Source organism: Dendrobates tinctorius, unplaced genomic scaffold (genome assembly GCF_039654945.1).
Source record: "Dendrobates tinctorius isolate UK_male_01 unplaced genomic scaffold, ASM3965494v1 ptg000011l, whole genome shotgun sequence".
Lineage (NCBI taxonomy): Eukaryota > Metazoa > Chordata > Amphibia > Anura > Dendrobatidae > Dendrobates > Dendrobates tinctorius.
The window spans coordinates 84,632,478-84,772,500 of record NW_027361679.1 but is presented as its reverse complement, the minus strand read 5'-3'; the positions used below and the strand labels follow the sequence as shown (position 1 = coordinate 84,772,500).

The 140,023-nt window shown below is 49.1% G+C and overlaps 1 protein-coding gene and 4 long non-coding RNA genes across 5 annotated transcripts in view; all 5 read right to left on the bottom strand.

Moving 5' to 3' along the window:
• Positions 1–1,548, bottom strand: part of LOC141100417 (uncharacterized) — a 13,155-nt gene extending 11,607 nt beyond the window's left edge. Inside the window, exons 1-4 of the mRNA XM_073588909.1 lie at positions 1,371–1,548; positions 998–1,126; positions 565–711; positions 274–354 (exon numbers count right to left, since the gene is read on the bottom strand). Of these exons, the coding sequence (XP_073445010.1) occupies positions 274–354; positions 565–711; positions 998–1,126; positions 1,371–1,548 (535 nt within the window). The remainder of the gene's footprint in view (positions 1–273; positions 355–564; positions 712–997; positions 1,127–1,370) is intronic.
• A 51-nt stretch (positions 1,549–1,599) lies between these two features.
• LOC141100140 (uncharacterized) lies at positions 1,600–8,460 on the bottom strand. The gene is made up of 5 exons (XR_012234609.1): positions 8,390–8,460; positions 8,170–8,292; positions 7,807–7,935; positions 4,003–4,149; positions 1,600–1,671 (listed from the first exon to the last, which is right to left on the bottom strand). It is a non-coding gene; the product is annotated as an uncharacterized lncRNA (long non-coding RNA).
• Positions 8,461–9,651: 1,191 nt separating this feature from the next.
• On the bottom strand, positions 9,652–10,304 carry LOC141100136 (uncharacterized). Its single transcript, XR_012234608.1, has 3 exons — positions 10,239–10,304; positions 10,019–10,141; positions 9,652–9,786 (listed from the first exon to the last, which is right to left on the bottom strand). It is a non-coding gene; the product is annotated as an uncharacterized lncRNA (long non-coding RNA).
• Positions 10,305–11,127: 823 nt separating this feature from the next.
• Positions 11,128–15,851, bottom strand: LOC141100130 (uncharacterized). The gene is made up of 5 exons (XR_012234607.1): positions 15,765–15,851; positions 14,894–15,016; positions 11,943–12,077; positions 11,572–11,712; positions 11,128–11,268 (listed from the first exon to the last, which is right to left on the bottom strand). It is a non-coding gene; the product is annotated as an uncharacterized lncRNA (long non-coding RNA).
• A 15,956-nt stretch (positions 15,852–31,807) lies between these two features.
• On the bottom strand, positions 31,808–132,767 carry LOC141048487 (uncharacterized). Its single transcript, XR_012220071.1, has 4 exons — positions 132,690–132,767; positions 123,165–123,257; positions 32,946–33,092; positions 31,808–31,888 (listed from the first exon to the last, which is right to left on the bottom strand). It is a non-coding gene; the product is annotated as an uncharacterized lncRNA (long non-coding RNA).
• Positions 132,768–140,023: the final 7,256 nt, after the last annotated feature.

Below are 140,023 nucleotides of genomic sequence, written 5' to 3'. Positions count from 1 at the left end.
GTGAGGGGCCAACTAATGTTGGAAAAAAACGCAAACGCGGTAAAAACGCACTAAAAACGCATACAAACGCATAAAAACGCTGCGTTTTTTTCATGCATGCTCATAAAAATGCTTGAAAAAAACGCAGCAGTTGTATGCTTTTGTATGCGTTTTTTCAATGCGTTTTTTTGCGGGGAAAACGCGCTGCAAAAAAAAGCAAGTGTGAAACTAGCCTCACCAAGGTCCGATCACAGTTACAGATGAGGGAATATATTAGAGAATTTGGTAGCTCACCTATAGTTGATACCACTGTTGTGTTGGGTCCGTTGGGTTGCTGCACAGGCGCATTAGTTACCGGAACAATAGGAGCCTCAGCTGAGGAAAGAACATAGGAGTTAAACAATAGGATCATGGCAATAGAGAAAATACACTGCCGCAGTATAATGCCATAGAAGTTATGACATTAGGAAAGAAGCCAAGTAAAAATATTAGATCTGTCAACATCTAATCCCTGATTAGATAACAGATGTTTTGCAAAAAAAAATAATCAAAAGCAAATGTGAATTGCTTGTAAAGGTAGAATACCTGTGGTAGATGGTTTTGAAGTGGCATGTGTAGGAGATACTGTAGAGGTGGGCACATTGGTAGTAGTTGGAGACTGGCTCAATGTCTGGACTGGTCCAGTACTACTGACTGATGAACTCAATGTGGATCCTGTGGTTGGAGCTGCAGCTAAGATAAGAGATTTGTAATGAGTATATTAACAGGACCTATGTAGGAAAATGTGTATTCTAGCTTATTAGTAATAATTATTATGTCAGCAGTAGTAAGGTGTTAATGAAGAAGTCTGAGCCATATTGTATTAACATCACAGAAATGTTCCATTACCATGGCAAAGGAAACCTCGTGTAAATAACACATCTGTGAACATCTCCTCCCTGAAACTTTTCAGATATATGGTAATTAAAAAAAAAAGATAATGATGTGATAAGGTGAGTTATTCACAAAGGTAGCATACCTGTGGTAGATAGTTTAGAAGTGGCATCTGTAGCAGATACTGTAGAGGCGGGCATATTGGTAGTGGTAGAAGACTGGCTCACTGTCTGGAGTCGTCCTGTACTACTGACTGATGGGCTCACCACGGCTCCTGTTGTTGGAGGTGTAGATAATATAAATGGAATGTTAGAAATAGTAGTAAGGTGGTAATGAACAAATCGAAGCCATATTCTTTACACAGCAGAGTCAATTTTCAACTACAATGACTAATTAAGAAAGTTAAACGGAAATATATCAGATCTATCAGCATGTATTCCTTAATGGTTTCAAAATAGATGTTTTACAAAAAAATCTAAAGGTACTGATAAATCTGAGTTGCATGAAAGGTGGCATACCTGTGGTAGATGGTTTTGAAGTGGCATTTGTAGGAGAAACGGTAGAGGCGGGCACATTGATAGTGGTAGAAGACTGGCTCACTGTCTGGACTGGTCCTGTACTACTCACTGATGGACTCACTTCTGGTGAGAACATAAAACATGAAATGATGTTACTCACCAAATTGCCAATCAACATAGTTACAGATGAGGGAGTACATGTGAGAATTTGGTAGCCCACCTGTAGTTGATGCTGCTGTTGTGTTGGGTCCATTGGGCTGCTGCACAGGCGCATTAGTTACTGGAACAATAGGAGCCTCAGCTGAGGAAAGAACATAGGAATTAAACAATGGGATCTTGGCAACAGAGGTGTCATGGTTTGAACAAGGTTCTTGCCCTGCACTCACAGGGTTATGTGTTCATGGCCTCTTTCTGGATCTGGGAGGGGTATTTATACTCACTCTTTACCAGGGTTCTCTGTCAGCTATACTGTTGTTCTGGTGTGTCTGACCCCTGGTGTGCGTGTATTCTGCGTTGCTTGTTTGCTTCCCATGTATGACCCGGTCCGTTCCCTCACTCTGTACTCCGTTTCTCGTTTCGGCACTATTGTCTTTTCCGGTTCTGACCTCCTGGCTTGGCTATCGTTACTCCGTTACAATTTGTCCCTATTGTACCGTCTATTGCCCGTTCTGGTTTTCTGATCTCTTGCTACATCCTGACTATCCATTCTGTCTAACCCTTTGGTACTGTATTGCTATCTCATTCTTTGACCCGGCTTGATCTAGTTTCTGTCTCTGTCTATGCCCCTTGGTTACACTGTCCAGTAGTTACCTTTCTAGGAGTTTCCCTGCAGCTCCTGGCTCTGTGGCGCTGAGGCCACGCCCCCCAGCAGTCACATGCTTCAGGTCCTGTGAGCTTGGAGCATGCATTGTCACCACTGAAACCCCACTCTGTAGGTATCTTTGTGCACAGTCTTTGTACTCAGGACACGCGCACTGGCTCAGTGAGCAAGTGCAGTGCGGTGTTCCTGACAAGAGGAAATACACTCACTGTATAATGTCACAGGGGTTATGACTAGGGATGAGCTTTCCGATATTGAAATATCGGAAATCGGCCCGATATTTGCGATATCGGAATTCCGATTTCTGATTCCGATAATTTTTTCACATCGGAAATCGGCAAGCAGAAGAAGACTTAGCATGGTTTAAAGGGAGTGTATCCATTCATCCACGTGGTGCTCCTGGAAACTCCCTGCAAAGCAAGGTGAGCTGAACGTGGACACATGTCAGTCAAAGGGCATATTGACACCACCACCGGCTGTTTTAATTTTATAATGTAAAATCACTAACCCTAACCCTAACTATCCCTAACCCCTAACCCTTAACCCTTACCACTAACCCCAACCCTAACTAACCCTAACCACTAACCCTAACCCTTACCCTAACACTACTAACCCTAACCCTAACCCCTAACCCTGCTAACCATAAGCATAACTGTAACACCAACCCTACTAACCCTAACCCCTAACCCTAACCCTACCAACCATAAGCATAACCCTAAACCCTAACCCTACTAACCCTAACTCCTAACCCTAACCCTACTATCTGTAAGCATAACCCTAACCATAAATCCTGACTCTACTAACCCTTAACCTATACCTACTAACCCTAACCCTAAACCCTAACCCCTAACCATAACCCTACTAATCCTAACCCCTAACTCTAACCCTACTAACCCTAACCCCTAACCCTACTAACCATAACCCCTAACCCTAACCCTACTAACTATAAGCATAACCCTAACCGTAAACCCTGACTCTACTAACCCTAACTAACCCTAACCCCTAACCCTTACCCTAACCCTACTAACCCTAACCCCTAACACTACTAACCCTAACTCCTAACCATAACCATAAACCCTAACCCAAACTAACCCTAACCGTTACCCTAACCCTACTAACCCTAACCATAACCCTAACTAACTCTAACCCCAAACCCTAACCCTACTAACCCTAACCCCTAACCCCTAACCCTTACCCTACTAACCATAAACCCTAACCCTACCCCAACTAATCCTAACCCAAAGAAAAAACACAGCTGTTAAGAAGATGGCGAACAGTTTTCCTGCTACATCTTTCGCTCTGTGCATTTTTCTAGCGATTTTTTTTTGCTCCTCTACCTCTGCAAACTCCTACCCCATTATCCTGAGGTGTTTCACCTCCATTTTATTCATTATATAGCACTGTAGTGGTCATTTTGTAATTCCAATTTTTTTCTCCCATTGACTTGCATTGATATCGGAAATTGGAAATTCCGATATCCGATATTTTCCAATATCAGAAATCAGAATTCCGATACGATATTGGGCAATATCGCTCATCCCTAGTTATGAGTTTAGGAAAGTCTTGGGCAATATTATAAAATAAGATCTGATGTGTATTCTAGCTTAGTAGTAATGATCATCACGTAGCATCAGTAAGGTGGTAATGAGGAAAACTGAGAAAGGGGGAATTTTCTACTATAATGATTATTTAGGGAAGCCTAGTAACAATATGAGAACTGTCAACATCTCCTCCCTGATTAGATAACAGATACAGGTGGTTTGCAAATAAAAAAACAAAAGCAAATGTGAATTGCTTGCAAAGGTGTCATACCTGTGGTAGACAGTTGTGAAGTGGCATCTGTAGGAGATACAGTAGAGGTGGGCACATTGGTAGTGGTTGAAGACTGGCTCGCTGTCTGGACTGGTCCTGTGCTACTGAGTATTGGACTCACTGTGGATCCGGTTGACGGAGCTGCAGCTAAGAGAAGAGATACAAGTATATTAATGGTACTTATGCAGGCAAATGTGTATTCTAGGTTATAAGTAATGATTATTAGGTCACCAGTAGTGTGAGCTTTCCGATACCGCAAGTATCAGGTATCGGCCGATATTTGCCGTATCGGAATTCCGATACCGAGTACAGATACTTTTTTCGTATCGGATACCGGAATCGGAAGTCCAAAATGCAATGAGCCACTTTTGTGGCTCTGATTGGCTGCCGAAATGACGTCATCATGATGCGCTGTCTGTGCGCATCATGATGCGCCATCAGTTCGGGCCTTCGGGGGGGCTGTGCCGACTGTCCGGGGGTCTGTACCGGCCTGCCGGTGGTCTGTGCAGGCTCCGGGGGTCTGTGCCGGCCTGCCGGGGGGCTGTGCCGGCCTGCCGGGGGGTCTGTGCAGGCTCCGGTGGTCTGTGCCGCCCTGCCGGGGGGCTGTGCCGGCCTGCCGGTGGTCTGTGCAGGCTCCGGTTGTCTGTGCCGGCCTGCCGGGGGGCTGTGCCGGCCTGCCGGTGGTCTATGCAGGCTCCGGTGGTCTGTGCCGGCCTGCCGGGGGGCTGTGCTGGCCTGCCGGTGGTCTGTGCAGGCTCCGGGGGTCTGTGCAGGCATCGTCCGATGGGACTACAAGTCCCATCGGGCGATGCCTGCTACCATGACAGTGATTGACACATTAGCCAATGACGGGACAGTAGTAGTCCCATCATCCAGCTAATGTGTTGAATGTAAAAAAAAAAAAAAATAAAAAAAATTTACATGCTACATACATACAACATGCATACTACATATATACTACATGCAACATGCATACTACATACATGCTACATACTACATGCATGCTACATACATGCTACATACTACATGCATGCAACATACATACTACATATATACTACATGTAACATACATACTACATATATACTACATGTAACATACATACTACATACATGCTACATACTACATGCATGCTACATACTACATACATGCTACATACATACTACATACATAATACATATATACTACATGCATGCAACATACATACAACATATATACTACATGCATGCAACATGCATACTACATATATACTATATATACTACATGTAACATACATACTACATATATACTACATGCTACATACATGCAACATACACACTACATGCTACATACATGCAACATACATACTACATACATGCTACATACATACACACTACATGCTACATACATGCAACATACATACTACATACATGCTACATACATGCAACATACATACTACATACATACTACATACATGCTACATACATGCTACATACATGCAACATACATACTACATACATACTACATACATGCTACATACATACCACATGCATGCAACATGCATACTACATATATACTGCATATATACTACATACATACTACATATATACCACATGCATGCAACATGCATACTACATATATACTGCATATATACTACATGCATGCAACATACATATATACTACATACAATACATACATATAGACATACAGTACATATAACATAGAGTACATACTTACCGTCACTTGTCACTTTGATCCCCGAAGCCATTGTCACCTGAGGGATAAATATCAAAATAAAAAAACACCAATATACTTACCCCGATCCGCAGAAGTCCACGAGGGTCCCACGTCCATCTTGCGTGGAGAACAGCAGCATCAGCTGATGCTACCGTTCTCTACCAGCTCCAGGAATACAATGACGGAAGGTAGGTATCCTTCCGCACTGTATTCCTCCACCACTGTAAAAAAAAAGTCCCTAGTCTCACTTTATGCCATTGCTGCGTGGGAATTTCCCATGCAGCAATGGCATAAAGTGAGACTAGGGACTTTTTTTTTTTTTTTAAAGTGGTGGAGGAATACAGTGCGGAAGGATACCTACCCTCCATCATTGTATTCCTGGAGCTGGTAGAGAACGGTAGCATCAGCTGATGCTGCTGTTCTCCACGCAAGATGGACGTGGGACCCTCGTGGACTTCTGCGGATCGGGGTAAGTATATTGGTGTTTTTTTATTTTGATATTTATCCCTCAGGTGACAATGGCTTCAGGGATCAAAGTGACAAGTGACGGTAAGTATGTACTCTATGTTATATGTACTGTATGTCTATATGTATGTATTGTATGTAGTATATACAGTATGTATGTTGCATGCATGTAGTATATATGCAGTATATATGTAGTATGCATGTTGCATGCATGTGGTATGTATGTAGCATGTATGTAGTATGTATGTAGTATGTATGTTGCATGTATGTAGCATGTATGTAGTATGTATGTTGCATGTATGTAGCATGTAGTGTTTATGTATGTAGCATGTATGTAGTATGTATGTTGCATGTATGTAGCATGTAGTGTGTATGTTGCATGTATGTAGCATGTAGTATATATGTAGTATGTATGTTACATGTAGTATATATAGTATATATGTAGTATGCATGTTGCATGCATGTAGTATATATGTTGTATGTATGTTGCATGCATGTAGTATATATGTATTATGTATGTAGTATGTATGTAGCATGTATGTAGTATGTAGCATGCATGTAGTATGTAGCATGTATGTAGTATGTATGTTACATGTAGTATATATGTAGTATGTATGTTACATGTAGTATATATGTAGTATGTATGTTGCATGCATGTAGTATATATGTAGTATGTATGTAGTATGTAGCATGTATGTAGCATGCATGTAGTATGTAGCATGTATGTAGTATGCATGTTGCATGTAGTATATATGTAGTATGTATGTTACATGTAGTATATATGTAGTATGCATGTTGTATGTATGTAGCATGTATGTAGCAAGTAATTTTTTTTTTTTTTTTTACATTCAACACATTAGCCGGATGATGGGACTACTACTGTCCCATCATTGGCTAATGTGTCAATCACTGTCATGGTAGCAGGCATCGCCCGATGGGACTTGTAGTCCCATCGGACGATGCCTGCACAGACCCCCGGAGCCTGCACAGACCACCGGCAGGCCGGCACAGACCACCGGAGCCTGCACAGACCACCGGCAGGCCGGCACAGCCCCCCGGCAGGCCGGCACAGACCACCGGAGCCTGCACAGACCACCGGCAGGCCGGCACAGCCCCCCGGCAGCCCGGAACAGACCACCGGAGCCTGCACAGACCACTGGCAGGCCGGCACAGACCACCGGAGCCTGCACAGACCCCCCCGGCAGGCCGGCACAGCCCCCCGAAAGGCCCGTACAGACCCCAGAGAGGCTGTACAAGGCAAAAATAGGGTTTTTCTTATTCCGATACCGGAAGTCCCATAGACTTGAATGGGACTTCTGGTATCGGAATCGGCGATACCCGATATTTTTTTTAGATCGGCCGATACCATCCGATACGATACTTTTAAGTATCGGACGGTATCGCTCAACACTAGTCACCAGTAGTAAGGTAGTAATGAAGAAATCTGAGCCATATTCGATTAACATCAGGGACAAATTTAAATTACAAAATCTAAATAGAGAAGCTTATTAAAAATAACAAATTAGTCAACATCTCCACGCTGATGGTTTCCAGATATGTGTTTATTCAGAAAAAATAAATATAACATTAATATGAAAATTTGAGTTGCTCAAAAAGTAACATACCTGTTGTAGATAGTTTTGAAGTGGTTTCTGTAGGATAAACTGTAGAGGTGGGCACATTGGTAGTGGTAGACGACTGGCTCACTGTCTGGACTGGTCCTGTGCTACTGACCGATGGACTCACCACGGCTTCTGTTGTTGGAGCCGCAGATAAAATAAATGGAATGTTATAAATAATAGTAAGGTGGTAATGAACAAATCTGAGCCATATTCTTTAAACAGCATTTTTCAAATACAATGGGTAATTAAGGATGTATAGCGGAAAAAGATATCCGTCAGCATCTCTTCTTTAATGGTTTTAAGACAGGTGTTTTACACAAAATCTAAATGTTATGAAAAATCTGAGTTGGTTGAGAGGTAGCATACCTGTGGTAGATGGTTTTGAAATGACATCTGTAGCAGATACTGTAGAGCTGGGGACATTGGTAGCAGTAGAAGACTGGCTCACTGTCTGGACTGGTCCTGTACTACTGACTGTTGGCCTCACTACTGTTGAGAACATAAAACATGAAATGATGTTACTCACCAAAGTGTCGATCATCATAGTTACAGATGAGGGAATATATGTGAGAATTTGGTAGCCCACCTGTAGTTGATGCTGCTGTTGTGTTGGGTCCATTGGGCTGTTGCACAGGCACATTAGTTACCGGAACAATAGGAGCCTCAGCTGAGGAAAGAACATAGAAATTAAACAATGGGATCTTGGCAACAGAGGAAATACACTCACTGTATAAAGGGCCTGTCACACTAAGCGATATCTCTAGCAATATCACTATAACTTGTGACGTTATAGCGATATTGCTAGCGATATCGCTATGTCTGATACTTACCTACGACCCGCTCCCCCGCTGGTTATCGCTGATCGCGCGAGAACGTCCAGGACCGTTTCTCGTCGTCAGCTTCCTGCGGTGCTTCCTGTCGAGAGACGAGCGACGCGTGGACGGGGGCGGGAGGACGTCCGGATCGCCTCGTCTGACAGGTAAGTAGCGACCCCCGACCCCTGCGATGTCGCTGGTGAGATCTGCCTGTGTGGCAGCTCACTAGCGACGTACCAGCGATCCTGACCGCGTCATATCGCTGGTCGGGATCGCTGGTGCATCGCTAAATGTGACAGTACCTTAATGTCACAGGGGTTTGACTTTAAGAAAGTCTTTGGCAATGTTATAAAATAGGATCTAATGTGTATTCTAGCTTAGTTATTAATGATTATTATGTGGCAGCAGTAAGGTGGTAATGAGGAAATCTGAGAAAGGGGAAATTTTCTACTATAATGATTAATTAGGGAAGCCTAGTAACAATATGTGAATTGTTAACAACTCCTCCCTGATTAGATAACAGATACAGGTGGTTTACAAATAAAAATACAAAAGCAAATATGAATTTCTTGTAAAGGTGGCAAACCTGTGGTAGACGGTTGTAAAGTGGCACTGGTAGGAGATACTGTAGAGGCGGGCACATTGGTAGTGGTAGAAGACTGGCTCACTGTCTGGACTGGTCCTGTACTACTGAGTGCTGGACTCACTGTGGATCCTGTTGACGGAGCTGCCGCTAAGAGAAGAGATATAAGTATATGAATGGTACTTATACATGTAGTGAATTCTACAGTAGGTTATAAGTAATGATTTTTATGTCAGCAGTAGTTAGGTAGTAATGAAGAAATCTGAGTCATATTCGATTAACATCAGGGACAAATTTAAATTACAAAAACTAAACAGAGAAGCTTATTAAAAATAACAAAGCAGTCAACATCTCCACACTGATGGCTTTCAGATATGTGTTAACTCAGAAAAAATAAATATAACATTAATATGAAAATTTGAGTTTTTCAAAAAGATAGAATACCTGTGGTAGATGGTTTTGAAGTGGCATCTGTAGGAGATACTGTAGAGGCGGGCACATTGGTAGTGGTAGAAGACTGGCTCACTGTCTGGACTGGTCCTGTACTACTGATTGATGGGCTCACTATATCTTCTGTTGTTGGAGCTGCAGATAATATAAATGGAATTTTGGAAATAGTAGTAAGGTGGTAATGAACAAATCAGAGCCATATTCTTTACACAGCAGAGTCAATTTTCAACTACAATAACTAAATAAGAAATTTGATCGGAAATATTTTAGATCTATCAGAATGTTCTCCTTAATGGTTACAAAATAGATATTTCACAAAAAAATCTAAAGTTACTGAAAAATCTGAGTTACATGAAAGGTGCCATACCTGTGGTAGATGGTATGGAAGTGGCATCTGTAGGAGATATGGGAGAGGCTGGCATGTTGGTAGTGGTAGAAGACTGGTTCACTGTCTGGACTGGTCCTGTACTACTGACTGTTGACTTTACTTCTGTTGATAACATAAAACATGAAATGATGTTACTCACCAAAGTGCCGATCATCATAGTTATAGATGAAGGAGTACATGTGAGAATTTGGTAGCCCACCTGTAGTTGATGCTGCTGTTGTGCTGGGTCCATTGGGCTGCTGCACAGGCGAATTAGTTACCGGAACAATAGGAGCCTCAGCTGAGGAAAGAACATAGGAATTAAACAATGGGATCTTGGCAACAGAGGAAATACACTGTCACTGTATAATATCACAGGGGTTGTGAGTGACATTAGGAAAGTGTTTGAAATAGTCAGAGTGAGTGTGTTTGGCTTTGCTATAAAATAGGATCTGAGGTGTATTCTAGCTTAGCAGTAATGATTATTATGATCCCAGCAAAGAGCAAACAGATGAACGGCATACTAGGGCACACAAATCACCACATTACCAGACGGAGCTATTTATCTGAAGTATTGCGGCATATAATTCAGTCAAAAAATGGAGGTGCTTGCATGAAAAAACATGAATATTTCAATGTGAAGCAAAAAAAGAAGAAATATGCAGCACTCACCGATGTAGCTGAAAAACTGTGAATCTTTATTTCACATAATTTCCATCAAATGTGCGGACATGCAGGATGTAGAGGAATGCTAGGGGAGGGAGGTGCCGGCACCTCCCTCCCCTAGCATTCCTCTACATCCTGCATGTCCACACATTTGATGGAAATTATGTGAAATAAAGATTCACAGTTTTTCAGCTACATCGGTGAGTGCTGCATATTTCTTCTTTTTTTGCTTTGTAATGATTATTATGTAGCAGCAGCAGTAAGGTGGTAATGAGGAAATCTGAGAATGGGGGAATTTTCTACTATAATGATTAATTAGGGAAGCCTAGTAACAATATGAGAACTGTCAACATCTCCTCCATGATTAGATAACAGATACAGGTGGTTTGGAAATAATAAAACAAAAGTAATTTGAATTGCTTGTAAAGGTGGCATACCTGTGGTAGACGGTTGTGAAGTGGCATCTGTAGGAGATACAGTAGAGGCGGGCACATTGGTAGTGGTTGAAGACTGGCTCGCAGTCTGGACTGGTCCTGTACTACTGAGTATTGGACTCACTGTGGATCCGGTTGTCGGAGCTGCAGCTAAGATAAATGTTACAAGTATATTAATGGCACTTATGCAGGCAAATGTGTATTCTAGGTTATAAGTAATGATTATTAGGTCACCAGTAGTAAGGTAGTAATGAAGAAATCTGAGCCATATTTGATTAACATCACGGACAAATTTAAATTACGAAAACTAAACAGAGAAACTTATTAAAAATAACAAATCAGTCACAAATCAGTCAACATGTCCACGTTGATGTTTTCCAGATATGTGTTTATTCTGAAAAAATAGATATAACAATAATATGAAAATTTGAGTTGCTCAAAAAGGTGGCATACCTGTGGTAGATGATTTTGAAGTGGCATCTGTAGGAGATACTGTAGAGGTGGGCACATTGGTAGTGGTAGAAGACTGATGCACTGTTTGGACTGGTCCTGTGCTACTGACTGATGGACTCACCACGGATCCTGTTGTTGGAGCTGCAGATAAAATAAACATAATGTGTTATAAATAATAGTAAGGTGGTAATGATCAAATCATAGACATATTCTTTAAACAGCAGGGTTATTTTTCAATTACAATGGCTAATTAGGAATGTATAGAAAAATATCAGATCCCTCAGCATCTCTGCTTTAATGGTTTTAAGATAGGTGTTTTACACAAAATCTAAAGGTTATGAAAAATCTGAAATGTTTGAGAGGTGGCATACCTTTGGTAGACGGTTGTGAAGTGGCACTAGTAGGAGTTATTGTAGAGGCGGGCACATTGGTAGTAGTAGAAGACTGGCTCACTGTCTGGACTGGTCCTGTGCTACCGACTGTGGATTCTGTTGATGGAGCTGTAGCTAAGAGAAGAGATATGTTATAAGTACTCTCCTCCACTCTCCTCCTCCACTCTCCCAATCCTGGACCCCCACAGCTCACACCTCCCATTATTACCCCCTTCTATCACTCCCAATCCAAAATAACACCCGAAATTTTTCCAATCTTAAATCCATGTCTTTGACGCCCACCACCCTGCTCTCTCTCTCTGTATCACTTTGGAATGCCCGCTCCATCTGCAATAAACTCCATGTGATTCACGACCTCTTTACCTCTCGCAATCTTTCCTTCCTTGGCCTCACTGAAACATGGCTGACACCATCCGACACCGCCTCCCCTGCTGCGCTATGCTATGGCGGCCTGCACTTCACCCACACTCCTCGCCCTGGCAACAGACATGGTGGAGGAGTGGGCCTTCTCCTTTCTTCCATCTGCACCTTCAACCCAATCCCTCCTCTACCCTCCCTTATCCTCCCCTCTTTTGAAGTCCACTCTGTCTGCATCTACTTTCCCTCCAACCTACAAGTGGCTGTCATATACCAACCTCCAGGCCCCACCACTGCCTTTATTGACCAATTCTCCACCTGGCTCCTCCACTTTCTCTCTGCTGACATTCCCACCATTATCATGGGTGACTTCAACATCCCCATTGACACCCACCAGTCAGCAGCCGCAAAACTTCTGTCGCTCACTTCTTCCTTTGGACTTACTCAGTGGTCCTCCTCAGCCACCCACACAGACGGACACGCATTAGACCTGGTCTTCACCCGCCTCTGCTCTATTTCTAACTTCACAACCTCCCCTCTTCCTCTATCTGACCACCATCTACTCACTTTCTCATCCCTGTCCTCCTCGCCTGTCATCCATGTCCAGCAACACACGCACCTCCGCAGAAACCTTGCACATCTAGACACTCGCATGCTCTCTGACCCTATCCTACCACTGTCCTCCATATCTTCACTCCACGACACAGACACTGCCACTAGTTTCTACAATGCCACTCTTGCATCAGCCATCGACTCGGTCACCCCTGTTATGCATAACAGAGTGCGACGAATCAATAGACAACCCTGGCACAATAACACCACTAAAAAGCTTCGGCAAGCATCCAGAATTGCTGAATGGTGCTGGAAGAGAACGCATTCCCAAGACGACTTCACTGCACTCAAACAATGACCAAAATTATTAACGACCTACTTACAGCCAAAGCAAACGGACAATACTCTATACTCCTCCTTTTAGACCTGTCCTCTGCTTTCGACACAGTTGACCACTGCCTCCAAATACAGATCCTCTCTTCCTTTGGCATCAAAGACCTTGCCCTATCCTGGATCAACTCATACCTCTCCAACTACACATTCAGCGTCTCCCACTCCCACACTACCTCCTCATCCCACCATCTCTCTGTTGGAGTCCCCAAGGCTCTGTTCTAGGACCCCTACTCTTCTCAATCTATACACTTGGCCAGGGGCAACTCATAAAGTCCCATGGATTCCAGTACCACCTTTATGCCGATGACATTCAGATCTACCTCTCTGGCCCAGACATCACCTCTCTGCTGTCCAGAATCCCGGAGTGTCTATCAGCCATATCCTCCTTCTTTTCCTCCCGCTTCCTCAAACTGAATGTGGACAAATCTGAACTGATCATCTTTCCCCCATTTCACAGATCCTCCCTACCTGACCTATCTATAACAATTGACGACATCACGCTTTCCCCCGTACCAGAGGTCCGCTGCCTCGGAGTAACGCTTGACTCTGCCCTGTCCTTCAAACCGCACATCCAAGCTCTCTCCACCTCTTGCTCAAAAATATTTCCAGAATCCGTCCCTTCCTCAACCCTCAATCTACTAAAATGCTTGTGCATGCCCTCATCATCTCCTGTCTCGACTACTGTAACATCCTTTTCTGTGGCCTCCCTGCTAACACCCTCGCACCTCTCCAGTCCATCCTAAACTCTGCTGCCCGACTAATTCATCTCTCTCCTCGCTACTCCTCCGCTTCTCCCCTCTGCAAATCTCTTCACTGGCTTCCATTCCCTCAGTGTATCCAATTCAAATTACTAATACTGACCTACAAGGCCATCTATAACTTGTCTCCTCCATATATCTCTGAATTAATCTCCCGATATCTTCCCTCACGTAATCTCTGATCCTCCCAAGACCTCCTTCTCTCCTCCTCACTTATTTGCTCCTCACCCAACCTCCTCCAAGACTTCTCCCGAATAGCCCCCATCCTCTGGAATTCTTTGCCCCAACACGTCCGGCTATCACCCACACTCGGATCCTTCAGATGGAACCTGAAAACCCATCTCTTCAGGAAAGCCTACAGCCTGCAATGATCCCCGCTGCCCCCTCACCACTACTGGAGCTACCGCCTCACCATCACTGGAGCTGCTGCAACCCCCCAACCTACTGTCTCCTTCCCCACCATCCTGTAGAATATAAGCCCGAAAGGGCAGGGTCCTCTCTCCCCTCTATATCAGTCTGATTGTTAGTTTGTTTACTGTAAGTGATATCTGTAATTTGTATGTAACAACCTTCTCATGTACAGCACCATGGAATCAATGGCGCTATATAAATAAATATTAATAATAATAAGTATATTAATAGTACCTATATAGGAAAATGTGTATTTTAGATTAATTGTAAGGATTATTATGTCAGCAGCAATAAGCTGGTAATGAAGAAATCTGAGCCATAATATATAAATAAGGAAACCTAGCAAAACAACAGATCTGTCACAGACTCCTGCCTGATGGTTTCCAAAGGTATATTTAATTTAGGGGGAAAAAAAAGAAATTCATGTGAAAATGTGAATTACTCATAAAGGTAGCATACCTCTGGTAGATGGTTTTGAAGTGCCATCTGTAGCAGATACTGTAGAGGTGGGGACATTGGTAGTGGTAGAAGACTGACTCACTGTCTGGACTGGTCCTGTGCTACTGACTGATGGACTCACTTCTGTTGAGAACATAAAACATGAAATGATGTTACTCACCATGGTCCGATCATGGGTCATGGATCATGGGGTGCATTAAAAGAGGTCTGGATACACATGATTAGAGCATTATACTGCCTCTGTACAAATCTCTGGTTAGACCACACATGGAGTACTGTGTACAGTTTTGGGCACCGGTGCGCAGGAAGGATATAATGGAACTAGAGCGGGTACAAAGGAGGGCAACAAAATTAATAAAGGGATGGGGGAACTACAATACCCAGAGAGATTAGCAAAATTAGGATTATTTAGTCTAGAAAAAAGACGACTGAGGGGTGATCTAATAACCATGTATAAGTATATAAGGGGACAATACAAATATCTCTCCGAGGATCTGTTTATACCAAGGAAGGTGACGGTCACAAGGGGGCATTCTCTGCGTCTGGAGGAGAAAAGGTTTTTCCACCAACATAGAAGAGGATTCTTTACTGTTAGGGCAGTGAGAATCTGGAATTCCCTGCTAGAGGAGGTGGTGATGGCGAACTCAGTCGAAGGGTTCAAGAGAGGCCTGGATGTCTTCCTGGAGCGTAGCAATATTGTATCTTACAGATATTGTTAGGTTCTTTAGAAGGACGTAGATCTGGGGATTTACTCTGACAGAATTTTATAGGCTTAACTGGATGGACTAATGTCTTTTTGCGGCCTTACTAACTATGTTACTATGATCACAGTTAAAGATGAGAGAATATATGAGAGAGTTTGGTAACCCACCTGTAGTTGATGCTTCTGTTGTGTTGGGTCCATTGGGCTGCTGCACAGGCTCATTAGTTACTGCAACAATAGGAGCCTCAGCTGAGGAGAGAACATAGGAGTTAAACAATAGGCTCTTGGCAACAAAGAAAATACACTGCCACTGTAAAATGTCATAGAAGTTATGACATTAGGAAAGAAGCCAAGTAAAAATATATGATCTGTCAACATCTAAACCCTGATAAGATAACATAGTTGTTTTGCAAAAAAATAATCAAACGCAATTGTGAATTGCTTGTAAAGGAGGCATACCTGTGGTAGATGGTTTAGAAGTGGCATCTGTAGGAGATACTGTAGAGGCAGGTACATTGGTAGTGGTAGAAGACTGACTCACTGTCTGGACTGGTCCTGTACTACTGACTGATGGACTCACTGTGGCTCCCGTTGTTGGAGCTGCAGCTAAGAGATTTGTTATATATTAACAGGGCCTATATAGGAAAATGTGTATTCTAGCTTATTAGTAATAATTATTATGTCAGCAGTAGTAAGGTCGTAATGAAGAAATCTGAGCTATATTCTATTAACATCACAGAAATGTTACATTACAATGGCTAGGGAAACCTTGTATAAATAACACATCTGTGAACATCTCCTCCCTGAAGCTTTTCAGATATATGGTAATTAAAAAAAACCTGATAATGATGTGATAATGTGAGCTATTCATAAAGGTAGCATACCTGTGGTAGATAGTTTAGAAGTGGCAGCTGTAGGAGATACTGCAGAGGCGGGCACATTGGTAGTGGTTGAAGACTGGCTCACTGTCTGGACTGGTCCTGTACTACTTACTGATGGGCTCACTATGTCTTCTGTTGTTGGAGCTGTAGATAATGTTAATGGAATGTTAGAAATAGTAGTAAGGTGGTAATGAACAAATCGAAGCCATATTCTTTACACAGCAGAGTCAATTTTGAACTACAATGACTAATTAAGAAAGTAGATCGCAAACATATCAGATCTATCAGCATGTACTCCTTAATGGTTTCAAAATAGATATTTTGCAAAAAAAATCTAAAGGTACTGAAAAATCTGAGTTGCATGAAAGGTGGCATACCTGTGGTAGATGGTTTTGAAGTGGCATCTGTAGGAGATACAGTAGAGGCTGGCACATTGGTAGTGGTAGAAGACTGGCTCACTGTCTGGACTGGTCCTGTACTACTTACTGTTGGCCTCACTTCTGTTGATAACATAAAACATGACATGATGTTACTCACCAAAGTGTTGATCATCATAATTACAGAAGAGGGAATCTAAGAGAGAATTTGGTAGCCTACCTGTAGTTGATGCTGCTGTTGTGTTGGGTCCATTGGGCTGCTGCACAGGCGCATTAGTTACCGGAACAATAGGAGCCTCAGCTGAGGAAAGAACATAGAATTTAAACAATGGGATCTTGGCAACAGAGAAAATACGCTCACTGTATAATGTCACAGGAGTTATGACTTTAGGAAAGTCTTGGACAATGTTATAAAATAGGATCTGAAGTGTATTCTAGCTTAGTAGTAATGATTATTATGTAGCAGCAGTAAGGTGGTAATGAGGAGATCTGAGAAAGGAGGAATTTTCTACTATAATGATTATTTAGGGAAGCCTAGCAACAATATTAGATCAATCAACATCTCCATGATTAGATAACAGATAAGTGTTTTGCAAAAAAATAAACAAAAGCAAATGTGAATTGCTTGGAAAGATGACATACCTGTGGTAGATGGTCTTGAAGTGGCACCGGTAGGAGATACTGTAGAAGTGGGCACACTGGTAGTGGTAGAAGATTGGCTCACTGTCTGGACTGGTCCTGTACTACTGACTGTTGGACTCACTATGGCTCCTGTTGTTCGAGCTGCAGCTAAGAGAAAAGATTTGTTAAAAGTAAATTAACAGGGCCTATATAGGAAAATATGTACTCTAAATTCATAATAGTAATAATTATTATTATGTCAGCAGTAGTAAGGTGGTAATTAAGAAATCTGAGCTATATTTTATTAACATAAGGGAAATGTTCCATTACAATGACTAGGGAAAACTTGTATAAATAACACATTTGTGAACATCTCCTCCCTGAAGATTTTCAGATATATGTTAACCCCTTAACCCTCCGAGTGTGGTATGCATGTTAATGACCAGGCCAATTTTTACAATTCTAACCACTATCCTTTTATGAGGCAATAACTCTGGAACACTTCCATAGATCCCGGTGATTCTGACAAAGTATTCTCAGACATATTGTGCTTCATAATAGTGGTAAAATTTATTCAATATGATTTGCGCTTATTCATGAAAAAAAAACGAAAATTTGATGAAAATTTTGAAAATTTTGCAATTTTCCAACTTTGAATTTTCATGTCCTTAGATCACAGAGATATGTCACATAAAATACTTAAATATTGACATTTCCCACATGTTTAATTTACATCAGCACAATTTTGGAACCAAATTTATTTTTCTTAGGAAGTTATAAGGATTAAAAGTTAAACAGCGATTTCTCATTTTAACAACACAATTTTTTTGAGGGCGGATCACATCACATTTGAAGTCACTTTGAGGGGTCTATATGATAGAAAATACCCAAAAGTGACACCATTCTAAAAACTGCACCCCTGGAGGTGCTCAAAACCACATACAAGAAGTTTATTAATCCTTCAGGTGCTTCACAGGAATTTTTGGAATGTTAAAAAAATGAACATTTAACTTTTTTCGCAAAAAATTTACTTCCGACCCAATTTTTTTTATTTTACCAGGGTTTAAATGAGAAATTGGACCTCAAAAGTTGTTGGGCAGTTTCACCTGAGTACGCTGATACCCGATATGTGTAGGTAAACCACTGTTTGGGCGCATGGCAGAGCTTGGAAGGGAAGAAGCGCCGTTTGACTTTTCAATGCAAAATTTGCTGTAATTGAGATCGGATGCCATGTCAAATTTGGAGAGCCCCGATGTGCCTAAACAGTGGAAGCCCCCACAAGTGACACAATTTTGGAAACTATGCCCCCTTTAGAACTCTAGATGTGTGGTGAGTACTTTGAATCCCCATGTGCTTAACAGAAGTTTATAACAAAGAGCCGTAAAAATAAAAAAATCATATTTTTTTCACAAAAATGATCTTTTCACCCCTAATTTTTTATTTTACCAAGGGTAATAGGAGAAATTGGACCCCTGGAGTTGTTGTGCTATTTGTCCTGAATACGCTGATACCCCATATGTGGGGGTAAACCACTGTTTGAACGCATGGCAGAGCTTGGAAGGGAAGGAGTGCCATTTTACTTTTTCAATGCATAATTGGCTGGAATTAAGATCCAACGCCGTCACACTGGGAGTGCCCCTGATGTGCCTAAACCGTGGAAACCCCCCACATGTGACACCATTTTGGAAACTAGACCCTCTAAGGAACTTATCTAGATGTGTGGTGAGCACGTTGAACCCTCAAGTGCTTCATAGAAGTTTATAACGTAGAGCCGTAAAAATAGAAAATCATATTTTTTCCACAAAAATGATATTTTCGCTCCCAATTTTTTATGTTCCCAAGGGTAACAGAAGAAATTGGACCTCAAAAGTTATTGTGCAAATTGTCCTGAGTACGCTGATACCCCATATGTAGGGGTAAACCACTGTTTGATAGCAAAGCAGACCTCAGAAGGGAAGGAGCGCCATATTTTACTGTTATGGTTTGCAGGTGCCATGACCCACTGGGAGAGCCCATGAGGTGCCAAAACAGCAGAATCCCCCATAAGTGACCCCATTTTACGAACTACACCTCTCAATGAATTGATCTAGGCCTGCAGTGATCATATTGACACCATGGATGTGTCACAAAAATTTATACCATTGTGCAGTGAGGACAAAATAGCTTTTACCACCAAAATTTAGTTTTAGCCAAAGATTTTACATTTTCACACAAGAAGTGGGTAAAAATGGCAACAAAATTTGTCTCACAATTTCTACTGAACATGGAAATACCCCATATGTGGCTATACAGTACTACTTAGCTATGTGGAGAGACTCTGGAGGAATGGAGCGCTATTTGCCAATTCAAATGAATGGTGCTGTGCACATGTCAGTATGTTTCCACGGACCGTGTGTCCGTGGGCAAAACATGCTGACATGTCCATCTTTTAAGGTCAGCACAGGCCATAAAACATCCCGCACATGTGCATACACATAACACACATTGATGTCATCCATGTAACATGCATTGGTGGCCGGGAAGAAGAGTTACAGCAAGAAACGACCTGGAAACCATCTGCAGTGACTTTGAAAACTTAGGTAAGAAAGTGAAAGAACTGGGAGTGCAGGTGGTCTTCTCTTCCATCCTCCCAGTGGATGGCCATGGAACAAGGAGTTGGAATAAGATTCTGCAGGTGAACAACTGGCTACGTCGATGGTGCCGTCAGCAAGGATATGGATTTCTGGATCACGGAGTGAATTACCTATACGATGGACTACTTGCTAGAGATGAGTTGCACCTTACGAAGACTGGAAAACATGTATTTGGAAGTCGCCTTGCTACACTCATCAGGAGAGCTTTAAACTAGAAAAACGTGAGAAGGGAAGCAAAAGGCTAGAAAAAGCCATACACCTGACAAATGCTATTGAGAACTCTGCTATTAGAAGTGGAAAGGAAGAGCAAAGACAAAAGAATCTAAATAATAAAAATATTGGAGAAAGAGAAACCAATCACAAACTAAAATGTTTCTATACTAATGCACAAAGCATGGGCAACAAACAAGGAGAATTGGAACTACTAACGCAGGAAAAGAAATATGATGTCATTGGAATCACTGAAACTTGGTGGGACAATACAAGGCTAGAAGGATACAAGTTATTTGCAAGAAACAGACTTGATAAACGAGGAGGCGGTGTTGCATTCTATGTTAGAAACGAGTATATCTGCACAGAGATTGAAGCTTCAGAGACTGGGATTTCTGTGGAAACTGTTTGGGTAAGAATGCAAGGACAGAACAGTGGAAAGGACACCATTGTAGACATTTACTACAGACTGCCTGTGCAAGCTGAAGATATGGATGAACTCTTTATGCATCAAATGGCCAAGTTCTCCAAAAAATATGACATAGTTGTCATGGGAGATTTCAGCTATCTAGACATTTGTTGGGAATCTCTCTCAGGCAAAACTATCAGGTCAAGAAAATTCGTATCCTCTCTTGCTGACAACTTTATCTTCCAAAAGGTAGGGGAGAAAACAAGGGGATCTGCTACCTTGGATCTAATCCTCATAAACAGGGAGGAAATGGTTGAGGAGATAAAAGTGGCTGGGACCCTAGGAGGTAGCGACCATGCTGATTTAGAATTTTGGATAACTAGAGGAGGAAGACCTGTGAAGACTCAGACGTCAGGGTTAGATTTCAGAAAGGCAGATTTTAAGGGACTCAGAAAGAGAATTGGAGGGATCCAATGGCTGGAAATCCTTAAAGTCCAAAAAGTCCAGGAAGGAAGGGAAATCTTGAAAAATTAAATTCTCAAAGCACAATTGTTAACAATTCTGAAAAGAGCGAAGAATAGGAAGCATTTAAGGAAACCAGGATGGATGAACACAGAACTTAAGCACAAGCTAAAAAGGAAGAAAGAAATGTTTATAAAATGGAAAGAGAGAGGCATATCTAAAGAAGAATATAATGCTGTCTGCAGAACCTGCAGGGCACAAATCAGATTACTAAAGCTGATAATGAATTGAGGCTTGCAAGAGACGTCAAAAGAAATAAGAAAGGATTTTAGGGATATGTCAAAAGTAAAAGAAAAGTCAAAGATGCCATAGGATTTTTACAGGATGAAAATGATGAAATGGTAACACAGGATGTTGAGAAGGCCGAACTTTTAAATTCCTATTTTGCATCTGTTTTCTCTCAGAAAGGAAATGTAACCTCAACTGTTCTTCACTGTCCTATAAAGGGAATAGAAGATTCCAGGATATCTATAGACAGAAAGATAGTGAGGAAACACTTAGCTAAACTAAATGAATTCAAGTCTCCAGGTCCAGATGAATTACACCCCAGAGTACGGAAGGGGATAGCAGAAGAAATTTTTGAACCCCTCTCCATAATCTTTGAAAATTCTTGGAGAACAGGAGAAGTCCCAGAAGACTGGAGAAGAGCAAATGTTGTTCCTATCTTCAAAAAGGGGAAGAAGGTGGACCCAGGGAACTATAGGTCAGTGAGTCTGACTTCTATACCAGGAAAGATCTTTGAACAAATTATTAAACAACATGTATGTAAGTACCTGGATAAGAATGAAGTGATTAAACAGAGTCAGCATGGGTTTGTAACTAATAAGTCATGTCAGACTAACTTAATTTCCTTCTATGATAGAATCACTGATTGGGTGGAACAGGGAAATGCTGTAGATATAGTATATCTTGACTTCAGCAAAGCATTTGACAAAGTATCTCACACCATCCTTATTGAAAAAATGACTAAGTATGGAATGGACAAGGCAACTGTTAGGTGGATTCATAACTGGCTTAGGATCAGACCCAAAGAGTGGTCATAAATGGCTGTGCATCCTGTTGGAAGAATGTCTCAAGTGGGGTACCACAGGGCTCTGTCCTGGGCCCTGTATTGTTCAACATCTTTATCAACGATTTAGATTAAGGAATTCAGGGTAAACTGATTACATTTTCTGATGACACAAAGCTAGGAGGGATAGCTAATACTAGAGAAGAGAGAGAGAGGATTCAAAAAGATATAAATAAATTGGAGCAGTAGGCAGCAACTAACAGAATGGTTTTTAACAGGGAAAAATGCAAAGTACTACATCTGGGCAATCAAAATGAAAAAAGCATGTACAGAATGGGAGAAATAGGGCTAAGCAACAGCTCATGTGAAAAAGACTTGGGTAAACTAATAGATCACAGACTGAATATGAGTCAACAGTGTGATACAGCAGCAAAAAAGGCAAATGCAATTCTAGGATGTATTAACAGAAGCATACAGTCTAGATCACGTGAAGTCATTATTGCCCTCTACTCCTCTTTGGTCAGACCTCATCTGGAATACTGTGTCCAGTTTTGGGAGCCACATTTTAAAAAAGACATCAACAAGCTGGAGCAAGTTCAGAAAAGAGCGACCAGAATGGTGACCGGTCTGCAAAACCTGTCTTTTGAGGAAAGGTTGCAGGATTTGGGAATGTTTAGCTTGCAAAAGAGAAGACTGAGAGGAGGCTTAGTAGCTGTCTACAAATATCTCAAGGGCTGTCACATTGTAGAAGGATCATCTTTATTTTCATTTGCACAAGGAAAGACTAGAAGCAATAGGATGAAACTGATTGGGAGGAGACACAGATTAGATATTAGAAAAAACTTTTTGACAGTTAAAGTGATCAATGAGTGGAACAGGCTGCCAAGAGAGGTGGTGAGTTCTCCTTCAATAGAAGTCTTCAAACAGAGGCTGGACAGACATCTGTCTAGGATGATTTATCGAATCCTGCTTTGAACAGGGGGTTGGACTAGATGGCCCAGGAGGTCCCTTCCAACTGTACGATTCTATGATTCTATGATTCTATGAAGTGCTGTTCTGCAGAGCCGGGTGCTGAACACGGCTCTCATCATTCTTCTTTGCTCTGCCAGTGATCGGCGCGAGAAGGGGAGAATGATGAGAGTTACATTTAAGTAACAAAAGAGACAGCAGGTGGCAGCTGATGGGACTATTACTCCCATCAGCCTACCCCTGCTACTGCTAATAACAGTGACAGCAGGAGGGGCGGATGGGAGTATTCATCTGCCGCTCCTGCACTGTAAATAAATTCGGTAATAAAAAAAAGCATGGGTTCCCCCCTATTTTTTTGATAACCAGGCAGACAAAACTCACAGTTGGGGGCTGCAACCCTCAGCTGTCAGCTTCAGCAAGGCTGGTTATCAAGAATAGAGGGGTCCCCACGCAATTTTTTTAATTATTTAAATAAATAATTAAAAAAAAACAGTGTGGGGTCCCCCCATTTTTGACAACCAGCCTTGATAAAACTCACAGCTGGGGGCTGGTATTCTCAGGCTGGTAAGGGGCCATGGATATCGAATCCCCAGCCTAAAAATAGCAGCCCACAGCTGCCCAGAAAAGGAACATCTATTAGATGCACCAATTCTGGCACTTTGCCCGACTCTTTCCATTTGCCCTGTATCGGTGGCAAGTGGGGTCATATTTGTGGGATTGATGTCACCTTTCAGGTGACATCAAACCCACAGCTTAGTAATGGAGAGGCGTCTATAAGACACTCCCATTACTAATGTTATAGTTGTATTATAAATAAAAACAGACACCCAGGATAAAGTCCTTTATTTGAAAAAAATGACAGACTCCTTTATTAATCTCAATTAAACCAGACTTACAACCACGCCTGATCCAAGCGAAGCCCTCGATCTCCTGTAATAAAAATAAACTGAAAAGCAACAATATACCATACCTGTCCGTCATTGTGTCCCACACCGTAATCCATGTCTGGGGGATATACAGTTTTCAACTTGGATGGTGCCAAGATGCGACAGTCCCGACTGAAAAACACTGGTGAATGAGCTGCTGGGAATGCAGCATCCTTGCCCGGGGTGACGTCATAGAGATTACCTTCAGTCACTGAGCTCTGTTCCCAGCTGGGCTGAGCTGCGGTGACTTTGATGAGATCCACGCTAGCACCGTGAGCCGTGAGCGCTCACTATGCTAGCGGGGATCTGTTCGCAGCTCAGCCTGGCTGGGAACGGTCTTCCCTGGCACCCGTCCTTGTTGTACTGATGCGGCACATGCATGCCACATGTGTGCTGCAAGTATTACACATGTTTTTATTGGTACCATTTTTGGGCACATGACATTTTTTGACTGCTTTCTATTCCAATTTTGGGAGACAGAATGAGCAAAAACTAACAATTCATGAATTTATTTTTGGGGCGAGTATACCGTTGATAAGGAAGTTTTATTCTTTGGGTCAGTACGATTACAGAGATTCCTCATTTATTTTTTTTTATGTTTTGGCGCTTTTATATAATAAAAACTATTTTATAGAAAAATAGTTATTTTTGCATTGCTTTATTCTGAGAGCTATAACTTTTTTATTTTTCCGCTGATGGAACTGTATGGCAGCTTGTTTTTTGTGGCACAAAGTGACGTTTTCAGCGGTACTATGGTTATATATATCAATCTTTTTGATCGTGTGTTATTCCACTTTTTGTTCGGCAGTATGATGATAAAGCATTGTTTTTTGCTTTTAATTTAATGGTCTTCACTAAAGGGGTTAACTAGTGGGACAGTTTTATAGGTCAAGTTGTTGCAGACGCGGTGATACCAAATATGGGTTCTTTTATTGTTTACATTTTTTTCATTCAAATAATTATTTATTATTTTTGATTTTTTAAAATATTTTTCCATTTATTTAAAACTTTTTTTTTACTTTTTCCTAACTTTTACACTTTGTCCCACTATGGGACAATAATTCTTTTGCAGGCTGATCGCTTCTATAGCATGCAGATGAACCAGCATCTGCATGCCATAGAAGCTGTCAGTGCTACACTGACAGGGAGACTTGCTGATCATGCACTGTGCATTATCAACAAGTTTTCTAACTCTGGTGACCCAGATCAGGACCCCCGTATCATGCCGTGGGGTCTCTGATCCAAAGGCAGAGGGGCTGTCAACCCTGAGCCGGCTCCCGGAATGCTGCAATCTAGTTTGATTGCAGTATCTGAGAAATCTGAGCCATAGTCTAATCATAGCAGGGGCAATTTTTCATTGCAACAAATATATAAATAAACCAAGTAGAAATAACATTCAAAACTGCCCACTACCTGATAGATTCAGATATATATCTAATACAACAAAAAAATAGAAAAAACAAAAGTCATGCGAAAATGTGAATTGCTCAGAAAGGTAGCATACCTGTAGTAGATGATTTTGAAGTGACATCTGTAGAAGATAGTGTAGAGGCAGGCACATTGGTAGTGGTAGAAGACTGGCTCACTGTCTGAACAGGTCCTGTACTACTTACTGTTGGACTCACTTCTGTTGAGAACATAAAACATGAAATGATGTTACTCACCAAAGTGCCGATCATCATAGTTACAGATGAGGGAATCTAAGAGAGAATTTGGTAGCCCACCTGTAGTTGATGCTGCTGTTGTGTTGGGTCCATTGGGCTGCTGCACAGGCACATTAGTTACCGGAACAATAGGAGCCTCAGCTGAGGAAAGAACATAGCAATTAAATAATGGGATCTTGGCAACAGAGGAAATACACTGTCACTGTATAATGTCACAAGGGTTATTGGAGCGCCTATCAGGGCCATGGGGTACTCTGTACCAGGCCACTTCTTAAAGGGGCAGTGTCACAGCAGCGGTAACTCGGCCCGTGGCCCTGGGCATCCAATAAAAGGGGTGTATTTACAAGGGATGAAAAATAAAGAGTTTTTGTAATGAATGTTCGTGATGCCATCTATGGTATCTGATCAGAAGTGACCAACGCTGCAATGCAGATCCTCTGGGACTGATGGTGGGATTCAGCAGAGTAGGTATGGCTCTCCACAGGCAGAGCCTAGGCCCAGGGCAGAGGAATGATGTTGAGGGAGATGGTGGTGTAGTGTGAAGCAAGGAATGTAGAAGTGCTGATTAGGTGGCGCAGGAAGAATGCAGAAGACACAACTGAATGCAGTTCCAAGGCTTTACTCACAATTCTGGTGTACACAGATTCCCGCTTGGTGCTATGTCCTCCAGGTGAGGGATCCAGCCAACTTCCAGGCAGATAGAAAACACCTTTCCAGAACTCCCTGTCAGTAGATGCCTTCCCTGGCTGTTTCACTGTGCTGATTTCCACTCCTCTTCCTTCCCAGCACCTCACAGTCAGTGTCCCAGGCCAGCAGCCGTGGACGTTGTCGTACAACACGCCCAATGTGTTTTCTTGCTCCTTTCTGGCTGCCTTTCCAGAGAAGAGAACTGTGGTTGTTGGCTGTGGCCCCTAAAGTTGCCACAGCTATCGGCTTGCTAGCTGAGTCCTGTTGTCCACTTCACTAGGTTAGGGGCTGAAACCCTTCTGCAACCTTGATTTCCCCCCACCTGACATCCATCAGCGTGGAACGAGCCCCGCAGGTAGCACTTGCTAAGCCTGTGCCCCCTGGGAATCCCTTCCCTCTTCAGGGAGCTTCTTCAGTCCTCCAGTCCGTACCAGCAGCCCCCTCAGACCAGGAGTCTGCCGTACAATTCTATCTCTTCCCTCCTTCCCCTATGAAAAGGCTGCCTATGCACGTCTTTCCCCTTCTTCCCCTACGGGAAGACTGTCCTAACTTCCCTTCTATTCTCCTGCTCCAACCCTCAAACTCCACCCACCTTCTAACACCTTTTCCTAGCCAGCAGGGATAGTGGAGCACCTACTGCTATGGTGTGCGGTGGATGCAGGTGTTGTGTCAGAGCCAGGTCAGGTGTCTCCTTCTTACCTGCAAGGTGGGATACCACACCTCTGGTTGAGGTGCAGTACCTCTGTGGCGACTGGACCCTCAGGGGCGCCACATTATGACATTTAGAAAGTCTTTGCCAATGTTACAAAATAGGATCTGAACCTGTCATTAGCAATAATTAAGATAATGCCCAGGATTGTGATATACTCATGTGTATGAGAACAAAAGCTACATATAGTACAGTTACTGTACATTGTCATTTTCTTTTATGTAAAAGCAAAAAAATTTGGTAACTTTCCTGGAGCTATTTTCTATTCCACCTCTGTGACATATGCATAGTTACTGTATATATAGAAGGTTAGACAAGACCAAAGCTCATCCAGTTCAACCTCTAATTCTTACATAATACATTTAGTCCAAATGGAACAGAACAGCCATTCAAATGCAATTGTCATTTATAGACCCTAGAACATAAAGAAAACCTGTATAGTTGATTAGACATTAGGGTTGGGAGATGCAAAGGATAAAAGTACAGCTAATGGTGAACTATATGAAAGTAGTGTAAGGGGGTGGCAGGTCCCCTCAGTTGCGCCCTGTTCTCCTTTCATGTGACCCCCTGTGCACTTTATGTACCGTGATGTAATATATATGTTTTGGTATTAACTGTAGTATGAGCAATACAATGTATTGTGATGTTCCCCTTTAATGCCTGTATATAGTTAGGGACAGCATTAGTTCATTAAGGGGCTGGACTTGCAGCCTCGAGGGAGAGAAAGCTGGTGCTTCCCAGTCAGAAAGCTCAGCTACTTTGACCAGGGCAGATGTGTGCTACAGAAGGGGCATTGCCTGACTCCGGGATGGGAGAGATTTGCTGCCCTTGATCAAGGATCTATACTGACTGATGGCTTACATCACAGGCCCCCAGGACTTGGGAAGGGCCTTCGCTGAAGGGATCTTCGTCACCCAGATGCCAGTGATTGGACTACTGTGAATCTCGGCCACTGCGTAGGTTGTGGGTACGACCGCAGCAAGTGTCAGGGAGAGAGCAGGAAGCCAGAGTTGAAATTGTCTTTTTGTCCATCCTTCGTCATTGTTCAAATAAATTTATTTTCCCTGTTGGAGTACAGCTGCCTTGCGGACCCTTATTTGCCTGGACTGCTGTGACCAGAGTAAGAGAAGGTAACCTATGGGGAAAAGCTGTGTTGTTCCCATCTCTCTATATACAAGGGCCCGGGAGTGATCACCAGTGGCCCTTGTTACAGTAGCCTGCACCAACCCAGGAGGATGAGCGGAAGGTGCAGAGACGATATTGGGGAAATCATTAGTCAGCTTTAGAAAGAATCACAGATTTCCCATGAGAAAATGTTTGAAACTTGTTAAACATCCCAAAGAATAAGTTTTTAATTAGCAATTTAAGAAATGTTCTCCTGCAAGGGTACATTTTTCATCTTGTTAATCCCAGTCTGCAGTTACTAAGCGGCTACTGTTAATGGAGCTGGAGCTTAGAGGAGAGGTATATTATGCCCATAATAACAGCATCTATATAGGCCAATGTGTATTCTAGCTTAGTAGTAATGATTATTATGTAGCAGCAGTAAGGTGGAAATGAGGAAATTTGAGCCAGGGACAATTTTCAACTATAATGATTATTTAGGGAAGCCTAGTAAAAATATGAGATCTGTCAACATCTCCTCAATGATTAGATAACAGATATGTGTTTTGCAAAAAAAAAAAGCAAATATGAGTTGCTAGTAAAGGTGGCATACCTGTGGTAGACAGTTTTGAAGTGGAATCTGTAGGAGATACTGTAGAGGCGGGCACATTGGTAGTGGGAGAAGACTGGCTCACTGTCTGGACTGGTCCTGTACTACTGACTGTTGGACTCACTATGGCTCCTGTTGTTGGAGCTGCAGCTAAGAGAAGAGATGTGTTATAAGTATATTAACAGTACCTATATAGGAAAATATGTATTCTAGCTTATTAGTAATAATAATATGTCAGCAGTATTAAGGTGGCAATGAAGAAATCTGAGCCACATTTTATTAACATTAGGGAAATGTTCCTTTACAATGACTAGGAAAACCTCATATAAAGAACAGATCTGTGAACATCTCCTCCCTGAAGGTTTTCACATATACAGTATGTTAGTTAAAAAAATGAAAGTGATGTGATAATATGAGATACTCAAAAAGGAGGCATACCTGTGGTAGATGGTTGTGAAGTGATGTCTGTCGGAGATACTGTAGAGGCGGGCACATTGGTAGTGATAGAAGACTGGCTCACTGTCTGGACTGGTCCTGTTCTACTGACTGTTGGACTCACTATGGCTTCAGTTGATGAAACTGCAGCTAAGAAAAGAGATATGATACAAGTATATCAACAGTGCCTGTATTGACATATGTGTATTCTAGACTTCAAGCAATGATTATTTTGTCAGCAGTAGTAAGGTGGTAGTGGAGAAATCTGGGACACATTCTGTTACCACGGCTGGTCAGGTGAGGAAAATCTGGACCGTGGCACAGAGGGACCCCGGGCGAGCTGCCAGGTGGAGCCGACCCCTATACAGGGATCGTTAGGAGCAGGCCCAGGGGTTCAGGTACCACGATAGCCGGTACCGAGAGGGGCGGCTCAGAACGGACTGGAGTAGGAGCACGAGACTGTAGGAGGTAGGACCAGAGTAGGATTGCAGGGCCGGACCAGGGATAGCAGGACGAAGCGGGATCACTGGAGACAGGACCGGAGTTGGACTGCGGGACAGGAGCATAGACAGCAGGACAGAGCAGGATCACTGGAGACAGGACCAGAGTAGGACTGCAGGACTGGAGCATAGACAGCAGGACAGAGCAGGATCACTGAAGACAGGACCGGAGTAGGATTGCGGGACTGGAGCATAGACAGCAGGACGGAGCAGGAACACGGGAGGCAGGACTGGAGTAGGACTGGAGCATAGATAGCAGGACGGAGCAGGAACATGGGAGGCAGGACTGGAGTAGGACTGTAGAACTGGAGCATAGATAGCAGGACGGAGCAGGAACACGGGAGGCAGAACTGGAGTAGGACTGTAGGACTGGAGCATAGATAGCAGGCCCCGCAGAATACAGGACTCCGAGACTGCTGCAGGAATCACAGATGACAGGACTGCGAGGCTTTAGAGAGTACACGAGGAAGCATGGCCTAGTGTGCTAGCAAACCCAACGATCAGGCGCCTCCCATAAAGGGGAATGGCCTGATATGCCCCTGTCAGGTCTGCCATTGGTTCGTCAGTGCTTCCGGGACAGGGCATTGCCGGAGCACAAGTGACAGGAGGGAGGCGCGGCCGCGGCCTACTGCGCATGCGCATTGCATGCAGAGACACCGTCGGCCGCGGACTTGTCAGAAGGGACGGACGTGGCTGTCGGACGGCAGGGGGCTGCGGCGCGGGAGCGGAGGCCAGGTGAGTATGCAGTGGCGGCGTGACACATTCCTTTTGCATCATGTACAAATTTACCTTAAAAAAACTAAACAGATAAGCATATCAAAAAAGAACAGATCAGTCAACATCTCCTCACTGATGGTTTTCAGATATGTGTTTATTCGGAAAAAAAAAATGTAACATTAATATGAAAGTTTAAGTTGCTCATAAAAGTAGCATACCTGTGGTAGATGGTTTTGAAGAAGCATCTGTAGCAGATACTGTAGAGGTGGGCACATTGATAGTGGTAGAAGACTGGCTCACTGTCTGGACTGGTCCTGTGCTACTGACCGATGGACTCACCACGGCTTCTGTTGTTGGAGCCGCAGATAAAATAAATGGAATGTTATAAATAATAGTAAGGTGGTAATGAACAAATCTGAGCCATATTCTTTAAACAGCAGGGGTATTTTTCAATTACAATGGCTAATTAGGGATGTATAGCGGAAAAATATCAGATCCGTCAGCATCTACAACTTAATGGTTTTAAGTGCTTTACACAAAATCTAAAGGTTATGATTTGGTTGAGAGGTAGCATACCTGTGGTAGATGGTTGTGAAGTGGCATCTGTAGGAGATACTGTAGAGGTGGGCACATTGGTAGTGGTAGAAGACTGGCTCACTGTCTGGACTGGTCCTGTACTACTGACTGTTGGGCTCACTGTGGATTCAGTTGTTGGAGCTGCAGCTAAGAGAAGAGATATGTTATAAGTATATTAATAGTACCTATATAGGAAAATGTGAATTTTAGATTAATTGTAATGTTTATTATGTCAGCAATAATAATCTGGTAATGAAGAAATCTGAGCCATAATATATTAACAGCAAGGGACAATATTCATTGCAACAACTAAATAAGGAAACCTCGCAAAAACAACAGATCCGTCACTGACTCCTGCCTGATGGTTTCCAGAGGTATATTTAATTTAGAAAAAAAAAATCCTTAATGTGAGTTACTCATAAAGGTGGCATACCTGTGGTAGATGGTTTTGAAGTGACATCTGTAGGAGATACTGTAGAGGTGGGGACATTGGTAGTGGTAGAAGACTGGCTCACTGTCTGGACTGGTCCTGTACTACTGAGTGTTGGCCTCACTTCTGTTGATAACATAAAACATGAAATGATGTTACTCACCAAGTGCCGATCATCATAGTTACAGATGATGGAGTACATGTGAGATTTTGGTAGCCCACCTGTAGTTGATGCTGCTGTTGTGTTGGGTCCATTGGGTTGCTGCACAGGCGCATTAGTTACCGGAACAGTAGGAGCCTCAGCTGAGGAAAGAAGATAGGAATTATACAATGGGATCTTGGCAACAGAGGAAATAAACTATTGCTGTATAATGTCACAGGAGTTATGACAATAGGAAAGTGTTTTGCAATGCTAGAAAATAGGATCTGATCCTGTCATTGTCAGTAATTATAGTAACGCCCAGGACTGCGATATACTCATGTGTATGAGACCTAAAGCTACAGACAGTACAGTTACTGTTCGTTGCCATTTTCTTTTATGTAAAAACAAAAAAATGTGGTAACTTTACTGGAGCTATATTTTATTCCACCTCGGTGATAGGTGCATAGTTACTGTATATATAAAAGGTTAGACAAGACCTAAACCCATTCAGTTCAACCTCCAATTCTTAGATATGAGATTTAATCCAAAGTGAACAGAACAGCCGTTCAAATGCGATTTTCATATTATAGACCCTAGAACATAAAGAAACCTGTATAATGGATTAGACAGGGTTGGGAGATGCAAAGGATAAAAGTACAGCTAATGGTGAACTATATGCCTCACATAGTCATGAAAATAGCCTGCACCAAACCAGGAGGACATGCGGGAGGTGCCAAGTCCATATTGCGGAAATCATCAGACAGCTTTGGAAAGACTCACTGATTTCTTACCTTCCTTAGTTACTATGAGAAAGTGTTTGAAACTTGTCAAACCTCCCTAAGAAAAAGTTTTTATTTAATAATTTAAGAAATGTTCTCCTGCAAAGGAACATTTTTCAACTTGCCAAACCCAGTCTGCAGTAGCTAAGCGGCTCCTGTCATTGGAGCTGTAGCTTAGGGGAGAGGTATATTATACCCATAATAACAGCATCTATATAGGCCAATGTGTATTCTAGCTTAGTAGTAGTGATTATTACATAGCAGCAGTAAGGTGGTAATGAGGAAATCTGAGCCAGGGGCAATTTTCTACTATAATGATTAGGAAGCCTACTTAAAAATATGAGATACGTCAACATCTCCTCAATTATATATTCCAGATAGTTGTTTTGCAGCAAAAAAAAACAAAAGCAAATGCGAATTTCAAGTAAAGGTGGCATACCTGTGGTAGATGATTGTGAAGTGATATTTGTAGCAGATACTGTAGAGGCGGGTTCATTGGTAGTGATAGAAGACTGGCTCACTGTCTGGACTGCTCCTGTGCTACTGACTGATGGACTCACCACGGATCCTGTTGTTGAAGCTGCAGCTAAGAGAAGATATCTATATGTATAAAACTGAAAGTATGTATGTGTATATCACCAACCAATCATGAAGCATCTTTCATTTCACCAGAGCTGTTCAAAAGAAGTTAAGCTGTGATTGGTTGCTATGAGCAACAGTTTTCCTTGCAACCAATCACTAAGCATCTCTCATTTCACCAGAGCTGGTTAAAAGAAGCTGAGCTGTGATTGGTTGCTATGAGCAAATTTTCCCACTTGACAATACCTCAGCAGACACTGACATGGTGGGAGAAATCTAGCATCCCTGGGAACATAAGCCCCAGCCATTGTCTGCCCCCCAGATAGGAGCAGTGAGCACATGACTGAAATGAATCCCCCCTCCCGTGCCTATATACCCATCACACATCCTCCATACCAAACCGTCAAAGTGTGAAAAAACGGATCCGTTGCAGCAGCCAGTGTATGAAATTTAAAGGAACAGAATTCTGGAAAAGGGGAGAAAGACAGACACCAGGGCCTCTTAAAGGGATCATTGGTATGGAAGTTAGGGCAAATCCACTCTGCGCTTTGGTACTGACCCCAGGCCATTCTTAAAGGGCTCTCTGGTATGGATGTCAGGGTAAATCCATCCAGCTCTTTGGTTCTGACCCCAGGCCTCTCTTAAAGGGATCCCCGGTATGGAAGTCAGGGCAATTGCCTTCAAATGCTCTGGTACTGACCCCAGGCTCTCTTAAAGGGATCTCCTGTAAAGAAGATAGGGCAAATCCCTCAGCGCTCTGATTCTGACCCCAGAGTTCTATTAAAGGGATCATTGGTATGCAAGTAAGGGCAAATCCACTCAGCGCTCTTGTTCTGACCCAAGGTCCTTCTTAAAGGGATCCCCGGTATGGAAGTGAGGGCAAATCCACTCTGCGCTTTGGTACTGACCCCAGGCCTCTTTTAAAGGGATCCCCAGTATGAAAGTGAGGGCAAATCCACTCAGCGCTTTGGTACTGACCCCAGGCCTCTCTTAAAGGGATCCCCGGTATGGAAGTTAGGACCGTTCCACTCAGCACTCTGGTTCTGACTCCAGACTGACGGGATGATGTGGTATATTAGGGGGAGTAGTCCAGTGGCTCTGACTGACGGGATGATGTGGGATATTAGGGGTAGTAGTCCGGTAGCTCTGGCTGACGAGATGATGTGGGATATTATAGTGAATGTGGCTATGCGGAGTGGGCGGGGCTCTAAACTCAGCTTTATATATATGGATATAATCATTATAATTTGTAATAACTAACCGCAGTTAGTTACTATGCCCAGACAGCGCCGGGCTCGTCAGCTAGTATGTTATAATTATAATAACATTGTCTATATAGGTGTCATGGTCATGGTTTGTGGAACCACTGAGCCACGGACCGCGGAGAGCCTGGAGGGGCGTGATTAAGCGATCACATGACTTTTCACTACAGCCTCTGATGAGATTAAACTTGGCTCCCGATGAACGCCAGGTACTACTCCAGGGCAGACCAATGGTCGCGCAGCAGCTGGACCCAAAGGACAGACTGGATGGAGCAACAGGCAGAGCTTATATCAGATTGTAGCTGGACAAGTTGGTTTCAGAGTGCAGCAGACAGAGTTTATGTCAGAGACAGAGTTTGTCAGAGTGCAGGAAGCAGGATGTGCTTCAGAGTGCACCAAGCAGGATTTGCTTCAGAGTGCAGCAAGCGGGATTCACTTCAGAGTGCAGCAAGCGGGATTTGTTTCAGAATGCAGCAGGCAGGATTTGCTTCAGAGTGCAGCAGGTAGGATTTGTTTCAGAGTGCAACAGGCAGTGTTTGCTTCTGAGTGCAGCAGGCAGGATTTGTACTTAGAATACAGCAATCAGGATTTATACTTGGAGTACAACAGGCAGGATTTGTACTTGGAGTACAACAGGCAGGATTTTTACTTGGAGTACAACAGGCAGGACTTGTACTGGTATGCGACCTTACACAACATAGAATGAAACAGGAAGGTTGCTCAGGCATCTCCCCAGTGGAGAGGAAGCAATATGTACATAATGCCTCAAAACCATTGGCTGGGAATAAAATAGCAAGTGTACGCACTGGCCCTTTAGTGGGCGGGAGCACGCACATGCGTGCCCTTAGAACATGGCCAGAGACTTGTCTGGAAGTGCTGCTGGGAGCATGCGGAGCATGAGGAAGAGAGGAACCAACATCTGCGGGGGTGAGTGAACTGACACACCAGGAACCCGGTGTGGTGCTAACAATGGTAAAATGTGTATTCTAGCTTATTAGCAAAAATCAATGCATAGCAGTAGTAAGGTGGTAATGAAAAAATGTGAGTCATATTCTATTAACGTAAAGGGCAGTTTGCAATGCAATGTCTAAATAGAAACCCTAGTAAAATAACAGATCCGTGAACATCTCTTCACTGGTGTTTTTATAGATATATGCTTATTTAAAAAAAGTAACATGAAGTATTTCCCTTTAACAGTGCCTAAATATGTAAATTTGAATAATAACTTATCAGTAAATAGATGGAGGCCCGATGCTATCGCATCGGGAGGGCACAGTGCTCTGCACGCTGGATTTCTGTTACAAACAGAAAGATATACTCACCTTCCGATGGCCCCCGATCTCCTCTCCATGCTCCCGGCATCTTCCGGTCTCAGTAATGCTTAGCGCGAAGGACCGGAGATGACATCACTCTCGCGACAGCACGACGTCATCAGCGGTCTTTCGCGCAAAGCATTACTGGGACCAGAAAATGCCGAGCACGTGGTGAGAAGAGGGAAAGAGTCCGGGGGCCGTCGGAAGGTGAGTATATCACTATTTTTTATTTTAATTTTATTTTTTACAGGTTTATGGTACCCAGGGCCTGGAGGATAGTCTCCTCTCTTCTGGACCCTGGGTACCATCTGCACATTGAGCGCTGCATCGGTCATCTCCCGGCAGCATCGCCGCTGACCTCCGTGAGGCAGGAGATGACCCGCGGCAACCGTCGGGAGATCAGCGGCTAGCGCCGCAAATCTCCCGGCGGTAGGAGTGGCGTGCGACGTTCGAATTCCGCGTCAATTCACGGCCGGACTGCTCCTGTCGCTGATTGGTCGCGGCTGGCCGGGCGCGACCAATCAGTGATGCGGGATTTCCGTTACAAACAGACAGACAGACAAAAAGAAGATTATATAGTAGATGTGTATTGCGTCAGCAGTAGTAAGGTGGTAAGGAATAAATGGGCCCTGAGCTCACATCCCCTTGAGAAAGCAGCGTTGTGCCAGGGAAACGCGCATCGGGGTGGACATCTGGCTCCAGGATCACCTCTCTGAAGCCCCCACCAGTCTGGTAAACCCTCAGCTACTTAGTTTAAATGACCTTTTTATCCTAAAAGAGCGCTTGCCATGCCCCCTGGTCACTTGACTATGAGTTTTCTAACATATACTATGGTGGTGTTTTTGTAGGGGTGTTTTCCCATCCTATTGGCATGTATCTTGGTGCACTTTTCTTGTTACCTTCTGTATGTAATAGTTTTTAGCGGATTTGTTGAATAAAGAAATTCATACTACTTTTACAATCTTTTGTCACCTCTCGTTCCTTTTTCTCTGGTTCCTAATGAAAAAGGGTGACCAAAGTCAGCTAATGGAGATCCCTGGAAATCCCTCTGCCCCGACGCGCATTTCGCACTGCTTCTTCCGGAGGCGTGGAGCATGTGGATCTCCATTAGCTGACTTTGGTATGTACCAGAGAATAATTTACTACTCCCTTTTTTCATTGTATTAGGCTAGCGCCATCAGGAGGATTATTTAGGGAGGGAGCTATATACCTAGTGATCACTGGCTGCATATGCCTAGAATAGGCAATAGCAACACTATATTCTTAAAAGGTTCTTTTTCCTCTCTAAATTATACTATTGTGTGCAGTGATATTATAAGGGTTTTTTTTGTCTCCAAGATTTATAGCTAATATGGAATTTCCTATGGACTTTGTGATCCCTCTTTTATCTGATTGATACCTTTCTTTTGTATGTGGTTGTATTGTCAATAAAAGATACATTTTTTAATTTTTCTCACTATTCGGTTACCATTAAGGTGATGATATTTCAATTAATCCAAAGGAAGGTAAGAAAACTCCATTGTAAATGCGATGGTCATTTTTTAGCCCATAGAACATAAATAAAACCGTTATAATAGATTAAATATTGGGTTTGGGAGATACAAAGAAAAAAGTACAGTTGATGGTGAACTATATTCCTCCACTTAGTTATGAAAGTAGCCTACACAATCCAGGAGGATGTGCGGGAGATGCATATTGCTGAAATCATCAATCAGCTTTGGAAAGATTGCTTAACTTGCTTAGTTACTATGAAAAAATATTTAAAACTTGTCGACTCATCTGAGAAACCATCCCTAAGAATAAGTAATGAAAAAGTAATGTAAGAAATGTTGTCCTGCAAGGGTTCACATTTCAACTTGCCAAACCCTGTCTGCAGTCACTAGGTAAAATAATTACAAGTGCTTCGGGTGTGGGTGGTATCTGTATCTCTTTTCCTCTTTTAGTAAAACTTTCATTGTTTACTCATGATGAAGATCTGTGTGTTACATGCTTTCCTTCTACTTGTGCTTGGTGTCGCTTCTTGGTAAGCGCTATTATTGTACTATCCTGTCCAAGTGGTCAGGTTGCCAGCCACCTCTCTGTCCTTCTGGTTCCTTACCTCTTGTGGGCTACAACCATGTGTTGTTCTTTTACTAATTGTTTAATAAAGATTATAATTTTTAGCCATGTTTCCTTGCATTTATCCTCTTTGGTGTCTTAAAGTGGTCCTGTCACTAAGTCAAACGTAGCCAGTTTTTACTTACGCCGCACCTCTGATTATTCTGCTTTTTGTTTTTTATTTTCACCATATGTATCCAGAGACATGAGCGTTTTTATTTAGCGCTCATTTTTAATTTTCTTTACAAAGGGGCATCGCTCACAAAATAGTTATGCAGAGCAGGGTAAAGACATCCCCATAAGGATCCTGTTACCAACGCCCCTTGGGTAGAGACTATAAAAATTAGCACCAAATAAAAAGTCCCATATCTCTGGAACCGTACGGCAGATTTACAAAAAAACGAAATAGGGGAGTAAAATACGAGCAAGACTTGGCCTCCTCTTCCCTAATCCTTCCCTCTCTACATAGAATCTGATCAGTAGCAACTGCCATCTCTTATCTCAGTAATGGGAAAATCTGTCTTCACGGAACACAGATTTTACCTCCACATTGAGAATTTTGAAAAACAATGATCAGTCCTGGCGGAGAAAGACGCAGATTTCTCTGATAACATATATTACAAAGTTGCTTACTGTTATGTGCATTATTGATTTGTGAGATAAAAATTAAAACAATGGTTATGCTTTAAATGAAATTTCACCAATAAACACAATAGAACCAGAAATCAGCTAAACACGCCAAACCAGAAAACACTGTGACTAGTTCCTCTATTCAACAGTATAATGCAATGTAACATAGTCTGGACGTTTCTTCCCATTTCTGTATTATATTAGGCAAAATGGTATCTGATACTGATGACACTTGACAGGCGCTATCTCCCAGACTATTTATGGATCATTCATCCACTAAAATGTTGCAATATCATGTATGTTTCTACATATTCTCATAACTGGTGGACGTTATAAAATCAGACATGACAAAAATTGGAACACCAGTTTTGTTAAAGGGAATCTGTCACCCCTTTTTTGAGATATCATATAATGATATCATTCAATTGTGTGTCACAGAAGGATTCTCTTAGTACTTTTGCTTCCCCCTGACCCCGCACCTTTCACGTATAAATACCTTTTTTATATCGGTTCAGATGTATGTAAACTGCCACGGTCCGGTCTGATGGGCGGGGCTTATTCAACTGCTCCCCCCTCCCTGTCTTGCTCTGCACAAGAAGAAATGCATAGAGCAAGACAGGGAGGGGGGAGCAGGTGAATAAGCCCCGCCCATCGGACCGGACAGCGGCAGTTTACATACATCTGAACCGATATAAAAAAGGTATTTATGCATGAAAGGTGCGGGGTCAGGGGGAAGCAAAAATACTAAGGCTACTTTCACACATCAGTTTTTTGCCGTCAGGCAGGATCCGGCTATTTTTAGAAAAAACGGATCCGGCATAAATTTTGGAGAACTGTAGAAACGGATCCGTTTTTCTGCTGGATCCGTCTAGCAGGTTATATCTGTTTCCTGGGGGCTGGCCAAATGGATCTGAGCATGCGCAGACTTAAAAAAACGGATCCGGTGGCTGGATCCGTCTTTTTCTGGATCCGGCGCATTCCGGCGCCCATAGACTTTCATTGTGGCAAAAAGCCGGAAGCGTCGGATCCGGCGCTTCCGGCTTTTTCGCCGGATACAAAAAACGTTACAGTAGCCGTTTTTTCCAGAAGCCGGAATGAGACAAGTAGCCGGATCCGGCAAAAAACGGATGAAACGCAATGCCATCCGGCGCGATCCGGCGCTAATGCAAGTCAATGGGGAAAAACTGGATCCGGCATTGCATTTTGCCGGATCCGGTTTTACAAAAAAAAAGCCGGATCGCGCCTGACGGTGAAAAACTGATGTGTGAAAAAGGCCTAAGAGAATCCTTATGTGACACATAATTGAATGATATCATTATATGATATCTCAAAAAAGGGGTGACAGATTCCCTTTAAACACTATCTGGTTACTTGTACAGCATGTAACAACTGGTATATTAATTTCACAACATCCAAAAACTTCAATACCAGGACAACTGTGAGATGTTAACAAACAAAAAATACAAATATTTCAACTGTCTCATTCTACTTTTCAGATGTCCATGATAATGATACCTCAATATTCGGAGTTTAGTGGAACTAACGTATAACCAAACCTAGGCAGGAATTTCCGTAAGTAATAACTCACTAGGGACCCAAAATCGAACCCTGAGAGGCCCCGCCCACCAAATCGGACCCTGAGGGGCCCCGCCAACCAAATCGGACTCTGAGGGGCCCCACCCACAAAATCGGACCCTGAGGGCCCCCAACCACAAAATAGGACCCTAAGGGGCCCCGCCCTCAAAATCGGACCCTGAGTAGACCCGGCCACAAAATCAGAACCTGAGGGGCCCCAACCACAAAATCGGACCCTGAGGGGCCCCGGCCACAAAATCGGACCCTGAGGGGCCCCACCCTCAAAATCGGATCCCGAGGGGCCCAACCAACAAAATCGGACCCTGAGGGGCCCCCAGCCACAAAATCGGACCCTGAGAGGCCCCACCCACAAAATCGGACCCTGAGGGGCCCCGGCCACAAAATCGGACCCTGAGGGGCCCCGGCCACAAAATCGGACCCTGAGCGGCCCAACCACAAAATCGGACCCTGAGGGGCCCCGGCCACAAAATCGGACCCTGAGGGGCCCCAGCCACAAAATCGAACCCTGAGGGGCCCGGGCCACAAAATCGGACCCTGAGAGGCACCGGCCACAAAATCGGACCCTGAAGGGCCCCAACCACAAAATCAGACCCTGAGGGGCCCCGGCCACAAAATCGGACCCTGAGGGCCCCCAACCACAAAACCGGACCCTGAGGGGCCCCAACCACAAAATTAGACCCTGAGGGGCCCCGGCCACAAAATTGGACCCTGAGAGACCCCGGCCACAAAATCGAACCCAGAGGGGCCCCACCCACAAAATCGGACCCTGAGAGGCCCCGCCCACCAAATCGCACCCTGAGGGGCCCCGCCCACCAAATCAGACCCTGAGGGGCCCCGCCAACCAAATCGGACTCTGAGGGGCCCCAACCACAAAATCGGACCCTGAGGGCCCCCAACCACAAAATCGGACCCTAAGGGGCCCCAACCACAAAATCGGACCCTGAGGAGCCCCGGCCACAAAATCGGACCCTGAGAGACCCCGGCCACAAAATCGAACACAGAGGGGCCCCACCCACAAAATTGGACCCTGGGGGCCCCGCCCACCAAATCGGACCCTGAGGGTCTCCGCCCACAAAATTGGACCCTGAGGGGCCCCGCCCTCAAAATCGGACCCTGAAGGGCCCCGCCCACCAAATCGTACCCTGAGCGGCCCTGCCAACCAAATCGGACTCTGAGGGGCCCCACCCACAAAATCAGACCCTGAGGGGCCCCACCCTCAAAATCGGACCCTGAGGGGCCCAACCAACAAAATCGGACCCTGAGGGGCCCCAGCCACAAAATCGGGCCCTGAGTGGCCCTGGCCACAAAATCGGACCCTGAGGGGCCCCGGCCACAAAATCGGACCCTGAGGGGCCCTGGCCACAAAATTGGACCCTAAGGGGTCCCGGCCACAAAATCGGACCCTGAGGGGCTCCACCCACAAAATTAGACCCTGAGGGGCCCCGGCCATAAAATCAGACCCTGAGGGGCCCTGGCCACAAAATCGTACCCTGAGGGGCCCCACCCACAAAATCAGACCATGAGGGGCCCCACCCACAAAATCGGACCCTGAGGGGCCCCACCCATAAAATCGGACCCTGAGGGGACCCACCCACAAAATCGGACCCTGAGGGGCCCAACCAACAAAATCGGACCCTGAGGGGCCCCAGCCACAAAATCGGGCCCTGAGGGGCCCTGGCCACAAAATCGGACCCTGAGGGGCCCCGGCCACAAAATCGGACCCTGAGGGGCCCTGGCCACAAAATCGGACCCTAAGGGGTCCCGGCCACAAAATCGGACCCTGAGGGGCTCCACCCACAAAATTAGACCCTGAGGGGCCCTGGCCATAAAATCAGACCCTGAGGGGCCCTGGCCACAAAATCGTACCCTGAGGGGCCCCACCCACAAAATCAGACCATGAGGGGCCCCACCCACAAAATCGGACCCTGAGGGGCCCCACCCATAAAATCGGACCCTGAGGGGACCCACCCACAAAATCGGACCCTGAGGGGCCACACCCACAAAATCAGACCCTGAGAGGCCACACCCACAAAATTGGACCCTGAGGAATTCCGGCCACTAATTCAAATCCTGAGGAGCCCAGGCCACCGAATCGGATCCTGAGGGGCCCCACCCACCAAATCAGACCCTGAGGCCAAAGTGGCCCCTGAGAGGCACCCACATTTAAAACGGATCCTGAGTTGAAAGTCTTGCAGGGGCAGCAGACAAGTCTCTCTTAAAGGGGCAGCCCAGGCACCATTTCAAACCACTATCTGTACTTCCTTCAGGAAATACACATCTAGTTATAGTGGTTTGAAAAAACCACTATATTGTAATCCGAACGCTGCTAACTTCTTCTTATTATTATTTTCCAGTTGATTTCCGCAATTAATGCGGCCCGAACCGCTACACGCACAGACTCCGTTGAGGTGTCATTTCGAAGCCAGCGTCCATGAGAGGTGTGCTAAGTATTTTTCGTGTCGATCGGATTTGTAGTTTTTGCGCAATTTGCGTTTGAAAATTTTTTTTACCATCATTGGAATGCACTGTCTCAATGCTTTTCAATGGGAAGCTTAAAACATGCCCTGAGGCGATTGAAATGGCAGTTGAGCTCATTGATATGCGCAGGCACACCCAGTTACTATGCCAACGCCTACGAACGTCACACGACGCCCCGAGGACAGAGCTTCTGCCACATAATATCAGCTCTTAAAGCGAAACCCACAGCACAAATGCAAATCTAGCTTCATCACATGACGCATGCCCCTGAGAGAGAATGTGCGCCAAAGTGGATTTAGAAGCCCAGTGAGCCACCCTGGCTCTTATAGGGCCGACGTGCCAAAGTGATTCTTAAAGGGCCGGCGCACCGAAATGAGTCTTAAAGGGCCGGCGCGCCAAATCGAAAGCTGAGTGACCCCAGGCTCCAAATCGGAGGCTGAGCCACCCCGGCCTCCAAATCGGAGGCTGAGCCACCCTGGCCTCCAAATCGGACCCAGTGTGGCCCCGCTAAAAAAATCAGACCCAGAGTGGCACAGCCCACCAAATCGGATCATGAGGGGCCCCGCCCACCAAATCAGACTCCGAGTGGCCCCGCCCACCAAATCGGACCCTGAAGGGCCCCGTCCACCAAATCGGACTCTGAGGAGCCCCGCCCACCAAATCGGACCCTGAGGAGCCCCGCCCACCAAATTGGACCCAGAGTGACCCCGCCCACCAAATCGGACCCAGAGTGACCCCGCCCACCAAATCGGACCCAGAGTGGCCCCGCCCACCAAATCGGACCCAGAGGGGCCCCGCCCACCAAATCGGACCCAGAGTGACCCCGCCCACCAAATCGGACCCTGAAGGGCCCCGCCCACCAAATCAGACCCTGAAGGGCCCCGCCCACCAAATCAGACCCAGAGGGACCCCGCCCACCAAATCGGACCCAGAGGGGCCCCACCCATCAAATCGGACCATGAGGGGCACCGCCCACTAAATCAGATCCAGAGTGGCCCCACCCACCAAAATGGACCCAGGGGGCTCCACCAACAAAATCAGACCCTAAGGGGCCCCACCCACAAAATCGGACCCTGAGTGGGCCCAGCCACAAAATCAGACCCTGAGGGGCCCCAACCACAAAATCGGACCCTGAGAGACCCCGGCCACAAAATCGGACCCTGAGGGGCCCCGGCCACAAAATCGGACCCTGAGGGGCCCCGGCCACAAAATCGGACCCTGAGGGGCCCCACCCGCAAAATCGGACCCTGAGGGGCCCCACCAGCAAATTGGACCCTGAGGGGCCCCACCCGCAAAATCGGACCCTGAGGGGCCCCACCCGCAAAATTGGACCCTGAGGGGCCCCAGCCACAAAATCAGACCCTGAGGGGCCCCGGCCACAAAATCGGACCCTGAGGGTCCCCACCCACAAAATAGGACCATAAGGGGCCCCACCCACAAAATTGGATCCTGAGGGGCCCCACCCACCAAATCAGACCCTGAGGCCAAAGTGGCCCCTGAGAGGCACCCACACTTAAAACGGATCCTGAGTTGAAAGTCTTGCAGGGGCAGCAGGCAAGTCTCTCTTAAAGGGGCAGCCCGGGTTCCATTTCAAACCACTATCTGTACTTCCTTCAGGAAATACACATCTAGTTATAGTGGTTTGAAAAAACCACTATATTGTAATCCGAATGCTGCTAACTTATTATAGTGGTTTGAAAAAACCACTATATTGTAATCCGAACGCTGCTAACTTATTCTTCTTATTATTATTATTAAGTTGATTTCTGCAATTAATGCGGCCCGAACCGCTACACGCACAGACTCCGTTGAGGTGTCGTTTCGAAGCCAGCATCCATGAGAGGTGTGCTAAGTATTTTTCATGTCGATCGGATTTGTAGTTTTTGCGCAATTTGCGTTTGAAAATTTTTTTTCCCGTCATTGGAATGCACTGTCTCCAATGCTTTTCAATAGGAAATGGCAAAACGTGCCCTGAGGCGATTGAAATGACAGTTGAGCTCATTGATATGCGCAGGCAGACCCAGTTACTATGCCAACACCTACGAACTTCACTTGAACCCCAGCACAGAGCCTCTGCCACATAATATCAGCTCTTAAAGCGAAACCCACAGCACAAATGCAAATCTAGCTTCATCACATGACACATGCCCCTGAGAGAGAATGTGTGCGCCAAAGTGGATTTAAAAGAAGCCCAGTCAGCCAAACTAGCTCTTAAAGGGCCAACGCGCCAAAGTGATTGTTAAAGGGCCAGCGCACCAAAATGAGTCTTAAAGGGCCGACACACCAAATCGGAGACTGAGCCACCCCGGCCTCCAAATCGGAGGCTGAGCCACCCCGGCCTCCAAATCGGACAATGAGCCACCACGGCCTCCAAATCGGAGGCTGATCCACCCCGGCCTCCAAATCGGAGCCTGATCCACCCCGGCCTCCAAATCGGAGCCTGATCCACCCCGGCCTCCAAATCGGAGGCTGATCGACCCAGGCCTCCAAATCGGAGGCTGAGCCACCCCAGCCTCCAAATAGAAGGCTGAGCCACCCCGGCCTCCAAATCGGAGGCTGATCGACCCCGGCCTCCAAATCGGAGGCTGAGCCACCCCGGCCTCCAAATCGGACGCTGAGCCACCCCGGCCTCCAAATCGGAGGCTGAGCCACCCCGGCCTCCAAATCGGAGGCTGAGCCACCCCGGCCTCCAAATCGGAGGCTGAGCCACCCCGGCCTCCAAATCGGAGGCTGAGCCACACCGGCCTCCAAATCGGAGGCTGAGCCACACCGGCCTCCAAATCGGAGGCTGAGCCACCCCGGCCTCCAAATCGGAGGCTCATCGACCCCGGCCTCCAAATCGGAGGCTCATCGACCCCGGCCTCCAAATCGGAAGCTCATCGACCCCGGCCTCCAAATCAGAGGCTTTTTGACCTCGGCCTCCAAATCGGAAGCTCAACGACCCCGGCCTCCAAATTGGAGACTGAGCGACCCCAGCCTCCAAATCTTACCCAGAGTGGCCCCACCCACCAAATCGGACCCTGTGGGGCCCCGCCCACCAAATCGGACCCTGAGAGGCCCCACCCACCAAATCGGACCCAGAGTGGTCCTGCCCACCAAATTGGACCCAGAGGGGCTCCGCCCACAAAATCAGACCCAGAGGGGCCCCTGCCACAAAATCAGACCCTGAGGGGCCGCGGCCACGAAATCGGACCCTGATGGGCCCCAGTCACAAAATTGGACCCTGAGGGGATCCAACCACAAAATCGGACCCTGAGAGGCCCCGCCCACACAATTGGACCCAGAGTGGTCCCGCCCACCAAATTGGACCCAGAGGGGCCGCACCCACAAAATCGGACCCAGAAGGGCCCCTGCCACAAAATCGGACCCTGAGGGGCCGCGGCCACAAAATCAGACCCTGAGGGGCCGCGGCCACAAAATCAGACCCTGAGGGGCCGCGGCCACAAAATCGGACCCTGAGGGGCCCCAACCACAAAATCGGACCCTGAGGGGACCCAACCACAATATCGGACCCTGAGGGGCCCCTGACACAAAATCGGACCCTGAGGGGCCCCGGCCACAAAATCGGACCCTGAGGGGCCCAACCCACAAAATCGGACCCTGAGGGGCCCTGCCCACCAAATTGGACCCTGAGGGGCCCCGCCCACCAAATCGGACCCTGAGAGGTCCCACCCACAAAATCGGACCCTGACGGGCCCCGGCCACAAAATCGGACCCTGAGGGGCACCACCTGCAAAATTGGACCCTGAGGGGTTCCGGCCACAAAAATCGAATCCTGATTGGCCCCGGCCACAAAATCGGACCCTGAGGGGCCCCAGCCACAAAATCGGACCTTGAGGGGCCCCACCCACCAAATCGGACCCTGAGGGGCCCCGGCCACCAAATCGGACCCTGAGGGGCCCCGGCCACCAAATCGGACCCTGAGAGACCCCGGCCACAAAATCGGACCCTGAGGGGCCCCGGCCACAAAATCGGACCCTGAGGGGCCCCGGCCACAAAATCGGACCCTGAGGGGCCCCACCCGCAAAATCGGACCCTGAGGGGCCCCACCAGCAAATTGGACCCTGAGGGGCCCCACCCGCAAAATCGGACCCTGAGGGGCCCCACCCACAAAATTGGACCCTGAGGGGCCCCAGCCACAAAATCAGACCCTGAGGGGCCCCAGCCACAAAATCAGACCCTGAGGGGCCCCGGCCACAAAATTGGATCCTGAGGGGCCCCATCCACCAAATCAGACCCTGAGGCCAAAGTGGCCCCTGAGAGGCACCCACACTTAAAACGGATCCTGAGTTGAAAGTCTTGCAGGGGCAGCAGGCAAGTCTCTCTTAAAGGGGCAGCCCGGGTTCCATTTCAAACCACTATCTGTACTTCCTTCAGGAAATACACATCTAGTTATAGTGGTTTGATTTCTGCAATTAATGCGGCCCGAACCGCTACACGCACAGACTCCGTTAAGGTGTCGTTTCGAAGCCAGCATCCATGAGAGGTGTGCTAAGTATTTTTCATGTCGATCGGATTTGTAGTTTTTGCGCAATTTGCGTTTGAAAATTTTTTTTCCCGTCATTGGAATGCACTGTCTCCAATGCTTTTCAATAGGAAGTGGCAAAACGTGCCCTGAGGCGATTGAAATGACAGTTGAGCTCATTGATATGCGCAGGCAGACCCAGTTACTATGCCAACGCCTACGAACTTCACTTGAACCCCAGCACAGAGCCTCTGCCACATAATATCAGCTCTTAAAGCGAAACCCACAGCACAAATGCAAATCTAGCTTCATCACATGACACATGCCCCTGAGAGAGAATGTGTGCGCCAATGTGGATTTAAAAGAAGCCCAGTGAGCCAAACTAGCTCTTGAAGGGCCAAAGCGCCAAAGTGATTGTTAAAGGGCCAGCGCACCCAAATGAGTCTTAAAGGGCCGACACACCAAATCGGAGACTGAGCCACCCCGGCCTCCAAATCGGAGGCTGAGCCACCCCGGCCTCCAAATCGGAGGCTGAGCCACCCCGGCCTCCAAATCGGAGGTTGATCCACCCCGGCCTCCAAATCGGAGGCTGATCCACCCCGGCCTCCAAATCAGAGGCTGATCCACCCCGGCCTCCAAATCGGAGCCTGATCCACCCCGGCCTCCAAATCGGAGCCTGATCCACCCCGGCCTCCAAATCGGAGCCTGATCCACCCCGGCCTCCAAATCGGAGGCTGATCGACCCAGACCTCCAAATCAGAGGCTGATCCACCCCGGCCTCCAAATCGGAGGCTGATCGACCCCGGCCTCCAAATCGGAGGCTGAGCCACCCCGGCCTCCAAATCGGAGGCTGAGCCACCCCGGCCTCCAAATCGGAGGCTGAGCCACCCCGGCCTCCAAATCGGAGGCTGAGCCACCACGGCCTCCAAATCGGAGGCTGAGCCACCCCGGCCTCCAAATCGGAGGCTGAGCCACCCCGGCCACCAAATCGGAGGCTGAGCCACCCCGGCCTCCAAATCGGAGGCTGAGCCACCCCGGCCTCCAAATCGGAGGCTGATCCACCCCGGCCTCCAAATCGGAGGCTGAGCCACCCCGGCCTCCAAATCGGAGGCTGATCCACCCCAGCCTCCAAATCGGAGGCTCATCGACCCCGGCCTCCAAATCGGAAGCTCATCGACCCCGGCCTCCAAATCGGAGGCTCTTTGACCTCGGCCTCCAAAAAGGAAGCTCAACGACCCCGGCCTCCAAATTGCAGGCTGAGCAACCCCAGCCTCCAAATCTTACCCAGAGTGGCCCCACCCACCAAATAAGACCCAGAGAGGCCCTGCCCACCAAATCGGACCCTGAGGGGCCCCGCCCACCAAATCGGACCCTGAGGGGCCCCGCCCACCAAATCGGACCCTGAGGGGCCCCGCCCACCAAATCGGACCCTGAGAGGCCCCGCCCACGAATTGGACCCAGAGTGGTCCCGTCCACCAAATTGGACCCAGAGGGGCTCCGCCCACAAAATCAGACCCAGAGGGGCCCCTGCCACAAAATCAGACCCTGAGGGGCCGCGGCCACAAAATCGGATGATGGGCCCCAGTCACAAAATTGGACCCTGATGGGCCCCGGCCACAAAATCGGACTCTGAGGGGCCCCAACCACAAAATCGGACCCTGTGGGGACCCAACCACAAAATTGGACCCTGAGAGGCCCCGCCCACCAAATTGGACCCAGAGTGGTCCCGCCCACCAAATTGGACCCAGAGGGGCCCCACCCACAAAATCGGACCCAGAGGGGCCCCTGCCACAAAATCAGACCCTGAGGGGCCGCGGCCACAAAATCAGACCCTGAGGGGCCGCGGCCACAAAATCGGACCCTGAGGGGCCCCAACCACAAAATCGGACCCTGAGGGGACCCAACCACAAAATCGGACCCTGAGGGGACCCAACCACAAAATCGGACCCTGAGGGGCCCCGGCCACAAAATCGGGCCCTGAGGGGCCCAGCCCACAAAATCGGACCCTGAGGGGCCCTGCCCACCAAATTGGACCCTGAGGGGCCCCGCCCACCAAATTGGACCCTGAGGGGCCCCGGCCACAAAATCGGACCCTGAGGGGCCCCACCCACAAAATTGGACCCTGAGGGGTTCCGGCCACAAAATCAGACCCTGAAGGGCCCCAGCCACAAAATCGGACCTTGAGGGGCCCCACCCACCAAATCAGACCCTGAGGGGCCCCGGCCACCAAATCGGACCCTGAGGGGCCCCGGCCACCAAATCGGACCCTGAGTGGCCCCGGCCACAAAATCGGACCCTGAGGGGCCCCACCCACAAATTCGGACCCTGAGGGGCCCCACCCACAAAGTCAGGCCCTGAGGGGCCCCACCCACAAAATCAGACCCTGAGGGCCAAAGTGGCCCCTGAGAGGCACCCACAGTTAAATCGTATCCTGAGTTGAAAGTCTTGCAGGGGCAGCAGGCAAGTCTCTCTTAAAGGGGCAGCCCGGGCACCATTTCAAACCACTATCTGTACTTCCTTCAGGAAATACACATCTAGTTATTATTATTAAGTTGATTTCCGCAATTAATACAGCCCGAACCGCTACACGCACAGACGCCGTTGAGGTGTTGTTTCGAAGCCAGCGTCCACGAGAGGTGTGCTAAGTATTTTTCGTGTCGATCGGATTTGTAGTTTTTGCGCAATTTGCGTTTGAAATTTTTTTTTCCCGTCATTGGAATGCACTGTCTCCAATGCTTTTCAATGGGTAATGGCAAAACGTGCCCTGAGGCGATTGAAATGGCAGTTGAGCTCATTGATATGCGCAGGCAGACCCAGTTACTATGCCAACGCCTACGAACGTCACATGACCTCTCCAAGACAGAGTTTCTGCCACATAATATCAGCTCTTAAAGCAAAACCCACAGCACAAATGCAAATCTAGCTTCATCACATGACACATGCCCCTGAGATAGAATGTGCGACAAAGTGGATTTAGAAGCCCAGTGAGCCACCCTGGCTCTTAAAGGGCCGACGTGCCACAGTGATTCTTAAAGGGCCTGCGCACCGAAATGAGTCTTAAAGGGCCGGCGCGCCAAATTGAAAGCTGAGCGACCCCGTCCTCCAAATCGGAGGTTGAGCCACCCCGGCCTCCAAATCGGAGGCTGAACCACCCCGGCCTCCAAATCGGAGGCTGAGACACCCTGGCCTCCAAATCGGACCCAGTGTGGCCCCGCTCAAAAAATCAGACCCAGAGTAGCACAGCCCACCAAATCGGATCCTGAGGGGCCCCGCCCACCAAATCGGATCCTGAGGGGCCCCGCCCACCAAATCGGACCCTGAAGGGCCCCGCCCACCAAATCAGACCCTGAGAAGCCCCACCCACCAAATCGGACCCAGAGTGACCCCGCCCACCAAATCGGACCCTAAAGGGCCCCGCCCATCAAATCGGACCCAGAGTGGCCCCGCCCACCAAATTGGACCCAGAGGGGCCCCGCCCATCAAATCGGACCCTGTGGGGCCCCGCCCACCAAATCGGACCCTGAGAGGCCCCACCCACCAAATCGGACTCAGAGTGGTCCCGCCCACCAAATTGGACCCAGAGGGGCTCCGCCCACAAAATCAGACCCAGAGGGGCCCCTGCCACAAAATCAGACCCTGAGGGGCCGCGGCCACGAAATCGGACCCTGATGGGCCCCAGTCACAAAATTGGACCCTGAGGGGATCCAACCACAAAATCGGACCCTGAGAGGCCCCGCCCACAAAATTGGACCCAGAGTGGTCCCGCCCACCAAATTGGACCCAGAGGGGCCGCACCCACAAAATCGGACCCAGAGGGGCCCCTGCCACAAAATCGGACCCTGAGGGGCCGCAGCCACAAAATCAGACCCTGAGGGGCCGCGGCCACAAAATCGGACCCTGAGGGGCCCCAACCACAAAATCGGACCCTGAGGGGACCCAACCACAAAATCGGACCCTGAGGGGCCCCTGACACAAAATCGGACCCTGAGGGGCCCCGGCCACAAAATCGGACCCTGAGGGGCCCAACCCACAAAATCGGACCCTGAGGGGCCCTGCCCACCAAATTGGACCCTGAGGGGCCCCGCCCACCAAATCGGACCCTGAGAGGTCCCACCCACAAAATCGGACCCTGACGGGCCCCGGCCACAAAATCGGACCCTGAGGGGCACCACCTGCAAAATTGGACCCTGAGGGGTTCCGGCCACAAAAATCGAATCCTGATTGGCCCCGGCCACAAAATCGGACCCTGAGGGGCCCCAGCCACAAAATCGGACCTTGAGGGGCCCCACCCACAAAATCGGACCTTGAGGGGCCCCACCCACCAAATCAGACCCTGAGGGGCCCCGGCCACCAAATCGGACCCTGAGGGGCCCCGGCCACCAAATCGGACCCTGAGTGGCCCCGGCCACAAAATCGGACCCTGAGGGGCCCCACCCACAAAATCGGACCCTGAGAGACCCCGGCCACAAAATTGGACCCTGAGGGGCCCCGGCCACAAAATCGGACCCTGAGGGGCCCCGGCCACAAAATCGGACCCTGAGGGGCCCCACCCGCAAAATCGGACCCTGAGGGGCCCCACCAGCAAATTGGACCCTGAGGGGCCCCACCCGCAAAATCGGACCCTGAGGGGCCCCACCCGCAAAATTGGACCCTGAGGGGCCCCAGCCACAAAATCAGACCCTGAGGGGCCCCAGCCACAAAATCAGACCCTGAGGGGCCCCGGCCACAAAATTGGATCCTGAGGGGCCCCATCCACCAAATCAGACCCTGAGGCCAAAATGGCCCCTGAGAGGCACCCACACTTAAAACGGATCCTGAGTTGAAAGTCTTGCAGGGGCAGCAGGCAAGTCTCTCTTAAAGGGGCAGCCCGGGTTCCATTTCAAACCACTATCTGTACTTCCTTCAGGAAATACACATCTAGTTATAGTGGTTTGAAAAAACCACTATATTGTAATCCGAACGCTGCTAACTTATTATAGTGGTTTGAAAAAACCACTATATTGTAATCCGAACGCTGCTAACTTATTCTTCTTCTTATTATTATTAAGTTGATTTCTGCAATTAATGCGGCCCGAACCGCTACACGCACAGACTCCGTTAAGGTGTCGTTTCGAAGCCAGCATCCATGAGAGGTGTGCTAAGTATTTTTCATGTCGATCGGATTTGTAGTTTTTGCGCAATTTGCGTTTGAAAATTTTTTTTCCCGTCATTGGAATGCACTGTCTCCAATGCTTTTCAATAGGAAGTGGCAAAACGTGCCCTGAGGCGATTGAAATGACAGTTGAGCTCATTGATATGCGCAGGCAGACCCAGTTACTATGCCAACGCCTACGAACTTCACTTGAACCCCAGCACAGAGCCTCTGCCACATAATATCAGCTCTTAAAGCGAAACCCACAGCACAAATGCAAATCTAGCTTCATCACATGACACATGCGCCTGAGAGAGAATGTGTGCGCCAATGTGGATTTAAAAGAAGCCCAGTGAGCCAAACTAGCTCTTGAAGGGCCAAAGCGCCAAAGTGATTGTTAAAGGGCCAGCGCACCCAAATGAGTCTTAAAGGGCCGACACACCAAATCGGAGACTGAGCCACCCCGGCCTCCAAATCGGAGGCTGAGCCACCCCGGCCTCCAAATCGGAGGCTGAGCCACCCCGGCCTCCAAATCGGAGACTGATCCACCCCGGCCTCCAAATCGGAGGCTGATCCACCCCGGCCTCCAAATCGGAGGCTGATCCACCCCGGCCTCCAAATCGGAGCCTGATCCACCCCGGCCTCCAAATCGGAGCCTGATCCACCCCGGCCTCCAAATCGGAGCCTGATCCACCCCGGCCTCCAAATCGGAGGCTGATCGACCCAGACCTCCAAATCAGAGGCTGATCCACCCCGGCCTCCAAATCGGAGGCTGATCGACCCCGGCCTCCAAATCGGAGGCTGAGCCACCCCGGCCTCCAAATCGGAGGCTGAGCCACCCCGGCCTCCAAATCGGAGGCTGAGCCACCCCGGCCTCCAAATCGGAGGCTGAGCCACCCCGGCCTCCAAATCGGAGGCTGAGCCACCACGGCCTCCAAATCGGAGGCTGAGCCACCCCAGCCTCCAAATCGGAGGCTGAGCCACCCCGGCCTCCAAATCGGAGGCTGAGCCACCCTGGCCACCAAATCGGAGGCTGAGCCACCCCGGCCTCCAAATCGGAGGCTGAGCCACCCCGGCCTCCAAATCGGAGGCTGATCCACCCCGGCCTCCAAATCGGAGGCTGAGCCACCCCAGCCTCCAAATCGGAGGCTCATCGACCCCGGCCTCCAAATCGGAAGCTCATCGACCCCGGCCTCCAAAAAGGAAGCTCAACGATCCCGGCCTCCAAATTGCAGGCTGAGCAACCCCAGCCTCCAAATCTTACCCAGAGTGGCCCCACCCACCAAATAAGACCCAGAGAGGCCCTGCCCACCAAATCGGACCCTGAGGGGCCCCGCCCACCAAATCGGACCCTGAGAGGCCCCGCCCACGAATTGGACCCAGAGTGGTCCCGCCCACCAAATTGGACCCAGAGGGGCTCCGCCCACAAAATCAGACCCAGAGGGGCCCCTGCCACAAAATCAGACCCTGAGGGGCCGCGGCCACAAAATCGGATGATGGGCCCCAGTCACAAAATTGGACCCTGATAGGCCCCGGCCACAAAATCGGACTCTGAGGGGCCCCAACCACAAAATCGGACCCTGTGGGGACCCAACCACAAAATTGGACCCTGAGAGGCCCCGCCCACCAAATTGGACCCAGAGTGGTCCCGCCCACCAAATTGGACCCAGAGGGGCCCCACCCACAAAATCGGACCCAGAGGGGCCCCTGCCACAAAATCAGACCCTGAGGGGCCGCGGCCACAAAATCAGACCCTGAGGGGCCGCGGCCACAAAATCGGACCCTGAGGGGCCCCAACCACAAAATCGGACCCTGAGGGGACCCAACCACAAAATCGGACCCTGAGGGGCCCCTGACACAAAATCGGAACCTGAGGGGCCCCGGCCACAAAATCGGACCCTGAGGGGCCCTTCCCACCAAATTGGACCCTGAGGGGCCCCGCCCACCAAATTGGACCCTGAGGGGCCCCGGCCACAAAATCGGACCCTGAGGGGCCCCACCCACAAAATTGGACCCTGAGGGGTTCCGGCCACAAAATCGGACCCTGAAGGGCCCCAGCCACAAAATCGGACCTTGAGGGGCCCCACCCACCAAATCAGACCCTGAGGGGCCCCGGCCACCAAATCGGACCCTGAGGGGCCCCGGCCACCAAATCGGACCCTGAGTGGCCCCGGCCACAAAATCGGACCCTGAGGGGCCCCACCCACAAATTCGGACCCTGAGGGGCCCCACCCACAAAGTCAGGCCCTGAGGGGCCCCACCCACAAAATCAGACGCTGAGGGCCAAAGTGGCCCCTGAGAGGCACCCACAGGTAAATCGTATCCTGAGTTGAAAGTCTTGCAGGGGCAGCAGGCAAGTCTCTCTTAAAGGGGCAGCCCGGGCACCATTTCAAACCACTATCTGTACTTCCTTCAGGAAATACACATCTAGTTATTATTATTAAGTTGATTTCCGCAATTAATACAGCTCGAACCGCTACACGCACAGACGCCGTTGAGGTGTTGTTTCGAAGCCAGCGTCCACGAGAGGTGTGCTAAGTATTTTTCGTGTCGATCGGATTTGTAGTTTTTGCGCAATTTGCGTTTGAAATTTTTTTTTCCCGTCATTGGAATGCACTGTCTCCAATGCTTTTCAATGGGTAATGGCAAAACGTGCCCTGAGGCGATTGAAATGGCAGTTGAGCTCATTGATATGCGCAGGCAGACCCAGTTACTATGCCAACGCCTACGAACGTCACATGACCTCTCCAAGACACAGTTTCTGCCACATAATATCAGCTCTTAAAGCAAAACCCACAGCACAAATGCAAATCTAGCTTCATCACATGACACATGCCCCTGAGAGAGAATGTGCGACAAAGTGGATTTAGAAGCCCAGTGAGCCACCCTGGCTCTTAAAGGGCCGACGTGCCACAGTGATTCTTAAAGGGCCAGCGCACCGAAATGAGTCTTAAAGGGCCGGCGCGCCAAATTGAAAGCTGAGCGACCCCGTCCTCCAAATCGGAGGTTGAGCCACCCCGGCCTCCAAATCGGAGGCTGAACCACCCCGGCCTCCAAATCGGAGGCTGAGACACCCTGGCCTCCAAATCGGACCCAGTGTGGCCCCGCTCAAAAAATCAGACCCAGAGTAGCACAGCCCACCAAATCGGATCCTGAGGGGCCCCGCCCACCAAATCAGACTCTGAGTGGCCCCGCCCACCAAATCGGACCCTGAAGGGCCCCGCCCACCAAATCAGACCCTGAGAAGCCCCACCCACCAAATCGGACCCAGAGTGACCCCGCCCACCAAAGCGGACCCTAAAGGGCCCCGCCCATCAAATCGGACCCAGTGTGGCCCCATCCAACAAATTGGACCCAGAGGGGCCCCGCCCATCAAATCGGACCCTGAGGGGCCCCGCCCACCAAATCGGAACCTGAGGAGCCCCGCCCACCAAATCGGACCCAGATTGACCCCGCCCACCAAATCAGACCCAGAGGAGCCCCGCCCACCAAATCGGACCCAGATTGACCCCGCCCACCAAATCGGACCCTGAAGGGCCCCGCCCACCAAATCGGACCCAGAGGTGCCCCGCCCACCAAATCGGACCCAGAGGGGCCCCGCCCACCAAATCGGACCCAGAGGGGCCCCGCCCACCAAATCGGACCCAGGGGGACCCCGCCCACCAAATCGGACCATGAGGGGCCCCGCCCACCAAATCGGACTATGAGGGGCCCCGCCCACTAAATCAGACCCAGAGTGGCCCTGCCCACCAAAATGGACCCAGGTGGCTCCACCCACAAAATCAGACCCTAAGGGGCCCCACCCACAAAATCGGACCCTGAGTGGGCCCGGCCACAAAATCAGAACCTGAGGGGCCCCAACCACAAAAACGGACCCTGAGAGACAACCGGCCACAAAATCGAACCTAGAGGGGCCCCAGTCACAAAATAGGACCCTCAGGGGCCCCAACCACAAAATCAGACCCTGAGGTGCCCCGGCCACAAAATCGAACCCAGAGGGGCTCCAGTCACAAAATCAGACCCTAAGGGGCCCAGGTCACGAAATCGGACCCTGAGGGGCCCCACCCACAAAATCAGACCCTGAGGGGCCCCGCCCACCAAATTAGACCCTGAGGGGCCCCGCCCTCAAAATCAGACCCTGAGGGGCCCCAGCCACAAAATCAGACACTGAGGGGCCCCAGCCAAAAAATCGGACTCTGAGGGGCCCCACCCACAAAATCGGACCCTGAGGGGCCCCACCCACAAATCCAGACCCTGAGGGGACCCGGCCACAAAATCGGACCCTGAGAGACCCCGGCCACAAAATCGGACCCTGAGGGGCCCCAACCACAAAATCAGACCCAGAGGGGCCCCAGTCACAAAATCGGACCCTGAGGGGCCCACCCACAAAATCAGACCCTGAGGTACCCTAGCCACAAAATCAGAACCTGAGGGGCCCCAACCACAAAATCAGAACCTGAGGGGCCCCACCCACAAAATCAGACCATGAGGGACCCCGCCCACCAAATTAGACCCTGAAGGGCCCCACCCTCAAAATCGGTCGCTGAGTGGCCCCACCCACAAAATCAGACCCTGAGGGGCTCCGCCCACCAAATTAGACCCTGAGGGGCCCCACCCTCAAAATCGGTCGCTGAGGGGCCCCACCCACAAAATCGGACCCTGAGGGGCCCCAGCCACAAAATCGGACCCTGAGGGGCCACGGCCACAAAATCGGACCCTGAGGGGCCCCACCCACAAAATCAGACCCTGAGGGACCCCAGCCACAAAATCGGACCCTGAGGGGCCCCACCCACAAAATCAGACCCTGAGGGTCCCCAGTCACAAAATCGGACCCTGAGGGGCCCCACCCACAGAATCGGACCCTGATGGGCCCCACCCACAAAATCAGACCCTGAGGGGCCCCACCCACAAAATCGGACCCTGAGGGGCCCCACCCTCAAAATCGGACCCTGAGGGGCCCCGTCCACCAAATTAGCCCCTGAGGGGCCCCACCATCAAAATCAGACCCTGAGGGCCACAGCCACAAAATCAGACCATGAGGGGCCCCAGCCACAAAATCGGACCCTGAGGGGCCCCACCCACAAAATCGGACCCAGATGGGCCCCACCCACAAATCCAGACCCTGAGGGGCCCCAGCCACAAAATCGGACCCTGAGAGACCCCGGCAACAAAATCGGACCCTGAGGGGCCCCAAACACAAACTCGGACCCTGAGGGGCCCCAGTCACAAAATCGGACCCTGAGGGGCCCCACCCACAAAATCAGACCCTGAGGGACCCCAGCCACAAAATCAGACCCTAAGGGGCCCCAGCCACAAAATCGGACCCTGAGGGGCCCCACCCACAAAATCGGACCCGGAGGGGCCCCGCCCACCAAATTAGACCCTGAGGGGCCCCACTCTCAAAATCAGTCCCTGAGGGGCCCCGGCCACAAAATCGGACCCTGAGGGGCCCCGGCCACAAAATCGGACCCTGAGGGGCCCCACCTGCAAAATCGGACCCTGAGGGGCTCCACCCGCAAAATCGGACCCTGAGGGGCCCCGGCCCCGAAAATCGGACCATGAGGGGCCCCAACCACAAAATCGGACCCTGAGGGGCCCCAACCACAAAATCGGACCCTGAGAGGCACCGGCTACAAAATCGGACCCTGAGGGGCCCCGAACACAAAATTGGACCCTGAGGGGCCCCGGCCACAAAGTCGGACCCTGAGGGGCCCAACCCACAAAATCAGACTCAGTGTCCCCGCCCACCAAATTGGACCCTGAATGGCCCCGTCCACCAAATCGGACCCAAAGTGGTTCCGCCCACCAAATCAGACCCAGAGTTGCCCCGCCCACCAAATCGGACCCTGAGGGGCCCCGCCCACCAAATGGGACCCTGAGGGGCCCCACCCACCAAATTGGACCCTGAGGGGCCCCGCCCACCAAATCGGACCCTGAGGGGCCCCGCCCACCAAATCGGACCCTGAGGGGCCCCGCCCACTAAATCGAATTCTGAAAGGCCCCAACCACAAAATCGGACCCTGAGGGCCCCACCCACAAAATCGGACCCTGAGGGTCCCTGCTGAACAAATCGGACCCAGAGTGGCCCGCACACCAAAAAAGACCCAGTGTGGCCCGCCCACCAAATCACACCTAGAGTGGCCCCGCTCACCAAATCGGACCCCGAGGGGCCACACCCACCAAATCGGACCCCGAGGGGCCCCGCCCACCAAATCGGACCCCTAGGGGCCCCGCCCACCAAATCGGACCCCGAGGGGCCCCGCCCACCAAATCGGACCCCGAGGGATCCCGCCCACCATATCGGACCCCGAGGGTCCCCGCCAACCAAATTGGACCCTGAGGGGCCCCGCCCACCAAATCGGACTCTGATAGATCCCGCCCACCAAATCAGACCCTGAGGGGCCCAGCTCACCAAATCGGACCCAGAGTGGCCCCGCCCACCAAATATCGGACCCAGAGTGGCCCCGCCCACCAAATTAGACCCAGAGTGGCCCCGCCCACCTAATTGTACCCTGAGGGGCCCCACCCACAAAATTGGACCCTGAGGGGCCCCGGCCACAAAATTGGACCCTGAGGGGCCCCACCCACAAAATCGGACCCTGAGGGGATCCGGCCACAACATCGGACCCTGACTGGCCCCACTTACAAAATCGGACCCTGAGGGGCCCTACCCACAAAATCGGACCCTGAGGGGCCCCAACCACAAAATCGGACCCTGACGGGCCCCGGCCACAAAATCGGACCCTAACGGGCCCCGGCCACAAAATCGGACCCAGAGTGGCCCGCCCATCAAATCAGACCTAGAGTGGCCCCGCTCACCAAATCGGACCCCGAGGGGCCCCACCCACCAAATCGGACCCCGAGGGGCCCCGCCCATCAAATCGAACCCCGAGGGGCCCCGCCCACCAAATCGGACCACGAGGGATCCCGCCCACCATATCGGACCCCGAGGGTCCCCGCAAACCAAATTAGACCCTGAGGGGCCCCGCCCACCAAATCAGACTCTGATAGATCCCGCCCACCAAATCAGACCCTGAGGGGCCCAGCTCACTAAATCGGACCCAGAGTGGCCCCGCCCTCCAAATATCGGACCCAGAGTGGCCCCGCCCACCAAATCAGACCCAGAGTGGCCCCGCCCACCAAATCAGACCCAGAGTGGCCCCGCCCACCTAATTGTACCCTGAGGGGCCCCACCCACAAAATCGGACCCTAAGGGGCCCCACCCACAAAATTGGACCCTGAGGGGCCCCGGCCACAAAATTGGACCCTGAGGGGCCCCACCCACAAAATCGGACCCTGAGGGGATCCGGCCACAACATCGGACCCTGACTGGCTCCACTCACAAAATCGGACCCTGAAGGGCCCTACCCACAAAATCGGACCCTGAGGGGTCCCAACCACAAAATCGGACCCTGACGGGCCCCGACCACAAAATCGGACCCTGACGGGCCCCGGCCACAAAATCGGACCCTGACGGGCCCCAGCCACAAAATCGGACCCTGAGAGACCCCACCTACAAAATTGAACCCTGAGGGGCCCCAACCACAAAATCGGATCCTGAGGGGCCCCACCCACAAAATCGGACCCTGAGGGGCCCCACCCACAAAATTGGACCCTCAGGGGCCCCGGCCACAAAATCGGACCCTGAGGGACCCCGGCCACAAAATCAGATCCTGAGGGGCCCCAACCACAAAATCGGACCCCGAGAGGCTCCGGCCGCAAAATCGGACCCTGAGGGGCCCCAACCACAAAATCGGACCCTGAGAGGCACCGGCCACAAAATCGGACCCTGAGGGGCCCCGGACACAAAATCGGACCCTGAGGGGCCCCGGCCACAAAATCGGACCCTGAGGGGCCCAACCCACAAAATCAGACCCTGAGGGACCCCACCCACCAAATTAGACCCTGAGGGGCCCCACCCTCAAAATCGGACCCTGAGGGGCCCCAGCCACAAAATCAGACCCTGAGGGGCCCCAGCCACAAAATCGGACTCTGAGGGGTCCCACCCACAAAATCGGACCCTGAGGGGTCCCACCCACAAATCCAGACCCTGAGGGGACCCGGCCACAAAATCAGACCCTGAGGGGCCCCGGCCACAAAATCGGACCTTGAGGGTCCCTGCTGACCAAATTGATCTCTGAGGGGCCCCGCCCACCAAATCGGACCCCGAGGGGCCCCACCCACCAAATCGGACCCCGAGGGGCCCCGCCCACCAAATCGAACCACGAGGGGCCCCGCCCACCAAATCGGACCACGAGGGATCCCGCCCACCATATCGGACCCCGAGGGTCCCCGCCAACCAAATTGGACCCTGAGGGGCCCAGCTCACCAAATCGGACCCAGAGTGGCCCAGCCCACCAAATCAGACCCAGTGTGGCCCCGCCCACCTAATTGTACCCTGAGTGGCCCCACCCTTAAAATCGGACCCTAAGGGGCCCCACCCACAAAATTGGACCCTGAGGGGCCCCGGCCACAAAATTGGACCCTGAGGGGCCCCACCCACAAAATCGGACCCTGAGGGGATCCGGCCACAACATCGGACCCTGACTGGCCCCACTCACAAAATCGGACCCTGAAGGGCCCTACCCACAAAATCGGACCCTGAGGGGCCCCAACCACAAAATCGGACCCTGATGGGCCCCGGCCACAAAATCGGACCCTGACGGGCCCCGGCCACAAAATCGGACCCTGACGGGCCTCGGCCACAAAATCGGACCCTCAGGGGCCCCGGCCACAAAATCGGACCCTGAGAGACCCCACCTACAAAATTGAACCCTGAGGGGCCCCAACCACAAAATCGGATCCTGAGGGGCCCCACCCACAAAATCGGACCCTGAGGGGCCCCACCCACAAAATTGGACCCTCAGGGGCCCCGGCCACAAAATCGGACCCTGAGGGACCCCGGCCACAAAATCAGATCCTGAGGGGCCCCAACCACAAAATCGGACCCTGAGAGGCTCCGGCCGCAAAATCGGACCCTGAGGGGCCCCAACCACAAAATCGGACCTTGAGAGGCACCGGCCACAAAATCGGACCCTGAGGGGCCCCGGCCACAAAATCGGACCCTGAGGGGCCCCGGCCACAAAATCGGACCCTGAGGGGCCCAACCCACAAAATCAGACCCTGAGGGACCCCGCCCACCAAATTAGACCCTGAGGGGCCCCACCCTCAAAATCGGACCCTGAGGGGCCCCAGCCACAAAATCAGACCCTGAGGGGCCCCAGCCACAAAATCGGACTCTGAGGGGTCCCACCCACAAAATCGGACCCTGAGGGGTCCCACCCACAAATCCAGACCCTGAGGGGACCCGGCCACAAAATCAGACCCTGAGGGGCCCCGGCCACAAAATCGGACCTTGAGGGTCCCTGCTGACCAAATTGAACTCTGAGGGGCCCCGCCCACCAAATTGGACCCCGAGGGGCCCCACCCACCAAATCGGACCCTGAGGGGCCCCGCCCACCAAATCGAACCACGAGGGGCCCCACCCACCAAATCGGACCACGAGGGATCCCGCCCACCATATCGGACCCCGAGGGTCCCCGCCAACCAAATTGGACCCTGAGGGGCCCAGCTCACCAAATCGGACCCAGAGTGGCCCAGCCCACCAAATCAGACCCAGTGTGGCCCCGCCCACCTAATTGTACCCTGAGTGGCCCCACCCTTAAAATCGGACCCTAAGGGGCCCCACCCACAAAATTGGACCCTGAGGGGCCCCGGCCACAAAATTGGACCCTAAGGGGCCCCACCCACAAAATCGGACCCTGAGGGGATCTGGCCACAACATCGGACCCTGACTGGCCCCACTCACAAAATCGGACCCTGAAGGGCCCTACCCACAAAATCGGACCCTGAGGGGCCCCAACCACAAAATCGGACCCTGATGGGCCCCGGCCACAAAATCGGACCCTGACGGGCCCCGGCCACAAAATCGGACCCTGACGGGCCTCGGCCACAAAATCGGACCCTCAGGGGCCCCGGCCACAAAATCGGACCCTGAGAGACCCCACCTACAAAATTGAACCCTGAGGGGCCCCAACCACAAAATCGGATCCTGAGGGGCCCCACCCACAAAATCGGACCCTGAGGGGCCCCACCCACAAAATTGGACCCTCAGGGGCCCCGGCCACAAAATCGGACCCTGAGGGACCCCGGCCACAAAATCAGATCCTGAGGGGCCCCAACCACAAAATCGGACCCTGAGAGGCTCCGGCCGCAAAATCGGACCCTGAGGGGCCCCAACCACAAAATCGGACCTTGAGAGGCACCGGCCACAAAATCGGACCCTGAGGGGCCCCGGCCACAAAATCGGACCCTGAGGGGCCCCGGCCACAAAATCGGACCCTGAGGGGCCCAACCCACAAAATCAGACCCTGAGGGACCCCGCCCACCAAATTAGACCCTGAGGGGCCCCACCCTCAAAATCGGACCCTGAGGGGCCCCAGCCACAAAATCAGACCCTGAGGGGCCCCAGCCACAAAATCGGACTCTGAGGGGTCCCACCCACAAAATCGGACCCTGAGGGGTCCCACCCACAAATCCAGACCCTGAGGGGACCCGGCCACAAAATCAGACCCTGAGGGGCCCCGGCCACAAAATCGGACCTTGAGGGTCCCTGCTGACCAAATTGAACTCTGAGGGGCCCCGCCCACCAAATCGGACCCCGAGGGGCCCCACCCACCAAATCGGACCCCGAGGGGCCCCGCCCACCAAATCGAACCACGAGGGGCCCCACCCACCAAATCGGACCACGAGGGATCCCGCCCACCATATCGGACCCCGAGGGTCCCCGCCAACCAAATTGGACCCTGAGGGGCCCAGCTCACCAAATCGGACCCAGAGTGGCCCCGCCCACCAAATCAGACCCAGTGTGGCCCCGCCCACCTAATTGTACCCTGAGTGGCCCCACCCTCAAAATCGGACCCTAAGGGGCCCCACCCACAAAATTGGACCCTGAGGGGCCCCGGCCACAAAATTGGACCCTGAGGGGCCCCACCCACAAAATCGGACCCTGAGGGGATCCGGCCACAACATCGGACCCTGACTGGCCCCACTCACAAAATCGGACCCTGAAGGGCCCTACCCACAAAATCGGACCCTGAGGGGCCCCAACAACAAAATCGGACCCTGACGGGCCCCGGCCACAAAATCGGACCCTGACGGGCCCCGGCCACAAAATCGGACCCTGACGGGCCTCGGCCACAAAATCGGACCCTGAGGGGCCCCGGCCACAAAATCGGACCCTGAGAGACCCCACCTACAAAATTGAACCCTGAGGGGCCCCAACCACAAAATCGGATCCTGAGGGGCCCCACCCACAAAATCGGACCCTGAGGGGCCCCACCCACAAAATTGGACCCTCAGGGGCCCCGGCCACAAAATCGGACCCTGAGGGACCCCGGCCACAAAATCAGATCCTGAGGGGCCCCAACCACAAAATCGGACCCTGAGAGGCTCCGGCCGCAAAATCGGACCCTGAGGGGCCCCAACCACAAAATCGGACCCTGAGAGGCACCGGCCACAAAATCGGACCCTGAGGGGCCCCCGACACAAAATCGGACCCTGAGGGGCCCCGGCCACAAAATCGGACCCTGAGGGGCCCCACCCACAAATCCAGACCCTGAGGGGACCCGGCCACAAAATCAGACCCTGAGGGGCCCCGCCCACCAAATCGGACCCTGAGGGGCCCCACCCACTAAATCAGACCCTGAGGCCAAAGTGGCCCCTGAGAGGCACTCACAGGTAAAACGGATCCTGAGTTGAAAGTCTTTCAGTGGCATCAAGCAAGTCTCTCTTAAAGGGGCAGCCCGGGCACCATTTCAAACCACTATCTGTACTTCCTTCAGGAAATACACATCTAGTATTAATGTTGTAATCCGAAAGTTGCTAACTCATTCTTATTATTCAGTTGATTTCCGCAATTATTGCGGCCCGAACCGCTAGATGCACAGACTCCGTTGAGGTGTCGTTTCGAAGCCAGCGTCCACGAGCGGTGTGCTAAGTAATTTTCATTTCGATCGGATTTGTAGTTTTTGTGCAATTTGCGTTAGAAAATTTATTTTCCAGTCATTGGAAAGTATTGTCTCAATGCTTTTCAATGGGGAAATTTTGCCATAGAGAAAACATGCCCTGAGGCGATTCAAATGGCAGTTAAGCTGATTGATATGCGTAGGCAGACCCAGTTACTATGCCAACGCCTACAAACTTTACATGACGCCCCCAGGACACAATTTCTGGCAGATAATATCAGCTCTTAAAGCAAAACCCACAGCACAAATGCAAATCTAGCTTCATCACATGACGCATGCCCCTGAGAGAGAATGCACGCCAAAGTGGATTTAGAAGCCCAGTGCGCCAAACCAGCTCTTAAACGGCCGACGCGCCTAACTGATTCTGAAAGGGCCGGCGCACCAAAATGAGCCTTAAAGGGCCGGAGCGCCAAATCGAAAGCTGAGTGACCCCAGGCTCCAAATCGGAGGCTGATCCACCCTGGCCTCCAAATCGGACCCAGAGTGGCCCCACTCACCAAATCGGACCCAGAGTGGCCCCGCCCACCAAATCGGATCCTGAGAGGCCCCGCCCACCAAATCAGACCCAGAATGGCCCTGCCCACCAAATCGGACCCTGAAAGTCCCCGCCCACCAAATTAGACCCAGAGTGGCCCCGCCCACTAAATCAGACCCTGAGGGGACCCGCCCACCAAATCGGACCCAGAGTGGCTCCGCCCACCAAATCGGACCCTGAGGGGCCCCGCCCACCAAATCAGGCCCTGAGGGTCCCCGGCCACAAAATCGGACCCTGAGGGGCCCCAGCCACCAAATCGAACCCTGAGGGGCCCTGCCCACCAAATCAGACCCTGAGGTGCCCCACCCACCAAATCGGACCCTGAGGGGCCCCGCCCACAAAATAGGATCCTGAGGGCCCCCAGCCACAAAATCGGACCCTGAGGGGCCCCGGCCACAAAATCGGACCCTGAGGGACCCCACCCATAAAATCGGACCCTGAGGGGCCCTGGCCACAAAATCGTACCCTGAGGGGCCCCAAACACAAAATCGAACCCTGAGTGGCCCAGCTCACCAAATCGGACCCTGAGGGGCCCCACCCACAAAATCAGACCCTGAGGGGCACCGGCCACAAAATCGGACCCTGAGGGGCCCTGGCCACAAAATCGGACACTGAGGGGCCCCGACCACAAAATCAGACCCTGAGGGGCCCCACCCACAAAATTGGACCCTGAGGGGCCCCGCCCACCAAATCAGACCCAGAATGGACCCCGCCCACCAAATCAGACCCTGAGGGGCCCCGCCCACCAAATCAGACCCTGAGGGGCCCCGCTAACCAAATCGGACCCTGAGGGGCCCCGCTCACCAAATGGGACCCTGAGGGGCCCCGCCCACCAAATGGGACCCTGAGGGGCCCTGCCCACCAAATGGGACCCTGAGGGGCACGCCCACCAAATCAAACCCTGAGGGATCCGCTCACCAAATCGGACCCCGAGGGGCCTCGCCCACCAAACCAGACCCTGAGGGGCCCCGCCCACCAAATTGGACCATTAGGGGCCCCGCCAACCAAATCGGGCCCTGAGGGGCTCCGCCACAGAATTGGACCCAGAGTGACGCTGCCCACCAAATCGGATTCTGAGGGACCCCACCCACCAAATTGGACCCTGAAGGGCCCCGCCCACCAAATTAGACCCAGAGTGGCCCCGCCCACCAAATCGGACCCTGAGGGGCCCCGCTCACCAAATCGGACCCTGAGGGGCCCCGCCCACCAAATCGGACTCAGAGTGGCCCCACCCACTAAATCGGACCCTGAGGGGCCCCGTTCACCAAATCAGACTACGGGGCCCCGCCCACCAAACCGGACCCTGAGGGACCCCGCTCACCAAATCGGACCCTGAGGGGCACCGGCCACCAAATCGGACCCTGAGGGGCCTCGGCCATGAAATCGGACCCTGAGGGGCTCCACCCACCAAACCGGAGCCTGAGGGGCCCCACCCACCAATTCAGACCCTGAGGCACCCCACAGGCAAAAGTGGCCCCAGAGAGGCACCCACAGTTAAAACGGATCCTGATTTGAAAGTCTTGCAGGGGCAGCAGGCAAGTCTCTCTTAAAGGGGCAGCCCAGGCACCATTTCAAACCACTATCTGTACTTCCTTCAGGAAATACACATCTAGTTATAGTGGTTTGAAAAAACCACTATATTGTAATTATAGTGGTTTGAAAAAACCACTATATTGTAATCCGAACGCTGCTAACTTATTATAGTGGTTTGAAAAAACCACTATATTGTAATCCGAACGCTGCTTACTTATTCTTCTTCTTATTATTATTATTAAGTTGATTTCCGCAATTAATGCGGCCCGAACCGCTACACGCACAGACTCCGTTGAGGTGTCGTTTCGAAGCCAGCGTCCATGAGAGGTGTGCTAAGTATTTTTCGTGTCGATCGGATTTGTAGTTTTTGCGCAATTTGCGTTTGAAAATTTTTTTTCCCGTCATTGGAATGCACTGTCTACAATGCTTTTCAATAGCAAATGGCAAAACGTGCCCTGAGGCGATTGAAATGACAGTTGAGCTCATTGATATGCGCAGGCAGACCCAGTTACTATGCCAACGCCTACGAACTTCACTTGAACCCCAGCACAGAGCCTCTGCCACATAATATCAGCTCTTAAAGCGAAACTCACAGCACAAATGCAAATCTAGCTTTATCACATGACACATGCCCCTGAGAGAGAATGTGTGCGCCAAAGTGGATTTAAAAGAAGCCCAGTGAGCCAAACTAGCTCTTAAAGGGCCAATGCGTCAAAGTGATTGTTAAAGGCCCAGCGCACCCAAATGAGTCTTAAAGGGCCGACACACCAAATCGGAGACTGAGCCACCCCGGCCTCCAAATCGGAGGCTGAGCCACCCCGGCCTCCAAATCGGAGGCTGAGCCACCCCGGCCTCCAAATCGGACGCTGAGCCACCCCGGCCTCCAAATCGGAGGCTGAGCCACCCCGGCCTCCAAATCGGAGGCTGAGCCACCCCGGCCTCCAAATCGGAGGCTGAGCCACCCCGGCCTCCAAATCGGAGGCTGAGCCACCCCGGCCTCCAAATCGGAGGCTGAGCCACCCCGGCCTCCAAATCAGAGGCTGAGCCACCCCGGCCTCCAAATCAGAGGCTCATCGACCCCGGCCTCCAAATCGGAAGCTCATCGACCCCTGCCTCCAAATCGGAGGCTCTTTGACCTCGGCCTCCAAATCGGAAGCTCAACGACCCCGGCCTCCAAATTGGAGTCTGAGCGACCCCAGCCTCCAAATCTTACCCAGAGTGGCCCCACCCACCAAATCAGACCCAGAGAGGCCCTGCCCACCAAATCGGTCCCTGAGGGGCCCCGCCCACCAAATCGGACCCAGTGGGGCCCCACCCACCAAATCGGACCCTGAGAGGCCCCGCCCACCAAATTGGACCCAGAGTGGTCCTGCCCACCAAATTGGACCCAGAGTGGTCCCGCCCACCAAATTGGACCCAGTGGGGCTCCGCCCACAAAATCAGACCCTGAGGGGCCGCGGTCACAAAATCGGACCCTGATGGGCCCCAGTCACAAAATTGGACCCTGATAGGCCCCGGCCACAAAATCGGACCCTGAGGGGCCCCAACCACAATATCGGACCCTGAGGGGACCCAACCACAAAATCGGACCCTGAGAGGCCCCGCCCACCAAATTGGACCCAGAGTGGTCCCGCCCACAAAATTGGACCCAGAGGGGCCCCAACCACAAAATCGGACCCTGAGGGGACCCAACCACAAAATCGGACCCTGAGGGGCCCCTGACACAAAATCGGACCCTGAGGGGCCCCGGCCGCAAAATCGGACCCTGAGGGGCCCAGCCCACAAAATCGGACCCTGAGGGGCCCTGCCCACCAAATTGGACACTGAGGGGCCCCGCCCACCAAATCGGACCCTGAGAGGCCCCACCCACCAAATCGGACCCTGAGGGGCCCTGGCCACAAAATTGGACCCTGAGGGGCCCACCCACAAAATCAGACTCTGAGGGGTTCCGGCCACAAAATCGGACCCTGAGGGGCCCCGGCCACAAAATCGGACCCTGAGGGGCCCCACCCACCAAATCGGACCCTGAGGGGCCCCGGCCACAAAATCGGACCCTGAGGGGCCCCACCCACCAAATCGTACCCTGAGGGGCCCCAGCCACCAAATCGGACCCTGTGGGGCCCCACCCACAAAATCGGGCCTTGAGGGGCCCCACCCACAAAATCGGACCCTGGGGCCAAAGTGGCCCCTGAGAGGCACCCACAGTTAAAACGGATCCTGAGTTGAAAGTCTTGCAGGGGCATCAGGCAAGTCTCTCTTAAAGGGGCAGCCTGGGCACCATTTCAAACCACTATCTGTACTTCCTTCAGGAAATACACATCTAGTATTATTATTACTATTCAGTTGATTTCCGCAATTAATGCGGCCTAAACCGCTACATGCACAGACTCCGTTGAGGCGTTGTTTCGAAGCCAGCGTCCATGAGTGGTGTGCTAAGTATTTTTCGTGTCGATCGGATTTGTAGTTTTTGCGCAATTTGCGTTTGAAAAAACATTTTCCTCTCATTGGAATGCACTGTCTCAATGCATTTCAATGGAAAAATGTTGCCATAGGGAAAACATGGGGCAGTCATGAGGTGGCAGTTAAGCTCATTGATATGCGCAGGCAAACCCAGTTACTATGCCAATGCCTACGAACTTCACATGACCCCAGCAGGACACAGTTTCTGCCAGATAATATCAGCTCTTAAAGCGAAACCCACAGCTTAAATGCAAATCTAGCTTCATCACATGACGCATGCCCCTGAAAGATAATGTGCACCAAAGTGGATTTAGAAGCCCAGTGCGCCAAACTGGCTCTTAAAGGGCCGACGCGCCTAAGAGATTCTTAAAGGGCTGGCGCACCAAAATGAGTCTTAAAGGGCCGGCGCGCAAAATACAAAGCTGAGTGACCCCAGGCTCCAAATCGGAGGCTGAGCCACCCCAGCCTCCAAATCGGACCCAGAGTGGCCCCGCCCTCCAAATTGGACCCAGAGTGGCTCTGCCCGCCAATTTGGATCCTGAGGGGCCCCACCCACCAAATTAGACCCTGAAGGGCCCCACAGGCCAAAGTGGCCCCTGAGAGGCACCCACAGTTAAAACGGACCCTGACTTGAAAGTCTTGCAGGGGCAGCAGGCAAGTCTCTCTTAAAGGGGCAGCCCGGGCACCATTTCAAACCACTATCTGTACTTCCTTCAGGAAATACACATCTAGTTCTTCTTATTATAGTGGTTTGAAAAAACCACTATATTGTAATCCGAACGCTGCTAACTTATTCTTCTTCTTCTTATTATTATTATTAAGTTGATTTCCGCAATTAATGCGGCCCGAACCGCTACATGCACAGACTCCGTTGAGGTGTCGTTTCGAAGCCAGCGTCCATGAGAGGTGTGCTAAGTATTTTTCGTGTCGATCGGATTTGTAGTTTTTGCGCAATTTGCGTTTGAAAATTTTTTTTCCCGTCATTGGAATGCACTGTCTCCAATGCTTTTCAATAGGAAATGGCAAAACGTGCCCTGATGCGATTGAAATGACAGTTGAGCTCATTGATATGCGCAGGCAGACCCAGTTACTATGCCAACGCCTACGAACTTCACTTGAACCCCAGCACAGAGCCTCTCCCACATAATATCAGCTCTTAAAGCGAAACTCACAGCACAAATGCAAATCTAGCTTCATCACATGACACATGCCCCTGAGAGAGAATGTGTGCGCCAAAGTGGATTTAAAAGAAGCCCAGTGAGCCAAATAGCTCTTAAAGGGCCAACGCGCCAAAGTGATTGTTAAAGGGCCAGCGCACCCAAATGAGTCTTAAAGGGCCGACACACCAAATCGGAGGCTGAGCCACCCCGGCCTCCAAATCGGAGGCTGAGCCACCCCGGCCTCCAAATCGGAGGCTGAGCCACCCCGGCCTCCAAATCGGAGGCTGAGCCACCCCGGCCTCCAAATCGGAGGCTGAGCCACCCCGGCCTCCAAATCGGAGGCTGATCGACCCCGGCCTCCAAATCGGAGGCTGATCGACCCCGGCCTCCAAATCGGAGGCTGAGCCACCCCGGCCTCCAAATCGGAGGCTGATCGACCCCGGCCTCCAAATCGGAGGCTGATCGACCCCGGCCTCCAAATCGGAGGCTGAGCCACCCCGGCCTCCAAATCGGAGGCTGATCGACCCCGGCCTCCAAATCGGAGGCTGATCCACCCCGGCCTCCCAATCGGAGGCTGATCCACCCCGGCCTCCAAATCGGAGGCTGATCCACCCCGGCCTCCAAATCGGAGGCTGATCCACCCCGGCCTCCAAATCGGAGGCTGATCCACCCCGGCTTCCAAATCGGAGGCTGATCCACCCCGGCCTCCAAATCGGAGGCTGATCCACCCCGGCCTCCAAATCGGAGGCTGATACACCCCGGCCTCCAAATCGGAGGCTGATCCACCCCGGCCTCCAAATCGGAGGCTGAGCCACCCCGGCCTCCAAATCGGAGGCTGAGCCACCCCGGCCTCCAAATCGGAGGCTGACCCACCCCGGCCTCCAAATCGAAGGCTGAGCCACCCCGGCCTCCAAATCGGAGGCTGAGCCACCCCGGCCTCCAAATCGGAGGCTGAGCCACCCCGGCCTCCAAATCGGAGGCTGAGCCACCCCGGCCTCCAAATCGGAGGCTGAGCCACCCCGGCCTCCAAATCGGAGGCTCATCGACCCCGTCTTCCAAATCGGAAGCTCAACGACCCCGGCCTCCAAATTGGAGGCTGAGCGACCCCAGCCTCCAAATCTTACCCAGAGTGGCCCCAGCCTCCAAATCTGACCCAGAGAGGCCCTGCCCACCAAATTGGACCCAGAGTGGTCCCGCCCACCAAATTGGACCCAGAGTGGTCCCGCCCACCAAATCGGACCCAGTGGGGCTCCGCCCACAAAATCAGACCCAGAGGGGCCGCGGCCACAAAATCGGACCCTGATGGGCCCCAGTCACAAAATCGGACCCTGAGGGGCCCCAACCACAAAATCGGACCCTGAGGGGCCCCAACCACAAAATCGGACCCTGAGGGGCCCCAACCACAAAATCGGACCCTGAGGGGACCCAACCACAAAATCGGACCCTGAGAGGCCCCGCCCACCAAATTGGACCCAGAGTGGTCCCGCCCACCAAATTGGACCCTGAGGGGCCCCACCCACAAAATCGGACCCTGAGGGGCCGCGGCCACAAAATCGGACCCTGAGGGGCCCCAACCACAAAATCGGACCCTGAGGGGACCCAACCACAAAATCGGACTCTGAGGGGCCCCTGACACAAAATCGGACCCTGAGGGGCCCCAACCACAAAATCGGACCCTGAGGGGACCCATCCACAAAATCGGACTCTGAGGGGCCCCTGACACAAAATCGGACCCTGAGGGGCCCCGGCCACAAAATCGGACCCTGAGGGGCCCCGCCCACAAAATCGGACCCTGAGGGGCCCAGCCCACCAAATTGGACCCTGAGGGGCCCCACCCACAAAATCGGACCCTGAGAGGCCCCACCCACAAAATCGGGCCCTAACGGGCCCCGGCCACAAAATCGGACCCTGAGGGGCCCCACCCACAAAATTGGACCCTGAGTGGTTCCAGCCACAAAAATCGGATCCTGAGTGGCCCCGGCCACAAAATCGGACCTTGAGGGGCCCCAGCCACAAAATCGGACCTTGAGGGGCCCCACCCACCAAATCAGACCCTGAGGGGCCCTGGCCACCAAATCGGACCCTGAGGTGCCCCGGCCACCAAATCGGACCCTGAGTGGCCCCGGCCACAAAATCGGACCCTGAGGGGCCCCACCCACAAAATCGGACCCTGAGGGGACCCACCCACAAAATCATGCCCTGAGGGGCCCCACCCACAAAATCAGACCCTGAGGCCAAAGTGGCCCCTGAGAGGCACCCACAGTTAAATCGTATCCTGACTTGAAAGTCTTGCAGGGGCAGCAGGCAAGTCTCTCTTAAAGGGGCAGCCCGGGCACCATTTCAAACCACTATCTGTACTTCCTTCAGGAAATACACATCTAGTTATTATTATTAAGTTGATTTCCGCAATTAATGCGGCCCAAACCGCTACACGCACAGACTCCGTTGAGGTGTCGTTTCGAAGCCAGCGTCCATGAGAGGTGTGCTAAGTATTTTTCGTGTCGATCGAATTTGTAGTTTTTGCGCAATTTGCGTTTGAAAATTTTTTTTCCCGTCATTGGAATGCACTGTCTCCAATGCTTTTCAATGGGAAATGGCAAAACGTGCCCTGAGGCGATTGAAATGGCAGTTAAGCTCATTGATATGCGCAGGCACACCCAGTTACTATGCCAACGCCTACGAACTTCACTTGAACCCCAGGACAGAGCTTCTGCCACATAATATCAGCTCTTAAGGCGAAACCCACAGCACAAATGCAAATCTAGCTTCATCACATGACACATGCCCCTGAGAGAGAATGTCCGCCAAAGTGGATTTAGAAGAAGCCCAGTGAGCCAAACTAGCTCTTAAAGGGCCGACGCGCCAAAGTGATTGTTAAAGGGCCGGCGCACCGAAATGAGTCTTAAAGGGCCGACACACCAAATCGAAAACTGAGTGACACCAGGCTCCAAATCGGAGGCTGAGCCACCCCGGCCTCCAAATCGGAGGCTGAGCCACCCCGGCCTCCAAATCGGAGGCTGAGCCACCCCGGCCTCCAAATCGGAGGCTGATCGACCCCAGCCTCCAAATTGGAGCCTGAGCCACCCCGGCCTCCAAATCGGAGGCTGAGCCACCCCGGCCTCCAAATCGGAGGCTGATCGACCCCGGCCTCCAAATCGGAGGCTGATCCACCCCGGCCTCCAAATCGGAGGCTGAGCCACCCGGGCCTCCAAATCGGAGGCTGAGCCACCCCGGCCTCCAAATCGGAGGCTGAGCCACCCCGGCCTCCAAATCGGAGGCGGAGCCACCCCGGCCTCCAAATCGGAGGCTGAGCCACCCCGGCCTCGACATCGGAGGCTCATCGACCCCAGCCTCCAAATCGGAAGCTCATCGACCCCGGCCTCCAAATCGGAGGCTCTTTGACCTCGGCCTCCAAATCGGAAGCTTAACGACCCCGGCCTCCAAATCGGAGGCTGAGCGACCCCAGCCTCCAAATCTTACCCAGAGTGGCCCCACCCACCAAATCGGACCCAGAGAGGCCCCGCCCACCAAACCGGACCCTGGGGGCCCCGCCCACCAAATCGGACCCTGTGGGGCCCCGCCCACTAAATCGGACCCAGAGTGGCCCCGCTCACCAAATCGGACCTGAGAGGCCCCGCCCACCAAATTGGACCCAGAGGGGCTCCGCCCACAAAATCAGACCCTAAGGGGCCCCACCCACAAAATCAGACCCAGAGGGGCCCCTGCCACAAAATCAGACCCTGAGGGGCCCCAGTCACAAAATCGGACCCTGATGGGCCCCGGCTATAAAATCGGACCCTGAGGGGTCCCAACCACAAAATCGGACCCTGAGGGGTCCCAACCACAAAACCGGACCCTGAGGGGCCCCTGACACAAAATCGGACCCTGAGGGGCTCCGGCCACAAAATCGGGCTCTGAGGGGCCCCACCCACCAAATCGGACCCTGAGGGGACCCGCCCACCAAATCGGACCCTGAGTAGCCCCACCCAACAAAACGGACCCAGAGTGGCCCCACCCACCAAATTGGACCATGAGGGGCCCCACCCACAAAATCGGACCCTGAGGGGCCCCACCCACAAAATCGGACCCTGAGGGGCCCCAACCACAAAATCGGACCCTGAGGAGCCCCGACCACAAAATCGGGCCCTAAAGGGCCCCACCCACCAAATTGGACCTTGAGGGCCCCGGCCACAAAATCGGACCCTGAGGGGATCCGGCCACAAAATCAGACCCTGAGGGGCCCCGGCCACAAAATCGGACCCTGAGGGGCCCCACTCACAAAATCGGACCCTGAGGGGCCCCACCCACAAAATCGGACCCTGAGGGGCCACACCCACAAAATCGGACCCTGAGGGGCCACACCCACAAAAACGGACCCTGAGAGGCCACGCCCACAAAATAGGAGCCTGAGTAATCCCGGTCAACAATTCAAGCCCTGAAGAGCCCAGGCCAAGGAATCAGATCCTGAGGGGCCCCACCCACCAAATCAGACCCTGAGGCCAAAGTGGCCCCTGAGAGGCACTCACAGTTAAAACGGATCCTGAGTTGAAAGTCTTGCAGGGGCAGCAGGCAAGTCTCTCTTAAAGAGGCAGCCCAGGCACCATTTCAAACCACTATCTGTACTTCCTTCAGGAAATACACATCTAGTATTAATGTTGTAATCCGAACGCTGCTAACTTTTTCTTTTTATTCAGTTGATTTCCGCAATTAATGCGGCCCGAACCGCTACACGCACAGACTCCGTTGAGGTGTTGTTTCGAAGCCAGCGTCCACGAGAGGTGTGCTAAGTATTTTTCATGGCGATTGGATTTGTAGTTTTTGCGCAATTTGCGTTTGAATTTTTTTTTTCCCGTCATTGGAATGCATGTCTCAGTGCTTTTCAATGGGCAACTTAAAATGTGCCTGAGGCAATTCAAATGGCAGTAAAGCTCATTGATATGCGCAGGCACACCCATTTACTATGCCAACGCCTACGAACGTCACATGACGCCCCCAGGACAGAGCTTCTGGCACATAATATCAGCTCTTAAAGCGAAACCCACAGCACAAATGCAAATCTAGCCTCATCACATGACGCATGCCCCTGAGAGAGAATGTGCGCCAAAGTGGATTTAGAAGCCCAGTGAGCCACCCTGTCTCTAAAGCAGCTGACGCGCCAAAGTGATTCTTAAAGGGCCAGCACGCCAAATCGAAAACTGAGTGACCCCAGGCTTCAAATCGGAGGCTTAGCCACCCCGGCCTCCAAATTGGAGGCTGATCGACCCTGGCCTCCAAATCGGACCCAGTGTGGCCCCGCTCAAGAAATTGGACCCAGAGGGGCTCCGCTCACCAAATCAGACCCAGAGTGGCCCCGCCCAGAAAATCGGACCCAGAGTAGCCCCACCCACCAAATCGGCCCCCGAGTGGCCCCGCCCACCAAATCGGCCCCCAAGTGGCCCCGCCCATCTAACCGGCCCCCGAGTGGCCCCGCCAACCAAATTGTCCCTCCGAGTGGCCTCGCCCATCTAACCGGCCCCCGAGTGGCCCCGCCAACCAAATTGTCCCTCCGAGTGGCCTCGCCCACCTAATCGGCCCCCGAGTGGCCCCGCCCACCAAATCGGCCCTCAAGTGGCCCCGCCCACCATATCGGGCCTCGAGTGGCCCCTCCCACCATATCGGGCCCCGAGTGGCCCCACCCACCAAATCGGCCCCCAAGTGGCCCCGCCCACCAAATTGACCCCAGAGTGGCCCCGCCCAACAAATCGACCCCTGAGTGACCCCGCCCACAAAATCTGCCCCCAAGTGGCCCCGCCCACCAAATTGGACCCAGAGTGGTCCCGCCCACCAAAACGGACCCAGAGTGGTCCCGCCCACCAAATTGGACTCAGAGGGGCTCCGTCCACAAAATCAGACCCTATGGGGCTCTACCCACAAGATCAGACCCTGAGGGGCCCCGGCCACAAAATCAGACCCTGAGGGGCCCCAACAAAATCAGACGCTGAGGGGCCCCACCCACCAAATCAGACCCTGAGGGGCCCCGACCACCAAATCAGACCCTGAGGTGCCCCACCCACCAAATCGGACCCTGAGGGATCCCGGCCACAAAATCGGACCCTGAGGGGCCCCACCCACAAAATCAGGCCCTAAGGGGCCCCACCCACAAAATCGGACCCTGAGGGATCCCAACCACAAAATCAGACCCTGAGGGGCCTCGGCCACAAAATCAGACCCTGATGGGCCCCAGTCACAAAATCAGACACTGAGGGGCCCCAGCCACAAAATCGGACCCTGAGGGGTCCCAACCACAAAATCTGACCCTGAGGGGCCCAACCCACAAAATCGGACCCTGAGGGGCCCCGGCCAGAAAATCAGACCCTAAGGGGCCCCGCCTACCAAATCAGACCCAGAGTGGCTCCACCCACAAAATTGGAACCTGAGGGGCTCCAACCACAAAATCGGACCCTGAGGAGCCCCGGCCACAAAATCACGCCCTGAAGGGCCCCACCCACAAAATTGGACCCTGAGGGGCCCTGGCCACAAAATCAGACCCTGAGGGGCCCCACCCACAAAATCAGACACTGAGGGGATCCGGCCACAAAATCGGACCCAGAGGGGACACACCCACAAAATCAGACCCTGATGGGCCACACCCACAAAATCAGACCCTGAGGGGCCACACTCACAAAATCGAACCCTGAGGGGCCACACCCACAAAATAGGAGCCTGAGGGATCCCGGCCAACAATTCAAGCCCTGAGGAGCCCAGACCAAGGAATCAGATCCTGAGGGGCCCCACTCACCAAATCAGACCCTGAGGCCAAAGTGGCCCCTGAGAGGCACATACAGTTAAAACGGATCCTGAGTTGAAAGTCTTGCAGGGGCAGCAGGCAAGTCTCTCTTAAAGGGGCAGCCCAGGCACCATTTCAAACCACTATCTGTACTTCCTTCAGGAAATACACATCTAGTTCTTCTTATTATTCAGTTGATTTCCGCAATTAATGCGGCCCGAACAGCTACACGCACAGACTCTGTTGAGGTGTCGTTTCGAAGCCAGCGTCCACGAGAGGTGTGCTAAGTATTTTTCGTGTCGATCGGATTTGTAGTTTTTGCGCAATTTGCGTTTGAAAATTTTTTTTCCCGTCATTGGAATGCACTGTCTCCAATGCTTTTCAATGGGAAGCTTAAAACGTGCCCCGAGGCGATTGAAATGGCAGTTGAGCTCAATGATATGCGCAGGCACACCCAGTTACTATGCCAACGCCTACGAACATCACATGACGCCCCCAGGAGAGAGCTTCTGCCACATAATATCAGCTCTTAAAGCGAAACCCACAGCACAAATGCAAATCCAGCTTCATCACATGACTAGCATTGAGCATTCCGATACCGCAAGTATCGGGTATCGGCCGATACTTGCTGTATCGGAATTCCGATACCGACATCCGATATTTTTTCAATATCGGATGTCGGTATCGGAATCGGAAGTTCAAAGTTGATTGACAGCCTGACGTCATCATGATGCGCCGTGTGTGCGCATCATGATGCGCCGTCATTTCGGGCCTTCCGGGGGTCTCTGCCGGCCTGCCGGGGGGCTGTGCAGGCTCCGGTGGTCAAACCACAAAAATACTCACCCATGATCCGAAGCAGTCCACGAGTGTGTCCCACGACGATCTTGGGTAGAGAACTGCAGCATCAGCTGATGCTGCCGCTCTCTAAGGGCTGCAGGAATCCAATGACGGAAGGTAGGTATCCTTCCGCACTGTATTCCTCCGCCACTTAAAAGAAAAAGTCCCTAGTCTCACTTTATGCCATTGCTGTGTGGGAAATTGTGAGTATTTTTGTGGTTTGTTATGTTAATATTTATTCCGTACACGACAATGGCTTCGGGGAACAATGTGACAAGTATTGGTAAGTATGTTACTCTATGTTATATGTACTGTATGTCTATGTATGTATTGTATGAATGTATTGTATGTAGCATGCATGTAGTATATATGTAGTATGTATGTAGCATGTAGTATGTATGTAGCATGCATGTAGTATATATGTAGTATGTATGTAGCATGTAGTATGTATGTAGCATGCATGTAGTATATATGTAGTATGTATGTAGCATGTAGTATGTATGTAGCATGCATGTAGTATATATGTAGTATGAATGTAGCATGTAGTATGTATGTAGCATGCATGTAGAATATATGTAGTATGTATGTAGCATGTAGTATGTATGTAGCATGCATGTAGTATATATGTAGTATGTATGTAGTATGTATGTAGCATGTAGTATGTATGTAGCATGCATGTAGTATGTATGTAGCATGCATGTAGTATGTATGTAGTATATATGTAGTATGTATGTAGCATGTAGTATGTATGTAGCATGCATGTAGTATATATGTAGTATGTATGTAGCATGTATGTATGTAGCATGCATGTAGTATATATGTAGTATGTATGTAGTATGTATGTAGCATGTAGTATGTATGTAGCATGCATGTAGTATGTATGTAGCATGCATGTAGTATGTATGTAGTATATATGTAGTATGTATGTAGCATGCATGTAGTATATATGTAGTATGTATGTAGCATGCATGTAGTATATATTGTATGTATGTAGTATGTATGTAGCATGTAGTATGTATGTAGCATGTAGTATGTATGTAGCATGTAGTATGTATGTAGCATGCATGTAGTATGTATGTAGCATGCATGTAGCATGTATGTAGCATGCATGTAGTATGTAGCATGTATGTAGTATGCATGTAGTATATATGTAGTATGTATGTTACATGTAGTATATATGTAGTATGCATGTTGCATGCATGTAGTATATATGTAGTATGTATGTTGCATGCATGTAGTATATATGTAGTATGTATGTTGCATGCATGTAGTATATATGTAGTATGAATGTAGCATGTATGTAGTATGTAGCATGTATGTAGCATGCATGTAGTATGCATGTTGCATGTAGTATATATGTAGTATGTATGTTACATGTAGTATATATATAGTATGCATGTTGTATGTATGTAGCATGTATGTAGCATGTAATTTTTTTTTTTTTTTTTTTTTTTTTTTTACATTCAACACATTAGCCGGATGATGGGATTACTACTGTCCCATCATTGGCTAATGTGTCAATCACTGTCATGGTAGCAGGCATCGCCCGATGGGACTTGTAGTCCCATCGGACGATGCCTGCACAGACCCCCGAAGCCTGCACAGACCACCGGCAGGCCGGCACAGCCCCCAGGCAGGCCGGCACAGCCCCCCGGAGCCTGCACAGACCACCGGCAGGCCGGCACAGCCCCCCGGCAGGCCGACACAGACCACCGGAGCCTGCACAGCCCCCCCGGCAGGCTGTCACAGCCCCCCGGCAGGCCGACACAGACCACCGGAGCCTGCACAGACCCCCTGGCAGGCCGGCACAGCCCCCCGAAAGGCCCGTACAGACCCCAGAGAGGCTGTACAAGGCAAAAATAGGGTTTTTCTTATTCCGATACCGGAAGTCCCAAAGACTTGAATGGGACTTCCGGTATCGGAATCGGCGATACCGATACTTTTTTTAAGATCGGCCGATCCATTCCGATCCGATACTTTGAAGTATCGGACGGTATCGCTCAACTCTACACATGACGCATGCCCCTGAGAGAGAATGTGCGCCAAAGTGGATTTAGAAGCCCAGTGAGCCACCCTGGCTCTTAAAGGGCCGACGCGCCAAAGTGATTCTTAAAGAGTCGGCGCAACAAAATGAGTCTTAAAGGGCCGGCGCGCCAAATCGAAAGCTGAGTGACCCAAGGCTCCAAATCGGAGGCTGATAGACCCTGGCCTACAAAAAGGAGGCTGAGCCGCCCTGGCATCCAAATTGGACCCAGAGTGGCCCCGCCCACCAAATCGGACCCAGAGTGGCCCCGCCCACCAAATCAGACCCAGAGTGGCCCAGCCCACCAAATTGGACCCTGAGGTGCCCCACCCACAAAATCGGACCCTAAGGGGCCCCACTCACAAAATCGGACCCTAAGGGGCCCCAAACACAAAATCGGACCCTGAGGGGACACACCCACAAAATCGGACCCTGAGGGGACACACCCACAAAATCAGACCGAGGGGCCCCAGCCACAAAATCGGACCTGGAGGGGCCCCGGCCACAAAATCAGACCCTGAGGGGCCCCGCCCACCAAATTGGACCCTGAGGGACTCCGCCCACCTAATCGGACCCTGAGGGGCCTCGTCCACCAAATCGGACCTGAGGGTCCCCACCCACCAAATCAGACCCTAAGGGACCCCGCCCACCAAATCGGACCCTGAGGGGCCCCGCCCACCAAATCGGACACTGTGGGCCCCCACCAACTAAATTGTACCCAGAGTGGTCCCGCCCACCAAATTGTACCCAGAGTGGTCCCGCCCACCAAATCGGACCCAAAGTGGTCCTGCCCACCAAATTGGACCCAGAGGGGCTCCGCCCATAAAATCAGACCCTGAGGGGCCCCAACAAAATCAGACCCTGAGGGGCCTCGGCCACAAAATCGGACCCTGATGGGCCCCAGTCACAAAATCGGACCCTGATGGGCCCCGGCCACAAAATCGGACCCTGTGAAGCCCCAACCACAAAAATTGGACCCTGAGGGGTCCCAACCACAAAATCGGACCCTGAGGGGCCCCGCACACAAAATCGGACCCTGAGGGGCCCCGGCCACAAAATCGGAGCCTGAGGGGCCCCGCCCACCAAATCAGACCCTGAGGGGCCCCGCTCACCAAATTGGATCCTGAGGGGCCCCACCCACCAAATCGGACCCAGAGGGGACCCGCCTGCCAAATCGGACCCTAAGGGGCCCCGCCCACCAAATCGGACCCTGAGTAGCTCCGCCCAACAAAACAGACCCAGAGTGGCCCCACCCACCAAATCGGACCCAGAGTGGGCCCACCCACAAAATCGGAAACCTGAGGGGCCCCAACCACAAAATCGGACCCTGAGGAGTCCCGGCTACAAAATCGGGCCCTGAGGGGCCCCACCCACAGAATTGGACCCTGAGGGGCCCTGGCCACAAAATCGGACCCTGAGGGTTCCCACCCACAAAATCGGACCCTGAGGGGCCCCGGCCACCAAATCGGACCCTGAGGGGCCCCGCCCACCAAATCGGATTCTGAAGGGCCCCAACCACAAAATCGGACCCTGAGGGGCCCCGGACACAAAATCGGACCCTGAGGGGCCCCACCCACAAAATCAGACCCTGAGGAGCCCAACCCACCAAATCGGACCCTAAGGGGCCCCGCCCACCAAATCGGACCCTTAGGGGCCCCGCCCACCAAATCGGACCCTGGGGGGCCCCCACCAAATTGGACCCAGAGTGGCCCCGCCCACCAAATCAGACCCAGGGGGCCCCACCCACAAAATCGGACCCTGAGGGGCTCCGGCCACCAAATCGGACCCTGAGGGGCTTCGACCACAAAATTGGACCCTCAGGGGCCCCGGCCACAAAATCGGACCCTGAGGGGCCCCACCCACCAAATCGGACCCTGAGGGGACCCACCCACAAAATCAGACCTTGAGGGGCCCCGGCCACAAAATCGGACCTCGATGGGCCCCACTCACCAAATCAGACCCTGAAGGGCCCCGCTCACCAAATTGAACTCTGAGAGGCCCCGCCCACCAAATCGGACCCTAAGGGGCCCCGCCCACCAAATCGAATTCTGAAAGGCCCCAACCACAAAATCGGACCCTGAGGGGCCCAGGACACAAAATCGGACCCTGCGGGGCTCCACCCACAAAATCAGACCCTGAGGGGCCCAAACCACAAAATCGGACCCTGAGGGGCTCCGCCCATCAAATCTGAACCTGAGGGGCCCCGATGACCAAATCGGACCCTGAGGGGCCCCACTGACCAAATCGGACCCTGAGGGGCCCCGCTCACCAAATTGAACTCTGAGGGGCCCCGCTCACCAAATTGGATCCTGAGGGGCACCGCCCACCAAATCGGATTATGAGTGGCCCCGCCCACCATATCGGACCCTGAGGGGCCCTGCCCACCAAATCGGACCCCAGACCCTGAGGGGCCCCTCCCACAAAATCGGACCCTGAGGGGTTCTGGCCACAAAATCGGACCCCGAGGGGCCCCGGCCACAAAATCGGACCCCGAGGGGCACCACCCACAAAATCGGGCCCTAAGGGGCCCCACCCACAAAATCGGACCCTGAGGCCAAAGTGGCCCCGGAGAGGCACCCACAGTTAAAACGGATCCTGAGTTGAAAGTCTTGCAGGGGCAGCAGGCAAGTCTATCTTAAAGGGGCAGCCCGGGCACCATTTCAAACCACTATCTGTACTTCTTTCAGGAAATACGCATCTAGTTATTATTATTATTAAGTTGATTTCCACAATTAATGCGGCCCGAACCGCTACACGCACAGACTCCGTTGAGGTGTCGTTTCAAAGCCAGCGTCCACGAGTGGTGTGCTAAGTATTTTTCGTGTCGATCGGATTTGTAGTTTTTGCGCAATTTGCGTAAAGGGGCCCCAACCACAAAATCAGACCCTGTGGGGCCCCAGCCACAAAATCGGACCCTGAGGGGCCCCAACCACAAAATCGGACCCTGAGGGGCCCCAACCACAAAATCGGACACTGAGAGACCCCGGCCACAAAATCGTACCCAGAGGGGCCCCAGTCACAAAATCGGACCTTGAGGGGCCCCGCCCACAAAATCGGACCCTGAGGGGCCCCGCCCACCAAATCGGACCCTGAGGGCCCCGCCCACCATATCGGACACTGAGGGGCCTTGCCCAAAAAATTAGACCCTGAGGGGCCCCACCCACAAAATCAGACCCTGAGGGGCCCCAACCAAAAAATCAGATCCTGAGGGGCCCAAAAACCAAATCAGACCCTGAGGGGCCCCACCCACAAAATCGGACCCTGAGGGGCCCCAACCACAAAATCAAACCCTGAGGGGCCCCGGTCCCAAAATCAGACCCTGAGGGGCCCCACCAACAAAATCGGACCCTTAGGGGCCCCAACCACAAAATCAGACCCTGAGGGTACCCAGCCACAAAATAGGACCCTGAGGGGCCCCGGCCACAAAATCGGACCATGAGGGGCCCCGGCCACGAAATCGGACCCTGAGGGGCGCCGGCCACAAAATCGGACCCTGAGGGGCCCCAACCACAAAATCAGACCCTGTGGGGCCCCAGCCACAAAATCGGACCCTGAGGGGCCCCAACCACAAAATCGGACCCTGAGGGGCCCCGGACACAAAATCGGACCCTGAGAGACCCCGGCCACAAAATCGTACCCAGAGGGGCCCCAGTCAAAAAATCAGACCTTGAGGGGCCCCGCCCACCAAATCGGACCCTGAGGGGCCCCGCCCACCAAATCGGACACTGAGGGGCCTTGCCCAAAAAATCAGACCCTGATGGGCCCCAACCACAAAATCAGACCCTAAGGGGCCCCAACCACAAAATCGGACCCTGAGGTGCCCCACCCACAAAATCGGACACTGAGGGGGCCCAACCACAAAATCAGACCCTGAGGGGCCCCGGTCCCAAAATCAGACCCTGAGGGGCCCCACCCACAAAATCGGACCCTGAGGGGCCCCAACCACAAAATCAGATCCTGAGGGGCCCCAGCCACAAAATCGGACCCTGAAGGGCATAAGCCACAAAATCGGACTCTGAGGGGCCCAACCCACAAAATCGGATCCTGAGGAGCCCCATCCACAAAATCGGACCATGAGGGCCCCCAGCCACAAAATCGGACCCTGAGGGGCCCCGGCCACAAAATCGGACCCTGAGGGGCCCCGGCCACAAAATCGGATCCTGAGGGGCCCCAGCCACAAAATCGGACCCTGAGGGACCCCACCCATAAAATCGGACCCTGACGGGCCCCGGCCACAAAATCGGACCCTGAGGGGCCCCACCCACAAAATCAGACCCTGAGGGGCCCCAGTCCCAAAATCAGACCCTGAGGGGCCCCACCCACAAAATCGGACCCTGAGGGGCCCCAACCACAAAATCAGACCCTGAGGGGCCCCAGCCACAAAATCGGACCGTGAGGGGCCCCAGCCACAAAATCGGACTCTGAGGGGCCCAACCCACAAAATCGGACCCTGAGGGGCCCCAACCACAAAATCAGACCCTGAGGGGCCCCAGCCACAAAATCGGACCCTGAGGGGCATAAGCCACAAAATCGTACCCAGAGGGGCCCCAGTCACAAAATCAGACCTTGAAGGGCCCCGCCCACAAAATTGGACCCTGAGTGGCCCTGCCCACCAAATCGGACACTGTGGGGCTTTGCCCAAAAAAATTAGACCCTGAGGGGCCCCACCCACAAAATCAGACCCTGAGGGGCCCCAACCACAAAATCAGACCCTGAGGGGCCCCAACCACAAAATCGGACCCTGAGGGGCCCCACCCACAAAATCAGACCCTGAGGGGTCCCAGTCCCAAAATCAGACCCTGAGGGGCCCCACCCACAAAATCGGACCCTGAGGGGCCCCAACCACAAAATCAGACCCTGAGGGGCCCCAGCCACAAAATCGGACCGTGAGGGGCCCCAGCCACAAAATCGGACTCTGAGGGGCCCAACCCACAAAATCGGACCCTGAGGGGCCCCAACCACAAAATCAGACCCTGAGGTGCCCCAGCCACAAAATCGGACCCTGAGGGGCATAAGCCACAAAATCGGACTCTGAGGGGCACAACCCACAAAATCGGATCCTGAGGGGCCCCACCACAAAATCGGACCCTGAGGGCCCCCAGCCACAAAATCGGACCCTGAGGGGCCCCGGCCACAAAATCGGACCCTGAGGGGCCCCGGCCACAAAATCGGATCCGGAGGGGCCCCAGCTACAAAATCGGACCCTGAGGGACCCCACCCATAAAATCGGACCCTGAGGAACCCCGGCCACAAAATCGTACCCTGAGGGGCCCCACCCACAAAATCAGACCCTGAGGGGCCCCACCCACAAAATCGGACCCTGAGGACCCCCAGCCACAAAATCGGACCCTGAGGGGCCCCGGCCACAAAATCGGACACTGAGAGACCCCGGCCACAAAATCGTACCCAGAGGGGCCCCAGTCACAATATCGGACCTTGAGGGGCCCCACCCACAAAATCGGACCCTGAGGGGCCCCACCCACCAAATCGGACACTGAGGGACCTTGCCCAAAAAATCAGACCCTGAGGGGCCCCACCCACAAAATCAGACCATGAGGGGCCCCAACCACAAAATCAGACCCTGAGGGGCCCCAACCACAAAATCGGACCCTGAGGGGCCCCACCCACAAAATCAGACACTGAGGGGCCCCAACCACAAAATCGGACCCTGAGGGGCCCCACCCACAAAATCGGACCCTGAGGGGCCCCAACCATAAAATCAGACCCTGAGGGGCCCCGGTCCCAAAATCAGACCCTGAGGGGCCCCACCCACAAAATCGGACCCTGAGGGGCCCCAACCACAAAATCAGGCCCTGAGGGGCCCCAGCCACAAAATCGGACCCTGAGGGGCCCCAGCCACAAAATCGGACCCTGAGGGGCCCCGGCCACGAAATCGGAACCTGAGGGGCCCCGGCCACAAAATCGGACCCTGAGCGGCCCCAACCACAAAATCGGGCCCTGTAGGGCCCCAGCCACAAAATCGGACCCTGAGGGGCCCCAACCACAAAATCGGACCCTGAGGGGCCCCGGCCACAAAATCAGACCCTGAGGGGCCCCGGCCACAAAATCGGACCATGAGGGGCCCCACCCACCAAATCGGACCCTGAGGGGCCCCAGCCACAAAATCGGACCCTGAGGGGCCTCACCCACAAAATCGGACCCTGAGGGGCCCCTCCCACCAAATCGGACCCTGAGGGGCCCCACCCACCAAATCGGACCCTGAGGGGCCCCGGCCACAAAATCGGACCCTGAGGGGCCCCGGCCACAAAATCGGACCATGAGGGGCCCTCACACCAAATCGGACCCTGAGGGGCCCCAGCCACAAAATCGGACCCTGAGGGGCCTCACCCACAAAATCGGACCCTGAGGGGCCCCTCCCACCAAATCGGACCCTGAGGGGCCCCACCCACCAAATCGGACCCTGAGGGGCCCCGGCCACAAAATCGGACACTGAGAGACCCCGGCCACAAAATCGTACCCAGAGGGGCCCCAGTCACAATATCGGACCTTGAGGGGCCCCACCCACAAAATCGGACCCTGAGGGGCCCCGCCCACCAAATCGGACACTGAGGGACCTTGCCCAAAAAATCAGACCCTGAGGGGCCCCACCCACAAAATCAGACCCTGAGGGGCCCCAACCACAAAATCAGACCCTGAGGGGCCCCAACCACAAAATCGGACCCTGAGGGGCCCCACCCACAAAATCAGACACTGAGGGGCCCCAACCACAAAATCGGACCCTGAGGGGCCCCACCCACAAAATCGGACCCTGAGGGGCCCCAACCATAAAATCAGACCCTGAGGGGCCCCGGTCCCAAAATCAGACCCTGAGGGGCCCCACCCACAAAATCGGACCCTGAGGGGCCCCAACCACAAAATCAGGCCCTGAGGGGCCCCAGCCACAAAATCGGACCCTGAGGGGCCCCAGCCACAAAATCGGACCCTGAGGGGCCCCGGCCACGAAATCGGAACCTGAGGGGCCCCGGCCACAAAATCGGACCCTGAGCGGCCCCAACCACAAAATCGGGCCCTGTAGGGCCCCAGCCACAAAATCGGACCCTGAGGGGCCCCAACCACAAAATCGGACCCTGAGGGGCCCCGGCCACAAAATCAGACCCTGAGGGGCCCCGGCCACAAAATCGGACCATGAGGGGCCCCACCCACCAAATCGGACCCTGAGGGGCCCCAGCCACAAAATCGGACCCTGAGGGGCCTCACCCACAAAATCGGACCCTGAGGGGCCCCTCCCACCAAATCGGACCCTGAGGGGCCCCACCCACCAAATCGGACCCTGAGGGGCCCCGGCCACAAAATCGGACCCTGAGGGGCCCCGGCCACAAAATCGGACCATGAGGGGCCCTCACACCAAATCGGACCCTGAGGGGCCCCAGCCACAAAATCGGACCCTGAGGGGCCTCACCCACAAAATCGGACCCTGAGGGGCCCCACCCACCAAATCGGACCCTGAGGGGCCCCGGCCACAAAATCGGACCATGAGGGGGCCCCACCCACCAAATCGGACCCTGAGGGGCCCCAGCCACAAAATCGGACCCTGAGGGGCCTCACCCACAAAATCGGACCCTGAGGGGCCCCTCCCACCAAATCGGACCCTGAGGGGCCCCACCCACCAAATCGGACCCTGAGGGGCCCCGGCCACAAAATCGGACCCTGAGAGGCACCAGCCACAAAATCGGACCCTGAGGGGCCCCGGACACAAAATCGGACCCTGAGGGGCCCCGGCCACAAAATTGGACCCTGAGGGGCCCAACCCACAAAATCAGACTCAGTGTCCCCACCCACCAAATTGGACCCTGAAGGGCCCCGTCCACCAAATCGGACCCAGAGTGGCCCCGCCCACCAAATCAGACCCAGAGTGGCCCCGCCCACCAAATCGGACCCTGAGGGGCCCCGCCCACCAAATTGGACCCTGAGGGGCCCAGCCCACCAAATTGGACCCTGAGGAGCCCCGCCCACCAAATCGGACCCTGAGGGGCCCCGCCCACCAAATCGGACCTTGAGGGGCCCCGCCCACCAAATCGGACTCTGAGGGGCCCCGCCCACTAAATTGGATTCTGAAAGGCCCCAACCACAAAATCGGACCCTGAGGGGCCCCACTCACAAAATCGGACCCTGAGGGGCCCCGCTGACCAAATTGAACTCTGAGGGCCCCGCCCACCAAATCGGACCCAGAGTGGCCCCGTCCACCAAATCAGACCTAGAGTGGCCCCGCTCACCAAATCGGACCCCGAGGGGCCCCACCCACCAAATCGGACCCCGAGGGGCCCCGCCCACCAAATCGGACCCCGAGGGTCCCCGCCCACCAAATCGGACTCTGATAGATCCCGCCACCAAATCACACCCTGAGGGGCCCCGCTTACCAAATCGGACCCTGAGGGGCCCCGCTCACCAAATCGGACCCTTAGGGGCCCCACCCACCAAATCGGACCCTGAGGGGCCCCACCCACCAAATCAGACCCTGAGGGGCCCCGGCCACAAAATCGGACCATGAGGGGCCCCACCCACCAAATCGGACCCTGAGGGGCCCCAGCCACAAAATCGGACCCTGAGGGGCCTCACCCACAAAATCGGACCCTGAGGGGCCCCACCCACCAAATCGGACCCTGAGGGGCCCCGGCCACAAAATCGGACCCTGAGGGGCCCCACCCACAAAATCGGACCCTGAGGGCCCCACCCACCAAATCGGACCCTGAGGGGCCCCACCCACCAAATCGGACCCTGAGGGGCCCCGGCCACAAAATCGGACCCTGAGGGGCCCCACCCACCAAATCGGACCATGAGGGGCCCCACCCACAAAATCAGACCCTGAGGGGCCCCACCCACCAAATCGGACCCTGAGGTGCCCCGGCCACAAAATCGGACCCTGAGGGGCCCCACCCACAAAATCGGGCCCTGAGGGCCCCACCCACAAAATCGGACCCTGAGGCCAAAGTGGCCCCTGAGAGGCACCCACAATTAAAACGGATCCTGAGTTGAAAGTCTTGCAGGTGCAGCAGGCAAGTCTCTCTTAAAGGGGCAGCCCGGGCAGCATTTCAAACCACTATCTGTACTTCCTTCAGGAAATACACATCTATTATTATTATTATTATTCAGTTGATTTCCGCAATTAATGCGGCCCGAACCGCTACACGCACAGACTCCGTTGAGGCGTCATTTCGAAGCCAGTATCCACGAGTGGTGTGCTAAGTATTTTTCGTGTCGATCAGATTTGTAGTTTTTGTGTAATTTGCATTTGAAAAAACATTTTCCTGTCATTGGAATGCATTGTCTCAATGCATTTCAATGGGACAATTTTGCCATAGCGAAAACATGGGGCTGTCGTGAGGTGGCAGTTAAGCTCATTGATATGCACAGGCACACCCAGTTACTATGCCAATACCTACAAACTTTGCATGACCCCAGCAGGACAGCGTTTTTGCCAAATAATATCAGCTCTTAAAGGGAAACCCAAGCACAAACGCAAATTTGATCGACCCTGGCCTACAAATCGGAGGCTGAGCCACCCAGTCCTCCAAATCGGACCCAGAGTGGCCCCACCCACCAAATGGGACCCTGAGGGGTCCCACCCACCAAATCGGACCCAGAGTGCCCCCGCCCACCAAATCGGATTCTGAGGGGTCCCGCCCACCAAATCCGACCCTGAGGGGCCCCGCCCACCAAATCGGACTCTGAGGGGCCCTGCCCACCAAACCGGACCCTGAGGGGCCCCGCCCACCAAATGGGACCCAGAGTGGCCCCACCCACCAAATGGGACCCTGAGGGGCCCCACACACCAAACCAGACCCTGAGGGGCCCGCCCACCAAATTGGACCATGAGGTGCCCTGCCCACCAAATCAGACCCAGAATCGCCCCACCCACCAAATCAGACCCTGAGGGGCTCCGCCCAACAAATCAGACTCAGAGGGGTTCCGCCCTCAAAATCAGCCCTTAAAGGGCCCCATGCACAAAATCGCACCCTAAGGGGCCCCCACCACAAAATCGGACCCTGAGGGGCCCCGGCCACAAAATCAGACCCTGAGGGATCCCGTCTGCCAATTCAGGCCTTGAGGAGCCCAGGCCTCCGAATCGGATCCTGAGGGGCCACACCCACCAAATCAGACCCTGAGGGGCCCCACAGGCCAAAGTGGCCCCTGAGAGGCACCCACAGTTAAAACAGATCCTGAGTTGAAAGTCTTGCAGGGGCAGCATGCAAGTCTCTCTTAAAGGGGCAGTACGGGCACCATTTCAAACCACTATCTGTACTTCCTTCAGGAAATACACATCTAGTTATTATTATTATTGATTTCCGCAATTAATACGGCCCGAACCGCTACACGCACAGACTACGTTGAGGTGTCGTTTCGAAGCCAGCGTCCACGAGAGGTGTGCTAAGTTTTTTTCGTGTCGATCGGATTTGTAGTTTTTGCGCAATTTGCACTTGAAAATTTTTTTTCCGTCATTGGAATGCACTGTCTCAATGCATTTGAATGGGAAACTTAAAACGTACCCTGAGGCGATTGAAATGGCAGTAAAGCTCATTGATATGCGCAGGCACACCCAGTTACTATGCCAACGCCTACGAACGTCATATGACGCCCCCAGGACAGAGCTTCTGCCACATAATATCAGCTCTTAAAGTGAAACCCACAGCACAAATGCAAATCTAGCTTCATCACGTTGCATGCCCCTGAGAGAGAATGTGCGCCAAAGTGCGCCCCCGCCCACCAAATCGGACCCTGAGGGGCCCCACCCACCAAATCGGACCCTGAGGGGCCCCGCCCACCAAATCGGACCCTGACAGGCCCCGCCCACCAAATCGGACCCTGAGGGGCTCCGCCCACCAAATCGGACCCTGAGGGGCCCCACCCACCAAATCGGGCCCTGAGGGGCCCTGCCCACCAAATCGGACTCTGAGGGGACCCGCCCTCCAAATCGGACCCTGAGGGGACCCGCCCACCAAATCGGACCCTGAGGGACCCCGCCCAGCAAATCGGACCCTGAGGGGCCCCGCCCACCAAATCGGACCCTGAGGGGCCCCACCCACCAAATCGGGCCCTGAGGGGCCCTGCCCACCAAATCGGACCCTGAGGGGACCCGCCCACCAAATCGGACCCTGAGGGACCACGCCCAGCAAATCGGACCCTGAGGGACCCCGCCCACCAAATTGGACCCTGAGGGGCCCCGCCCACCAAATCGGACTCTGAGAGATCCCGCCCACCAAGTCAGACCCTGAGGGGCCCCGCTCACCAAATCAGACCCTGAGGGGCCCAGCTCACCAAATCAGACCTTATGGGGCCCTGCTCACCAAATTGAACGAGGCCCCGCCCACCAAATCGGATTCTGAAAGGCCCCAACCACAAAATCAGACCCTGAGGGGCCCCGGACACAAAATCGGACCCTGAGGGGCCCCACCCACCAAATCAGACCCTGAGGGGCCCCAACCACAAAATCGAACCCAGAGTGGCCCAGCCCACAAAATCGGACCCTAAGGGGCCCCAGACGCAAAATCGGACTCTGAGGGGCCCCGGACACAAAATCGGACCCTGAGGGGCTCCACCCACAAAATCGGACCCTGAGGGGCTCCAACCACAAAATCGGACCCTAAGGGGCCCCACCCACCAAATCGGACCCTGATGGGCCCCGCCCACCAAATCGGACCCCGAGGGGTCCCGCCCACCAAATCAGATCCTGAGGGGCCCCAGACACAAAATCAGACCCTGTGGGGCCCCGGCCATAAAATCGGACCCTCAGGGGTCCAACCCACAAAATCGGACACTGAGGGACCCCATCCAGAAAATCGGACCCTGAGGGGCCACGCCCACCAAATTGGACCCTGAGGGGCCCCGCCCACCAAATTGGACCCTGAGGGGCCCCGCCCACCAAATCGGACTCTGAGAGATCCCACCCACCAAATCAGACCCTGAGGGGCCCCGATCACCAAATCGGACCCTGAGGGGCCCCGCTCACCAAATTGAACTCTGATGGGCCCCGCTCACCAAATCGGACCCTGAGGGGCCCCGCCCACCAAATCGGACCCTGAGGGGCCCCGCCCACCAAATCAGACTCTGATAGATGCCGCCCACCAAATCGGACCCTGAGGGGCCCCGCTCCCCAAATTGGATCCTGAAGGGCCCTGCTCACCAAATTGAACTCTGAGGGGACCCGCTCACCAAATCAGACCCTGAGGGGACCCGCCCACCAAATCAGACCCTGAGGGGCCCAGCCCACCAAATCAGACTCTGAGAGATCCCGCCCACCAAATCGGACCCTTAGGGGCCCTGCTCACCAAATTGAACTCTGAGGCGCCCCACTCACCAAATCGGACCCTGAGGGGCCCCTCCCACCAAATCGGATTCTGAAAGGCCCCAACCACCAAATCGGACCCTAAGAGGTACCGCCCACCAAATCGGATCCTGAGGGGCCCCGCCCACCAAATCAGACCCTGAGAGATCCCGCCCACCATATCGGACCCTGAGGGGCCCTGCTCACCAAATCGGACCCTGAGGGGCCCTGCTCACCAAATCCGACCCTGAGGGGCCCCAACCACAAAATCGGACCCTGAGGGGCCCCACCCACCAAATCAGACCCTGAGGGGCCCCGCCCACCAAATAGGATTCTAAAAGGCCCAACCACCAAATCGGACCCTGAGGGGTCCCGCCCACCAAATCGGACCCTGATGGGCCCTGCCCACCAAATCCGACCCTGAAGGGCCCCAACCACAAAATCGGACCCTGAGGGTCCCCACCCACCAAATCAGACCCTGAGGGGCCCCGCCCACCAAATCAGACTCTGAGAGATCCCGCCCACCAAATCGGACCCTTAGGGACTCCGCTCACCAAATCGGACCCTGAGGGGCCCCGCCCACCAAATAGGATTCTAAAAGGCCCCAACCACCAAATCGGACCCTGAGGGGTCCCGCCCACCAAATCGGACCCTGACGGGCCCTGCCCACCAAATCCGACCCTGAGGGGCCCCAACCACAAAATCGGACCCTGAGGGGCCCCACCCACCAAATCAGACCCTGAGGGGCCCCGCCCACCAAATCAGACTCTGAGAGATCCCACCCACCAAATCGGACCCTTAGGGACCCCGCTCACCAAATCGGACCCTGAGGGGCCCCGCCCACCAAATCGGATTCTGAAAGGCCCCAACCACCAAATCGGACCCTAAGGGGTACCGCCCACCAAATCGGATCCTGACGGGCCCTGCCCACCAAATCCAACTCTGAGGGGCCCCGCCCACCAAATCGGACCCTGAGAGATCCCGTCCACCATATCGGACCCTGAGGGGCCCCGCTCACCAAATCGGACCCTGAGGGGCCCTGCTCACCAAATCAGACCCTGAGGGGCCCTGCCCACCAAATAGGATTCTAAAAGGCCCCAACCAACAAATCGGACCCTGAGGGGTCACGCCCACCAAATCGGACCCTGACAAGCCCTGCCCACCAAATCCGACCCTGAGGGGCCCCGCCCACCAAATAGGACCCTGAGGGGCCCCACCCACCAAATAGGACCCTGAGGGATCCCGCCCACCAAATCGGACCCTGAGGGGCCCAGCCCAACAAATAGGACCCTGAGGGACTCCGCCCAGCAAATCGGACCCTGAGGGGCCCCGCCCACCAAATCAAACCCTGAGGGGCCCCGCCCACCAAATCAGACCCTGAGGGATCCCGCCCACCAAATAGGACCCTGAGGGACCCCGCCCAGCAAATCGGACCCTTTGGGGCCCCGCCCACCAAATCAGACCCTGAGGGGCCCCAGCCACAAAATCGGACTCTGAGGGACCCAACCCACAAAATCGGATCCTGAGGGGCCCCGCCCACAAAATCAGATCCTGAGGGCCCCCAGCCACAAAATCGGACCCTGAGGTGCCCTGGCCACAAAATCGGACCCTGAGGGGCCCCAGCCACAAAATCGGATCCTGAGGGGCCCCGGCCACAAAATCGGACCCTGAGGGACCCCACCCATAAAATCAGACCCTGAGGGGCCCCAGCCACAAAATCGGACTCTGAGGGGCCCAACCCACAAAATCGGATCCTGAGGGGCCCCGCCCACAAAATCAGATCCTGAGGGCCCCCAGCCACAAAATCGGACCCTGAGGGGCCCTGGCCACAAAATCGGACCCTGAGGGGCCCCAGCCACAAAATCGGATCCTGAGGGGCCCCGGCCACAAAATCGGACCCTGAGGGACCCCACCCATAAAATCGGACCCTGAGGGGCCCCGGCCACAAAATCGTACCCTGAGGGGCCCCGGCCACAAAATCGGACCCTGAGGGGCCCCACCCACCACATCGGACCCTGAGGGGCCCCACCCACCAAATCGGACCCTGAGGGGCCCCGGCCACATAATTGGACCCTGAGTGGCCCCACCCACAAAATCAGGCCCTGAGGGGCCCCACCCACAAAATCAGACCCTGAGGCCAAAGTGGCCCCTGAGAGGCACCCACAGCTAAAACGGATCCTGATTTGAATATCTTGCAGGGGCAGCAGGCAAGTCTCTCTTAAAGGGGCAGCTCGGGCACCATTTCAAACCACTATCTGTACTTCCTTCAGGAAATACACATCTAGTTATTATTATTCAGTTGATTTTCGGCAATTAATGCGGCCTGAACCGCTACACGCACAGACTCTGTTGAGGTGTCGTTTCGAAGCCAGCGTCCACGAGTGGTGTGCTAAGTAATTTTCGTGTCGATCGGATTTGTAGTTTTTGCGCAATTTGCATTTGAAAAAACATTTTCCTCACTGCATTTCAATGGGAAAATGTTGCCACAGAGAAAACATTCCCTGAGGCGATTCAAATGGAAGTTAAGCTCATAGAAATGCTCAGGCAGACCCAGTTACTAAGCCAACGCCTACGAACTATACATGACCCCTCCAGGACAGAGTTTCTGCCAGATAATTTCAGCTCTTAAAGCGAAACCCACAGCACAAATGCAATTCTAGCTTCATCACATGACGCATGCCCCTGAGAGAGAATGTGCGCCAATGTGGATTTAGAAGTTACCCTGGCCTCCAAATCGGACCCAGAGTGGCCCGCTCACCAAATCGGACCCAGAGTGGCCCCGTCCACCAAATCAGACCGAGAGGCCCCGCCCACCAAATTGGACCCTGAGGGGCCCCGCCCACCAAATCGGACCCAGAGTGGCCCCGTCAACCAAATCGGACACTGAGGGGCCCCATCCACCAAATCAGACCCTGAGGGGCCCCACCCACCAAATTGGACCCAGAGTGGCCCCACCCACCAAATCGGACCAAGAGTGGCCCCGCCCACCAAATTGGACCAAGAGGGGCTCCGCCCACAAAATCAGACCCTAAGGGGCCCCACCCACAAAATCGGACCCTGAGGGGCCCCGGCCACAAAATTGGACCCTGAGGGGGCCCAACCATAAAATCGTACCCTGAGGGGCCCCGGCCACAAAATCGGACCCTGAAGGGCCCCACCCACAAAATCAGACCCTGAGGGGCCCCAGTCACAAAATCAGACCCTGAGGGGCCCCACCCACAAAATTGGACCATGAGGGGCCCCACCCACAAAATCAGACCCTGAGGGGCCCCAACCACAAAATCGAACCCTGAGGGGCCCCGGCCACAAAATCAGACCCTGAGGGGCCCCACCCACGAAATCGGACCCTGAGGGGCCCCGGCTACAAAATCGGACCCTGAGGGGCCCCGGCCACAAAATCGGACTCTGAGGGGCCCCATCCACAAAATCAGACCCTGAGGGGCCCCGCCCACAAAATCGGACCCTGAGGGGCCCCGGCTACAAAATCGGACCCTGAGGGGCCCCGGCCACAAAATTGGACTCTGAGGGGCCCCATCCACAAAATCAGACCCTGAGGGGCCCCACCCACAAAATCGGACCCAGAGGGGCCACCTACAAAATCGCACCCTGAGGGATCCCGGCCACCAATTCAAGCCCTGAGGAGCCCAGGCCACCGAATCGGATCCTGAGGGGCCTCACCCACCAAATCAGACCCTGAGGCCAAAGTGGCCCCTGAGAGGCACCAACAGTTAAAAAGGATCCTGAGTTGAAAGTCTTGCAGGGGCAGCAGGCAAGTCTCTCTTGAAGGGGCAGCCCGGCCACCATTTCAAAGCACTATTAGTACTTCCTTCAGGAAATACACATCTAGTTATTATTATTCAATTGATTTTCCGCGATTAATGTGGCCCAAACCGCTACACACACAGACTCCCTTGAGGTGTCGTTTCGAAGCCAGTGTCCACAAGTGGTGTGCTAAGTAATTTTCGTGTCGATCGGATTTGTAGTTTTTGCGCAATTTGCGTTTGAAAAAACATTTTCCTCAATGCATTTCAATGGGAAAATGTTGCCATGAATAAAACATGCCCTGAGGCGATTCAAATGGCATTTAAGCTCATTGATATGCGCAGGCAGACCCAGTTACTATGCCAACGCCTACGAACTTATTTACTCTACGCAATTGGAATGTATAATAAATAATAATAATTTTATTTCTATAGCGCCAACATATTCCACAGCACTTTACATTATAGAGGGGACTTCTACAAACAAAAGACATTACAGCATACCAATAAACACATATGTCAAAGCAGATACCAAGAGGAGTGAGGGCCCTGCTCGTAAACTTACAATTTATAAGGAAAAAGGGGAGACATGAAAGGTGGATGGTAACAATTGCTTTTATTGTTTGGACCAGCCATAGTGTAAGAATCGGGTGTTCCTGTTGCTGCATGAACCAGTTAACAGTCTAAATATGTAGCAGTACAGCCACAGAGTGCTATTAAATGCAAAAAGCATGTGAGAACATGATGCAAGAAACCTGGTTATGGTAAAAAATTTTGAATGAGCCACACAGGGATATTTAGGTTAATGCGTTGAGGCGATAGGCCAGTCTGAACAAATGTGTTTTTAGGGCACGCTTAAAACTATGGGGATTGGGGATTAATCGTATTAACCTGGGTAGAGCATTCCAAAGAACTAGCACAGCACGTGTCTTGGAGATGGGAGTGGGAGGTTCTAATTATTGAGGATGTTAACCTCAGGTCATTAGAATAACGGAGGGCACGGGTAGGGTGGTAGGCTGAGACAAGGGAGGAGATGTAGGGTGGTGCTGAACTGTGGAGTGCTTTGTGGGTGAGGGTAATAAATTTAGACTTAATTCTGGAGTGGATGGGTAACCAGTGTAAGGACTGGCACAAGGTAGAGGCATTGGTATAACGATTGGTAATGAATGTGTTCCTAGCTGCAGCATTCAGGACAGATTGGAGAGGGGAGAGTTTGGTAAGAGGGAGACCGATTCGTAGAGAGTTACAATAGTCTAGACGAGAATGAATAAAAGAAACAGTAAGAGTTTTTGCAGTCAAAAGTAAGAAAGGGTCGAATTCTAGAAATGTTTTTGAGGTGCAGATAACAAGAGCGAGCCAGTGATCGGATGTGGGGGGTGAATGAAAGCTCGGAATCAAGTATGACCCCAAGACAGTGGGCATGTTGCTGGGGAGTAATGGTGGAACTACACACAGAAATGGCAATGTCGGGCATAGGTAGGTTAGTAGAGGGAGGAAACACGAGGAGTTCAGTTTTTGACAGGTTCAGTTTCAGATAGAGGGAGGACATGATGTTATATGTATATATTTTAATGTACTGTGGATAAAGTTTAACATTTTGAGGATATACAGCTGTTGTCTTTACCTTCTAACCACTTATAACATCTGCAAGTACTAGGCATTTGCAGTATTGAATGACATACTGTATATGGAGCAAGCTGGGTTTCTTATTTTCTAGTGTCATTACATGCACTAATTAAGAGGAAGGTAACAAAAAACCTTCCAAGCACGGTTGTTTTTTTAATAACCCCTATACTGTACAGAATATAAACTGAAAAATGAAAAACAAAATGCAGCTAAAGAGAGGACCAGAGCAGGCCCAGTTAAGTGAAAGCCCAGATCTGACAGGTTTTTGAGACTTGGAGGAAATGAAAGGGTTAATTAGTATGGTAGGAGTAGAGATGTAGGAGTTGGGGGGAGACGAGTGAGATAGTTATATCTCATGGGTTAACAAATTAGTTGATTTGTTTGGCTGAAATTATCCAGAATAAGGATTGGGTTCAGGTACTGTTTAAAGAAAAGGAGAAGAAATCTGCATTCGAGTTGGACCCATGACCAAATAATGGTTCTACCGCCTGCCCTAATGTTCATCGAAACTAGCTCAGTGGAGCAAGGGCTTTGGGTAGTTTAAACTATGACACAGTAGCAGATGATGAGGAAGTCAGAGATGGCCTTGATTAAAGTGGTTGGGCTTGCATCAGAGGTATGGTTACACCTATTTATGAGGTATGGTTTTCGCTCTAGCTGAGATGGCTCTTGGATAACAGGTTAAAATAATAATAATAATAAATTTTATTTCTATAGCGCCAACATATTCCGCAGCACTTTACATTTCAGAGGGGACTTGTACAGACAATATACATTACAGCATAACAATAATCACATAGATCATAACAGATACCAAGAGGAATGAGGGCCCTGCTCGCAAGCTTACAATCTATGAGGAAAAAAGGGGAGACACGAAAGGTGGGTGGTAACAGTTGCCCTGATTGTATGGACCAGCCATAATGTTAAGTGTGTAACAGTACAGATGCAGAAGGCTAATGGATGCATAAAGCATGTGGGAACATGATGCGGGGAACCTGGTTATGGTAAAAACCTTTTGGCTGTGCCACATGGGGATAGATTAGGTTAATGTGTTGAGGCGGTAGGCCAGTCTGAATAAATGAGTTTTCAGGGCATGCTTAAAATTGTGGGGATTGAGGACTAATCGTATTTACCTGGGAAGTGCATTCCAAAGAATTGGCGCAGCACGTGTATAGTCTTGAAGATGGGAGTGGAAGGTTCTGATTATTGAGGATGCTAACCTCAGGTCATCAGCAGAACGGAGGGCGCAGATAGGATGGTATACTGAAACAAGGGAGGAGATGTAGGGTGGTGCTGAGCCATGAAGAGCTTTGTGGGTGAGGGAAATAAGTTTGTACTGGATTCTGGAGTGGATGGGTAGCCAGCGTAATGACTGGCACAAGGTAGAGGCATCGGTGTAACGATTGGCGAGGAATATGATCCTGGCAGCAGCATTCAAGAGAGATTGGAGGGTGGAGAGTTTGGTGAGAGGGAGACCAATAGGCAGCACTTTGGCCATACTTTTCCACGTCACTAAACGTGTGTTTTATTAATACAGCCGTTGTCATCTACATCATTTACAATACCTTAGTAATTATAAAAATAGCTTGCACCTAACAAGGAGGACATGCAGGAGGTGCTTAGTCCAAATTGTTGACATCAGTCAACTTTGGAAACAACCACTGATTTCTTAATTTCTTAGTATGAGAAAATGCTGCTTGAAATTTGTCAACTCAGAGAAAATATTCCTAAGATCAAGTTTTTAATAAGTAATTTAAGAAATGTTGTCCTGCAACTTGCAAAACCCAGGCTGCAATAGCTAAGCAAAATTTTTTGACCCTTCAGTTACTGTTTGTATCACAGATTGTACCTTGTGCAGTTTATTTTTAACGGTAATAAATGTAGAAATGTGCAATATAACTGTCCAATGCTAGGAAAATCTTATATCCAAATCTAACCCAAACTTCATTCTTTAGTTGATGATATATAAGCTTATATAAATGATTTCCAAATTTTTCCATGCCATGTGAGGCCGGGATCACACCTGCAAGGAATACGGCCGAGTCTCGCATGTTAATACCCGGCACATAGAAACACATGCAGCCACACGCTCCGCTCCTGAGTGCCGGCGACAGTGCCGGGTATTAACATGCAAGACTCGGCTGTATTCCTCGCATGTGTGATCCCGGCCTAACAGGAGCTGCAGAGCAGAATAAAAAGGATTTTTTTTTATTTCACCTTCCCATAGCTTAGATATTATGAACCAAATATTTGCCATCTAATGAGTTAATGTTAGTTAAGTCCAAGTGGGTGTTATCGGATAGTTTTCACTGGATGCATGTACTTCTGCATTTCTATGCACCCCATTGACATCATCACAGATACTTCTGCATTTCTATGCTGCTGTCTGCTTATGATTGGTCAGCGTCATACAGGAGGAAGAAGTACACACCCCCAGTGAAAAAATCTTACAACTTCCATGTGGACTTAACCAAAGTTATCTCATAAGGTGCTAAATATTTGATTGCTAATTTCTCCACAATGGAGAGGCTCTGCAGCCATTATTATATTCTGTGTCCAGTTCAACATGAAAAAGTTGGTGAATTGGTGGGGGTGCCAGGTGTCGAGTCCTTACCAATCTGATATTGATTTCGTATCCTAAGAATAGGCCATCAATATTAATGTATTGGACATTCCCTTTAATTGTAATGTGCCTGCAAAACACCATTGATTGTTTTTTTACGTCAGATAGATGCTGCTACCCTTTAAAAAGATAACCTCAGAGCACTACCAACATATTTTTAAATTAAAAAATGACCATAGTAGGTAGTGTAATATCAAAAGATTATTGATTACATATTACCCTATTGGGTATCTGAATATCCTTCCCTCGTTGGTCATTTAGCTCCCAACATGTGTTGCGCCTAAGCGACATTCTTGAGAATTTATGAGAACATGCTGCTGTGTCCCTCAACTCTGCACTGTGTTCACGGCTGGTCTCCTGATATCAACATCTGGCGGAGGAAAGGAGGGGTGCCACGTGGTAGCTGCAGTCAATCAGCAGGCGCTGACCGACTACAGCGTTCACATTCCTTCTGAACAAATTTTTCCTAACTGAACATAGGTGGAATTATTTTTAGAATACCATAGTTGGATGATAAGATGATTTGTGACATAGATGCAGGGTTACTTATTGTTGGGGGCGCAGTTACACTTGGAAATTGTGTTTTAACTGGTGTTGATGAAACTGGTTATGTTGCTGTATCGTGTTCCCTTGTACTGAACTCTGTTGTAGATTAACCCCTTCCTGACATCAGACGTACTATCCCGTCCATGGGACCCGGGCCCCTATGCCCATGGACGGGATAGTACGTCTACCGCGATCAGCGGCGCCCACGTGGTGAGCGCCGCTGATCGCGGCCGGGTGTCAGCTGATTATCACAGCTGATACCCGGCACAATGTGTCAGGGGCGGTCACGGACCGCCCCCGACACGTTAACCCCTTGCACACCGCAATCAAACATGATCGCGGTGTACCGGGGGTTAAAGGGAAGCATTGGCAGGGAGGGGGCTCCCTCCATGCTTCCCTGAGCCCCACACTGCAGCTCAATGTGCAGCGCTGCTGCCGGGGGCTCCTTTCCTGCAGGCCCCCGAATCCAAGATGGCGACGGGGGCCTTCGGGGGCCTGCAGGAAGCTGGCTTCCTCAGTGCCTGCAAAGCGCAGGCATGAGGAAGCCTTGTGCACTGCCTGTGACAGATCGCTGATCTGTGACAGTGATCTGTGATGTGACAGATCAGCGATCTGTCACAGAACAGTGATGTCCCACCTGGGACTATGTAATAAAGTAAAAAAAAAATAAAAAAAAAAAGTGTTAAAATTATTTTAAAAAAATCGCCAAATAAATTACAAAAAAAAAAAAAATATTCCCCCAAATAAATTCATTTTTTGAAAATAAAAAAAAACAATAAAAGTACACATATTAGGTATCGCCGCATCCGTAACGACCCGCCCTATAAAACTGTCCCATTAGTTAACCCCTTTAGCGAACCCCTTCAAAAATAAAAGTAAAAAACGAAGCAAAAAATAATGATTTATTATCATACCGCCAAACAAAAAGTGTAATAACGCGCGATCAAAAAGACGCATATAAATAGCCATGATACCACTGAAAACGTCATCTTGTCCCGCAAAAAACGAGCCACGACACAGCATCATGAGCGAAAAAATAAAAAAGTTATAGCTCGCAGAATAAAGCGATGCAAAAATAATTATTTTTTATATAAAATAGTTTTCATTGCATAAAACCGACAAAACATAAAAAAACGACCTAAATGAGGTATCGCTGTAACCATACTGACCCGAAGAAAAAAACCGCTTTATCAATTTTACCACACGCGTAACGGTGTAAACAACCCCCAAAAGAAATTCATGAAACGCTGGTTTTTGTTCATTCTGCGTCCCAAAAATCGGAATAAAAAGCGATCAAAAAATGTCATGTGCCCGAAAATGGTACCAATAAAAATGTCAACTCGTCCCGCAAAAAATAAGACCTCACATGACTCAGTGGGTCAAAATACAGAAAAATTATAGCTCTCAATATGTGGTGATGCAAAAACTATTTTTACAATAAAAAGCGTCTTTTAGCGTGCGACAGCCGCCAAACATAAAAACCGCCATAAATAGTAAATCAAACCCCCCGTTATCACCCCCTTAGTTAGGGAAAAATAATAAAATAAAAAAAATGTATTTATTTCCATTTTTCCATTAGGGTTAGGGCTAGGGTTAGGGTAGGGTTAGGGTTAGGGCTAGGGTTAGGCTAGGGTTAGGCCTAGGGTTAGGGCTAGGGTTAGGGTTAGGGCTGAGATTAGGGTTAGGGGTGTGTTGGGGTTCGGGTTGGAGTTAGAATTGGGGGTTTCCACTGTTTGGGCACATCAGGGGCTCTCCAAATGCAACATGGCGTCTGATTTCAATTCCAGCCAATTCTGAGTTGAAAAAGTCAAATGGTGCTCCTTCCCTTCCAAGCTCTGACATGCGCCCAAACAGTGTTTTACCCCCACATGTAGGGTATCAGCCTACTCAGGACAAATTGCAAAACAATTTTTGGGGTCCAATTTCTCCTGTTACCCTTAGGAAAATAAAAAATTGGGGGCAAAAATATCATTTTTGTGGAAAAAAATGATTTTTTTATTTTCACGTCCGAGCGTTATAAACTTCTGTGAAGCACTTGGGGGTTCAAAGTGCTCACCACACATCTAGATAAGTTCCGTGGGGGGTCTAGAGTCCAAAATGGGGTCACTTGTGGGGAGTTTCAATAGTTTGGGTACATCAGGGGCTCTCCAAAAGCAACATGACACCCGCAGACCATTCCATCAAAGTCTGCATTCCAAAACGTCACTGCATCCCTTCCGAGCCCCGACGTGTGTCCATACAGTAGTTTTCTCCCACATATGGGGCGTCAGCATACTCAGGACAAATTGGACAACAACTTTTGGGGTTCAATTTCTCCTGTTACCCTTGGGAAAATAAAAAAATTGGGGACTAATTGATCATGTTTGTGGAAAAAATACGATTTTTTTATTTTCATGCCCGGGCATTATAAACTTCTGTGAAGCTCTTGGGGGTTCAAAGTGCTCACCTCACATCTAGATAAGTTCCTTAGGGGGTCTAGATTTCAAAATGGGGTCATTTGTGGGGGGTTTCCACTGTTTAGGTACATTAGGGGCTCTCCAAAGGCAACATGACACCCGCAGACCATTCCATCAAAGTCTGCATTCCAAAACGACACTACTTCCCTTCCGAGCCCCGACGTGTGCCCATACAGTAGTTTTCTCCCACATATGGGGTATCAGCATACTCAGGACAAATTGGACAACAACTTTTGGGGTCCAATTTCTCCTGGTACCCTTGGGAAAATAAAAAAATGGTGACTAAAAGATCATGTTTGTTGAAAAAATACAAATTTTTTATTTTCACGCCCGGGCGTTATAAACTTCTGTGAAGCACTGGGGGGTTCAAAGTGCTCACCACACATCTAGATAAGTTCCTTGGGGGGTCTAGTTTACAAAATGGTGTCATTTGTGGGGGGTTTCCACTGTTTAGGTACATCAGGGGTTTTCCAATCGCGACATGGTGTCCGAACTCAATTCCAGCCAAAAAGTCAAATGGCGCTGCTTCCCTTCCGAGCTCTGCCATGTGCCCAAATAGTGGTTTACCCCCACATGTGGGGTATCAGCGTACTCAGGACAAATTGCACAATAACTTTTAGGGTCCTGTTACCCTTGGGAAAATAAAAATTGGGGTGAAAAGATCATATTTGTGGAAAAAATATGATTTTTTAATTGTACCGCTGTACGTTATAAACTTCTGTAAAGCCCTTGTGGGTTCAAAGTTCTCACCACATATCTAGTTCCTTGGGGGGTCTAGTTTCCAAAATGGGGTCACTTGTAAGGGTTTCCACTGTTTAGGTACATCAGGGACTCTCCAAACGTGACATGGCGTCCGATCTGAATTCCAGACAATTTTGCATTGAAAAAATCAAACGGCGCTCCTTCCATTCTGAGCTCTGCCATGCGCCGAAACAGTCGTTCCCCCCACATATCAGGTATCAGCGTACTCAGGACAAATTGCACAATAACTTTTGCAGTCCAATTTCTCCTGTTACCCTTGGTAAAATAAAAAAATTGAACCTGAAGTATTTTTTTTGTGAAAAAAAGTTAGATGTTCATTTTTTTTTTTAAATATTCAAAAAAATTCCTGTGACGCACCTAAAGGGTTAATAAACTTCTTGAATGTGGTTTTGAGCACCTTAAGGGGTGCATTTTTTAGAATGGTGTCACTTTGGGGTATTTTCTATCATATAGACCCCTCAAAGTGGCTTCAAATGTGATGTGGTCCGTAAAAATAAAATGGTGTTGTAAAAATGAGAAATCGCTGGTCAACTTTTAACCCTTATAACTTCCTAATAAAAAAAAATTTTGGTTCCAAAATTGTGCTGATGTAAAGTAAACATGTGGGAAATGTTAGTTATCAAGTTTTTTGGGTGCCATATCTCTGTGATTTAAGGGCATAAAAATTCAAAGTTGGAAAATTGCAACATTTTCAAAATTTTCGCCAAATTTCCGTTTTTCTCACAAATAAACACAAGTTATTTGAATTAAATTTTACCACTAACATGAAGTACAATATGTCATGAGAAAACAATGTCAGAATCACCGGGATCCATGGAAGCGTTCCAGAGTTATGACCTCATAAAGGTACAGTGGTCAGAATTGTAAAAATTGGCCCGGTCATGAACGTGCAAACCACCCTTGGGGTGAAGGGGTTAAATAAGCCCAAATATTCTTACTGATCATGTTGTTGTTAATAAAGATCCACCTAAACTCTAGGACTATGCACTTTATCAGTTGTTCTGAATTTTATATGCATTTTGCTAAGCACCTTATGACATCTTATTTATTTATTTACTATTTTTCTGTTCTAATGGGATTAGAATAAGCAAGCAACGATAGCTTTTCGAATTTTCCTATTTTGATAAATTCTAACTTTTATTCCTTAATTATGGCTTTGTACTTTATATCTATTTCTTTTGAGACAAATGAAGTTTTGGGAATGTAGCTATTATTACGGTAAGCATTATTCATACAGAAACTTTATTACTGATGTTATTACTGTTGTAACTACTTTATATGTTGTGTTTTTTGATGACGTAATGAACTTTTTGGATAGATGTGGTAAAGTATGATTATTTTTGTTAGCATGAGATAGAACAGTTTAATTTCCAATAAATCATTGCGTAATAACTTAGTGATTTCTCTGTTAATGTACTTTACATCTATCGGTGGTATGATAGTTGTTTGACTAGCTATTTAACCCCTTCACGACCATTGCCGTACTAGCACTGCTCTGAGAGAACTGCATTTCTGCCCGAAGCAATACTAGTACGGCGGCAAGATCATCACAGCCTAACGCTGAGCGCCGCGGTGATCTGGTGTGGGTGTCAGCTGTATGTGACAGCTGACACCCTGCAGCAACGCCCACAATCAGTGCTAGCACTGATCGTGGGCGTTTAACCCCTCTGATGCCACTATCAGTAGCGGCGAACGCGCATTCTGATGGTCTCCATGGAGACCCCTGGCACCAAGATGACCACAGGGTCCTTCCGGGTCCTGCAGGGAGGTGGCTTGTCAGTGCCTGCTAAGAGCAGGACCTGAGAAGCCTCCTTCCCTGCCAGTCAGATCACTGATCTGATACTCAGCAGTGGTGTCAGATCAGCGATCTGACATTACATAGTAATGTCTGACACTGGGACAATGTTAAAAAGGAAAAAAAAATATTATAGTTTGTAAAAATATTTTTTTAAAAATCCCCAAATAAAGAAAAATAAAACAAAATAAATATTTTACCATTAAATACATTTATCTAAATAAAAAAATATATAAATACACATATTTGGTATTGCCGCGTTCGTAATGACCCGCTCTATAAAACTGTCCTATTAGTTAACCCCTTCAGTGAACACCGTAAAAAAATAAGTAAAAAATGAGTCAAAAAACAATGCTTTATCATCATACCGCCGAACAAAGAGTGCAATAAAACGTGATCAAAAATACGGATGTAAATAAAAATGGTACAGCTGAAAACGTCATCTTGTCCCACATAAACAAGCCACCATACAGCTCCATCAGCAGAAAAATAAAAAAGTTTTAGCTAGAATAAAGCAATGCAAAAATAATAATTTTTTCTATAAAATAGTTTTCATTGTGGTAAAAGCACCAAAACATAAAAAAAATATAAATGAGGTATCACTGTAATCGTGCTGACCCAAAGAATAAAGATGCCTTACCAATTTTACCACACGCGTAACGGTATGAAAAAAAATTCTGGTTATAGTTCATTATGTCTACCAAAAATCGGAATAGAAAGCGATCAAAAAATGTCATGTGCCCGAAAATTGATCCAATAAAAACGTCAGCTCGTCCCGCAAAAAACAAACCCTCACATGCCTCTGTCGGCCAAAATATGAAAAAATTATAGCTCTTAAAATGTGGTGATGCAGTTTTTGCAATAAAAAGCCCCGTCGTGAGCTGAAACAGTGGTTTTCCCCCACATTTGAGGTACCGGCATACTCAGAAGAAATCGCACAACAAATTGTATGATGCAATTTTTCCTGTTACCCTTATGAAAATGCAAAATTTGGAGTTAAAAAAGATTTATTTGGGAAAAATGTGATTTTTTTATTTCCACGGCTCTACGCTATAGACTTCTGTGAAGCACCTGTTGGTTCAAGGTGCTCAATACACTTCTAGATAAGTTTCATAAGGGGTCTAGTTTCCAAAATGGTGTCACTTGTATGGGAGTTTCCACTGTTTAAGTACATCAGGGTCTCTCCAAACGCGACATGGCGTCCGCTAATTATTCCATCAAATTTTACATTCAAAAAGTCAAATGGCGCTCCTTCCCTTCTGAGCCCTGCCATGCGCCCAAAGAGTAGATTTCCCCCACATATGGGTTATTGGCATGCTTAGGAGAAATTGCACAATTGTCATGATCCAGGACGGGGTTTCACTTTGGCCTGTCCTGGTCAGACGGGGGTTAATTGTTTCTGCCTCTCTCTGGCAGAGGGTGGCTATTTAATGCTCACTGGACGTAGATCCAGTGTCAGTTATACTCCTGCCCTCGGCTGAGTTAGTTGACCTCTTGTGTACGTGTGCCTTGTGCCTGATAACTTGTTGCTTGTTTGGTTTTGATCCGGTTCTGTCCCTGTTACGAGTTCTGTCTGTCCCTCTTGTAATGCACCGCCCTTTCGTGTATGACTCTCTACTTGTGACTTGACTATTCTCTGCTCATCCCTTTCGTACCGCACCGCCCTCTCGTGTATGACCTCTGCTTGTCTGACCTGCGTTTTCCTCTCCTCTACTACAGTATTCCTGCAGTAGGTACATTACATCATCTGCAGTAGTAGGATGCTAAGCCCCGCCCCCTGCAGTCACATGATCACAGGTCATGGTACTCCTTACAATTTTCCGTGCCTCAGGTCCTGTCTGCTTAAACCTTCACTACCGTATTGGGCCCCGTGCTCTCCCGCAGTGTGGGTAAGTCACCCTGCTCAGCCGTGGCAGTTGCCGACGCTGACAGGATCCTGACATTATAACTGACCATTACCATTTTTTTTCTCTGCTCCCCTTCTCCTGTGTGTGTGATTGATTCTATGCATGCTCTTTATGAGTAGGTAAAGCACCTGACTCAGATGTCTCAGAGACTCCTGGGGGAACAACTAGCCCTGGCTCAGTCTCAGCAGCTGATCGCTGACACTGTGCAGGGGGTTTTATCATCAGGAGCTCGGGAGGTTACAGTAATTTCCCCTGAATCTCCGGTTAAGTTACCGGATACTTTTTCTGGAGATAGAAGGGAATTCAAAGTGTTCAAGGAGGGCTGTAAGCTTTTTTTTTCATTGAGACCACACTCTTCAGGGGATGAAAGTCAGAGAGTAGGGGTCATTATGTCTCTGTTAAGGGGAGCTCCCCAGGCTTGGGCTTCTCCCTTCCTACCACTGCCCCTGAGCGTATGACTGTGGATGCATTTTTTGAGGCCTTGGGGCATACTTATGATGAGCCTGATCGGATGCATATGGCTGAGGACAGGGTGATGAGTGTGTCAGGGGAAGCACTCAGCCGAGTGGTTCTGCTCAGAGTTCAGACGCTGGGCTGCTGAGGTCTGCTGGAATGATGCCGCCCTCCAGGGTTTGTTCCTTTGAGGCCTGTCTGAACATCTAAAAGATGCCTTGGCTCTCCACCCTCTGCCTGATTCCCTGGAGGAGGCTATGACACAAGCCATCTGAATGGATCGCAGGCTACGGGCCAGGGGAGTGATGCAGGTTGAAACCCCATTATCTTCTCAAGGAAGGGGTGCCAGTCTTACATTGGAAATCATGGAGATGGGAACCATCGACTTCAAGGAGAAAGGAAAGAGACAACAGCGCTTGGGAAAGTGCTGTTTTTTCTGTGAGGATTCCGGACATTGGAAAAAGGATTGCCATTCTTGTCCACCAACTTGCATGCGACTGAGCCTGGGTGATTGTCGTGGAGGTCACCCAGGCCCTCAGGTACCCTTTTCTCCATTTTCTAAAATGTTGTTACAAGTGGAACATTGTTGTGGGAGAGTCTCCACAACCACTTCTGCTTTTGTTGATTGTGGATCGTCGTTGCACTTTATTGACTCTGACTTGGTGTCCAGGTGTAAGTTAGGGACAGTTAGGTTGGAGATTCCTATTCACGTTGTTGCTATTGACAAAACACCTGTCACGCGGCGGCTGCCGCGCACTCCTTCCCTTACCTCCCTCCGGCCCCGGCTCACCCGCTCCTCGGTGGTCTCCTCGCTTCGGCGCCGGCCGCTGCGGGCCTCGGCGTGGTCTCCCCCGGTCATCCTTCCTCGGCCGGCGACCGCCTCCGTCCGATTCTCTGGATCGTGCCTGGTGCGCGCCCCCGCTCCTCCTCCTCGGCGGGTGCGTCTCCACTCTATGGCCAGGCGCGCGCTCTCCTCCACCTGAGGACGCGCGCCTCCTCCTCCTCCAACTGGAGGTCATGACCCGGAAGCCCTCCCACTTCCTATATCAGGCCGCCTCCTCCTGCGGGCGATGCCTGACTATCACTAGATCCTGCTAGTGACTCTGGCCCGCTCTCCTTGTGCTTCCCAGCTCCCTGTCTGTGCGTTTACTCATTCCTCCTTGTTCTCTCTCCTAGGTTCTGTGTCTCCAGGCCTTGCCCGTTACCCCTGTGTCTCCAAGCCGTGCCGTCACTCCTGTGTCTCCAAGCCGTGCCGTCACTCCTGTGTCTCCAAGCCGTGCCGTCACTCCTGTGTCTCCAAGCCGTGCCGTCTGTCCAGTGCATCCCATCCGGATCTACCTGTCTGTCCGCTTATACGTTCCCTGGGTACCAGCTGCCGTGGTGATAGTTACCCGCGGGCTTGCCCCATACACTCCCTGTATAGTGGGTGGTCCACCTGGTCAGCTCGCCCTCGGGAGGTTCGTTGCCACGGTCTAGTGGGTCCACCCCAGGAGTACCTTACAGTATAGTCAGGCCATGGATCCCGCTGGTACCTCGACCCCGACCCAAAAGGAACTTTTGTTCCTTTGTGAGAACCAGGCGAGGATCATGTCGTTCCTCAAATCGATGGAGTCCCGACTTTCGTCTTTGCAGACCTCCGATCCGGGAATTGCCTCCCAAATCTCTGGCTTGCTGCAGGAACTGGCTCAGCAGCGCGACACCCAGGCCCATATTTTGAATTATATAGCCTCTGTAGATAACCGCTTAATAGCTCTACAGACGGCAGCCGCTGTCCCGGCGCCTGTGGCAGTCCCACACTCCTCCCCCCGGTTGGCCAAACCCCCACGCTATAGCGGAGATCCCAAACTCTGTCGGGGGTTCATTAACCAGTGCCAGTTGCATTTCGAGTTGGCACCCCTACAGTATCCCTCCGACCGGGCCAAGGTGGCCTTTATGATTTCCCACTTTGAGGGTGAGGCACTGGCCTGGGTAACTCTACGATTCTATGATTCTATGATTCTATGAAATCCCTTGTGGGAGCGCGATGACCCGATAGTCTCCCAGCTTGCGACCTTCTTGGAGACCTTTCGTAAGGTCTTCGATGAACCCGGTCGTCTGGTCTCCGCCACCGAGTCTTTATTTTGCCTTCGCCAGGGTACTCTCTCGGTGGGACAGTACGCCATCCAGTTCCGTACGTTATCCTCTGAGCTTGGGTGGAACAATGAGGCCCTGGTAGGGCCTTTTTGGCGTGGCTTGTCGGCCCGAATCAAGGACGAGCTGGCAGGCAGGGACACGCCCACGTCTTTGGAGGATCTCATCTCGCTGGCAACACGAATTGATCTACGTTTCCGGGAGCGTTCCCGCGAGGTCGCCAGGGAGAGAAGGCCCACTCGTTTTTCTCCTCCGACACACAGCCCTCCACGCTCGCGGTCCTCTGCCTCGGCCGCAGCTCCCGAACCCATGCAAGTGGACCGACTCAGGTCCGTGGAGCTATGCCACCAGGACAGACTCGCTCATGGCCTTTGTCTTTATTGTGGCAGCGCCTCCCATCTCCTGCGTTCCTGTCCTGTGAGGCCGGGAAACTCCTCCGCCTAGGACAGGTAAGAGAGGTCTCCCTAGGTGTCGTTGACACCTCTCTACCCTTGACCCTTTCTGTTGTGTTTCTCCTGGGCTCCAAACGTTTTTCGGAGATAGCCTATATTGACTCAGGGGCTGCTGGAAACTTCATCCAACTCGAGGCGGTGAAGAGATTAGGGATACCTGTCAGGTCCTTGGAGGTTCCCCGGCAGTTAGCCTCTGTCGACGGCGCTCCCTTGCGCAAGGCCATTACACTGGTCACTGAAGAGCTGGAGTTACAGATCGGGGTTCTGCACCATGAAAGGATAACCTTCTTCGTGCTGCCGTCTTTGTCCCACACCGTGCTCCTGGGCCTTCCGTGGTTGCGGATGCATGAACCTGTCCTGGATTGGCGGTCCGGAGACATTCTTCGCTGGGGCCGCTTCTGCCAGACTAGATGTCTCCGCCCAGTACAACCCCTCAAATGCTCGTCTCCTGTCTCGGGCCCTGCGGAGTTGCCTTCGGCTTACTGGGCCTTTGCGGACGTCTTCGATAAAAAGGAAGCAGAGGTCCTTCCACCGCACCGGCAATATGATTGTCCTATCGAGCTTGTTCCCGGTTCGACTCCGCCCCGGGGCTGATCTATCCGTTGAGTCCACTCGAGTCCCAGGCCATGACCGAATATGTACAGGAGAATTTGGCCAGGGGCTTCATCCAGAAGTCATCTTCCCCCGCTGGAGCTGGGTTCTTTTTTGTCAAGAAGAAAGACAGGTCTCTGCGCCCCTGTATTGACTATCGTGGTCTCAACGAGATTACCGTTAAGAATAGATATCCTCTACCTCTCATCCCCGAGTTGTTCGACCGGCTACGTGGGGCGCGAATCTTTTCTAAATTGGATCTCCGTGGAGCCTACAATCTCATCCGTATTCGCTCCGGAGATGAGTGGAAGACCGCCTTCAACACCAGGGATGGACACTACGAGTATCTCGTCATGCCCTTTGGGTTATGCAACGCTCCCGCAGTCTTTCAGGAATTTGTGAACGACGTTTTCCGAGACCTTCTGTATTCCTGTGTGGTCGTGTACCTCGACGATATCCTTGTCTTCTCTCCTGATCTGTCCACCCACAGAAGAGATGTCCGCCGAGTACTGTTCCGTTTGAGGGAGAATCGTCTGTACGCCAAATTGGAGAAGTGCGCCTTTGAACAGTCTTCTCTTCCATTTCTGGGCTATATCATCTCCGACTCTGGCCTGCGTATGGATCCTTAGAAGGTTTCTGCCGTGCTTAACTGGCCACGTCCTCAAGGGGTGAAAGCCATTCAGCGCTTTCTCGGCTTCGCAAACTATTACCGGCAGTTCATCCCCCATTTTTCCTCTTTGACTGGCTCTATCTCGTCTTTGACCCGTAAAGGAGCCAACCCACACGTCTGGACCCCTGAAGCGGAGGGAGCCTTTCTATCTCTGAAACGTGCATTTGCCACGGCTCCCGTACTCCATCGCCCTGAGGTCAACAAACCATTCATCCTCGAAGTAGATGCATCCGCAACTGGAGCTGGAGCGGTTTTGTCTCAGAAGTCTTCCTCTGGTAGGCTCGTTACGTGCGGTTTCTTTTCCAAATCATTCTCCACCCCAGAGCGGAATTATTCCATCGGAGACCGAGAACTGCTTGCCATCAAGTTAGCCCTAGAGGAGTGGAGATACTTATTGGAGGGCGCCGCACATCCCTTCACAATCTTCACAGACCATAAGAATCTAGCTTACCTTCGGTCTGCTCAAAGACTCAACCCTCGGCAGGCCAGGTGGTCTCTGTTCTTCGGCCGATTCAATTTTGACCTGCATTTTCGTCCAGGTTACAAGAACCTCAAAGCCGACGCCTTGTCCAGGTCCTCTCTTTCCGCGGATGTCGAGGAAGAACCCGCGCATATCTTGGACCCATCCAGGTTCATCACCGTGGCACCGCTTTCTCTCCTCGCAACCCCACCAGGCAAGACTTTTGTTTCGGAGAAGGACCGAAGACGAATCCTCCACTGGGGTCATGCTTCCAAGCTGGCTGGTCATCTCGGCCATAAAAAGACACTTCTCCTGGTGTCCCGCTATTACTGGTGGCCGACTCTTTCCCAGGATGTCCGGGATTTCGTCGCCTCCTGCCTCTCGTGTGCCAAGATCAAGGTGCCTAGGCAGCTGCCTTCTGGTCTTCTACATCCGCTTCCAGTACCCTCGTCTCCTTGGCAACACATTGCCATGGACTTTATTACGGACCTACCCTCATCTGCCAACTGTACTGTCGTCTTAGTGGTGGTAGATAGGTTTTCTAAAATGGCACACTTCATCCCTCTACCCGGCTTGCCATCGGCCCCAGCCTTGGCGAAGATTTTCATTCAGCACATCTTCCGTCTTCATGGACTGCCCCAACATATTGTTTCGGACAGAGGAGTCCAATTCACCTCTCTCTTCTGGAGAGCCCTATGCAAATCGATGGATGTCACTCTTGACTTCTCCTCATCTTACCATCCACAGTCCAACGGTCAGGCAGAACGGACGAATCAGAGTTTGGTGAACTACCTCCGGCACTTTTCTAATGTCCACCAGAACGACTGGCCTGAATTACTCCCGTGGGCTGAGTTTGCCTATAATAACCACGTCAGTGAGTCTTCTGGCAAATCCCCATTCTTTGTCGTCTACGGTCAACATCCTGGTGTACCTCTACCGGTTCCTCCTGCCTCGGGTGTACCGGTGGCTGATCTTCTGTCCGGTGAATTCTCCAGGATCTGGCAGGAGACCAAGACCGCTCTCGAGTTGGTACGTAACAGGGTTAAGAGACACGCAGACAAGAGGCGCCTGGATGTCCCGCCATATCACCCAGGTGATAAAGTTTGGCTAGCCTCCAAGTTTATTCGCCTCAAAATCCCGTCCCATAAGCTGGGTCCCCGCTATATTGGACCTTTTGAGGTCTTGTCCCGTATTAATGATGTCTCCTACAAACTGCGGCTTCACGCCTCTCTCCGCATCCCTAATGCTTTTCATGTGTCGTTGCTTAAGCCAGTCATCTTCAATCGTTTTCTTTCTAAGGCTCCTCTCTCACCTCCGCCTGCCTCCGCAGATGATGTATTTAAGGTTAGAGATATTTTGGCCATGAGAAAGCAAAAAGGGAAAACCTTTTTTTTGGTTGATTGGAAGGGCTTTGGCCCTGAGGAGAGGTCCTGGGAGCCCCAGGAGAATATCCAAGCTCCTCGAATCTTGGCTAAATTTTTTTCCGGTCTGCGGAGGGGGGCGCGTAAGGGGGGGTACTGTCACGCGGCGGCTGCCGCGCACTCCTTCCCTTACCTCCCTCCGGCCCCGGCTCACCCGCTCCTCGGTGGTCTCCTCGCTTCGGCGCCGGCCGCTGCGGGCCTCGGCGCGGTCTCCCCCGGTCATCCTTCCTCGGCCGGCGACCGCCTCCGTCCGGTTCTCTGGATCGCGCCTGGTGCGCGCCCCCGCTCCTCCTCCTCGGCGGGTGCGTCTCCACTCTATGGCCGGGCGCGCGCTCTCCTCCACCGAGGACGCGCGCCTCCTCCTCCTCCAACTGGAGGTCATGACCCGGAAGCCCTCCCACTTCCTATATCAGGCCGCCTCCTCCTGCGGGCGATGCCTGACTATCACTAGATCCTGCTAGTGACTCTGGCCCGCTCTCCTTGTGCTTCCCAGCTCCCTGTCTGTGCGTTTACTCATTCCTCCTTGTTCTCTCTCCTAGGTTCTGTGTCTCCAGGCCTTGCCCGTTACCCCTGTGTCTCCAAGCCGTGCCGTCACTCCTGTGTCTCCAAGCCGTGCCGTCACTCCTGTGTCTCCAAGCCGTGCCGTCACTCCTGTGTCTCCAAGCCGTGCCGTCTGTCCAGTGCATCCCATCCGGATCTACCTGTCTGTCCGCTTATACGTTCCCTGGGTACCAGCTGCCGTGGTGATAGTTACCCGCGGGCTTGCCCCATACACACCCTGTATAGGGGGTGGTCCACCTGGTCAGCTCGCCCTCGGGAGGTTCGTTGCCACGGTCTAGTGGGTCCACCCCAGGAGTACCTTACAACACCACTGGCTATTAGTGTTGAGCATTCCGATACTGCAAATATCGGGTATCGGCCGATATTCGCTGTATCGGAATTCCAATACCGAGTACCGATATTTTTTCAATATCGAATACTGGAATCGGAAGTTCCCATAATGCAATGAGCCACTGTTATGGCTGTGATTGGCTGCTGAAATGATGTCATCATGATGCGCGGTCTGTGCGCATCATGATGCGCGGTCTGTGCAGGCCTGCCGGGGGTCTGTGCGGGCTGCCGGCAGTCTGTACGGGCCTGCCGGGGGTCTCTGCCGGCAGCCTGCGGTCTGTACAGGCCTGTCGGGGGTCTGTGCCGGCTGCCGGGGTGTCTGTGCCGGCTGCCGGCGGTCTGTACGGGCCTGCCGGGGTTCTGTGCCGGCTGCTGGGGGGTCTGTGCCGGCTGCCGGCGGTCTGTATGGGCCTGCCGGGGGTCTGTGCTGGCTGCTGGGGGTCTGTGCTGGCTGCCGGCGGTCTGTACGGGCCTGCCGGGGGTCTGTGCCGGCTGCCGGCGGTCTGTACGAGCCTGCCGGGGGTCTGTGCCGGCTGCCGGCGGTCTGTACGGGCCTGCCGGGGGTCTGTTTGTGTGTGCAGGCATCGTCCGATGGGACTACAAGTCCCATCGGGCGATGCCTGCTACAATGACAGTGATTGACACATTAGCCAATGATGTGACAGTAGTAGTCCCATCATCTGGCTAATGGTTGAATGTAAAAAAAAAAAAAAAAACATACATACATACAACATACATACTACATATATACTACATATATACAACATTCATACATACATACTACATATATACTACATTCATACAACATACAGTCATGGCCAAAAGTATTGACACCCCTGAAATTCTGTCAGATAATATTCAGTTTCTTCCTGAAAATGATTGCAAACACAAATTCTTTGGTATTATTATCTTCATTTAATTTGTCTTAAATGAAAAAACACAAAAGAGAATGAAGCAAAAAGCAAAACATTGATCATTTCACACAAAACTCCAAAAATGGGCCGGACAAAAGTATTGGCACCCTCAGCCTAATACTTGGTTGCACAACCTTTAGCCAAAATATCTGCCACCAACCGCTTCCGGTAACCATCAATGAGTTTCTTACAATGCTCTGCTGGAATTTTAGACCATTCTTCTTTGGCAAACTACTCCAGGTCCCTGATATTTGAAGGGTGCCTTCTCCAAAGTGCCATTTTTAGATCTCTCCACAGGTGTTCTATGGGATTCAGGTCTGGACTCATTGCTGGCCACCTTAGAAGTCTCCAGTGCTTTCTCTCAAACCATTTTCTAGTGCTTTTTGAAGTGTGTTTTGGGTTATTGTCCTGCTGGAAGACCCATGACCTCTGAGGTAGACCCAGCTTTCTCACACTGGGCCCTAAATTATGCTGCAAAATTTGCTGGTAGGCTTCTGACTTCATAATGCCATGCACACGGTCAAGCAGTCCAGTGCCAGAGGCAGCAAAGCAACCCCAAAACATCAGGGAACCTCCGCCATGTTTGACTGTAGGGACCGTGTACTTTTCTTTGAATGCCTCTTTTTTCTCCTGTAAACTCTATGTTGATGCTTTTGCCCTAAAAGCTCTACTTTTGTCTCATCTGACCAAAGAACATTCTTCCAAAATGTTTTAGGCTTTTTCAGGTAAGTTTTGGCAAACTCCAGCCTGGCTTTTTTATGTCTCGGGGTAAGAAGTGGAGTCTTCCTGGGTCTCCTACCATACAGTCCCTTTTCATTCAGATGCCGACGGATAGTACGGGTTGACACCGTTGTACCCTCGGACTGCAGGGCAGCTTGAACTTGTTTGGATGTTAGTGGAGGTTCTTTATCCAACATCCGCACAATCTTGCGTTGAAATCTCTTGTCAATTTTTCTTTTCCGTCCACATCTAGGGAGGTTAGCCACAGTGCCAGGGGCTTTAAACTTCTTGATGACACTGCGCACGGTAGACACAGGAACATTCAGGTCTTTGGAGATGGACTTGTAGCCTTGAGATTGCTCATGCTTCCTCACAATTTGGTTTCTCAAGTCCTCAGACAGTTCTTTGGTCTTCTTTCTTTTCTCCATGCTCAATGTGGTACACACAAGGACACAGGACAGAGGTTGAGTCAACTTTAATCCATGTCAACTGGCTGCAAGTGTGATTTAGTTATTGCCAACACCTGTTAGGTGCCACAGGTAAGTTACAGGTGCTGTTAATTACACAAATTAGAGAAGCATCACATGATTTTTCGCACAGTGCCAATACTTTTGTCCACCCTCTTTTTTATGTTTGGTGTGGAATTATATCCAATTTGGCTTTAGGACAATTCTTTTTGTGTTTTTTCATTTAAGACAAATTAAATGAAGATAATAATACTAAAGAATTTGTGTTTGCAATAATTTTCAGGAAGAAACTGAGTATTATCTGACAGAATTGCAGGGGTGTCAATACTTTTGGCCATGACTGTACATACTATATACATACTACATACATACTACATTCATACAGCATACATACATACTACATATATACTACATATATACTACATTCATACAGCATACATACATACTACATACATACATACAACATACATAAAACATGCTACAGATATACTACATACATACTACATATATACTACATTCATACAGCATACATACATACTACATATATACTACATTCATACAGCATACATACATACTACATACATACAACATACATAAAACATATATACTACATTCATACATACATGCTACATATATACTACATACACTCACTGGCCACTTTATTAGGTACACCATGCTAGTAAGGGGTTGGACCCCCTTTTGCCTTCAGAACTGCCTCAATTCTTCGTGGCAGAGATTCAACAAGGTGCTGGAAGCATTCCTCAGAGATTTTGGACCATATTGACATGATGGCATCACACAGTTGGCGCAGATTTGTCGGCTGCACATCCCTGATGCGAATCTCCCGTTCCACCACATCCCAAAGATGCTCTATTGGATTGAGATCTGGTGACTGAGGAGGCCATTTGAGTACAGTAAACTCATTGTCATGTTCAAGAAACCAATCTGAGATGATTCGAGCTTTATGACATGGCGCATTATCCTGCTGAAAGTAGCCATCAGATGTTGGGTACATTGTGGTCATAAAGGGATGGACATGGTCAGCAACAATACTCAGGTAGGCTGTGGCGTTGCAACGATGCTCAATTGGTACCAAGGGGCCCAAAGAGTGCCCAGAAAAAATTCCCCACACCATGACACCACCACCACCACCAGCCTGAACCGTTGATACAAGGCAGGATGGATCCATGCTTTCATGTTGTTTACGCCAAATTCTGACCCTACCATCCGAATGTCGCAGCAGAAATCGAGACTCATCAGACCAGGCAACGTTTTTCCAATCTTCTACTGTCCAATTTCGATGAGCTTGTGCAAATTGTAGCCTCAGTTTCCTGTTCTTAGCTGAGAGGAGTGGTACCCAGTGTGGTCTTCTGCTGCTGTAGCCCATCTGCCTCAAAGTTCGACGCACTGTGCGTTCAGAGATGCTCTTCTGCCTACCTTGGTTGTAACGGGTGGCAATTTGAGTCACTGTTGCCTTTCTATCAGCTCGAACCAGTCTGCCCATTCTCCTCTGACCTCTGGCATCAACATGGCATTTCCGGCCACAGAACTGCCGCTCACTGGATTTTTTTTCTTTTTCGGACCATTCTCTGTAAACCCTAGAGATGGTTGTGCGTGAAAATCCCAGTAGATCAGCAGTTTCTGAAATTCTCAGACCAGCCCTTCTGGCACCAACAATCATGCCACGTTCAAAGGCACTCAAATCACCTTTCTTCCCCATACTGATGCTCGGTTTGAACTGCAGGAGATTGTCTTGACCATGTCTACATGCCTAAATGCACTGAGTTGCCGCCATGTGATTGGCTGATTAGAAATTAAGTCTTAACACACAGTTGGACAGGTGTACCTAATAAAGTGGCCAGTGAGTGTATATACTACATTCATACTGCATACATACATACTACATGCATACTACATATATACTACATTCATACAGCATACATACATACTGTACTACATACATAGATACAACATATATAAAACATGCTACAGATATACTACATACATACTACATACAATACATTCATACATTCATACAATACATACATATAGACATACAGTACATATAACATAGAGTACATACTCACCATTACTTGTCACTTTGATCCCCGAAGCCAGTGTCATCTGTGAAAAAAATATGAAAAAAACAAACCACCAAATACTCCCTGATCAGCAGAAATCCACGAGTGTCCCACGACGATCTCCCGTGGAGAACAGCAGCATCAGCTGATGCGACCATTCTCTAGGGGCTCCAGGAATCCAGTGACGGGAGGTAGGTATCCTTCCGCACTGTATTCCTCCGCCACTGTAAAAAAAAATAGTCCCTAGTCTCACTTTTGGCATTGCTGTGTGAGAAAGTTCCCACGCAGCTTTTGGTTCCAGGTGCTAAATTGCCCAAGGCCCGCTTGTATAACCTTTCAGGTCCAGAACGGGCTGCGATGAAGGAATACATTTCCGAGAGTCTCCGTAAGGGACACATTCGTCCTTCTGTTTCTCCCGTGGCGGCAGGGTTCTTTTTCGTAAAGAAAAAAGATGGTGGTTTACTCCCATGCCTCGATTTTCATGAGTTAAATAAGATAACTGTGAGAAATTGGTATCCCCTCCCACTTATTCCTGATTTATACAACCAGATGTCCGGAGCTAAGTGGTTTTCAAAATTAGATCTACAGGGAGCGTATAACCTTATCCGAGTCCGGGAAGGAGATGAGTGGAAAACTTTTTTCACTACTGAAGGGTTGTTTGAAAATTTGGTCATGCTTTTCGGTCTGACCAATGCTCCAGCGGTCTTCCAAAATTTCATACATCACGTGTTCTCTGATTTTATTGGACATTTTATGGTGGTGTATTTGGATGACATATTGATCTACTCTCCTGATAAACAGGCTCACATTGGTCATATTCGGGCAGTTCTCCAAAGGCTTCGGGAGAACTGTCTCTTTGCTAAACTAGAGAAATGTTTATTTTTTGTTCAGGAATTGTCTTTTCTGGGATTCATTGTGTCTGCTGAAGGATATCGCATGGATCCTAATAGGGTGCAGGCCATTGTTGAGTGGGTTCAACCTTGTGATTTGAAGGCTCTGCAGCGTTTCCTAGGATTCGACAATTATTATCGTAAATTTATAATGGGGTTCTCACAGGTGGTTAAACCCCTCACAGACATGACTCAAAAGGAAGCCGACATCAAGAATTGGTCAGCCGCAGCGATAGCGGCGTTTCGGTTTTTAAAAAAATGTTTCATGTCTGCTCCGGTTCTTATTCAACCGGACCCGTCTGAACCATTTATTGTTGAAGTAAACACCTCAGAGGTGGGGGTGGGGGCAGTATTGTCCCAGGGACCCGTCACTTTGACCAATTTGAGACCTTGCGCCTTTTTCTCGAAGAAATTCTCCCCCGCGGAGAGAAACTATGATGTTGTGAATAGAGAAATTCTGGCCGTAAAGTTGGCCTTCGAAGAATGGAGGCAATTTTTGGAGGGGGTTGTCCATCCTATAACCGTAATTACGGACCACAAAAACCTATCTTACATTGAGTCAGCTAAAAGGTTGACTCCCAGACAGGCTAAATGGTCACTTTTTTCCCGATTCAACTTCTCGATCACTTTTCGGCCAGGATCCAAAAATGTCAGAGCTGATGCCTTGTCACACAGTCTAGATCCGGTGTCCCCCCCTCCGAACCTCCATCCTCCATTCTTCAGCCTGGGGTGGTGGTGGCAGGTTTTTTTAATATGTTGGAACGGGAGATTCGGGAAGCCCAATCTCTTGCACCTCCGGCTAAGCCGGTGGATAAACTTTTTGTGCCGGCTCAGTTTCGTCTCAAGGTCCTCCGGGAGTTCCATGATTCAGTTCTGGGTGGACATCCAGGGATCTCGGCTACCCGGAAGGCCATTGCTAGAGTATTCTAGTGGTCTTCTTTAGCCTCTGATGTTGGGGAATATGTGTCTGCATGTGATGTTTGTGCCCGTGCAAAAACACCCCATAACCAGCCGGCAGGGGAATTGGTACCACTGCCAATTCTTGAGAGACCATGGACTCATTTGTCCATGGATTTCATCACCAACCTTCCCCCCTCCAAGGGTAATACCATCATTTGGGTTGTGGTGGACAGGTTTAGTAAGCAGGCACATTTTGTACCTTTGGCAGCTCTACCTAATGCGGAAACATTGTCCAGATTGTTTGTTGAGCATTTGGTGTGGTTGCATGGGGTACCCTTGAATGTGGTGTCTGACAGAGGAGTGCAATTTGTTTCCAGATTTTGGAGGGCTTTTTGTAAGAGGTTGGGTTTTGGTCTGTCCTTTTCATCCGCTTATCATCCAGAGACTAATGGGCAGACCGAGCAGACCAATCAGTCTCTGGAGCAAATTCTGCATTGCTTGACCTCAGCCCGACAGGATGATTGGTGTTCTGTGTTACCGTTGGCCGAGTTTGCGTTTAACAACCGCATTAACCAGTCTACGGGTACATCTTCCTTTTTCTGCAACTATGGGTTTCATCCTCATTTTGGAGAATTTTCCCATTTGAACTCTGGGTGTCCTGGGGCGGATGAGACTATCCAGCGGTTGGGGGAGGTATGGCGGGAGGTCCATAGTAACATTATGAAGGCCCAGGATAAATTTAAATTTTTTGCAGACAAAAAATGATCCGCGGGACCGGTGTTTCAGATTGGGGATAAGGTATGGTTATCTACCAAGAATATAAGGCTCAAGGTCCCCTCTGCGAAGCTTGGACCTAAGTTTATAGGTCCCTATGAAATTACCAAAGCGGTTAACCCTATGAAATTACCGAAGCGGTTAACCCGGTGGCTTTTCGGTTGCATCTCCAGCCATCTCTACAGATCCCGAATGTTTTCCATAGGGCCCTTTTGAAACCTGTGAGGTCCGGGGGGAGGGATCATCAGCTTCCCCACCACCGCTTTTGGTAGACGGGCAGTCTGAGTACGAGGTGGAACAAATTGTCGACTCTAGGTTGGTCCGTCGTGCCCTTCAATATCTGGTACATTGGAAAGGCTACGGTCCTGAAGAACAGTCGTGGGTTCCTGCTCTATCGGTTCATGTGGATCGGTTGGTCCGGGCCTTTCACGCCAAGTATCCTGAGAGACTTGGGGGTCCAGTGGCCCCCCATTGAGAGGAGTGTACTGTCATGATCCAGGACGGGGTTTCGCCTTGGCCCATCCTGGTCAGACAGGGGTTTAGTTGTTTCTGCCTCTCTCTGGCAGAGGGTGGCTATTTAATGCTCACTGGACGTAGATCCGGTGTCAGTTATACTGCCCTCAGCTGAGTTAGTTGACCTTTTGTGTACGTGTGCCTTGTGCCTGATAACTTGTTGGTTGTTTGGTTTTGATCCAGTTCTGTCCCTGTTACGAGTTCTGCCTGTCCCTCTTGTACCGCACCGCTCTCTCATGTATGCCTCTCTGCTTGTGACTTGACTATTCTCTGCTCATCCCTTTCGTACCGCACTGCCCTCTCGTGTATGACCTCTGCTTGTCTGACCTGCGTTTTCCTTTCCTCTACTACAGTATTCCTGCAGTAGGTACATTACATCATCTGCAGTAGTAGGACGCTAAGCCCCGCTCCCTGCAGTCACATGATCGTAGGTCCTGGTACTCCTTACTGTTTTCCATGCCTCAGGTCCTGTCTGCTTAAACCTTCACTACCGTATTGGGCCCCGTGCTCTCCCACAGTGTTGGTAAGTCACCCTGCTCAGCCGTGGCAGTTGCCGACGCTGATATTATCCTGACAACAATAAAATGTATGATCCATTTTTTCCTGTTACCCTTGTGAAAGTAAAAAAATAGGTCTAAATGAAAATTTTTGTGAAAGAAGAGTAAATGTTTGTTTTTTCCTTCCACATTCCAAAAATTCCTGTGAACCACCTGAAGGGTTAATAAACTTCTTGAATGTGGTTTTGAGCACCTTGAGGGGTGCAGGTTTTAGAATGGTGTCACTTTTGAGTATTTTCTGTCATGTATACCCCTCAAAGTCACTTCAAATATGATGTGGTCCCTATAAAAAATGGTTTTGTAAAATTTGCTGAAAAAATGATAAACCGCTGTTTAACTTTTAACCCTTATAACTTCCTAACAAAAAAAAATTTTGGTTCCAAAATTGTGCTGATGTAAAGTAGACATGTGGGAAATGTTATTTATTAACTATTTTGTGGTATATGACTCTCTGATTTAAGGGCATAAAAATTAAAAATTGGAAAATTGCAAAATTTTCAACATTTTTGCCAAATTTCTGTTTTTTTTTCACAAATAAACACAAGTCATATCAAAGAAATTTTACCGCTATCTTAATGTACAATATGTCATGAGAAAGCAATGTCAGAATCAGTGGGATCCGTTGAAGCATTCCAGAGTTGTTACCTCATAAAGGGACAGTGGTCAGAATTGTTAAAATTGGCCGGGTCAGAAAGGTAAAAACAGGTTGGGTCATGAGGGTGTTAAAGAAAGGCATTTAAAATTTTGAATAATTAATTTTCATGTCAAACCCAGTCCATAGACAAATCTAATAATATTCTACAGTTACCTACCAGTGGAACTTTGTGTAGTCATTAATGTAGTTGGATTTGTAGACTGTTTTATTAGTTTTGTTATAGCTATTTGATCTGTTCGTTCCGTAACTATAGTATAGAACATAATAATAACATATAAACAACATAAGCATTACATTGTTCAGACAAAACCTCAAACTTCAAAGAAAACAGTCAAAGGTTATAGTGTACAAAACAGTAAGCTTCACAAAGACTACAGGCAATGTCTGCAGACATTCTGTACATAGCTAGTCAAAAAGGACATGAATTTCTCATCATCACCATATAACACACAGTAACTATAGTAAACCTTACCAGTGGAGCTCTGTGTAGTTGGTATTGTGGTTGTGTTTACTGGAACCTGGTTTGCTGGGTTTACAGTAACCTGTTGAATTGGCGGTTCTGTTACTGTAAAAGAAAATATAATTATTATATAAAATAATATTCACGTATATCATTACTATCTAATGAAATGCCTGCAGGGAGTGTAAATACCACATACGTTTTACCTGATGAATGATTGTTTTAGTTGAAATCCTTCAATATAATATATATGGAGGCCTTAATTTCCATTGTATAGTTAGTATATGCCATCACTGTATGATAGTGGAGGTACAACTTTTGGGACATTCATTGACTGCCCACAGTTGTAATTTACATCCATATCTTTTTCTATGTTTGCATGGACCTGTCATGCAATTCCAAACACAGCATGAGTTTGAGGCTCTGCTTGAGGCTGGCAATGGTCAGACCATTGTGTTCGTAGCTTTACTCGGTTCAGTTCATGCCCTGTGCTTTAGTGTTCTGCTGTTCTGATCTTTTGCTGCCTGACTTTGAACCTTGCTTTGACTATTCATTTGCCTAGCCCCCTTCTCTTGATCCGCACCGTTTTGGACTGCTGACTTCAGACTGTGACCTGTTAACTCTTTGGTCTTGCCCCTCTGCCTCTGACGTACACTCTTCTTGACTCCCTGCCTGACAACTTGTCCGTGAGAATTGATGACAGCCAGCGTCATGCTATGGAATCTACAAGTTAACTTTATTTTGCAATTCATTGTGATTATAGGAATATAACAAATGTATTTTTGTGACATTTTGCTACATTTGCACAATATTATGTTTTATGAAAAAAAATTATGTTTCAGATTTCTGAGAGCCATAAAAAGTGTGTAAATGTAAATGCCCATCTTATAAAATGATGGAATAATTCTAAGATATGATATTGCTTAATAATAACTGTGAGATTGACCACTATTACTCCCATGGATCCTGTGTATAAAACTCTGAAGGAGTGGCACTTCCTGCTATCTGGCCATTTGAGAAACAACAGTCAGCTTCAATCTCCTATATGGAGCCATGCTATAGATCCCTAAACACATCTGAATGGTTGGGATCGGTCTAGGATGCCCACGAGTCATGAGAATATGCATCTGTTACTTAGAAAATATAAGTATTACTTGGCTTTAATAAATAGTTTAATGCACATGTACAACAGACTTCACATTTATAGTCCTTTTTGGTTGTTATTTGTTTCTGACGAGCAGAAGAGGACAACTGATCTCAAGTTCACTTTGGATACCATCAACTGGACCACTCTTGATACATCTATGGTAAATTCTATGCATATGCATTGTCATTCATCAAAATACATAATTATCCAAATTATAATTACTAATATGTTTTTGTTCGCCCAGTGATTATTATGCTTCCTGGTTTTAGGAAATTCTCACAATGTGTTTTCAAGAACATCTCTGATGCCTTCCAGCTTCCTGCTGCTGAGGGCAGTGCACTCCTGATGACTGACAGCTTGGATCAGTAGCATTATTTAATCTCTTGACCAAATTGTGTGTTCTTCAATTCTGCAAACAGAGGTAGCTTTGCTTTTGAAGCATTGGAGGAGTATAGGGAAGCATCAAAAATAGCACCTGAAGTTCTATAGCAAAAAGCCTGTAAATAATGGACTTCTTGTTCAGAAGCTTTACCACCCCTGATAGACAGCAGAGGTGTTCGATAACCAAGGCAACAAGGAGTACACCATAAGAATTAAAAATCCCTCTGTTCTTGAAAATGGAGAGGATTTTTAATAAAAGGTAAACTGCAAAGTTGGTTGCAAGAACTTTTCAATTTTATCCTTTTAAGAAGTTAAGACAACTCTTTTATACTAAACATTACTATTGCATCGTATCTTTCTAATCTTTGTGTTCAGAAAAAAGCAAAACTGGTTAGTTTCCCAGATTTTTATCTATTTTCTCCACTGTATGCCATAAAAAACATAATTTACTTTATATCAGAGTTCTATTTGCTGCAATAGATGGAAGGGCAAATTTTCTGCGGCATCATCACTTTAACTTACCTATTAATGTTGGAGATGTTCTTACAGTTAAAGCTGTAGTTGTTTCCACAGTTTTTGAACTTCCCATTGTACTCCCTGCAGGTGAGCTTAATTGGCCTGATGTTGTTAATATTTCTGGAAAAGATGTAGTGGTTTTTCCATTTGTTAATAAAAGAGTTATTGTAGTTCCTGATTCAGTTTTTGGAGTACTTGTACTTTCCTGGATTGTTGATAATAGTGTTTGTTTACGGGTTGTAATTCCAATTGATTCCAGTTTAGTTGATTCTGCACTTTGGATTATAGTTAAGGGTACCATTGTTCCATCTGAGCTTATACTTGTTTTCATTACCATTGAACTGGCCTCGTCATCTGAGGTTATTAAATTAGTAGTAAAAGATTGAGAAGAAACAGTTGTTTGGCTTATTCCTGAAGATTTTGTTATGTCTTGAGATGTAATGCCTGCTTTGGGTGTTGTAGTAACTGTCGTTTCTTCAATGACTGTAGTTACTAATACGTCAGAGGTTGTTGTTGATGCCAGTCTAGCTGACAGAGCAGCCTCTGAAGTAGTTGATGGCAGAACTATTGTTGTTGAACCAGTATTTTTTTCTGTTCCTACTGTAGTGGCTTCAGCTTTTGTGGATAGGAAGTTAGTAGTAGAAGATTGGGAGGAAAAATTTGTTTTGCCTATTGCTGAAAATGTAGAGTCTGGTAATAAAGTTGTTTTTGGGGTGGTAGTTAGAAAGAGTGAAGTATTTGGTGAATTTGATTTTACATCTATTGTTGAACTTTCAGTAGTTACCACAGTAGCAGAAGAAAGAAGTGGAAAGCTTGTTTGGTCTATTACTAACTTTTCTGTAAAAGATATAGTGGTTTCTTCCTTTGTAGTTGTAGCTACTGATTCACTTGTTATAGTAACTATTGTTTCCTGAACTGTTGATACTGCTTTCTCAGCATTTGTAATTCCTGTTGATTCCATTTTTGCTGATGGCATCACCAGTGTTGTGGCTGAACTTTTATTTGCTTCTGATCCTGTCGAAAAAGCTCCAGCATTTGTGGTCATCAAGTTGCCAGTAGCAGATTGAGAAGAAAGAATTGCTTGGATTATTGTTGAAGATGAAGTTGTGTCTTGTGATAAGGTTGTTTCTGGGATCGTTGTTATTAACAGTGATGTAGATGGTGAAAATTTTAGTGAAGTTGTTAAATCTTCTGTAGTTGAACTTTCAGTTGTAACTGTGGTAGGAGAAAAAGGTGGCAAACTTGTTTGGCTTGTTGTTGATATATCTGTTAAAGATGCAGATGTTTCTCCATTTGTTAATAAAATTGTAGTTGCAGTTCTTGTTTCACTTGTTGTAGAAACTGTTGTTTCTCCAAAGGTTGTTGACACTAATGCTTCAGAGGTTACAGTTCCAGTTGGCACCTGTTTAGTTGATTGTAATGACTCTGAAGTAGTTAATGGCACCACAGTTGTTGTAGAGGTTGTACTTGTTTTTGTTTCTGTTTTAGTCATTTCAGGATTTGTGGTTTTCAAAACAGAAGTAGATGATTGAGGAAAAAGTGTTGCTTGGCTTATTGCTGTTGTTTCTGGGGATGTTATTAATAGTGATGTTGTTGGTGACGTTTTTAGTGAAGTTGTTAAATCTTCTGTTGTAGAAGAAAGAAGTAGAAAGCTTGTTTGGCTTGTTGTTGATAAATTTGTTAAAGATTTAGTAGTTTTTCCATTTGTTAAAACAGTAGTAGTTGCAGTTCCAGGTTCATTAGTTGTAGAAACTGTTGTTTCTTCAACAGTTGTTGATACTTTTGCTTCAGAAGTTGCTGGTTCAGCTACCACTAATTTAGTTGATTGTGTACTTCCTGAAGTAGTTAAAGGCGCCACTGCTGTTGTTGAAGTTGTACTTTTTCTTATTCCTGTAGTAGCTGCAACATTCGTAATTAGCAAATCAGAGATAGAAGTTTGAGAAGAAAGAGTTGTCTGGTTTATTGCTGAAGATGTACTTGTGTCTTGTGATAAGGTTGTTTCTGGGGTTGTTATTAACTGAAATATAGTTGGAAAAGTTTTTAGTGAAGTTGTTAAACCTTCTTTTGTTGAACCTGCAGTTGTCATTATGGTAGAAGAAAGAGGTGGAATGCTTCTTTCACTTGTTGTTGATATATCTGCCAAAGATGTTGTAGTTTCTCCATTTTTTAATAAAGTAGTCGTTGTTCCCAATTCATTTGTTATATAAACTGTTGTTTCCTCAATGGTTGTTAATACTTTTACTTCAGAAGTTGCTTTTCCAGTTACCACCAGTTTAGTTGATTGTGTAGTTTCTGAAGTACCTAATGGAACCACTGTTGTTGTTGACATTGTACTTGTTTCTGTAGTAGCTTCAGCATTCATGGTTTGTAAATCAGAAGTAGAAGATTGAGAAGAAAGAATTGTCTGACTTATTGACGAAGATGTAGTTGTGTTTTGTGATAAGGTTGTTTCTGGGGTAGTTGTTATTAACCGTGATGTAGATGGTGAAATGTTTAGTGAAGTTGTGAAATCTTCTGTTGTAACTGAGGTAGGAGAAAAAATTGGCAAACTTGTTTGGCTTGCTGTTGATATATTTGTTAAAGATGCAGATGTTTCTCCATTTGTTAATAAAATAGTAGTTGTAATTCTTGATTCATTTGTTGCAGAAACAGTTTTTTCTTCAAAGGTTGTTGACACTGTTGCTTCGGAAGTTGCTGCTTCAGTTACCACCAGTTTAGTTGATTGTTTACTTTCTGAAATAGTTACTGGGACCACTGCTGTTGAAGTTGTACTTTTTCTTATTCCTGCAGTAGCTTCAGCATTCGTGGCTGGCAAATCAGAGGTGGAAGATTGAGAAGAAAGAGTTGTTTGGCTTATTGCTGAAGATGTAGTTGTGTCTTGTGATAAGGTTGTTTCTGGGATTGTTATTAACCATAGTATAGTTGGAAAAGTTTTTAGTGAAGTTGTTAAACCTTCTTTTGTTAAACCTACAGTTGTCATTATGGTAGAGGTAAGAGGTGGAATGTTTGTTTGACTTGTTGTTGATATATCTACTAAAGATGTAGTAGTTTCTCCATTTGTTAATAAAGTAGTAGTTGTAGTTTTCAATTCATTTGTCATAGAAGCTGTTGTTTCTTCAGCGGTTGTTAAAACGTTTGCTTCAGAAGTTGCTGTTTCAGTTACCACCAGGTTAGTTGATTGTGAAGTTTCTGAAGTACTTAATGGTACCATTGTTGTTGTTGAAGTTGTACTTGTTTTTATTCCTGTAGTAGCTTCAGCATTCGTGGTTTGCCAAACAGAATTAGAAGATTGAGAAGAAAGAGTTGTTTGGCTTATTGATGAAGAAGTTGTGTCTTGCAATAAGGTTGTTTCTGGGGTTGTTATTAACAGTGATGTTGCTGGTGATGTTTTTAGTGAAGTTGTTAAACCTTCTTTACTTGAAACTGCAGCTGTTGTAATTATGGTAGAAGAAAGTGGTGGAATGTTTGTTTGACTTGTTGTTGTTAATATATCTGCTAAAGATGTAGTAGTTTCTCCATTTTCTAATACAGTAGAAGTTGTAGATCCCAATTCATTTGTTATAGAAACTGTTGTTTCTTCAACGGTTGTTAATACTTTTGCTTTAGAAGTTGCTGTTTCAGTTACCAGCAGTTTAGTTGACTGTGTAGTTTCTGACATAGTTAATGGGACCACTTTTGTTGTTGACATTGTACTTGTTTTTATTCCCGTAGTAGCTTCAGCATTCGTGGTTTGCAATTCAGAAGATGTAGTTGTGTCTTGTGATAAAGTTGTTTCTGGGGTTATTAACAGTGGTGAAATTTTTAGTGAAGTTGTTAAATCTTCTGTTGTTGAACTTTCAGTTGTAATTGTCGTAGGAGAAAGAAGTGGCAAACTTGTTTGGCTTGTTGTTGATGTTTCACTATTTGTTAATAAAATAGTAGTTGTAGTTCTTGATTCATTTGTTGTAGAAACTGTTGTTTCTTCAAAGGTTGTTGTAGATACTGTTGCTTCAGAAGTTGCTGTTTCAGTTACCACCAGTTTTGTTGATTGTGTACTTTCTGAAGTAGTTAATGGGACCACTGTTGTTGCTGAAGTTTTACTTTTTCTTATTCCTGTAGTAGCTTCAGCATTCGTGGTTTGCAAATCATAAATAGAAGATTGAGAAGAAAGAGTTGTTTGGCTTATTGCTGAAGATGTAGTTGTGTCTTGTGATAAGGTTGTTTGTGGGCTAATTAACAGTGATATAGATGGTGACATTTTTAGTGAAGTTGTTAAATCTTGTGTTATTGAACTTTCAGTTGTAACTGTGGTAGGAGAAAGAAGTGACAAACTTGTTTGGCTTGTTATTGATGTTTTTCTATTTGTTAATAAAATAGTAGTTGTAGTCCTTGATTCATTTGTTGTATCAACTGTTGTTTCTTCAAAGGTTGTTGACACTGTTGCTTCAGAAGTTGCAGTTCCAGTTGGCAACTGTTTAGTTGTTTGTGATGACTTTGAAGCAGTTAATGGCACTGCGGTTGTTGTTGAGGTTGCACTTGTTTTTGTTCCTGTTGTAGTCATCTCAGGATTTGTGGTTTTCAAATCAGAAGGAGAAGAATGAGAAGTATGGGTTGCTTTGCTTATTGCTGTTTTTTCTGGGGTTGTTATTAACAGTGATGTTGGTGATATTTTTAGTGAAGTTGTTATATCTTCTGTTGAACTTTCAGTTGTTGTCATTATGACAGAAGAAAGAAGTGGCAAGCTTGTTTGGCTTGTTGTTGATACACTTGTTAAAGATGTAGTAGCTTCTCCATTTGTTAATAAAATAGCAGTTGTAGTTCCTGGGTCATTTGTTGTAAAAGCTGTTGCTTCTTCAACGTTTGTTGATACTTTTGCTTCAGAAGTTGCTTTTTCAGTTAGAACCAGTTTAGTTGATTGTGTAGTTTCTGAAGTAGTTAATGGTATCAGTGTTGTTGCTGAGCTTGTACTTGTTTTTATTCCTGTAGTAGCTTCATTTGTGTTTATCAAGTCAGAAGTAGAAGACTGAGAATGAGTTGTTTGGCTTATCGCTGAAGATATAGTTGTGTCTTGTGTTAAGGTAATTTCTCGACTCGGTATTAGCAGTGATGTAGAAAGTTCAGTTGTTAGTGAAGTTGTTAAATCTTTTATTGTTGAACTTTCAGTTGTTACTGTAGTAGAAGAAAGAAGTGACAAGCTTTGATCAATTTAGGTGTTGATAATTTTTTTCTGTGCCATATCACAGTGCTGGGTTATATGAGTTCAAGATGACCCTAGTTAGATATGTAATTTTACTTACTTTATTTTACTCTTTTTTTATGGATAGACATTATAGATGATTTCAAGATTTCTGTAACTGTGACTGATGCGGCTGTGCTTGAAAATTATATGAACGAGGTTCTCCACTACTATAAGCTTTAATGAGTAATCAAGGAAAGAGGAATGGGGAAAGGAGAGGAAAACTTCCAGCACTCAGCATTTTGGTATTGCTTGCAGTGTAGCGGTGAGCTGATTTCCTTTAACATATTTTGCATAAGATTTAAGCCTAATGAACCAAGGGCTGTGTAAAAAAAGCACAAAAACAAAACGACCTATACTCACCTACTAAACCAGCGTGAGCCCTATACTCTGCACTATAAGCCCAGGCCGGTCAACTGACATCAAAATTCGGAGGGGGCGTCACATGACTGTTGCCACCAAGTCAACGGCTGTTGATAATAAGAAGCTTTGACATTCTGTAAAGTTTGTTCCTGTTTGGACTTTCATGATAGGGGAAAACCCCTTTAAAGAAATTGTCATGAACGAGGTTGTACTCTCCATGTTACTTAAAAGGGTTTATAACAGCAAAAATGCTGTATATTTAAAACAGAATGAAAAATTAAGCATTTTCACAAACGGATGTGTTTAAAATAATGTTACTGTGCAGAGCTCTCTTGAAAATGGTACACCAGCTGTATCCTATGTAATGGCTTATTCCCGACCATACCGAAGTGTTTTAGTGGCTAATCATCACTAGGTGTTCATGTTGATCTTAAAAAGGAGGAAGGGAGGACAAGTGAATATTCTCTGCTGATAGTGCTTGCAGGTGCTATTACAAACTTATATCGTTACTCCTCCCTGCCTGTTCCTTTCATTTAAGTAGCGATGGTATGTACTATAGCAGAGGAGCTCAGAGCTCACCTTAATAAGCCACACAATTGTAGTAGAACAAGTTCAGTGGCTGAAAATATTAAACTGAAAGAACAGCGTATATGTTCAGCTACTTAGCTTGTTGTGCTGAGCTGGTGTGATTTATTGAGGTGAGCAGAAAAGTCTTCTGCTATAGTACATACCATTGCTACTTAAATTGGACCGAATTCGGAACGCAGTGCACAGACTGACGGTCGACTCTCCCCACCTGAGCGTGACAGCTGCATTGAAATGCACGGTCAGTCTGAGCATTGCGGTCCAATCTTGGTCCAATTTAAAAGGCTGTCTGACTGCACCCTTAGAAGAAGGAATCAGGCAGGGGGGAGTAATGACATAAGCATGTAATAGCCCCTGCCAGTACCATTGTTAGAGAATATTCACATCTCCCTCATTCTGTTGTATCAGTGCAAACAGCACATGCCAACAAGCAGCCAAAGCACCTCTAAATGGTTAATACACACTGCTACACAAGCCACATCATGGCCATTTTCAGTTTATCTCTGCAAAGCCACATTTTTTAAAAAACACATCCAATTGTGAAAATGCTTAGCTTTTCATTATCTATTGATTAAGCAGCACTTTTGTTATGGGACAATGTCTTTAAGAGTACTGATGTCCTTGTAGTATGGTTAATTAGTGTCAATCAAACAAAATTGCTTATTAAGGTGGATACAAGCATTCTTAGAAGTTATATTTTAATCAGTGTTGATGAAACAGGTTATGGTTCTGTAGCAGGTACTTTTCTACTAAACGCCATTGTACACAAAATATGCTCAGTTCTTCTTAGAGATTCTGTTGTTGTTTATGCACTTTATCTTTTTATCTTTAATTTTGTTGTTATTCTCATGAAATGATTGCCAGTAAAGATAGAGTTTAGGATTTTCATATTTTGATATAATCGTTTATTCCTTCATTGTAGCTTTATGCCATTTAATCATGGTCTACAGTGTTTTTTTTGTATTGAGACCAATGAAGTGTTAATGTTGTATAGATGCTTCAAGTACTGAACAAGTTCTGTTTTTTTATGATGCATTAAATTATTTGGACAGATTTAAAATGAAGATTTGGTAAAGTATGATATGTTTAACTTGCATATGAAATAACTTTTATGCATGCAAACGTTCAAATTACGGTATATATAGAGTTCAAACAAATCATTTTGTAATAACGTCGTGATTTCTCTGTTGGTGTACTTTCCATTTGGCTGGGTATAATTATTGTTTGTACAGCAGTTTAAAAAAAACTTTTAGAAATTTGAATTAATTATTTGGAACCCAGTCCATAGACAAATGTTATAATATTCCACCGAATATAAAATGTTTCTTACCTGAGGAACTTTGTATTGTCTTTGTAGTTGGAATTGGAGACTGGTTTATTAGATTTGCCGTAACTGTTTGAGTTGTTTCTTCAATAACTGTAACATATAAACAAACTTTAGTGGTGTCTTTAGGCATTCTATGCATAGTTTATTCCTAAAGGACATGAATTGATCAACAATTGTATGACATATAGTAACTTGGCCTTATTTAGACTAAAGTTGAATTGGCCGGACTGGACAATTGTCTACAGTGTATGGCTACCTACTCAGATGATGTTGAAGGAGAGAAGTATCCGGTTATTGAAATTTCTAATGCCAATCCGCTGGTTTGGTGGGAAGATAAACTGTTGCTGAAGGAGTCTAGTAATGGCTTTCCAATAAGGAATACAGGAATGCTTGGCCGAGCTGATCATCTTTATGTATGGGGGAGTTGGACAGAGATAGCAGACAGCTGTCTGAAGTGTATAAGGGATCTTTAAATTTACCTGTTGAGCTCTGTGCAGTTGGAATTTCTGATGTATTTACTGGAGCCTGGTTTTCAGGGTTAACAGTAACTTTTTGGATTGGTGGTTCAGATACTGCAAAAAGAAAATTCTCAGAAAATAGCAAAACAAGTAATATTTAGCTATGTTACTAAAGTGATTGGTGTTTTTATGTTAGCTTTAGCCACCCCATTTATACCGTTGCATATTCATTGTTTTGTTGTTTGCTTGTTTGTTTTCTGGTAATGTTTTTACATGTACCAATTTGTATTGTACCACCATCATAAACCACCACAGGACTGATAAAAGTAAACTAAGGACTAAATTGACTTTCCCAGGTTCCCCATGTTAGCATGTCTTATGGCAGCAAAGGATATTTAGATAATTTGATTCTAAACATCCACATATTCTTTTAAATGTGTTGCTGGTTGAATAATTGTTTATTGGGCAATTGCCTAACAAATAACCAAAATACCAACACAGTCATAAAATATTTTAGTTCATAATGACCGTTATAAGTTCAGTGGCATCAAGAGATGGAGGAGAAAAGTAAGTTGAGATTGTAAGAGGTCCCGCTAGACAGACCACCAGTGATCATTCTAGATGGACCACCAGTGATCATCCATTTATGGGAAAATTCCTTCTTATTGTGAAAACCAGAGGACTGCAAACATTTTCTGCTTGAATCTCAACAACCAAACCCAGGTGATGATGGGGCCTCACTAATGATTGACAATGCTGTGGAAACAGTAAAACAAGTTTTGCATTCTCATGTTTCCTCATATTGTCACTTTCATGTTGAATACCCAAAGTACATGGCCTAATTTGGCCTTTCAGGGTTCAGTGTTGATATTTGTTTATTCATTACTGCATTTTGAGAGATTCAACATTTTTCCCATAGACCAGTGAGGATTTATTTTTTTGCAGATCAAGTTATGATTTTTAAGGTTCAATATTAGTGTACATTCATATAATTTATTAACTTTAAAAAAAAGAAAACTTTTTACTGTGCACTACAATATGTTAAAGAGGTTATCTGAGAATTTTGTTATTTTTTTTGATGCGGCTAAGAACTTACTGGCATATAGTTGATAACTACCTTCCAGTTCTACCCGGCCATGATCTCCACCAGCTTGGCCAGTGACTTTTTGATTTCCTTTGACATCTTATCGATAGAGCACCTATTGATAAGTAAATCAGTATGACATCGGCAGGGACACCCCATCCACAGAGCAGAGTGAGAGAGAAGAAGCTGCTCAGTTGATGTGGTGTTACCAGAAGCAGGAGAATCACTAGCAGGAGTGGACTGTGACCAAACCGAGTTGACAATGATCGTTGTCAGGCAGAAAAGGCAGGTAGTTAGCAATTACCTACAGAAAACATCTTAGTCCTGTACGAAAAAAAGTCAAAGTCCTGGATAATCCGTTTAACTTTATTATTATTATTATTATTATTATTATAGCGCCATTTATTCCATGACGCTTTACATGTGAGGAGGGGTATACATAATACAAACAAGTACAGTAATCTTAAACAATACAAGTCACGACTTGTACAGAAGGAGAGAGGACCCTGCCCGCGAGGGCTCACAATCTACAAGGGATGGGTGAGGATACAGTAGGTGAGGGTAGAGCTGGTCGCGCAGCGGTTTGGTGGATCAGTGGTTACTGCAGGTTGTAGGCTTGTCGGAAGAGATAGGTAACTTTAACTTTAATTTGCAATACATTATGATTAGGGTATAACAAACATGTCTATTTTTCATATGTTGTTACATAAGCAAAATAGCATCCTGTTTTCTTAAAAAAAAATTACTTTTGTTTTACCATAAAAGCTGTTTAAGGAAAACTGTCCATCATACAAAATGACAACAAAATGCTAATTATGCCATCAGTTTATAATAAATGCAAGTTGAACTTTTACTACATTTATGGTTCACGGGAATAAAGAAGCTCAAGATGAGAGTGGTGTGTCTTCTAAATCTCTAAACATTTGGTCTCCCTGTTATTTCACTATCCAGAAAACTGCAAACAGCCTCAGCCTGTTGAATGGGCCATGATGCATTGCCGTAAGCACATATGAGTGGTGGAAATGTGACAGTTTAGGATGCTCATAAAACATGAAAGGGTTAAAATACAGTATGTGTTAATTGGTAAAATACAAGCATTACTTGGCTACAATAAATAGTGTAATGCAAATATTTAGCTAACAACCAAATTTATAATCCCGGTAACTGTAAGGGATAAGTGATCTCTATTCCACTTTGGGTACGACCAGCTGGACGACTCCTGATGACACAACATTTATGGCATATTATATGCACATTCTGTACATTGTCAATTATCAAGAAACATATTAGATACATAACTAAAATGTTTATTTAAGACTATTAAGTACCTTGTTATGTTTCTGAATATCGTTATTGATTTTTATCATGTTAATCTAGTCTTTGAGAATAATAATTAAAAACTTAGTTTCCCAGATTTTTATTTGTCTGCTCTCGTTTCATTGTATGTCTTCAGTTACATTCCCACTTACGAGAAATGCTATGACATTTTCACTGTGTATTCGTTTTGGAACAAACTGTTGCATTCTAGGGTATGTGCACACGTTGCGGATCCGCTGCAGATCTGCAAGAGATTTACAGTACAATGATAACCTATGGGAAAAAAAATTGGCTGTGCACATGCTGCCGAAAATTCCGCACAGAATCCGCAGAGGTTCACTTTACGCAGCATGTCAATTCTATGTGCGGATTCCGCAGCGTTTTTACACCCATTCCATTATCGGAATCTGCATGTGTAAAAACGCAGGCCAAATCCACACAAAATCCGCAATAAATCCGCAGAAAATACGCTTAAAAAACGTGTGGATTTTGACCTGCGGATTCTGCCAAGAGATGCAGATTCCGCGCGGAAAAATCCTCACAGCAATCCGCAACGTGTGCACATACTCTTAGAGGGCATGAGATTTTAAGAAATTTCATACATTTGCTGAGAAAAATATCTGCTGTGTAAATTGACAAGCACTGTGGGTTTAAGATCATAACATGTTAATTTATGCTGCTGCTGGTGTGATTTTCATCCATTATGTTGCAAAGTGTGATAAGCAAAGATACCCTGTACCTTCTTTGCAATAATATCCACCTCAGTAAATATAATTTCTGTTATCAATGAGGGATCTAATCTGCAAAAGGTCTACAGTAGGAAATGTTAACCCCTAAGGGTATGTGCACACGTTGCGGATTAGCCTGCAGATTTTTCCACACGGATTTGGCTTAATCCGCAGGTAAATCCGCAGGTAAAATGACCTGCGTTTTACCTGTGGATTTAGTGCTGATTAGCGTGCAGATTTCTCTTGAGTTTTGACACCTGCGGATTTCTATAATGGAGCAGGTGGCAAAACGCTGCAGGTCTGCACAAAAGAATTGACATGCTGCGGATTTAAGTCCGCGGAAAAATCCGCAGCATGTGCACAGCGTTTTTCATTTCTCATAGACTTTAATGGTACTGTACAACTCAGCAGAAACTGCAGCGGATCCGCAGGGTTAAATCCGCTGCGGATCCGCAGCAGAATCCGCAACGTGTGCACAGACCTTTAGTGACTGGGCCACATTTTTAAAATCTGACCAGTGTCACTTTATGTGGTAATAACTCTGAAGTGCTTTAACAAGTCCCAGTGATTTTGAGACTGTTTTTTCGTGGCACATTATAATTTATGATAATGGTAAATTTAGGTCGATATGTTTTGAGTTTATTTATAAAAAATATAAAAAATTAAAAAAATGGAAAAAAATGTGCAAACTTTGAATGATTATCCCTTTAATCCAGGTAGTCATACCAAAGAAAAGCATTAATAAATAGCATTTCCCTCATGTCTGCTTTAAATCAGCACCATTTGCAAAATGTTATTCTATTTTGTCAGCATTTTAGGAGGTTTAAAAATGTAGCAGTAATTTTTCATTTTCTCAAGGAAATGTGCGAAAGTTATTATTTTAGGGGCTTATCCAGGTTTGAAGTGACTTTTAAAAAAAACCCAAAAGTGATACCATCTTAAAAACAGCACCCCTTGACATATTGAAAGTTGCTGTCAGGTAGTTCATTAACCCTTCAGGTGATTTCCAGGAATTAATGCAAAGCAGCATGACAGAAATGAAAAAGTTTATTTTTACCACCTAAATATTGCTAACTTCAGAACAGGTCTAAGGCTGCTATTTGGCCATGAACTGCTGTGGCAAACATCAGGATCACACAATCATGATTTTTGGGTGCCGATGGGATTAAATAGAAAGCCCCCACACTATGTTAATTTATATGATGTTGTAACTTTTGAATGCAGCATCTAAGGGGTTAAACAGATAAGGATGGTGCCAACACTGATCGTGGCTGATGCAGCAAGTTGTCAGCAATAGTGTACAGCCAACAACTGCTGGATTGTCACCTGTGTGGAGATGCTAGTCTCTTATATTTCAGGTCAGTAAAAAGGCGTATTGGTGGTAATTAAGGTAGTAAAAATACATTTAATTTTATGCAACTGTTCCACTAGTTTGCACAGTAGTGGATGTATATTGCTGTGGCATCATCACCATGACTTACCTGTTAATTCTGGAGTGGGTTTGACTGGTAACAATTCAGTTGTTAATTTAGTAGACAAAAACGTTGGTTCCGCTTCAGCTGATTGTGCAAGTTCTGAAGAAGTTAATTGAACAGCAGTGGTGGTTGTTGAGATTGTACTGGTTTCAGTTCCTGTTTTAGTAGATTCAGCACTTGTGGTCAAAGCATCAGTAGTAGAAGACTGAGGATTAACTGTTGTTTGGCTTATTGCTGAAGACAAAGTTGTTTCTTGCAATAAAGTTGTTATTGGGGTTGTTGTTAGTATTGGGGTTGTTGTTAGTATTAGAGAAGTTGTTGGTGAAGTTTTTAAACCTGTTATTAAACTTTCAGTTGCTGCTATGGTCGAAGAAAGAAGTGGCAAGCTTGTTTTGCCTGTTGTTGATGTTTCTGGAAAGAAAGTTGTGGTTTCTCCATTTGTTGATAAAGTTGTAATTGTTGTTTGTGATTCAGTTGTATAAAATATTGTTTCTTGAACAGAGGTTGATACTATTACATCAGAGGTTGTTTCCAGTTTAGTTGAATGTGTAGCCTCTGAAGAAGTTAGTGGCACAATAGTGGTTGTTGCTGAGGTAGTACTTGGTTCTGTTCCTGTTGTAGTTCCTTCATGACTTGTAGTTATAGCAACAATAGTGGAAGACTGAGGGTTAACTGTTGTTTGGTTTATTGATGGAGATGTAGTTGTTTCTTGTAATAGAGTTGTTATTGGGGTTGTTGTTATTAATGGTGAAGTTGTTGGTGAAGTTGTTAAATCTGTTACTAAACTTTCAGTTGTTGCTGTGGTAGAAGAAAGAAGTGGCAAGCTTGTTTGGCCTGTTGATGTTTCCAGACCAGAAGTTGTGGTTTCTCCATTTGTTAATAAAGTAGTAATTGTTGTTGGTGATTCAGTTGTAGGAACTGTTGTTTGTTGAACAGTGGTTGATACTATTGCTTCAGATGTTGTTTCCTGTTTAGTTGATTGTGTAGCCTCTGAAGAAGTTAATGGCACCATAGCGGTTGTTGCTGAGCTAGTACTTGTTTCTGTTCCTGTTGTAGTTGTTTCTTGTAATAGAGTTGTTATTGGGGTTGTTGTTATTAATGGTAAAATTGTTGGTGAAGTTGTTAAATCTGTTGTTAAACTTTCAGTTGTTGCTGGGGTAGAAGAAAGAAGTGGCAAGCTTGTTTGGCCTGCTGATGTTTCAGGAACAGAAGTTGTGGTTTCTCCATTTGTTGATAAAGTAGTAATTGTTGGTGATTCAGTTGCAGAAGCTGTTGTTTCTTGAACAGTGGTTGATACTATTACTTCAGAGGTTGTTTCCAGTTTAGTTGATTGTGTAGCCTCTGAAGAAGTTAATGGCACCACAGTGGTTGTTGCTGAGCTAGTACTTGTTTCTGTTCCTGTTGTAGTTGCTTCAGGACTTGTAGTTATAGCAACAGTAGTAGGAGACTGAGGGTTAACTGTTGTTTGGCTTATTGCTGTAGATGTAGTTGTTTCTTGTAATAGAGTTGTTATTGGGGTAGTTGTTATTAATGGTGAAGTTGTTGAAGTTGTTAAATCTGTTGTTAAACTTTCAGTTGTTGCTGTGGTAGAAGAAAGAAGTGGCAAGCTTGTTTGGCCTGCTGATGTTTCAGGAACAGAAGTTGTGGTTTCTCCATTTGTTGATAAAGTAGTAATTGTTGTTGGTGATTCAGTTGCAGAAGCTGTTGTTTCTTGAACAGTGGTTGATACTATTACTTCAGAGGTTGTTTCCAGTTTAGTTGATTGTGTAGCCTCTGAAGAAGTTAATGGCACCACAGTGGTTGTTGCTGAGCTAGTACTTGTTTCTGTTCCTGTTGTAGTTGCTTCAGGACTTGTAGTTATAGCAACAGTAGTAGGAGACTGAGGGTTAACTGTTGTTTGGCTTATTGCTGGAGATGTAGTTGTTTCTTGTAATAGAGTTGTTATTGGGGTTGTTGTTATTAATGGTGAAGTTGTTGAAGTTGTTAAATCTGTTGTTAAACTTTCAGTTGTTGCTGGGGTAGAAGAAAGAAGTGGCAAGCTTGTTTGGCCTGCTGATGTTTCAGGAACAGAAGTTGTGGTTTCTCCATTTGTTGATAAAGTAGTAATTGTTGTTGGTGATTCAGTTGCAGAAGCTGTTGTTTCTTGAACAGTGGTTGATACTATTACTTCAGAGGTTGTTTCCAGTTTAGTTGATTGTGTAGCCTCTGAAGAAGTTAATGGCACCACAGTGGTTGTTGCTGAGCTAGTACTTGTTTCTGTTCCTGTTGTAGTTGC